Source organism: Delphinus delphis, chromosome 18 (assembly GCF_949987515.2).
Source record: "Delphinus delphis chromosome 18, mDelDel1.2, whole genome shotgun sequence".
NCBI lineage: Eukaryota > Metazoa > Chordata > Mammalia > Artiodactyla > Delphinidae > Delphinus > Delphinus delphis.
Window position 1 is genome coordinate 19,152,346 of NC_082700.1, and position 144,179 is coordinate 19,296,524.

General features: G+C 40.4%; 1 protein-coding gene across 2 annotated transcripts; it reads left to right on the plus strand.

Moving 5' to 3' along the window:
• The first annotated feature begins 15,122 nt into the window (after positions 1-15,122).
• Positions 15,123-63,394, plus strand: SUCLA2 (succinate-CoA ligase ADP-forming subunit beta). 2 transcript variants are annotated; one of them, XM_059996228.1, is made up of 11 exons: positions 15,123-15,285; positions 22,304-22,484; positions 31,829-31,928; positions 32,122-32,284; positions 42,531-42,659; positions 45,561-45,699; positions 52,048-52,209; positions 52,304-52,446; positions 57,155-57,275; positions 58,002-58,090; positions 62,611-63,394. In XM_059996228.1, the coding sequence occupies exons 1-11, from the start codon at positions 15,196-15,198 to the stop codon at positions 62,683-62,685; spliced, it is 1,392 nt and encodes a 463-aa protein (XP_059852211.1). In that variant the 5' UTR covers positions 15,123-15,195; the 3' UTR covers positions 62,686-63,394. The 2 variants fall into 2 exon arrangements, with proteins under 2 accessions (XP_059852211.1, XP_059852210.1); XM_059996227.1 differs by lacking the exon at positions 42,531-42,659 and having other exon boundaries at positions 15,142-15,285.
• Positions 63,395-144,179: the final 80,785 nt, after the last annotated feature.

Here is a 144,179-nt window from a genome sequence, read left to right on the forward strand (position 1 = left end):
GTCCATGATGAAAGCTTCAAACCCTCTCCAGACTCTTTCAGATGTCTGACTTTCTCCTCTTCTGCCTTATTTCCAGTAGACAACTTTGACTCCTCTCCCTCAGAGAAAATCCAAGCTTTTGGACAGGACCTCATTAAATTTTCTGGTACAAAACCTGCCACCCCCCTACTTCTGTATCCACTCTCTCAATGTTCCCTCTTGTGGCTTTAGAAGACGCCAGTCCCTCCCCGAGGGGTGTAAGATCCTCCTTACGCTCTCCAGAAGCGTGCTCTGTTATTTAATCCTTTTCTCTCCTGTATATTATTTAACCTCTTTCACTCACCTGAATTGTTCCCATCCAGTCTAAATATACTCAGATCTATTCCATCTAAAACCAAACAAACAAATACAAACAAAATAAAAGAGATAAATAGTCTAGATCATGGTCATTTTTAAAAAATATTTATTTATTTGTTTTTGGCTGCGTTGGGTCTTCGTTGCCATGTGTGGGCTTTTCTCTAGTTGTGGCGAGCGGTGTCTACTCTTCGTTGCGGTGCGCGGGCTTCTCATTGCGGTGGCTTCTCTTGTTCCAGATCACGGGCTCTAGGCGCGTGGGCTTTAGTAGTTGTGGCTCACGGGCTCTAGAGTGCTGGCTCAGTAGTTGTGACGCATGGGCTTAGTTGCTCGCAGCATGTGGGATCTTCCCGGGCCAGGGCTCAAACCCGTGTCCCCAGCATTGGCGGGCAGATTCTTAACCACTGCGCCACCAGGGAAGTCCCAATCATGGTCCTTTTTAACTGCTCTCATTAAACTGTGCTCTTTATTTCAAAGCACACATTTTAAATTTCTTTATTTTTTATTTTTTGGCTGCGCGGTGCAGCATGCGGGATCTTACTTCCCTGACCAGGGATCAAACCCGTGACCCCTGCACTGGAAGCATGGAGTCTTAACCATTGGACCGCCAGGGAAGTCCTAAAACATACATTTTAGTTTCAGTTATTTATTCGTTACTATGGGTATTTAGCTCATGCCTCCTCCTCCACATGAGAGGTAACGCTGTGCTGATTTTTTGCTTGCCATTGTTTCCCCAGGTGCCCAGATCTACAGCTTCTAGAACAGACATTCAATCAATAGATATTTTGTGTTGAACTCCTTCATCCATTCAACATGTAATTTTTGACCAGCTGCCAGGCACTGAATTAAGCACCAAAGATAAAAGTATAGACCTTGCCTCAGAGACCTCAAGTGCAGTGAGAAAAAAAGATCAAACACTTCAGTGATTTCGATATAATGCTATATGTGCTATGAAAAGACATATACAGTACAGGGGCTTCAGCCTCAGCCTGGGTGGGAGTGGGGAGTGAGAAAGGGCAGGTAGAGGCAGTTGGGAAAGTGTTCCAAGAAGCGTTGCCCATTGTAGAGTCCTAAAAGCCAACTAGGAGGCAGTTGCCCAGTGAGAGATGAGTAAGACAAGGAGCAGCATGTACACCGGCCCAGTGCCACGACCTTTAATTGCAATATACTTTTTTTTTTTTTTTTTGCGATACGTGGGCCTCTCACTGTTGTGGCCTCTCCCGTTGCGGAGCACAGGCTCCGGACACGCAGGCTTAGCGGCCGTGGCTCACGGGCCCAGCCGCTCCGCGGCATGTGGGATCTTCCCGGACCGGGGCACGAACCCGTGTCCCCTGCATCGGCAGGCGGACTCTCAACCACTGCGCCACAAGGGAAGCCCTTTTTTTGTTTATTTTAAATTGATCTTGCCCTTGAAGGGCTTGGTTTTTTGTTGTTATTGTTTTGTGGTTTTGATTTTTGGTTTTTTGGCCACGGGGCTTGATGGATCTTAGTTCCCCGACCAGGGACTGAACCCGCACCCTCGGCAGTGAAAGTGGCGTGGAGTCCTAACCACTGGACCGCCAGGGAATTCCCAAGTCTAGTTGATCTTTAACTGGTAACATTAGAATAGCTTCTCTCCAGGCCACACAGTTAAATCTTCAGCTTGCCATCTTTCAACATTTATTAAAACCTCAAATGAGAGATAAATGATGTTCTAGGTCAAGAGATTAAAAGACCTACATCAGTTCACCTCCTAATCCAGACTCCAAAATACATCCCTGCACTGGCCTGGGTATTTGGATTATCGTTGTATTATTCTCCCCACCTCCCCAACCTCTGTTTATTTTTGTTCTGTTTTTTTATTTTTTGTTTGTTTGTTTTAATATTTATTTATTATTTGGCTGCACTGGATCTTAGTTGCAGCAGGAGGGCTCCTTAGTTGCGGCATGCATGTGGGATCTAGTTCCCTGACCAGGGATCGAACCTGGGCCCCCTGCACTGGGAGTGTGGAGTCCTATCTGCTGTGCCACCAGGGAAGTCCCTACTTTTGTTCTGTTTTGATTTTGTTTTTTAAGTTGAATTGACCTTTGAATTGAGGACTATAAGAAACAGCTCTGGGGCTTCCCTGGTGGCGCAGTGGTTGGGAGTCCGCCTGCCAATGCAGGGGACACGGGTTCGTGCCCCGGTCCGGGAAGATCCCACATGCGGCGGAGTGGCTGGGCCCGTGAGCCATGGCCGCTGGGCCTGTGCGTCCGGAGCCTGTGCAGAGGCCACAGCAGTGAGAGGCCCACGTACCGCAAAAAAAAAAAAAAAAAAAAAGCAATAACCAAAAACCCTCCACCAAATTCATAGAAAAAGAAATCAGATCTGTGATTATCAGAGGTGAGGACTAGGGTGGAATAGGGGTAGGGGGAATTGGAGGAAAGTAGTTGAACAAACTTCCAGTTAAAGATAAATAAATACTAAGGATGTAATATACAATATGATGACTATAGTTAACACTGCTGTATGATGTATAGGAAAGACATTAAGAGAGTAGATCTTAAGAGTTCTCATCACAAGGAGAATTTTTTTTTTATTGTATCTATATGAGATGATGATGTTAGCTAGACCTATTGTGGTATCATTTCACAATATATATAAATCAAACCATCATGCTGTACACTTAAACTTATACAGTTCCTTCTAGGCAGAAGGAACGACAATTGTCAAAAGCTCAAGGCAGAAACATGCCTGATGTATTCCAAGAAGAGCACAGAGGCCAGTGTGCTTGGGGTGGAAAAAACAAGAGAGAGTAACAGGAGATACAGTCTTATTGGTTATCAGGTCTAGACCCATGGCTTTGCAGGACATTTTGAAGAACTTTGGCTTTTACCCTAAGATTCAGAGAAGTGGCACGATCTAACTTATGTTTTAAAGGACCATTTTGGCTGCTGGGAGCAAGGGTGTAGCTGGGATGCCAGTTAGGAAGCTGTTGCAATAATGCAAGTGAGAGTTAATAGTGGCTTGGACAGCAGTGTTATTAATGGAAGGATTGAGAAGTGGTTGGGTTCTAGATATATTTCGAAGGTGGAGGCAACAGAATTTGCTGATGGTTTGGATATGCAAGAAAGTGTGGGATGTGAGCAACTGGAAAAGTATACTTGATATTAAGTTTCAAGAGGAGCAGGCTTGGGAAGGAAACTCAGGAGTTAAGTTTTGGACACGGTAAGTGTGAAATGTCTGTTGTACACAGAAGTGGAGATGCTGAATGGGTGCTGAATAGGTGCTGAATATATGAGTTTAGACTCTGGGGCAAGAAAGAGCTGGCTTGGAGAGGGAGATGTGGGCATCATGATCATATTGATTATATTTAAAACTAAGAGGCTGAATGAGATCACCAAGGGCATGAGTGCATTTGGAAAAAGGGAATGGTACAAAACCTGAGTTTTGGTCAGAGAGATGTGGAGAAACCAACAAAGGAAACTAAGGAGATGCCAGAGAAATGGGAGGGAAACCAGTGGAACGTAGTATTCCAGAGACCTAGGGTACAGAGTGTTTCAAAGAGATTGATCAAATACTGCTGATAACCTGGTAAAGAGTACTGAGAAGTGACCCTTTGATTTAGCGATGTGGAGGTCAGAGGTGATCGTGATAAATGCAGTTTCAATGAAATGTAGAGGTGTGGGGAGGATCACCTTTGTGGGTACTAAAATCATGAAGAATTATCATTGGATGAGAGTGGGGAGGGGAACAGTGAACCAGGAACTAAAATCTTGAAGAAATAAGAGTGCATTAATCAGGGTAAAACACGGCTGTTATAACGGTGAAGGGGCTTAAACAATAAAAAAGTTTGTTTTTCTCATTTAATAGTCCCGATGTGAAACGTCTAGGCTGGTGGGGTACCTCTGATGTCTGGGGGGTCATCTAGGGATACAGATTGCTTACAAGCAGGTGTTCTGTCAGGTTCTAGAGCATCGTCATGGTCAAAGAGAAGAGCATTGAGTGGTCTGCTGAGATGTCTTCTGTTTACCATTTACCATCTTCATGGAGGCAATTTCTGCGATGTATCAATATTTTATTCCCTTTGGAGAAAATCTCCCAAACTTCAAGCCCACTCATGGGCCAGTTTCTGCAGTTCCCGATCCTGTCTCATATATGAAGATTCCTGTTAAATTCAGCACGAGGCGTGGATTGGGGATGTGGATCAACAGAGGACAGGCTACAGACATATTAAGGAGGAAAAAGAGAAGCAGATCTTTGTTCCAGGGTAGAGCAGAGAGGAAATGTGGTATTGTGGGAAAAACTCTGCACTTGGAGTCAGAAAGTCTAGATCTGAATGCTAACTCCATCGCTTACTAGCTAAGATGACAAGTTGTCATTTCTGTTAACTCAAAGGATGCTTCCCTATGTGTGTGAAAAACAATACCAGCTTCACCTAACACCTCAAGAGGGCCTTGTGAAGGTCAAATGAGGTAAGGCATGAGAAATTATGTTGTAAGTTCCTACATAAACACAAATTCTTATTTTGTCATTATCATTTATGGCTTGACTAGTTTATTTCCTTCTGCAGCCGTTAAGTCTAACAGATCCATGAGGCCAAAACTATTTTCATAATAATACAAAGATTTGTTTGGTTTGTTTTTACCTTGTGCTGATATCTGCAGTGTTGATCAAAAGCTATGGTGGTTAAAACTTTTAGAACTTAGTAAGAATCAAGGTTTTGGCACAAAACCATAATGATAGTCATTAGTCTTTTAATTCTTCACCATGACACACATGTTATTATTAAAAAAAGAAAGCACAAGCCTTGAGAACATCCTTGATGAAGCAGTAAAAACTATTAATTTCATTAAAACTCAACCCACGAGTACATGTCTTTTTAATATTCTGTGGGATGAAATGGGATGTGTTCATGAAGTGCTTTTTGCTGCAGCGGGAGAATGATGGTTGTCTTGAGGAAAAGCAATTGTGGGAATGGGGCTGTGAGCTGAACTAGCAGCTTTTTTTTTGTGGCTCATCAGTTTTACTTCAAGGAAGGAGTGTTAGACAAACAGCGATTTTCAGATTTGGGTATTTAGTACATATTGTCTCAAAAATGAATGAAGTGAACCTGTCACTTCAAGGTAAACAACTGATACTCTTTGTTGTTAAAATCCTACAATTCAAGCTTTCAAATTAGAATTTTGGAAAACTTCTTATCTGCCACCCTGAGCTGGACAGCTTCCCAATATTTAAAGGCTTTTCTGATGAAATAAGTGGTGATATGAACAAATGTCATTGTAAAAATATTTCATAATGAATACGTCAATATTTGCAAATGCTACATAGCTCAGTGAACAAATACTTTTTCAAATGATCAATACATACTGGTACAAAGTCATGCATGGGTAAAGATTCTTTCAACATTTACAATAGATCAGTGGATTTCAAAATGACAGGCTGAAAAGTTTGTTGATATAGTTTCAGATTGTACGTTGCAGCACATCTTTAAGAAACTACCACTTGTTGAGTTTCAGTACAGTGTCAAAGACAAGTATCCATAATTATCTGAAAAGGCTAGTAAAATACTCCCCTCTTACCCAACTACATATCTGTACATATTTTCTTCATACACTTCAACCAAAACACATATTGCAGCAGACGGAATGCAGAAACAGATATGAGAATCTTGCTGTTTCATGTCTTCTATTAAGCCAGCCATTAAAGAGATTTGCAAAAAATGTAAATGCCACTCTTCTCACTAATGTTTTCTGTTTTGGAAACAGTTATTTTTCACAAAAAAGTACACTATTTATGTTAACATGCAATAGGTCATTATAGTTATTTTTAAAGTAAATCTAAATTTTCTCAGTTAAATCAAAATTAAGATGGTAAACATTGATAGATATAACCACATCAACAAAGACTCTTTGGGATCCTCACCAACTTTAAGGGTGTAAAAGCATTCTGAGACCAAAAAGTTTGAGAATTGCTGGTTTAGTCTGCTTTGCATAGCTAGCCTAGATTCTTACAATGATTATAAACTTACCTCCTTTGGAAATCTTGATCCTTATCAGGACCGGAGCCAAGGAGTTACGACTCACACCAGCTGGCATTGTTACTATTCATAGAAAATGGAGTAGACATTGGAGGCTTTCCCTTCACTTCTGTATCCTTCACTTAGGGTGCAATGGGCCGAAGAGTACAACAGCCCTTGACCATGGCCAGTAGCCAAAGGGAAGCCATTCTTCATGTTAATGAGATGGATTTCACCTTTTAAAACCAGCTGGAACTGTCTTATGGAGCGATTTTAGATAAGCTTTCCTAAACAAAGAAATTATTTCAAGGCTTATTTAGAATAGGATGTAGGTACAATTTTGATACCCCACACTCCAGTGAGGATTAAGTAAGCCTCTTTTGTCCGTTTTTCAATGGGGTTGTTTGTCTTCTTTTTCCTTTTAGTGCACTAATTATACAAATGTGTTAGAGTGCTACAGGTCAATCTACAATAATTAAAATTAAATTTAAGGTCTGAAGGAATTTATTTTCAAATGCCTGCTCACATCAACTGATGAGTATTATTTCATTTATCAAAGTTAGATACAACCTCAGAAAGGTAACGCAGAAGATGCAACAATTAATTCAGGTATATACTAGCTTCTATAGATTTGATAGAATATCATAGAAATGATACTTCTGTTTCACTTGATGCATAAATTCTATGAACAATTCCTGACCAATAGATAGGATGGCTGCAAACCATTTCTTAACAATTTTTCCCAATGCTTGGATCACACTTTGAAACACTTTGGTTATAATGCACTTACCCAAGGCCTTGCAATGCCATGATGAAATGTTCTACTATTTATCAGAGTAAGCTTTATAAAATTCTTGCTTAGATAATAAAAAGACAAGAAATTAAAATGACAAGTTTCCTTTACCAGTTAATTTCAAGATAAAATTCTTAAACTAAAAATTGATATTTACATTCAAATCAACAATCTGAAAATTATCCATGTGCCTGGCTAACCTGCTGTCTAATTTTAGATTAATTTCATTAATTAGGTCATTGACTTATTCAGTGAACATTTATTGAGTGTCCAAAATATGTAATTGACTCATAAACATCCTATGGTAATGAAAAAGACAAAACCCTCCTGCTTATGTTCTATATTCTAAGCATAATCATGTAATTCCTAAGTGGTTTATTTATTTGGAAACTTAGGACCTACAAATAAGAGTAATGATAACAGGGATTTCCCTGGTGGTCCAGTGGTTAAGACTCCGAGCTCCCACTGCAGGGGGCATGGGTTCGATCCCTGGTGAGGGAATTAAGATCCCGCATACTGCATGGTGTGGCCAAAAATAATAATAATAATAATAATGACAACAATAATAAGTAATATATTTTGAGAGCTATGTGCCAAGCACTGTTGTAAATGCTAAATATTTATGAATTTATTTGGCCCTCATGACAATCCACTGAAGTAGGTACTCAGCAGTCATCCTCAGCTTGTCAATGAAGACACTGAGGCACAGAGAAGTTAATGTCCAGCATCACATGGATTTCTTTTTTAACATCTTAATTGGCATCACATGGATTTTAATGGTAGAGCTGAAATTGTAGCCCAGGTTGTCTGGCTTTGTAGTCCATGCTCTTCACTACGACATTGCTCTGCTTGGATGGGCACTAAATGAATGAATAAATGAATGAATGAGTATCTAGTTTAGCCCTGGTACATAGCCAAGAATTGCATACCTAAACCTGGCCAGCAATCTTGCAAATGCATACCTCAACTAATAAGGGCCTCAGGCCTGTTGTAGCGACTAGCATCATGGCCAGAGGATGGACAGTATGCTCTACTTTCAGTTGGCACTGTCATGTTTGCACAGGAAAGAGAACTCATTTTCTATATTCAATACCTATCTCCACCTAGGTGTGCCGTTCTCCTTGGACAATGTCTCTCAGGAGTGGGGCATTGTTTTCTCTGACAGATTACAGGGCAGGCTGGTCAGGAAAAAGAATGATCATTTGTAACATGTAATACTTTGGTGTAGCTTTTCCGAATTTGTTAAAGAAACAAAGGAGAGCTAGCAGGGGTTTGGAAAGCCTTGGATTTGAGGAAACAACTTTAGTTTGTCCTGTGTTGGTTGTTGGGGGAATAAGGGATAATTTATGATGGTTTACAGAATGGGAGCACTTTAGTACCCAGAAGGGAACCCAGAGGATACCTAGCCCATTCTCTCATGTTACACATAAGAATCTGAAGCATGAGGTGGTTACTTGACTGCCCCAAGTTTACATTGCTAGGTAATGGGAAAAATCTGTTACCATTGCCAGATCCTCCCCTCCCCTGCATCTTAAAAAATTACTTTTTGCTCTTTGGAGTCCTAGGACAACTTAACAGAAGACAAAGATCACTATGGCAGATACTCCCTTGGAAGATTTTATTTTCCTACACTCAAAGAACCACATGAGAAACAGCCATTCTAGTGAGCTAAGCTGGTTTCAAACGTGTACTTTTTTTTTTTTTTTTTTTGCAGTACGCGGGCCTCTCACTGTTGTGGCCTCTCCCGTTGCGGAGCACAGGCTCTGGACGCACAGGCTCAGCGGCCATGGCTCACAGGCCCAGCCGCTCCGTGGCATGTGGGATCTTCCCGGACTGGGGCACGAACCCGCGTCCCCTGCATCGGCAGGTGGACTCTCAACCACTGGGCCACCAGGGAAGCCCTCAAAAGTGTACATTTTTGACAGACATTCAGCTCACAAGGAAATTCTTCTCCCAAAACATCACTGCACACTGTTCTAGTTTCAGCCTCTTCCTATCATCACACCCTCATTGTATCAGGGTGGGGGATGGAGGAAAGACAAATACTGTTCTTGCTGTGACTTCTGCCATTTACCCTGTATGTATATGTGTGTGTGTGTGTGTGTGTGTGTGTGTGTGTGTGTGTGTGTGTGTTGGGCAGGGGCTGGAGAGGAGGGAGACTGGATTCCCTTTTTATCTTCTTGGGCATTTTTTGTATTGTATGCTCTTTCCCACTAACTCACATTTCTGGTTTTACTAGTCATCTTGCTCCTTGGGTTTCTCTATTAGGTGAAACCTCAAGTTAACTTGCCCTTAATACTGCCTAGGGGAAGGGCAAAGAGCACTGAAGACAATGGGAGTAGAGTTATTTATAACAGGCGGCTCTACTTAATAACTAAACACAGAAAAACATAGCATTGTTTAATCTTGTAGTACCCTGGTACCACTCTTCTCCTATTTGGGGGGAGAAAATAAAATATAATCCATTTTTCAATAGAGACCATCCTACCAGAAATAGATCTGGATTCCAGAACTATTAACTTTGTATTTTTTTCATGTTCCTTCACAATTTGGGCTAACATTTGTTGAGCACTTACTCCAGCCACTATTTCAAGTACTTTTACCCAATTTAACTCATTTCATTTACATGATGACTTTAGGGCTGGTATTGATGTACACTTATTTTTTTTCACTATTGTGTGTGTGTGTGTGTGTGTGTGTATTTTTGGCCACAAGGCATGTGGGATCTTAGTTCCCAGACCAGGGATTGAAACTGCGCCCCCTGCATTGGAAATGTGGAGTCTTAACCACTGGACCGCCAGAGTAGTCCCTGTACATCTATTTTAAAGGTAGAGAAACTGAGGCATGAAAAGTTGAAGAAACTTTCCCAAAGTCATAAAGTGGTAAAGCCAGGATTTGTGTCCAGGCAGTCTAGCTCTATATTCCACACTATTATCCACATGCTAGATGCATGCATAATTGTGTCCTTTTCATTGTATCACATGTGTGTGATTAGTGCACTCACAAAAGGTGCATGTTCTGATGACAAATTGAAATTATCATGGAGTAATCACAGTTCAGGTAGACAGAAATAGAGTCGGGCGGCCATTGAGAATCTGGTCTCAGATACATCTCTGCATCACGGAAAACCTGAACTTTCTTTGAACTGTACCAGACCTAAGGACACCACCAGCTGTATTCAGAATAACGCCTGCCAGCTGCAAACTTATGGTCTCGAGGTCTTCCCTTGTAACTATGCCACTATTTTGGACCCCAACCGATTGTTACTTACCAAGCACCCTTACTTCTTGCCATCTCCAATTATAACTGTTGATACACAATTCATGTAACTATCATTTATAGATTAAACTAAGATTTTGAGATGAGGAGATCATTCCGGATTATGGTTGGCCCTAAATGTACATGTATCCTTATAAGAGAAAAGCAGAAGGAGATTTGACACAGATAGAAGAGAAGGAGGCAGAGGTTGAAGTAACGTGGCTACAGGCTAAGAAGTGCCAGTATCCACCAGAAGCTGGAAAAGTCAAGGAACAGATTTTCCCCTAAATCTTCCAGACGGAGCATGTCCCTGCTGACACCTTCAATTTGGCCCAATGATAAGGATTTTGGGCTTCTGGTTTCAGAACTGAGGATTAATGTCTGTTGTTTTAAAGCCACCAAGTTTGTGGCAATGTGTTACAGCAGCTATTGGAAGTGAATACACCCACGTTTACAAATGTAGAACCTGAAACTCAGGGAGAGTAAAAACCTTGTTTAAGACCATACTGCTAGCAGGTGGCCAAACTGGAATTCAAATCCAGGTCTATTGACTTTAAATCCAATGCTCATCCGCGGATGCCTCCTCCCTTACTGAGCTCCTTCCCTCAGTGAGACAGAGAGGATCATAGAAAGAGCAAGACAGAAGTGGTTGTCACCTTTGGGTGCTTATCAGAGACATTAGGGGAACTTTTACAAAATACCACTCTAGGACCCACCCTGGACAACTGAATTAGACTCTTTGGTGGTGGGGCCCAAGTAAAGGTATTTTTAAAAGCTCTCCACGTGATGCTAGGGGCAGCCAAGGTTGAGAACCAGCGGTGCAGTGATTCCAAGTTCATTCCATATATTCATGTTTATGAAAATATTTGTATATTTTTCTACATTTGAATTTGAATTCTATTATTAACTGTTATTGCATCAGTGCCAGAAACTTACCCTTTGTTAAATTAGGATCTCTCTCTCTCCCTCCTCTTTAGATCCAGGAGATACGTGCAGGACAGATCAGCAGGGAACATCTAGTCCTTGGCATATACTTAACTAAGCTGGCATACACTGATACACCCTCTTCTTGTATGCTCTGGGTCATTTCTCCTTACAGGTCTATCCTTTCTTGTTCTGGCCTGCTGGCTCTCCATGCTTGTCAACATAACTCTCAAGGGTTCAGAAAGCCCTTGTAGACTTTCGCAAATCCTGAGAATATTATTCAGCTCCATCTGCAGGGGTGCACCAGCCTGCCAGAGGTTTCCACCCCTGTGCCATCCCTGTACTCAAGGGATTTTGAATCTCCCTCCAGTGCTCCTTGTTTTAGATTCCAGAATCTCTTTGGGGGTGGAATTGCCTTTTGTCCTGGAGACAGTGGCATTGGCAAGTACACAGCAAGGGGACCTTCCTCAAGGAACCACCAGACAGTGTCTTGCTTCCCTTCTACTCTCCTGCCCATTGTCTCGAGGGGCAAGGTAATTCCAATTCTATTTCTGAGGCATAAACCTTCCTTGAGTCCTACTGGACTTTGACTTAAAGTTCAGTCTCTTGCAATTCAAGGCTCTTAAACTTGCAATTCAAAACCTGTCCTCTGCTGGTCTGCACTATCATTTTTTTCTTTAGGTGATGAATACTTTTATCTAAATGGTGTGAAAGGTAAAGGATTAAAGAAGAAGATTTGAATCTCAGTTGTTTGAATTTGAATCTCAAATTCTCATCCTGCCACCCAGAATTGGGTTCAAATATTGTGCTGCAACAGCCAAGTAAAAGCTGTGACACTGGGCAAGTTACTTACTGTTTCTGAGCCTCAGTTTTCCTTTATGTAAAATGCAGGATTTGTTGTGAGGATTAATATGCAAATGTATGTTTCTCTCTCTGTTGCCACTGCCATTCAAGGGTGGGCTAGATGAGGTTTCTCCTTCTACCATTTCTGAGGCTTCAAGAGAACTAAGAGAAATCTTGTGTAAACATCCAGCTGTCCCATGTTGTGTTACTGATCTTCCTTCACCCCCAAACTTTAGTTCAAGGGACTGTATATATCTGGTTAGTTTCTTTCTCTTGCAGAGGTTGGATGTGTAAAATGGAGTAAGATGAAAACCAGAGAATTCTGAAAATGTCTCACGGCAAAATAAAGGATGGGGAAAAAAAGAAAAAAGAAAGAAAATGGATGTAAGAATCTGGCACTAGAAACTAAGTGTTCAGTAGATGGCTGTTATTCATCTTAGCCCTCAGAAGTTTGGGGTAAGCAGATATGTTGCAAGTTGTTTCTACAGCACTTTGTAATTGTATTAATTCTATAGTTAACAATAGGACAGTTTAGCTAAGGCTTTGCTCTGGGCATTGAAATGTAGAGGGTGTAAATCTTTAATGTTTTTAAAAAACTGTGAAAATTTTAATTTAAAAATTAAAATTAAATTTCCCTCAGGAAATTTCTTTTGCCTTTCTTCCTGCATACCATCCTACCATTAATCACCTAGTAAAAGGAAGAGACAGACAAAGTGGGAGACTAAAGGTTAAGGATAGGAATGCCATTGTACCCGAAGAACAATTCTTCCTCTCCCCTCTTCCTCAAGGATTCTCCCTCCTACCTCTCCCAACTTAAAAAAAAAAAGCAAACCAAGACCTCAGCGTCTATTTTCCTTAATCACACTCTGCTATCCTTTACTGCTCATTACTAGTTTCTAAGATCCTTGTAGATAAGGACTGCACAAGTTTTTGCTGTGCAAAAAGTAGTTTCTTGATAAAATGATTTTATTTTTTAAGGCTCGTTGTGTAGTGGTGAAGCACTTAGCAGGTATGACGCCCATCATCATTTTGCCTACCTATCTAGAGGTACAGATCTCTGAGCACAGCCAAGAAATGCTGTGGGACGAGTTTGCTGCCACCTCCTTGCCTACACTTCCAAAGGAGCTGGGGCCCATGGGACCTGCATGTGCTCTCTCTCACTCCTCCTATTCCCTACTTCTGCTGTTGCTGTTCTCGTTTTTGAGCTAGTATTGCAGAGGGCACGGCAGTGGAGATGTTTTCTGTAATGAATCACCTATGACCGACGTGAAGCTTGTGAAGCCAAGTTAACCCAGTCAGGATCCTAGCCGGGCTATAGCATTACATCTTATTTTAGTATGCTGACTTATTCTGGGTTTACCCACGTGCCCTTTAAATAGCTGGCCTTGGACTCAGATGGTTGGTGGTACTTGGTAGCTCAACTACTGTGTCTACTGTCAATTAAAAAGAGCTGGCTTGAAAATAAGTATAAGCTCTATTCGTATCTGATGGGATAGCTGTTCCTAACAGAAACCGGTAGGTCTCAATGCTGGGTTTTGGGACATTATCCAGATTTTATTTGATTGGTTAGATTGGGCAGTAGAAAGGTGGAGCAAGAGACATATGAACTGCTAATGTCTGTTTCCCCTCTTCCTGTTTCAAACTGCACAAAATATCAATTAGCGATGAAAGGAGCCTTGAGATCAGTCCCCGCATGAGTGTCAATGAAACAATAAAGTCTTTGAGAAAGTCCTACCTTTAAGAACCTAAGAGATTTGGGTGGGGGGGGGGGGAAGGGGGGATGCAAAAAGCTCCTTTCCATTCCCTAATTCAATAGGCTGCTTGTTTTAGATTCACTTTTTCTTTGCACAGTGCTGTTCTGTGGATCGGGTCACTGTGCATCAGAGGTAGGTGCCAGAGCCTGGCTAATGTCTGTCAGCAACGCCCACTTACTCTTAGGTTAAGATCTTGCCCACAGAAATCGCTTTGACACATTTTAAAGCTCACTGTTCAGAGCAGAATAGGCACCCAGTCATTTGTCCAGTGGTCAACTCTTTGGTGGGGCACATGTCATCTCAGGGTTTTCCATGCACAATGTGTGCATGTGATTCACCTGCAGAACTCTAAGAAATACAGATGCCCTGACTCCACTCCTTAGATGGGTTCTGGTGAAAGTATTTTTTAAAAAAGCTTCCCAGGTGATTCTGATACATCTTCTGGGTTGGTAATGTGGATAGCGAATGTTGTCCCCCATTCCACTTACTCAAGGATCAAGCCATCATCAGCCACCGGAGCCCCGGACACACACATCTCCTCTCCTGCGTGTGCCCCGAGGGGAATTCAGGATGGAGAAAAACAGGAAGCATTCTGTGCTCTGGATACTGGTCCTAGTTAGTTAAGATGCATTTCTGAGGAATAATTTCAACGAACCCAGATCCTTGCATCTTCCCATACCTAGAAAGGCACTAAAATCATTAACTTGAGATGTCTGCTCTTTGTGATTAGCAGTGATCCTTTTACGTTCGACTACATGTTTTTTTTTTCCCCACCAAAAAACTCCTGTACAACCTGGCTCCTCCCTTACATTTTTGGAGCAGTTCCTCAGAGCTGAGAGGTGTCTCCCGGCAACAGTTTTCAGTAACCAGTGGCTGAGCATCTTCTCTTAGAGGACAGAACCGCTCTGTTTTACTCACTGCTGTATCCCAAAGCTCAACTGCAGTGTTTGGCACAAAACCGACATGCAGTTCTTATTTTCTGAATCTTAAAGGGATGAGGCACCTGAGGCTCAGAGAACTTAAGATCACACAGGTGGTGGCGCTAGTCGTCTCCCTATTACATTTCGCTAGGAAAACTTCAGGTTGCTGAGCGATGGCCGAAGGTCGTTTATTGAGGCTGCGGTGAACAGTTACAAAGGTCGAAGTTTGCTCTACGCCCGCCAAGCCCGGCTTCTCAGGAGCAATTCCTGCTTTGCCTGCCTGGGGCGAGCCGCCGCGGGGGGCGGTCCGCGTGTCGGGAGCCGCTGCGTCGGCAGCCGCCTAGAGCTTCTGCGTCTGCGCGCGGCGCCCAGGAGCCTGGGTCGGACTCAGAAATGGCGGCCTCCATGTTCTACAGCCGGCTCTTGGCTGCCGCCACCCTTAGGAGCCACCGGTCCCGGACGGCGCTGCGGGCCGCTGCCCAGGTATTGCGGCCCAGCCCGCCCTCGCTTTGAGGGTCGGCAGGAGAAAGGGCGAGGTGGGGGACTGGCTCCTGTGGGCGAGGTGTGAGGGGGTCCGGGGCCCGGTTCGGGGTCACTCCGCAGTCGGTGACATTGGGTATCAGGGGGTGCCCCGCCGAGCCGGCGGGCGGCTTGCCCGGGAGTGCTGCCCGCCAGGACTGCGAGCGGGCTCTTGTTTGCGCTTTTCTGTTCCAGGCTTAAGTTTGCGAGGAGCTCCAGCATTCTGGCGAGGGCTGCTCACCCAGTTATTGAGGGGGCGGCGGGGAGCCAGGGTGGGCTCCGTGTGGAGAGGTGGCGGCCGGACGCTTTCTCCTGCTGCTCCGGCGTCCGGCGCGGTGGGCCGAGGTTTCTGCGGCCCCTCTTTGGGGAGGGGGAAAATGCCCTTCAGATGTACTTTTGTGTCTCTTGGAAGCTGTCACACGTAGGAGTGGCTTCACAGAACCAGCCGTGCTTGCTGACTGGCCTTTTCTGGGACGAGGCCGGGAAGTTTCCCATCTCCGCCAAGTAGTGGTGTACTGTTCTGTTTAATAGTGGTAATGACATGATGTTTACCAGCTTACCAACTGGGGAAATAAGATAGTCTTTTGGATCACTTCATTTTTGCATGGAATATAGTATAATAGACGCAGGGTGTGTGCGTGTGTGTGTGTATAATAGACGCAGGATATGTGTGTGTGTGTTTATGATAGACGCAGGGTGTGTGTGTGTGTAAGTGTGTAAGTAACGGAGCAAGGGCTTGTGTGCCCGTGGCACAGAAAGCGAAACTGTCAGGGGTTGTTTGCAGCAAAGTAAGCGTTTATTTGCAGCGCGCCAAGCAAGGGAGTGTGAGACAAGACACAAATCCACTACAACTTGGTCTTTGAGTTAGGAGTTGTTTTTAAAGGGGAAGAACAAAGAAGCTGGGATTAATCATTGGCTTGTGTAACTTCTGTGACATTTCTTAATTCTAGTTTCAGAGGGTCAGGTTGTCTCCTGTTTATGGTTCTCTGGCCAAATGGTCCATGGCTTGGGGGCCTATTAGCTCATCTTGCCCTGGAGAAACAACCTGAGTTTGTACTTTAATGATGGTATCTGCAATAGCAGTTTTAGTGCATTAATGATGTTATCAACACAGCAATTTTAGTCATTTGACTCTGGTTGATCAGTGTTCAGTTAGCACAGGATTGAAGTTGGAGGGGACAAGAAAGGGAATAAGCTTTTGGGTAGAGAGATTAATCATAAGTTCAGTAAGGGAACTTGGTTGTAGGAGGGCTCAGTTGGAGCATTTATTGTAGGCCAGGGACTGTGCCAAGCATTTTACATGTAATCTCTCAGTAGGCTTTTCAGCAACACTGTAAGTCAGTCATTAATTTCCACATCATTGATGGAGAAACCTTGGCTAAGAAAACGAGTAATTTGGTCTAGGTCACCAAGCAGGTGAGGTCATAGCTGAGGCTTAATTCCAGAAGTGTCTGGCTCTAAAACCTGTGTGCTTGAATCTGCTCTACGGTTTTTCCTAGAGCATAAGAATTAATTCTTTCCAACATTGACACTGATAAACTTGTGGAAGGGCATGATTAGCTTCCTAAGTCAATTCCAGAATTTTAGGTTGTGTTCTGAAGTAACCTCAGACATGTTGTAAATGAATTGATTTAGACTTTTTTTTTTCTTTTTAAAGCTATTCATACTTTCAACCTAGTGAATTCTGTGAGTTTGCTTCTTAATAGGAGAAGTGATACTTTTTTGGCCTTGAACTTCCCTCTTATGGGTCTTAAAGGGGGCTGTCTAGTTTTTAGAAAATGAGACTTTGGTGAACAAATATGTTTCCATTCTTAACATTGTTTTTATACTTTTGGAAATTTACCTTTAAAAGTCTTTATCTCTCCATATAGAGATGCCTATTATATTGTCTTAAACACCTTCTCTTCCACCCTCACATTAAGTAATATAGCTTTAGAGTTTGGAATCACCTTAGTCTAACCCCTTGCTTTTTTTTAAATTTAATTTTTGTCTTATATTGGAGTATAGTTAATTTACAGTGTTGTGTTAGATTCAGGTGTACAGCTAAGTGATTCATTTATACATATATCCATTATTTTTCAAACTCTCTTCCCATACAAGTTATTACAGAATATTGAGTAGAGTTCCCTGTGCTATACAGTAGGTCCTTATTGATTATCTATTTTATATATAGTAGTGTGTATATGTCAATCCCTATCTCCTAATTTATCGCTCCACCTCCCCCACCCCCACCCCCAACGTTTCGCCTTTGGTAACCATAAGTTTGTTTTCTGTGTCTGTGAGTCTGTTTCTGTTTTGTAAATAAGTTCATTTGTATCAATTTTTTTGTTTTTTAGATTCCGCATGTAAGTGATATGATATGGTATTTGTCTCTCTCTGTCTGACAGACTTCACTTAGTATGATAATCTTTAGGTCCATCCATGTTGCTGCAAATGGCATTATTTCATTCTTTTTTTATGGCTGAGTAGTATTTCATTGTATATGTGTACCACATCTTCTTTATCCATTCGTCTTTCGATGGACATTTAGGTTGCTTCCACGTCTTGGCTATTGTAAATGGTGCTGCAGTGAAAATTGGGTCTAACCTCTTGCTTTTGTACATGGGGACATAGAGGTGCAGGGCCTAAGGAATCTTGTTCAAGGTCACCCACTGAGTTTAGCAAATTCTCTTAAACATTTTGTTTAGTTCTCTGACCCTTTTCCAGTTTCTCTGTATCTTTTGTCCAGTGTATATTTGGTAAAAATAGTTCAGGTTAAATAATTTAAGGTATCTTCTTGTTTGTTGTGAATCATACTCCCCAGTAACTACATTTTTCCACTTTTGACTAAGTATTATTTAAACTAGGTATGTGATTGGATAGGTGGTGGGGTAGGAATTTGGCCAGGAATTTGTGGCCTTTTGGCAGTAGGAGTCTTCTAAGTGATAATATCAGGAAAGAAAAATACTTAAATGTGGGAATCTTTGTGATTATGCAGTGATTTGTATTACCAACATAATTCACAGCTGATGATATTTCAAGTTACAACTTCTAGTGGTGCAAGGAAAGGATTATCAAAATATTTCAGATATTTAAAAAAAACTTTAAAGTGGTATAAAAAGCTATCAGCAATACCTTATGAGTACTACTAATTCTTTGTAAATAAAGATATTTGAAAATACATATAGATATTTGAAAGAAACCATAAAAATAAACTTAGAGTTTTTTCTTTTCTTTTCTTTTTTTTTTTTTTTTTTGCTGTACGCGGGCCTCTCACTGTCGTGGCCTCTCCCGTTGCGGAGCACAAGCTCCGGACGTGCAGGCTCAGCGGCCATGGCTCACGGGCCCAGCCGCTCTGCGGCATGTGGGATCTTCCCGGACCGGGGCACGAACCCATGTCCCCTGCATCGGCAGGCGGACTCTCAACCACTGTACCACCTGGGAAGCCCTATACTTAGAGTTTTGCATCATGGATTTATCCTCAGCCTTTTTTGGAAAAATTTCAAACTGATAGGTATGTTCCAGCCAGTACATTGAACACCCGTATTGCCTTCACCTACATTTAACTTTATGCCACATTTGCTTTATCTTTAAAAAAATTATATGATATGTATGTATGTGTAAATTATATTCATTTATTTTTGCTGAACCGTTTGAAAGTAAGTTGCAGGTATCATGGCACTTCTTCACCCTTAGATGTTTCAGTGTATGTCTCTTAAGAATAAGGACATTCTCCTAAATAACCACAATATAGTTATCATACTTAGGAAATTTAAAATTGCTGAAATACTTATATCTAGTGTATAAGTCAGATTCACATTTCCCCAGTTGTCCCCAAAGTGTCCTCTATAAATGTTAGATTTTTTTTTTTTTTTAACTAGGATCAGGCCTCTATGGTATTTTTTTCTGGTCTGTCCAGCTAATTAGGTGCCACTTAGTGACTGTGATTGCTCTTATATGTGTTGCAGCTGTTTATTTATACATCTGTGAACTCTGTGGTTGGCCTCATTCTTTATGTGTTCCTGGTAGTGTCTGGTATATAGGCATTCAAAAATGTTTCAGTGTATGACTATTTTCGTCAAGCTTATGCTAGGTACTCCCCCTTTCCCCCTTATTTTTATTATTTTGAGGTATAGTTTATGTACAGCAAAGTGCATAATTTATGTACAACTTCAGTGGATAGCTAGATTAATTTTTACGTAGGTGTCCATGTACATAATGGTGTAGCCACCATTCAGATCAAGATATACATACAGTGTTTTTAGCTCTCAGAAGGCACTCTCTTTACCAATACTCACCAACAGAAGGTAACCACTTATTCTGACTTCCATCACTGTATGTTAATTCTGACTGGGTCCGAACTATATAAAAAGAAATCATATAAGTATGTATTCTTGTGTCTGTCTTCTTTCCCTTAAAATTATATTTGTGAGATTAATCCATTGTTTTGTGAGCAGTAGGTTTTTTCTTTTTTGCTCTGTAGTATTCTATTATATTAATATACTACAATTTACCCATTCTTCTATTGATGGGCAATTGAGTCATTTCCATTTTTTTGTCTATATGAATAAGCCTGCTATGAACATTCTTATATATGCCTTTTGATAGATTAAGCACTCATTTCTGTTGAGTATATACCCAGGAATGAGATTTCACAAGGTAGATGTATACTGAAGTTTGGGAAGTTGTTGGTTTTTAATATTAAAGTGAAACTAAATCAGGGAATTGAGCTACCCAAGAGAAATGTTATCCAGGATTTTAGCTTACCAGATGAATCAGAAATAGCTTGCTATTCTATGTGATTGATTTGTTAGACTAGTGGTTCTCAAACTGTAGCGTGCTTAAGAATCAGCTGAATAACTGTTTACAAGTGCAGATTTCTTGTGGCCCAGTCCAGAGGCTCTGATTTTATAGATGAAAGGGGGACCCTGGAATCTGCATTTTTAGAGGCATTCCCAGGTAATTTTGATGCAGACTTTTCTCTTTAAGAATCAGACTGTTTTGGGCTTCCCTGGTGGCACAGTGGTTGAGAGTCTGCCTGCCAATGCAGGGGATATGGGTTCGTGCCTCGGTCCTGGAAGATCCCACATGCCGTGGAGCGGCTGGGCCTGTGAGCCATGGCCGCTGAGCCTGCACGTCTGGAGCCTGTGCTCCGCAACGGGAGAGGCCACAACAGTGAGAGGCCCGCGTACTGCAAAAAAAAAAAAGAATCAGACTGTTTTGTATAAGATTTCTTTGAATTCAGTTTTTATGATACTGTTTCGTATGTACAACGTTTCAGTATTCTGTATTCTGTGTGGAGATAATGGGAATGTATGGGTGGATAACACTTAAATGTGTGATTCCAGTGCAGTTTTCCAAGGCTTTCATAGCACTTAATTTGTTCTACATATTGCCATATAAAGTTGATAGGATTGAGGAGTTTGAAAAAAGGGAGGGAGGTGTTTCTGTGTGTTGTTAATGATGGGCTAAGACTAGGCTCTGACTTAGTGGAGCTTTGCGACCATAGATGCTAGAGATCTTCCTGATTGCATCCTTCCTTCAATAGTTCTCATTGTTGTGGCCTTGCCACCGGTGGCTGACAGCTCTCATAGTCATTTGTCTTTCATCAGTGACTTATTCAGCTGGTAGAGGGACACCTTATTTGTTTCCTACTTATTTCTTTTTGAAAAAATAATTCTTACTCAGCTCTACTGAGGGATATTTTAGTGGAGAAAACTCCTCCAGCTGTATGAAATAGCACGTCTTATTTTTTTATTTTCTATCTCCTTACTCTTATCTCTACTGTTTGATGTATTTTGTTTATTGTCTCTGCCTCCTCCTCCCCCCGACACACAAATACACACTAGATTGTAAGCTTTAGGTGCAAGGGTTTTGTTGGGTTCACCTCACTATTTCCAGTGTCTAGGTGCTCAGTAAGTTTTTGAATGAATGAATGTTCTACGTAGATTGAAAAAGGGAAGTTTGTAGGGCATTTCTTTCTTGGAAGCTTTCGCAGTCCAGTTGTGAAGGACATACACCTGAACTGGGTTTGTAAAGGAGACACCAGTTAAAGGAATCATTTAGAAGGAATGCATTAAAGATGATGTTGCAGATTGGTTCTCTGAGCTGTAATTTGCAGACTATTAGATGGAGAGTTTCATGGAGGAAGTTTACTAGAAAGTGATCTCTGGATCAACAACTGTGGGAGAGTGAAGGAAGGAGGACTGAATAGAGGGAGTCATAGAACTGTGGTGCAGTGCATTGGGGACCTCTGCTCTTCCTATGGAAGGTCTGCAGCTAGGATGGTCCTGAATTGTCCCAAATTGGGGTGAGGTGCCAGGTCTTTACATCCTTCCCTTAACCCTCATTGGCCAGTCATTGGCTGCAGGTTGACAGTGGGAAAGGAGGTATGACTTAAGGCAGGGAGGCTCCAGTGAGGGGACTCAGCTGAGACCTGTCAGCTGCCAACACTCCCAACAGCTGGGCTATGAATGCTTTGGTCCCAAGGGAGGATCTGGGCAGCACACCACAATGTGCACTACAGATGAAGTAGGGGTTTGAGCTTCGAATGCATGAAAGCTTAATGCTACCAAATCATTCAGTTATCTCTAGTGTCAGGCAATTTGTTAGGTGCCGGAGGAAGGGTGGAGAGAAGAAAGATGGGAAGGATTTTTGATTTGGTGGAAATAGGAGATGGGTTTTAGATCTGCGAAATTTGGCATTGAGGTAGAAATGCTCTGTAGATCATTAGAGATACGGTAGTAAAGCTCAAATAAAAGATAAGGACTAGAGGTGATGAGGAAATAGTTAAAACTACAAGGGTAACATTTGATATTAGCTAGTAGATTAGCTCTTAGTTTTGTGTTGTAATTTACTCTGAATATTATATTTTGATGTCTTAATATAACAATTTTGTTATAGTTTTGAAGAACGGAGTACTCTAAAGTATTTTGAGAAGGTGTTTTTAACGAGAATTACTGCTAAATCACTCTCTGTATAAATATGTCCCCAATTTCTCTAGGTTCTGGGAAGTTCTGGATTATTTAACAACCATGGACTCCAAATACAGCAGCAACAGCAAAGGAATCTCTCACTACATGAATACATGAGTATGGAATTGTTGCAAGAAGCTGGCGTCTCCATTCCCAAAGGACACGTGGCTAAGTCACCAGATGAGGCTTATGCAATTGCCAAAAAATTAGGTACTAAATTAAGAAAAACTTATACTATCTCGACATGGGATCTTTGATAAGATATGAACTTTACTTTTGGTTTAATAACAACTTTTGGCTTTTATTTTATATTTAAAAAATAAGTTTTATTAACATAAAAGAGAAGGTGGAACTTATGATTTTTGGCATCCTAAAATTATTATGAGATTATTCTGAGCCCCGTAGTGCTGATAACTTAAGAATCAAAGCTTCAGGAAGCTGAAGTCCTGTTTTTTTTTTACATCTTTATTGGAGTATAATTGCTTTACAATGGTGTGTTAGTTTCTGCTTTATAACAAAGTGAATCAGTTATATATATACATATGTTCCCATATCTCTTCCCTCTTGTGTCTCCCTCCCTCCCACCCTCCCTATCCCACCCCTCCAGGCAGTCACAAAGCACCGAGCTGATCTCCGCTATGCGGCTGCTTCCCACTAGCTATCTACCTTACGTTTGGTAGTGTATGTATGTCCATGCCTCTCTCTCGCTTTGTCACAGCTTACCCTTCCCCCTCCCCATATCCTCAAGTCCATTCTCTAGTAGGTCTGTGTCTTTATTCCTGTCTTACCCCTAGGTTCTTCATGACATTTTTTTTTTTCTTAAATTCCATATATATGTGTTAGCATACGGTATTTGTCTTTCTCTTTCTGACTTATGAAGTCCTGTTTTTAGTTACAACTATGGGGAAGAAAATTCTGTCTGTGATGATTCTTCAGGGAAATGGTGACAGAAAATCTTACCTGTTTATGCGATTGTAAAGAGAGGTCCAGTATTTCTCCCGTCTTTTTTTTTGGACATGAAAAATAGAGAGCCAGAAGGGCGAAAAAAGAAGTTGAGCATTAGAATGTAAGCTCTATAAGAGCAGGGTTTGTTTGTCTTATTTTGTTCACTGATATATCCCAACCTCTTAGAAGAGGGCCTGACACTTAGGTAATCAATAAATGTTAATATCGTTAAATGAATTAAATAGTTGCCTATGTTTATTAGATTATTTTATTGATAACAGAAACAATAGGTTTTGTTAATTTGAATTTATATTAATCTTTTAATTAAAAAATAAATTTTGAGTTTGGAAAGTATGCTTCACTTTATATTTTTAAGGATTTAATAAGAGAACATGATAATGAGTAATGTAATAGCTATACACTGCATTTTCTTCGTAGTAGTATTTAAAATCCCACCAATTTTATGTAGATTACCAAAATTAATCTCTTTTTTATGTACATTTGATTAATATGGTTTTAAATGTGCTTTGGTGGAGACTTCTATTAGTTTTTCAAGAAAGATGTGGAACATTTTAAACTGTTTAAAATTGTAAAAGTCTTCATCTCTATTTGTACTTATTTGTTTCTAGAATGGGTTTTTCTTTCAAAAGTGAGAGCATGTAGAAGATCAGAAAGTTGTCATATATTATATGATATGTTTTTGAATGAGGTAGCCTTGATTTCCTTGACTTGGAAGCATGATTTTTTTTTTAAACATCTTTATTGGAGTATAATTGCTTTACAATGTTGTGTTAGTTTCTGCTGTATAACAAAGTGAATCAGCTATATGTATACATATATCCCCATATCCCCTCCCTCTTGCGTCTCCCTCCCACCCTCCCTATCCCACCACTCTAAGTGGTCACAAAGCACTGAGCTGTTCTCCCTGTGTGATGCAGCTGCTTCCCACTAGCTATCTGTTTTACATTTGGTAGTGTAAATATGTCAAGGAAGCATGATTTTTAATTTGCAGTTTTGTTTATTGTTAATCAGAGAAACAATTTTTTTTTTTTAAGGACTGATGGTTTTATTTATTTAGTACAGAATCCCAGGAGTGAAACTGCTGGCTTGAAGGGCATATACATACTTACTTACTTTATTTATTTAACATCTTTATTGGAGTATAATTGCTTTACAATGGTATGTTAGTTTCTGCTTTATAACAAAGTGAATCAGCTATACATATACATATATCCCCATATCTCCTCCCTCTTGTGTCTCCCTCCCATTCTCCCTATCCCACCCCTGTAGGTGGTCACAAAGCACCGAGCTGATCCCCCTGTGCTAAATGGCCACTTCCCACTACCTGTCTATTTTACATTTGGTAGTGTATATATGTCCATGCCACTATCTCACTTCGTCCCAGCTTACCCTTCCCCCTCCCTGTGTCCTCAAGTCCATTCTCTATGTCTGTATCTTTATTCCTGTCCTGCCCCTAGGTTCTTCAGAACCATTTTTTTTTTTAAGATTCCATATATATGTGTTAGCATATGGGATTTGTTTTTCTCTTTCTGACGTAATTCACTCGGTATGACAGTCTCTAGGTCTATCCACCTCACTACAAATAACTCAGTTTCGTTTCTTTTTATGGCTGAGTAGTATTCCATTGTATATATGTGCTACATCTTCTTTATCCATTCATCTGTCGATGGACACTTAGGTTGCTTCCATGTCCTGGCTGTTTAAGTAGTACTGCAATGAACATTGTGGTACATGACTCTTTTTGAATTATGGTTTTCTCAGGGTATATGCCCAGTAGTGGGATTGCTGGGTCATATGGTAGTTCTGTTTTTACTTTTCTAAGGAACCTCCATACTGTTCTCCATAGTGGCTGTATCAATTTACATTCCCATCAACAGTGCAAGAGGGTTCCATTTTCTCCACACCCTCGCCAGCATTTATTGTTTGTAGATTTTTTGATGATGACCATTCTGACCGGTGTGAGTCGATACCTCGTTGTAGTTTTGATTTGCATTTCTCTAGTGATTAGTGATGTTGAGCATCCTTTCATATGTTTGTTGGCAATCTGTATATCTTCTTTGGAGAAATGTCTGTTTAGGTCTTCTGCCCATTTTTGGATTGGGTTGTTTGTTTTTTTGATATTGAACTGCATGAGCTTCTTGTAAATTTTGGAGATTAATCCTTTGTCAGTTGATTCATTTGCAAATATTTTCTCCCACTTTGAGGGTTGTCTTTTCATCTTGTTTATGTTTTCCTTTGCTGTGTAAAAGCTTTTAAGTTTCATTAGGTCCCATTTGTTTATTTTTGTTTTTATTTCCATTCCTCTAGGAGGTGGGTCAAAACGATCTTGCTGTGATTTACGTCATAGAGTGTTCTGCCTATGTTTTCCTCAAAGAGTTTTATAGTATCTGGCCTTACATTTAGATCTTTAATCCATTTTGAGTTTATTTTTTTGTATGGTGTTAGGGAGTTCTAATTTCATTCTTTTATTCGTAGCTGTCCAGTTTTCCCAGCACCACTTATTGAAGAGGCTGTCTTTTCTCCATTGTATATTCTTGCCTCCTTTATCAAAGATAAGTTGACCTGTGTGTGTGTGTGTGTGTGTGTGTGTGTGTGTTTATCTCTGGGCTTTCTATCCTATTCCATTGATCTATATTTCTGTTTTTGTGCCAGTACCATACTGTCTTGATTACTGTAGCTTTGTAGTATAGTCTGAAGTTTGGGAGCCTGATTCCTCCAGCTCTGTTTTTCTTTCTCAAGATTGCTTTGGCTATTCGGGGTCTTTTGTGTTTCCATACAAATTGTGAAAATTTTTGTTCTAGTTCTGTGAAAAATGCCATTGGTGGTTTGATAGGGATTGCATTGAATCTGTAGATTGCTTGGGTAGTATAGTCATTTTCACAATGTTGATTCTTCCAGTCCAAGAACATGGTATATCTCTCCATCTATTTGTATCATCTTTAATTTCCTTTATCAGTGTCTTATAGTTCTCTGCATACAGGTCTTTTGTCTCCTTAGGTAGGTTTATTCCTAGGTATTTTATTCTTTTTGTTGCAGTGGTAAATGGGAGTGTTCCTTAATTTCACTTTCACATTATTCATCATTAGTGTATAGGAATGCAAGAGATTTCTGGGCATTAATTTTGTATCCTGCTACTTTACCAAATTCATTGATTAGCTCTAGTAGTTTTCTGGTAGCATCTTTAGGGTTCTCTATGTTTAGTACCATGTCATCTGCACACAGTGACAGCTTTACTTCTCCTTTTCCGATTTGGATTCCTTTTATTTGTTTTTCTTCTCTGACTGCTGTGGAAACTTCCAAAGCTATGTTGAACAATAGTGGTGGGAGTGGACAACCTTGTCTTGTTCCTGATCTTAGAGGAAATGGTTTCCGTTTTTCACCATTGAGAATGATGTTGGCTGTGGGTTTGTCATATATGGCCTTTACTATGTTGAGGTAAGTTCCCTCTATGCCTACTTTCTGGAGGGTTTTTTTCATAAATGGGTGTTGAATTTTGTCGAAAGCTTAGGAAAACAATTCTTTTTATTCAGATTACAAGCAAGCTTCTTTTTATTCAGCAAAAGCCTTATGTAAATTCATAGTACTTTTGCTGAAATTTTTGTTAATTAATGGTGTCTTGTTGTTTGAACTTGTCCATGGTAAAAGATGTACCTCATTTTAACCTTTAAAATTCTATGTATGTTAGAGACTCTTAAGGGTCAAGACTTTAAGAAAACTCATAATTGTATTTCTGTAGTATTTCTTGCAAAGGCACTTTATTAACTACCTTCTTGAGATTCAGTCTTATATATATGACCTAAATGTTAATTTCTAAAGAAGACCCAGCTAAATAAGAAGGAAAATTTGGAAATGTAATTGAGAAAGTATAAGGTTTTCTTATCCTACCCTTCTATCCTTAAGGATGAATTTCAGACCCTTGACTTTGTTCTTTTATTTTGTTAGTTTAATCTCTTGAGTGATGCATATTTTGTTTACCAGTTCTTTCCTTCTTAATAATGCTGAAGGCATAAACTGTTTTTCATACCACTGATTAAAGGGCCTGATTTAATGAAGTCAGTGAAAGCTAGTATTTCTTTTTTTATTTCCAAATTATTATAATTGGTTTTCTTAATTAGTTTTCCATGTTTTCTCATTTAGTCAAATTTCACTGTTTTGTCAGAAAGAAATAATTTGTGTACAAACTTTTTCATAAAATGAGTAGGATTTATTCAGATGCCAGTTTCTTGATTTCTTTACTCATTGTAAAAATCTGTAATGATTTTTAGCTGTAGAAAAGGAATAGTTAATATATATAGGATATACTGTAACTGTGAGTATTTCTGGCAAGTTCTCTGGAACCAGGACTTACAAGTAGTAAGGAGCAGGTAGGCAGCTCTGATTTTCAGCTCCTTGGAACAGAATGTATCTTGTTTATCTAGAAAGTGTGTCTTTGTCAAAGAAGGCTGCAAATGATGATTGTAGTATGGGAGTGGGATTAGTGACTAATAAAGACCTTTAAATCTAGAGGAGCAGAAATACTACTTTTTAAAAGATGTATTTCCTAGCTACTTTGAGGTTGTTGAGACAGTTGTTTTTTTTTTTGTGGTGAGTCATTAATATCAGAAGATATTGATTATGGGATATAATTGCACAGGGTGTGGTATGAGGTGCCCTAGAAATACACCTGGTTTTTTCCATCTAGCTAGCAATTCCCAGTGCTGACTTTGGCTAATTTTTGCTTCTCAGTTACTGCAAAATTCATAAAATGTTAATTCCCATTTATTTAAAAAGTCTTATCTCATCAAGCAATATACTAGGGCATAAATGCATTACAGGTGTGACAAACTTGCTTGTCGTTGTGGGTGGCAAGAGAAGCTGAGTTAACATGGAGACTGGGGCCACTGAGCCCTATAGCTGGTAATTCCTCCCAAAATAGCTCTGACCTCTTTCCCCAGGATTCCCTACAAATTCTGTCATTTTCTGTGTGTGTCATAATGTGACAAAAGTTGGAAAACACTGTCCTGGAGGCAAGTTTTACCTGCTGTGAATAACTGAAGTTAGGGATGGAAGAATGGTTAGAAAGAAATCTAATTCCAGTATTTTAAAAGACTATATGAGTCCACAAATGAAGGTTGATGAGCTGGAAGATCATGGAGAAGTTTCTGGAATGGATTATCAAAGGGTAGGTTGTTAAGCACAGAGAAATGAAGTAGTTATAATTTGGGGTCAGTTCTAAGAGCAGATTCCCACCTCCTTCTTGTAGTTACAAGAAAATATGATGTCAGTAAGGCATTTGGCAGAGTTCTTATGATTTCCCTATTGACTGTGGAAATATAGTTTGGATTCTAGTATAGTTAACATAGAATTTCTCTCTGGGTGAATAAACATGCAGAGGGTGTCAATTAATGAATGTCAGCCCAGAGGGAGATTTCTAATGGCATACAGTAGGACTTTGCCTTCTTTTTCCTTTTTCCAGTGTTTTATTAGATGACTGTAAATGAGGAATACTTACAACATTTGTGAATGACTAAAGCTAGGAGGGATGGGGAATATATTTTAAAGACAATCTTGGGATCCATAAATGATCTTGTCTGGCTAGAGCAAAGGGCGAAATCTAGCAAGACTGATTTGCTCATCGTTGTATCTACAACTCCAGTGCGGTGTCTGGTATGTAGGTGTAACTGTTGACTGAATTAATGGAATTGAATAAAATTTTTGTTTTAGTCAGTTGTCCTCAGATTTATCTTTAATTCTTCTCCCTGTCTTGATAGTTGATGAGATTGTATGTCATTACTTTTTTTTGTTTTTCTTTTGTTGTGAAGGTCTTTTTTATTTTATTTTTAAAAAATTTATTTATTAATTTATTTAGGCTGTGTCAGGTCTTAGTTGAAGCACATGGACTTCTTAGTTATGGCATGTGAACTCTTAGTTGCGGCATGCATGCGGGATCTGGTTCCCTGGCCAGGGTGGACCACCAGGGAGGTCCCCGTGAAGGGCTTTTTTAGAAGGAATTTTTGAAGAATCATCTGTGCCCTTACGGAGTTTATTTTCTTAAAAAAAGAAAATTGACGCTTTAGGGAAGAGCCTTCTTCTTATAAAATGTTTTTGAAAAAATAGAGCTTCATTACTCTTACTTAATAGCTCAGTATGTTAAGTTCCTAGCTTAATTAATAGGAATGTTTGAATTTAGCCCAGCAGAGCACCAGTTTAACTGTTGTCCATTTTTACATTACATTTACACTGTTTGGATTATAGGTATCCTTTTTGGAGATAAATGAATATTGCTGAAGTACTAGAAAACTGACTTGACAGGTAACCAGAAACAGGTAGAATGACTAGTGGCTGCTCCTTTTAGTTCGGGCATGAACTCTCTAATTTGCCATAGTCCCTGAGACTACTTGTTGTCTTCTCAGTAAGAAAATTATTGTTACTTTTAAGGAAATTTCTAAACTTTCTCTAATCTTCATCTAATATTAGTTGTGGCACTTGGGAATGGTGGGGACTATGGCAAATTGAAATGATGTCTTGTGTAAACAAGGCACTTGTGGTCAGTTCCAGTTGCAGGGCCCAGGATTTCCAGTTCTGTGTTTCTCAAGAGCAGTGGAAGATCTAGATTCATAAGAATTCTCTTGATTTCTAAATGTTCTTTTATTTATCATTCAGAAAATATTATGTGCTAGGAACCCTCCCAGGACCTTGCAAACATCAATGAACATAACAAAGATTCTGCCCTCCTGGAGTCTATATTTTAGTGGGGGAGCAAAACAAAAATGATAAACATGGGAAGATTATATGTTATGATTTGAAGGTGATGACTTCTATGGAAAAAAAATGAGCGGGCTAAGGGGGATTGGTCATGGGTGGGCAGTTGGTAGTGTTAAGTAGGGTGATCAGGGTAAGTCTCATGGACAATTTAGACTTAAAGAAAAACTGGAAGGGAATGAGGACCTTTCCCAAACAGATACCTGGATGAAGAGTATTCAGGGAGAGAGGGAGCATCAGTGCCAAGTCCTAAAGGAAGGGAGGGACATGCCCAGGAACAGGAAGATTAGAGTTGCTGGTGTGGGGTGAACAATGAAGAGGTCATGATACAAAGGGCAAGGGTGCTGGGGGATTACACAGGGCCTTGAGGCCATTGTAGGGACTGTGGCTTTAACTCTGAGTGAAGTGGGCATTCAGTGCAAGGTTTTAAGTAGAGGAGTTATATGCGCACTTTGGCTGCTGCTTTGAGAATATTCTTTTGGGGACAAGGGTAATCCAGGTGAGATGTAATGGTGGCTGGGACCAGGGCCTAAAATGGAGGTGATGAAGAGTGGTCAAGATTCTAGATACATTCTGAAGGTGGAACCACTATGATTTCATGACTGAATGGATGTGGAGTATGAGAAAGAGGGTTTTTTTTTAAAAGAAACTGCCTGGACTGATTCATAGGGCTGTCTTCTGACTTAAGTGTACATTTCCAGTGTGGACACATTTATATCATTAATTTTCTAAACGTTTTGTAGTAATTGTTTAAGTGTTAACTTTTGGTCATTTCTTATTTGTTTGATCACAAACTATTTGTTACCTCCTTGATCAGCTCTCGTTCAGCTTGGTATATGTGCATTAGAGAGTGGCCTTTCCCCAGTAGTAGAATTCCCATCTTTAGCCTATTCAGATACACATTTATGGAGTGGTGGTTATATCCCAGGAACTGCTTTGTGCTAGGGATACAACGAATAAGACAATGTCCTCAACCCTGACCTCAAAGGTTAATTGTTTTTCATAATGTAATATTGGTGTTACACTGCTAGTATGGGCAAAATACCATGAGAAGCGACATGAGGAGGCTTTGAAATTCTGCCTGTCTCGGGAGACAGAATGCCCCTCTAAGATGTATTGCTCTGGGTCATGAAGAGTAGTACCTAGGCTTAAACAGCTAGTTTGGTAATTTTCTTCAGCATGTTAGAAAGGGGAAGAAAAGAGAGAGACCAGTTTACCTGTTAAAGAAGAAAAATTCAGAGTATTTCTTAAAAAGTGTTTTAAAGACTTAGAAGTGTAACATTCTAGAATCTTTTGATAAACATACCTTAACTCCTGATAGTCCTCTCACAACAGTACAGCTCACGAATGTATATTAAGAGGACTTTCTGTTAGTGGGACAGTGTGAATTGGTATCAATAGTGGCACTTTCCCTGAAAGTCATGGTACATTTCTACTCAAAGCAGCATTTATAACTCAAATTGTCATAGTGTAGTAAGTTTACATATCAATAGAGGGAAGAAATTGTTAGGAAGACATTTGACCCTCAATTTTGTACTTTTAGTACCTTGCAAAGTACTAGATATTTAAAGTATCAGGGAAAGGTAAAATTATTTTCAGTATGCTTTAAGAAATGGCTTAATATGAGTGGCTCATTTTTTTAAGTTTGTGGGTCTTTAGGTGGTGAATGTTTTAGTGTTCTAATCTAGAAAATATATATACATGGAATGCCTCCTTTTTTGACATTGTGGGTAAATGAGACTTTACTACATTTAATAACACTGCTTAATATGTATTTTTAATAACAAAATATTGTGTGTTGCATGCTGCTCCATGCTTTGTATCTAATAGAAGTGTTTTTCTTCTAGGTTCAAAAGATGTTGTGATAAAGGCACAAGTTTTAGCTGGTGGTAGAGGAAAAGGAACATTTGAAAGTGGCCTCAAAGGGGGAGTGAAGATAGTTTTCTCGTAAGTTATGTTTTACACATACAGACACCATTATTAAAGAAAACAATGTATATTTGTAAAAGATGCCCCTTATTACTGAATTGATAAAAATACTGAGATTTAAATATTAGATGAGGTAAGATTTTGGCTGTCATGTGCTTTTATTTTTCTCAGTTGGAGGAGAAAAGAGTTTGAGTTCTTTTTCTTATTTTAGTCCAGAAGAAGCAAAAGCTGTTTCCTCACAGATGATTGGGAAAAAGTTGTTTACCAAGCAAACAGGAGAAAAGGGCAGAATATGCAATCAAGTATTGGTTTGTGAGCGAAGATATCCCAGGAGAGAATACTACTTTGCTATTACAATGGAAAGGTCATTTCAAGTGAGTAATTGTAGACATGATACATTTAGGATGATCTTATTACATTCAAGTTCAAAAGTTGATTATTATTTCTATTTGTATGGGAAGGGTTAAAAAGGTATGGTCCATAATCTATTTGTATATGTCATGGGAACAATATTTTTATGTCATTTTTAAAAACCAACATGATCAATGCCATCAGACTTAATACTATAATATTGTGGTAATAAAAACTGTAGGCAAAACCATGCTGAAATAAAATCCACAGAATTTCCAAATTGTTAATTTGCTAAGAGCAGCTTAAATCATTTCTGATTCACCTTTAGATTCCATAGACTGAGAAAATAATTTCTAGCACAGTAAGATATTCTAACCAAAGAGAAAGTCTCTGGAACCACTAAGAGAATGTGTATCCCTGGCCTCATCTTTTTCTTTTTCAACCTCTTCGTATTTTTGATAGTTTGCGATTTGTTTCACAAGAGGATTTGATACTTGGTAAGTTCAAGGATGGCATTCAATAGGAAACAGTATGCTTCTAAGGAGCATAACCTTATTCTGCTCTGCTCTCTTTATGGAACTTAGAATGCTAGCAGTGAACTTAAGGCATCACATGAAGAGAAAATTCCTTCATAGACCTAGGGCTTGGAAAGGGCATTGACAGTGATTTTATGGTGTAATTATCTGGCTTTTTGAGTGCATTGGTTAACTTTTATGAGCTGAATCTGTGTAGTAACTAGCTTGTCTTTTGAAGCAGGCTGGGTACATATTTGGTAGCCCTAGTCAGGATTTGATGTAGAACATCACTAATTACGTAATTAGTAATGTAACAAAAATTTTAAGGGGTCATGAAAATGTTTTCTTATATAAAACAGCTTTTTTAAAAATAGCTATTTTCCATATTGTGATTTTTTTTACAGTTCATTAAGTTTTCTTGTAATGTTTGAGTGATATTATAAAATATGTTTTGTAACTTTGAATTTTTATAAGAAAGTATTTTTAAGGTATAACACTAGATGGTAGTAAAAACCCACTCAGAATATAAGATTAAAGAACATTGTTTTGTTTGTAAGTGATGTCTTTACCTCTGTAGGTTTCTTTATGTGATAGAATTTAGTTTTGTAAGTTACTTTAGAAATCCCATGACAATAACCTTATATATTACAAATATTTGCAAAAATTATGTTTTTACAAATTCATTTATTTTCACTACATTTTCTTTTCCTTTTCATTGATGTTATATATCAACATCTATCATTTTGTTAGTTATTAATGTTTTTACTTTCTGTTATAGCCAGGAACAAGGTGTATGTGCCTGGACAGTTTGAGATATGAGTCCTGTAATATTGCACAGAGTAGCTCATCTTGATTAGAATAAATGTAGCAAACTGAATATGTGTTATTAAAGATATGAATGTAACACAGTGAATATATTGTATTAAAGATATGTTAAAGCATTAGGAAAAATGATCATATTTGAATTCATTTTAAGAACTTGAATTTTTGGAGAACTCTGAGTCTTATTAAGGAAAAATGTTTTTATTTCATTTGCACAAGTAATATATAGTTGTAATAATTCATGCTAAAAATTCAGTAGTACTAGTTGAACTATCTGGCCAAAGACATTATAATGTGCTTTGATGCTATCATATTAGGCCAATGTGGAGTTGGTTGGTGTTACTTTTGGGGTAAAAAGAACTATTTTGGGATTCCCTCTGGACAGGTTCCTATTAAACGACAAAAAATAAGTCGGCTATTTAAAAAGAAAAGCCCATTTTGATTGAATTAAAGTCATATGCTTAGGATTTAACTGATCTTTTTTTATTTTAATATGTGGGCTTAAAAAAAAACCTATTTATTTATTTATTTTTGGCTGCGTTGGGTCTTGATTGCTGTGTGCAGGCTTTCTCTAGTTGCAGTGAGCGGGGGCTACTCTTTGTTGCCGTGTGTGGGCTTCTCATTGCGGTGGCTTCTCTTGTTGAAGAGCACGTATGGTACGCGGGCTCAGTAGTTGTGGCGCACGGGCTTAGTTGCTCTGTGGCATGTGGGATCTTCCCGGACCAGGGCTCGAACCCGTGTCCCCTGAATTGGCAGGCAGATTCTTAACAACTGCGCCACCAGGGAAGTCGAGGACTTAACTGATCTTTAAAAATTGCTTTTGTTGCTTATCTGTTTTCAGAAGATGAATCATAAACTCTACTGGTATTCTTTGTATGTATTGCATTAGGAAGCCTGGGCAGATATGTACCATGGGGTTGACATGCCAAAAAAAAAAATCAATTTAAATTCCTATTCTGTGTTTTGGTACTTTTTAAAAATCAGATTTCTTAACATTTTCCCAGTGCCTGTTGGGAACTTCTGGACTGAGACAAATCTGATTTAACAAATCACATTTGCTGCTTTATTTTCCTAGTAAAACATTGCAATCTACTGTAAATGAATGGTACGTTTAACTGTGTCAGTCTTTTACTTTGCTTGGATTAAATATAAAATGTGCCGTGAGAATTCCAAATTTTATTTTCCATACTTTTCTTAAAAAGAGATACTTATTTTAAGTGGCCTCTTTGTCATATGATTTTAAATTCAAATCCATTTTAAGGCAAAACCTTTTGTAAGACCAACAAGAAAAGAGGAATTTAGGTTAAGAAGGTGAAAATAGCATTATTAATTTATTTGAAATTACAGTTCTTTGCTAGAACTTAAATTGTTCTGAAAGCTTATTACTAAGATTTAAAAGTTAAAACCAAATCATTTAAACAGAAGCACCAGTTCATTCAGCAGTCATGATCATATGCAAAACTACAGTCATTGTTTTAACTGATCTCTATTTTATTTACCTATGTAAGCTTTCTTCTGACTAATTGGCTATAAATTTTGGGGTTTCTTTCTAGTTGGTCAGGGAATTAGTACAAAGAGAATTTGTTCACTTTCTTTTATATATTTATTATTTCATATGTATTTTTTTTTAGACTTTTCTCTAACTTATAGCGAACTCTTGGAGATCTAATCATTACTTTAGTGAGAAACGTTTTTCCCCCAGTAGTACTGCCTTTTATGTGGCTCTTCACTTCTCTTATCAGTAGATATGAAAAGAAAAGGACAGTAAAACTAGAATAAAATGTTCAAATACTTTAAAAGTTTGTTGATTCTACCTTTTCAGTTGAATAAAATTGTATTTGGGGGTTATCTGTAGATTCATTTACTTATATTTTACTTCAGTAGCATGACAGTAGATTCATTTATCTATATTTTACTTTAATAGCATGATAGTAGTTGATAGATTCTTCTTAAATCTGAGTTTTTTCCTCTCTCTTTAGATCTCTTTAAAAGCTTATAATTTTGAATTGCCTTTCTAGGGGAAAATGAAGAATACCTTTTCATTTGAAGTTTATAGAGAAAGTAAAAATTAGACTTTAATTTCAAACATTTCCCTTGACTTAAGCTTGCCATTGTTCTCTTCTTTAGTCTCAGAAACGCACAATGAATTCTTCTATTAAATATTTTTTGTGTTTGTTGCCGTGAGCTCTGACACCAAGTAACCAGAATTGAGCCAGACTTCACAGGTTAAGGGCACAGTCCTCCACATGACTGCCCTCACTTCAGACATCAGCCTCAAGTTTGGGGGTCCCCAGGTCACCCTCACTTCTGACGAGCTGGCAACAAGTTTGGGAATTCCTAGTACCCCTCAGGTTTCATAATTTGCTAGAATGACTCACAGAACTTAGGAAAATACTACACTTGTGATTACAGTTTTACTATTGCCAAAGGATACAAATCAGAACCAGCAAAATGGACAGATGATGCATAGGGCAAGGTCTGGGAGAGTCCCAAGCATAAAGTTTCCATTTGCTTCAGGGATGTGTCACCCTCCTGACATATTGATATGTGACAATACACAGAATATTGGCAAACACAAATGCCCACTGAGTTTCTAGTCGAGTTGTTTTTATTTTTTAAATTGTGGTCAAAACATAGAATATGAAATTTACTATCTTTAACAGCTTTTATGTGTACAGTACAATAATGTGAACTTTGTGCATATTGTTGTACAACAGATCAAGGACATTTTCCATCTTGTGAAACTGAAACTCTGTATCCATTGAAAAACACCTTCCCCTTTATCCCTTCCTTCAACTCCTGGCAACCACCATTCTTTCTGTTTGTAAGATTTTGATTATTTTAGATACCTCATATCAGTGGAATCATGCAGTATTTGTCTTTTTGTGATTGGTTTATTTTGCTTATCATAATGTCCTCAAGGTTCATCTATGTTGTAGCATATGTCAAGATTTCTTTACTTTTAAAGGCTGAATAATATTCCACTGTATGTATGTACATTATTTTCTTTATCTTTCATCTGTTGGTGGACATCCAGGTTTCTTCTGCCTCTTGGCTATTATGAATAATGTTGCAGTTAACATGGGCATGGAAGTATCTATTTGAGGTTCTGTTTTCAGTTTTTTTGATATATACCCAGAAGTAGGATTGCTGGATTGTATATTGAAGTTTTTGAGGAACCTCCATACTGTTCTCTACAGTGAGTCCACTATTTTACATTTCTACCAACAGGGTACAAGAGTTCCATTTTCTCCACTTTCTCACAAACACTGTTATTATTATTGACAGAAATTATCCTGATGGGTATGAGGTTATATTGTGATTTTGATATGCATTTCCCCAATGATTAATAATATTGAGTACCCTTTCACATGCTTGTTGGCCATTTGTATGTTGTTATGGATTGAATGTTTATGTCTCCCCCAGAATTCATATATTGAAGCCCTAACTGCCAATGTCATGGAACTGTGTAACCGGAAGAGTTTTAAGGTGCATGCTAGAAAAAGCTGAGATTGCCATGAAAGGACTTTTAAAGTTGATTCTGGTGAGGACTCAGAAAGAAAAAAGTAGAGATACAGAGAAAGCGTCCATCTTCTTAGAGATTATATAAATAATCATGAACAGAATGTTGGTAGAAGTATGGATGGTAGAGACCATTCTGGTGAGGGCTCAGAAATGAAGAACATGTCTTCAGATGATGCAAAAAAGATGATCCTTGTTGTAAAGTGGCAAAGAATTTGACTGAATTGTATTCATGTTCCAGTGTTTTGTGGAAGGTAGAACTTGGGAGTGATGATATTAAATATTTAGCTGAGGAGATTTTTTAACAGATTTATTAATTTTTAAATTTTTGGCTGCTTTCGGTCTTCGTTGCTGTGCATGGGCTTTCTCTAGTTGCGGCGAGTGGGGGCTACTCTTCATTGCGGTGCACAGGCTTCTCATTGCGGTGGCTCCTCTTGTTGCAGAGCACTGGCTCTAGGGGCGCAGGCTTCAGTAGTTCTGGTGTGCAGGCTCAGTAGTTGTGGCTCGCGGGGTCTGGAGTGTGGGCTTAGTTGTGCCGCGGCACGTGGGATCTTCCCGGACCAGGGCTCGAACCCATATCCCCTACATTGGCAGGTGGATTCTTAACCACTGTGCCACAAGGGAAGTCCCAGCTGAGGAGATTTCTAAGCAAAGTATTGAAGGGGTGGCTTCATTTCTCCTTACTGCTTATAGTAAAACTTGAGAAGAGAGAAATGAATTGAAGAAGGAATTATTAAGCAAAAAGGAATCAGAATTTAAACGTTTGGAAAATTCTCACCCTGCCTATATTGCAAAAAACTAGAAAGCTATTTGGAAGATAATTATGAAGGGTGTGGCTGAAGAACCATTTGATAAGGAGATTAGTATGGGTGTGAACCATGAATTGTGAGAAATAAATGTCTGTTGTTTAAGCCACCCAGTCTGGTATTTTGTTATAGCATCCTAAGCTAAGATGTGTATTTCCTTTGGAGAAATGTCTATTCAAGTCTTTTGCCGATTTTTAAATTGGGTTGTTTCATTTTCTGGTTGAGTTGTAGTTCTTTATATATTCTGAATATTAATCTCACACATACAGTTTGCATATATTTTCTCCCACTCTCTAGGTTGCCTTTTTGTTGATTGTTTCTTCTGCTGTGTAGAAGTTTTTAAGTTTGATATAGTCCCATTTGTATAGTTTGCTTTTGTTGCCTGTGATTTTCTCTTATTCAAGAAATTATTGCCAAATCCCATGTCATGAATCTTTTCCTCTGTGTTTTCTAGGAGTTTTACAGTTTTAGGTCTTACATTTAAGTCTTTCATCCATTTTGAGATAATTTTTGTATATGTATAAGGTAAGGGTCTAACTTCATTATTATGCATGTGGTATCTAGTTTCCCTAATACCATTTGTTGAAGAGCCTGTCCTTTCCCCATTGTGTAGCCTTGGTACCTTTGGAAGACCATTTGACCATATATATGAGGATTTATTTCTGGGTTCTCTATTCTATTCCATTGAGGTCTGTCTTTATTGTCAGAACCATACTGTTTTGATTACTATAGCTTTGTAATATGTTTTGAAATCAGGAAGTAAGAGGCCTCCAGCTTTGTTTTTCTTTCTCAAGATATTTTGGTTATTCAGGGTCCTATGAGATTCCATGTGAATTTTAGGATTTTTTCCCCCTATTTTTGCAAAAAAATAGACAGTGGAAAAAAGATTGTATTGGGGAAAAAAATACCATTAGGATTTTAATAGGGATTGCATGGAATCTGTAGATTGCTTTGCGTAGTATTGAACATTCTAATAATATTAAGTCTTCCAATCCATGAACACAGGATGTTTACTTATTTGTGTCTTCTTCAGTTTCATTCAGCGTTGTTTTGTAGTTTTTAGTGTACAAGTCTTTTGTCTCCTTGGTTAAGTTTATTCCTAACTATTTTATTCTTTTTGACTCTATTATATCAATAAATTGGATCATTGTCTTAATTTCCTTTTTAGATTGTTCATTGTCAGTGTATAGGGATGCAAGGCATATTTGTGTGTTGATTTTGTGCTGTAACTTTGCTGAACTCATTTATTCTTAGCCAGTTTTTGGGGGGATTCTTGAGAGTTTTGTATATGCATGATATATCATCTGTGAACAGAGGTAATTTTATTTCTTCCTTTCCTATTTGGGTGCTTTCTGTTTCTTTCTCTTGTCTGGTTGCTCTAGCTAGGACTTCGAATACTATATTGGATAAAATGGTGAGAATGGGCATCCTTGCCTTTTTCCTAATCTTAGAAGGCAAGCTTTTAGTTGTTCACCATTGAATATGATGTTGGTTGTAGGCTTTTCATCTGTGGCCTTTATTATGTTGATGTAGTCCTTCTCTTCCTAGTTTGTTGAGTGTTTTTATGAAAGGGTGTTGAATTTTTTCAAATGCTTTTTCTGCAGCAATTGAGATGGTCATGTGGTTTTTTTGACCTTGATTCTATTAATGTGGTGTGGTACACTGATTGATTTTCCTATGTTGAACCATCCTTGCATTCCAGGAATAAACCCCCTTTGATCATGATATATAATCCTTTTAATGTGTTATTGAATTTGGTAGGCTAGTATTTTGTTAAGAGTTTTTGCATCAATATTCATCAGGGGTATTGGTCAGTAGTTTTCCTGTAGTATCTTTGTCTGATGTTGTAACAGGGTAATGCTAGCCTCATGGAATGAGTTTGGCAGTGTTCCCTCCTCTTCAGTTTTCTTTTTTTTTTGGAATAGTTTGAGAAAGATTGGTGGAATTCTTCAGTGAAGCCATCTCGTCCTGGGCTTTTCTTTGTCGGGAGGTTTTTGATTACTCATTCAATCTCCTTGTTATAGCTCTGTTCAGATTTTTTATTTCTCCATGGCTCAGTCTTGCTAGATTGTATGTTTCTAGGGATTTATTTCTTCTAGGTTACCCAATTTGTTGGTGTTTGATTGTTCATAGTAGTCTCTTATGGTCCTTTTCACTTCTGTGGCATCAGTTGTAATGTCTCCTCTTTCACTACTGATTTTTGTTATTTGAATCTTTTCTATTTTTCTTAGTCTAGCTAATGGTTAGTCAATTTTGTTGATCTTTTTAACAAACCAACTCTTAGTTTTGCTAATTTTTTTCTGTTTTTTAAAAAATTTTCTATTTCATATGTTTCTGCTTTAATCTTTATTATTTCCTTCCTTTTGCTAACATTGGGTTCAGTTTGTTCTTCTTTTTCTACTTCCTTGAGTTGTTAAAAAGAAAGCCATGAGTTGGGTGCTTTCCTCCAACTTTGGTGAGCTGTGTTGGCTTCTGTCTATAGTATTACAAGTTCTCTGGTGCTGTCACAAGCTGCTGAGCTTTATTTTGTTCTCAGTGCCTCTCCCCCCACAAGACATTCAGAGTTTGCAGGTTCCCTGTTAGCCCTCCAAGTCAGGTGAGACAGAAACCAGTTCCTTGGACAGACCCCTGAAAAGCAGAAATGTTAGATGCACATTTCACTCTTCTCTTTCCCTCCCAAGGGGGAAGCCCCACATTGGGCTATTTCTCGGATATTGAGCTGTGTTGGCTTGGGGGAGGGGCTCACTTAGATGAAATAAAATGACTTTTCTTACCCATTTCCTTGCAGTTGAACTTGCTTGGAGTACTGCAACTTCTTAACTGTTTTCTGGTTTTCTCTAATAGGCATTTGGGGTCATATATTGTTGTTGTTAAGTTGGTGTTTCTGTGGGAGAGCAAAATCTGGGGCTTTCTTTTCCACCATCTTGCTGACCCTGATGTCCAGAGTATTTTTGGGTAGTGGCAGTGGGGGTGTGCAGGGGTTATGAAGTAGGAATGATTGACTGAATCATTGCCCACTAAGTTAAACTTAATCTCCAGGCCTCCTTCCCTCTTGGAAGTGTGGGCTGATATCATGTGGCTCAAAGCTCCAACCTTCTAATCACATCATTAGTCTTTCTGACCTGGTCAGTGCCCACCTGAGTCATCTCCTTTGTATTATCTAGGGGTCCATTGTGAGTCACCTCATTAACATAAACTCTCAGATGTAGGGGAGGGTTTAGAAGTTGCCTCCCATGCACTGGGGACAAAGGCCAGCCAAATTCTTTATTACACATGTATATTGAAATCTAGTCAGGCAGTATAAAATTTAAAAGGTACAAAGATGTACAGGGAAATACAAATCTTCCACCCATCCTTGTTCCTCAACCACCCAGTTTTTCTCCTGGAGGGCTGATACTTAAATCTTTTTTTGCCTAAGTAACAGTTAACTCTCTTTAAAAAATAATAAATTCCACCACCACCACCACCACCACCACCACCACCCTGCCTCCCCCACCCTGGTCCCTTTGGCTATTGCCATATTTTGAGGATTTGAAGGACTGTATTGTTCTCCAAACAGTAATGAATATAATATTATTCCTTTACATTATACCTTGAAATGAATTTGTTACTGAAACACTTAGGTACTGGGATAGAAAAGTGAAATTAGTCTTTTGAGGTTTTTTTTTTTCTGGATTAAGAATAATATATTCACTGTAGAAATTTTTTTTAAAATAGTGACACATAAAATAACAAAAGTCTTATGATTTAATGTTTTATTTCTTATCTTTTTTCTGCTTGTGTGAATAGTGGGAGGGTGCATATTTAAGCACACTTTATGTTAAAAAAAACACAGTTGAGAATAGAATCGAAGGTTTTGTATCATTTTTTCCTAGATTACACTGCTGAGATCATTTTCCTTTCCAGATGCATTAAATAATCTTTAGTAGCATGGTTTTACCATTTCCTTGTTTTTGCATGTTAAGATTATTTCTGGTTTTGTGCATAAATTAGCAAATCTATTAGATAATTTTACTTTGTTTTTTCTTGATTGATTTTAGAAGACTTAAAAGTTAACTTAATTGTTTGGTATTTATCATCTTACCTTCTTATATTGCTCATGATAATAGCCAGAGCTATTCTTTCAAGGTAGGTAGCTTTCTTTTTTACTGACTTCTAGTAGGGCTAGCGCTTATAAAATCAGGACCTTTTGTTCGTTAGGCTTTCCCTATTAAATATCAGTAAACTGTTATATGATTTTTTTAATGTTCTTTAAACAATACTTTAATGTCCCTTCAGTTCTTGTGAAAAATGTATAGGTTATATTTCACATATGTATATGATTATATTAAGTTGTTTGGTATACATTTGTATCTGTTTTTAATCTTTTTCCCTCACAGGTGAGCCATTGTCTTCCTCTTCCTTTTCACTTCTTTTCCATTATTTCAATTGAAAACTTAGGGGGGGCATTGTGCAGGTGATGCAAGGATAAATTCTCAAGGGAATTTAAAAATAGTGGGGAGTGATAGATGTATAAGTCTATAGTGTACACAAATAGATTTTAAGATTTTATTGACGGTTCCAAAATAAAATCTAGATATTTTGGCTGTTTCCCCTCCTGCTAGGGTCCTGTATTGATAGGAAGTTCTCAAGGTGGTGTCAACATTGAAGATGTTGCTGCTGAGACTCCTGAGGCCATAGTTAAAGAACCTATTGATATTGTAGAAGGCATCAAAAAGGAACAAGCTGTTCGGGTATGTTGTACTCCGAAACATTTCTAGCTTTTGATTGGATAATTACAACCCTTAAAGAGAATTAACTGTGTAAGTGAAGTGATTGACAAAACTTCTTAAAAAATTTTTTTGAGTGTCAAGGCATGTTAACATGTAGTTTGAAATTGCAACTTTTTAGAAGTATCTAAAGCGTTTTTCTTCATATCCTTCATAAATACTTTACTATGTATCTTTAAAAGATAAGGATTCTTTTAAAATAGCCACTATACCATTCCATCCCTAGTAAAACTAACAATAACTTCTTAATGTCATCACTTACCCAGTCATTCAAATTCCCTAATTGTCTCAATTTTTTTTTTTCTTTTACAGTTTGAGTTGGGATCCACATAAGTTCTTTCATTGTGGTTGGTTAATAGGTCTCATAGGTCTTCTTCTAGTTTATAGGTTTCCTTTCCCTCACTTTCTTCATCCATTTTCTTTCATTTTGTTGAAGAACCTGGGTTAATTATACTTTATTGTTTTTCACAGTCTGTATTTCACATCCCCATGGTGGCATTTAACATGTCCTATCCCCCCTTTATTTCCTGTAAGTTGTATGGAATGGTAGGGACACTGTCTCATATATCCCTACGATAGATAAGTGATTTTATTTTTGGGGGGTTTTATGGACGCTTTTAAGAATCTGTTTAAAGCTGTGGACTTTCTCTCAGTGTATGTACACACTCGGTAAATTTTGCCTACAGTTTCACTAGTTTTCTGTACCATCCTTCTTGTGTGCCTCTTCCTCTCATTCGATTCCCACCCCACCCAAAAAAAGCCCCCCAAAAGAAAAACTTAACCATGAAGTTTAGTATTATGGCCTGTGAGAGTTGCTTGTTAATGTTTGTAATACTGCTAATTAAATTGTTTAGCTTATATATAAAAAATGAGTGACCCATCTTAAAAAGAAGTTTGAATATTAAAGTTTGAATGAAATTAACATCTCTTAATAGGAAACTGTCAAAAGAAGCTTATGGTATCGAAGTACAGTAGAGCAGGAACTTTGACTGATACAAAGATTTCCCTGCTAAAGCATGAAGAAAGTCATTTAGGCAAGTGAATGGTATAAATGTTTAAAGGGGACAGAGATTTGATTCATTAGGTAGTTATGTGAGAGTGATGACTAGAGACTTAAATTTAAATGAGAAAGAAAACACTTGGTTTACAAGAATACTTGAAGGAATAATCTACTAAGATTGTACCGTTTTGAGTGATGGGTGAACAGAAATAGTTCCCAGCACAGTGCTAGACAAACTAATTTCATACTGGGCTGATCAGAATTCTTTTGTAATTCTCAGGTGTTTACATTTAAAACAGTAGATTGTAACCTAGTGAAAATCTTTCTAAATGAAATGGTACTTTATTTCTCATCATTCTTTTTTTTCAAATGTTTTAACCCAAAATTACATTTCTTAGTTTGATCATCCACTTTATTTTCATTTGATTATTTGCATTTGTCTTCTTGCAAGAATCACATTCACTTTCAAAGAATTTAATATTTTCTGTTATTGAAAGTCAGATATATTGTAGCCTTAGATAGCAATTGGAAGAGAGGAAAAAACTACTCCATAGGTTTCCTGATCAGCTGCAACAGTTAGGATAAAAAAAGAGACATGTGGCTTCTATACCAGTGGTTCAGAATTGCTTATACAACTTTAAAATATTATGGAGTTTTGGTCCACTATAGAACTTGTGAACCACAACTTCTGGGTTGAGACCTTGGTGTATGCATTTTTAAAAAAGCTCTTCAGGGCTTCCCTGAAGAGCACAGTGGATAAGAATCTGCCTGCCAATGCAGGGGATACAGTTTCGATCCCTGGCCCGGGAAGATCCCACATGCCGCAGAAAAACTAAGCCCACGCGCCTAGAGCCCGTGCTCCGCAACAAGAGAAGCCACCGCAATGAGAAGCCCGTGCACTGCAACGAAGAGTAGCCCCTGCTCGCCACAACTAGAGAAAGCCCATGTGCAGCAACGGAGACCCAACACAGCCAAAAATAAATAAATAAATAAATAAAAATTGAAAGGAAAAAAAAAGCTCTTCAGGTATATTTAGGGAGGAATCTCTGCTCAAGACTGTAAACTTTTCTACTAGATTAGAAGCTTAAGTACCTGTATATCTTTTGAATCTAGCATATATTAGGTGTTCAGTAGATTTTTGAATGAATGGGATAACACTTGTTTGACTGGATGTGTCTTCATTGCTTGGTAGACACTCTTCATAAATTACCTAAAAGGTAAAATAGGGTGAGTTAATATTTTGGCCATTGGACCATTTGGATTATCAGTCTGCCTTTTATATGTAGTTTTAATAAAATATAAGTCTCTATTTTCAGTTTAGGTTGGCCATAAGGCTTAGTGGTAGTATGGAGGCTATGGAATAACACAGGAACAGGAATTGAGGCGAATGACAAGTTATTTGACCTCTCTGAATCTCTTTCTTTTTTTTTTTTTTTTTTTGCGGTACGCGGGCCTCTCACTGTTGTGGTCCCTCCCATTGTGGAGCAAAGGCTCCGGACGCGCAGGCTCAGCGACCATGGCTCACGGGCCCAGGCGCTCTGCTGCATGTGGGATCTTCCCGGACCGGGGCACGAACCCGTGTCCCCTGCATCGGCAGGCAGACTCTCAGCCACTGCGCCACCAGGGAAGCCCTGAATCTCTTTCTTTGTAAAATGGGCATACTACCTGCTTTGTGAGGATTTTGAATAAAAACTTTTGTTTAACCATTTAGTGATAGTAGATGCTATTTTAGTGATTAATGTTTGACCGTAAATGAGTCATGTTTATTATTTAAATGATAAACTACAAGGTTTTTTATTTGTAATAATTTAATGTTGATTGGATGTATACAGCATTCCTATAATAAAGAGACAAATTAATTTCAGCTTGCACAGAAGATGGGATTTCCAGCCAATATTGTGGATTCTGCAGCAGAAAACATGATCAAGCTTTACAACCTTTTTCTGAAATATGATGCAACCATGGTAGAAATAAATCCAATGGTAGAGGATTCAGACGGAGCTGGTAAAGTATCTTTTATCAAACATTGATTGTCTGTTTATCCACTTATCATATTCTTCACCAAGGAAGTTGAACTCATAAGGAAGTGAACTCATTTCTATGTAGAAGCTTATTTTATAATGAAAAGAGTGAATGTGAACAAATATTAAAGAGACCCTTTAAAACAAACACCTTAAATATATATTTATGTACACACAGAGGGGTTAAAGCTGCACTGTATGGCAGCTACCAGTCACATGTGGCAGTTAAAATTAATTGAAATAATATAAGATTAAAATATTTCTCAGTTGCACTAGTTACATTTCAAGTGCTCTGTAGCCCCATGTATTGGACAGCTCTGTATTGGACAGCACACATAAAGAACAATTTCATCATTGCAGAAATTTCTGTTGGGCAGTGATGGATTAGAGTATCCACTACAGTAGTGAATAAATAGTTGTAGTTTTGGGGAATTAGCCATTTTAGTCTCCCCAGGTTTCAAACTTTAGAGACACCATGATTGTTATTGTACAAAGTGTGTATTCTGATGCTAGAGTCATTTAATATTAGGGAAGTAAGATTAGCTTGTCACTTTGACAGCTTTTCTTTTACGTATGTTTAAAAGGTAAATCAGGTTTTGAATTATCATGCCTTCCATGTATAGTTTTTCTAAAAATATAAGTTGCTTTATTGTAGCCTAAATTTTTCTTGATATTTTACATTAATTGCTTCTGTTGCTGTAATTTGTTTGATTTTGTTTCAAGTCTCTTTGGACATTTCTAATCTTCTTAAGCATTTGTAGATCTCTTTCACTTTTATACTTCTAATTAGTTATATTCATTATTATAGAAGTCAATTTTTAGCTGGTCATTTATATGGTTGTATAAAGAAAAATGAGTAAATTTTCTTGTGATTGTAGAGGTAGTTTATAAAACTAAAAATAATTACATTTTTTTAAAGAGTGAGGGCTGATGCACATTTTAAAAATGAAATGTCCAGTGAAGGAGAATTATCTGTATGAAACCGATATTTTTTTTTAAGGGAGGCAGTTCTTACCTATTTATTCTTTTAGATTGGCATTACTTAATCCTTTGTGGGTCAAGGACAAATTTTAAGAAATGCAGTGAAAATTGCATGAAAGCGAGTAACCCTCACCAAGGAGTCTGCACCAGTGTTCCCATGTGTGCATGTGCATATGCCCTGTTTTTCATGCAGTTTAGGGGTTCTCAAACTCCTTGAAGCCTTTGGTCCTGCATTTGGTACTTGGATGTCAAAATTACTAACTCCTATTGCTAGGCAACCTTTAGAATCCTTTTGTCAGGTTTCAAAACCGATCATTCTGGAATTTTTTTTTTTTTTTTTTTGCTGTACGTGGGCCTCTCACTGTTGTGGCCTCTCCCGTTACGGAGCACAGGCTCCGGACGCACAGTGGCTCAGTGGCCATGGCTCACGGGCCCAGCCGCTCCGCAGCATGTGGGATCTTCCCGGACCGGGGCATGAACCCGTGTCCCCTGCATCAGCAGGTGGACTCTCAACCACTGCGCCACCAGGGAAGCCCCATACTGGAATTTTATTGGAATTGTATTCATCCTATAAATTGTTGGGGAAAAATTAACATCTTCCTAGTAATCAGTTTTTCCAACTAGAAATACCTATTTTTCCATTTATGTAAGTCTTGATTTATACTTTTTTAAGTAAGACTTATTTTCTTTGGGTAGTATTATATTTCTTTTTAGATTTATTTGTAGAAGTATATTTTTGTTGCTATTTTGATTGGGATCTTTTCTGCCATTGTATTTTCTTACTGTTTATTGCGGTATACAGAGACTGTTGATTTTGTTCTTCATTTGAAGATTTTAATTCTATTGTTGTATTTGTTTTCTAAGTATTCTAAGTATACTTTGGTTTCCTATAGTAAAGTTTATTTAAAAAAATATGTTCCCTCTATTTAACGAAAACATAGCAAATACTATATGCTAGGCACTATTGTAAGAACTTTTCAGATATGGACCCCTATAGCTCATTAAATGTTTATAGCAGTTCTGTGAGGTAGATACTATTACTATCCTTATTTTATAGGTTAGGAAACTGAGTTACCAAGAGGTTAAGTGACTTGCCCAGGGACACATGGCTAGTGGTAGAACTGGGCGGTGAATCTAAACAGTCAACTGCAGAATTTGTGCTCTTACATATGACACAGTTGTATGACAGGGATATTTTGGGTAGAGAGTAGTATATCAGCATTATTGGAGTAGGAAGAGATTAGCAATAAGGTATATCTTTTAGGTTAGGAAGCTGTAGCAGTAGTCCAAGCAGGAGGTAACAAAGGCAGTGGGAATGGAAAGGAGAAGGCTTTATTTTACAGATGAGTTCAAGCTCAGGCTCTGTTAGCAGATCTACATTTCTCACAGTACTTCCTTTATATATTTTGAATGGAGGCTTTAGACCAATGCAGACTATGTAGTTATAAACGTATGCAGATTGATATGTTTTATTTATAAGGTTCATATTGAGTTTCAAAAGTAATATTTTTAAAAATAGAAAATATAGATATTTGTCTCCTTTTGGTACCAAGTTACCATATGACAAGATAGAATATACATTTGGGAAAATTATCATAGTATTCCTTAAAATAGTAGTTTAAGGATATTTTGAATGACTAAATTTGGAGTTATTTCCTTTGTGCACAGTTTTTTTGGAACATATATGCTGCATAGAATGAAGTATACCTCTTAATTTGTACCGGTTTACTTGTTTGAATAATTGTAAGAAGAAAGCTTATAGACTCTAGACTTATTTTCCTAGTAATGCTCTGAAAACATAGGGTAATATAATATACATATATATATATATATTTGAATACAATTGCTTAAATAGCTTATCATACCATTGCCATCATTGGGGTTTCTGAGAGAGCTTCCAGTGATTACTGATCTTCCCTGACAGAGTTCTAACTAAAATGGATCCGACAACTAAATTACACCATTAGACAGACTTAATAAATCTATTCAAATATGAGGCTTTAACAGGGCAGGCCTTTCACGGATAGACTATGCCTTGGGAATAGCAGTTGGAAATGGTTGCTCGCTGTGGGAAGCTTACTCCCAAGAGGAAGAAGGATTGAGCAGAATTATGCATGCCTAGTTTTATAATATCTAGATTAACTAGACAGATAATTTGTGTCCTTTCCTCTGGGAAGAATTAAGTAGAGACAGTGAGAGACATATCTTATACTAAGCGAATGTGAAAGGAAGCATCAGGAGTGGGGAAGATTTGATCCCGCCGCCTCCCCCCCAAACATTCCTTAGTATTTTCTTTACCCACTGAGCTCAACCATCAAGCCTGTGATCTATCAGGGTGGATGTGGAGCTCTTGAGGGAGGAGAGGTTAGCCGTCTGTTTGGGTAATCTTGTTCTGACTTTGAGGCTGCCTTTCCAATCCCAGCCATTGTTCCTTTGGCTATTATATGGGAGCATCTATAGGTAGTTTGGATTTTTACCCCCAGAAATTTCTAAAATGGGTCAAAATAGTACACCAGTATCAGCTTTAAGAAAGTGTTATGCTCAATTCTGAAAATTTATTCTTTTCTGTTTCTGACACCACATTATGTTCAGTCAGGTTGTCTATCGGAATTTCAAAAGTTCATCAGTGAGATTAGATTATGGCATTAAAATACTCTGAAATACTCTAATAGTAGATTACATAAAGACACAGCTGGATTTAAAGTCCAAATGTGATAAAAGTCCAGAGGACCTAGAGAACTGAAGTCCCAAGTCACATTCTCTTATCTGAGTTAGAAGTTCAAAGAAATTAATGTTCTTTCTAATTTTGTAAATATTTTGATTGAATGAGAGGGTATGAATTCTAGATAGTTTTAAAATTCTTTTAGCCATGGCAGTTTGGACTGTCTGTCACAGGAATGGGTAGAGTTTCTTTGTGATCTCAGAAGTTATATTATTTGAATTTCAGATCTCTTATGTGCCTGAATTCTAAAAGTGTACAAAAGGTTAATAATACATATAAGTTTATCACAGCTTTGACCCTCAATTACCAAATTTGGAGAAACCCCTCCCCCCAAACCCATTCCCACTGCCAGGGACAGTGATCTCAGGCATAGTAATATTCTCAGAACCATGTACTTCGTTTTATCAAGGGTCATGGCAGAAACTCAGTGAAAGCTGAATGAAAGAGAATGGACTGATATTAGTCTCCCCAGGATGCCAGTTGTCTTGATTATCTTACCTATGGACCTGAAATCAGTTGAGAGAAATCTCCAAGTAAGGAATTAATTTTAGCCTGGTGCATTTGTGACTTCTAGGGGGGAAGAAACCCAAAATGTACATTTCTTAAAAGTTTTTCCTCTTTTGAACACTATGAATTGAGTATGGGCTCTGTTTACTGATATTACACATACCCTTGCTGTTAGCAGAATTGTCAGTGGCTGGTTCTACTGACTGTTGCAGAGCTCAGGTCTAGGAAATATGCTTCCTAGGTATTTCACCCCAAGTATGTTTTTATTGGAGAATCACCATCACCTGAGTGAACCTGTCTTTATCTTCTTGAGTCTATATACTTTAGAGGCCTACTAAGGATTAATGCCTTTACTATGTGTTCCTCATTGTTTTTTGAATGGCATGTTAATTTTATTAATTTAATAGATATACGGTTGACTCTTGAACAACACTAATTTGAACCATGAGGGTCCACTTATAAGCAGATTTTTTTTTCAATAAGTATGTACTACAGTAGTACTACATAATCTGTGGTTGGTTGAATCTTTGGATGCAAAACTGCAGGTATGAAGGGCCAACTGTAAAGTTATATGCAGATTTTTTTGCTAACATATCTTGAGCACTTTTTGCATTTACTAAAGCATTCTTCTAAAACACTTATTTTAACATTTGTAAAATTTGTCATATATAGATATGCCACAATTTATAACTATAAATTTATAAATGATTATCAAAATACAAGGGATCTGAAGGATCACAATCCCAGAAACATACATATTGTCATTCACCAGTGATTTCAGATATTGTACTTTTTAGTTCCAAATTTTCAATATGGTTCCTTTCATAGTTTTATTTTCTGCTGAGATTACTTATGTGGTGCTTTATTATGACCATATTTTCCCTTAAATCATTAAACATGTTTAAAATAGCTATTTCACAGTCCTCTGATACTTTAAAATTTGAGTCATCTTGAGCTTGGTTTCTTTTGACTGCTTTGTCTCTTTATTTTTGGTTACATTTTCCTGTTTCTTCACAGATCTAGTAATTTCTAGTTGTATACTAGACATTTTGGGAGACTGAATTCTGTCAGCTTCCTCTGAAAGAATGTTGGTTTTTGTTGTTAATAGTTAATTTGGCTGACTCTAAACTTTGTCTCTTGTTTTGTGCAACAGCTGAAACTGCTCAGTTCTTTTAGCCTCTATCTGTTCAGGAATAAGGAGAAAGTTGTAGTTACATTGGAGCAAGGAAGGGATAGAATACATATTGAAAGCTAAAGTCAGAGAATTAACCTTCATAAGGGCCATTTTGGTAGACTGCTGGAGGTAAAAGCCTGATTAGAGTGGATTTAAGAGAGAATGGCAGGAGAAAAACTTGTACTGGTATAGGGCGTTTTTTAAGCAGGGCTTGGCAGATGTAGTCTCAGTTACTGCTACTTCTCTACTTGTTCTTCTCCTTCTTCCTTTACCCTTTCTTTCTTCTTTCTTCTTCATAACATGTTAAAAATATAAAACCCTTTGTAGGCTCACAGGCCATAAAAAAACCAGCACAGGCTGAATCTGGCCCATAGGCCATAGTTTGCTGACCCCAGGTTTAAAGAGACAACTCTTTCCGTGAGTTATGTTGTATAGAAAGAGGAGAGTAAGGGGGTGGGGGGAGGTAGGGAGTAAAGAGTTTTTTCTTTCTTTTTATTGAGGTGGGGGAAGGAACAGCATTTTTACAAGTTAGTTTGATTTAGCCAATAGAAAAGTGGGATGGGGTGGAATTTACAGTACAAGAAAGACAGAATTAGTGGAACAATCCCTTTGAGTTGAGACCCTGGGCCCAAGCAAAGGAGTTAGCTAGGAGCATGGACAGTTAATTCTTGGTAATTAAAAAGAAAATTAAATGGTTTTGAGGGGTTTTTTTCCCCTTCTTTATCTGTTGCTTAGGATAGGTGTAGAACCAGTAACTTTGATGGGGCAGTTTTAATTTTCACATATTCTTTTTCAAGAAACAGTTTGAATTAATTGTGAAGATAAATTGAAATACTTTCAGTAAGTAACAAAATGTGTTTTTCTTCTGAGGTCAAAAATATTTGATTACTGTATAGTTTATTGTGTCTATCTTGAAATTAACATCACTTTATTTTTTTCCTTCAAAGTGCTATGTATGGATGCAAAGATCAATTTTGATTCTAATTCAGCTTATCGCCAGAAGAAAATCTTTGACCTACAGGACTGGACCCAGGAAGATGAAAGGGACAAAGATGCAGCTAAGGCAGATCTCAACTACATTGGCCTAGATGGAAATATAGGCTGTCTAGGTACCACCTGTTTTTATGTTAAGAGTTGGATTGGCTAAGCTTAATTTATTTTCTTTGTTTGTTGCTTATACAAATCATTTTCCCTTCTTGATAGTAAATGGTGCTGGTTTGGCAATGGCCACGATGGATATAATAAAGCTTCATGGAGGGACTCCAGCCAACTTTCTTGATGTTGGTGGTGGTGCCACAGTCCATCAAGTAACAGAAGCATTTAAACTTATCACTTCAGATAAAAAGGTAGGGGCAGAACTTATGTTTTAGAATTTGAATGGAGAGAAGTAACTTGATTAATTAGTAAATGTGGTCGTTATAGTAGTTGAGCGTTAAAGTTCAAAAGTCCTCAATAGTTTGGAAAAGTTTGCTGAAATCAATAAAATAAAAGTTAGCAAGAAAGAAAGATAAACTTTCTCATTGTGATTTAGAAAACAAGGTGAAGAAATACTGGATGGTATTAGATAATACTATAAACGGTAGTGATTTGGCATGAGAACCCATTACTATAGAAAAAATTTTGGAGCTGTTAGTTAATAAAAAAGCCAGAAATCTGGAAAGTCTGTAAAGCTAAAAAGAAAATAAAAATCATCTTTAATTCTATCCAGACATAGCTTTTGTTACTATTGATTTGATTTATTTTCTTTAAGACTTGTTAATGCTTATATATTTCACACATACACTCATACACATTGCATATGTATCATTCTAGAAACAGCTTTATTAAGATATAATTCATGGGGCTTCCCTGGTGGCGCAGTGGTTAAGAATCTGCCTGCCAATGCAGGGGACACGGGTTCAAGCCCTTATCCGGGAAGATCCCACATGCTGCGGAGCAACCAAGCCCGTGTGCCACAACTACTGAGCCTGCACTCTAGAGCCCGCACGCCACAACTACTGAGCCCGTGTGCCACAACTACTGAAGCCTGTGCACCTAGAGCCCATGCTCTGCAACAAGAGAAGCCACCGCAAGGAGAAGGCTGTGCACCACAAGGAAGAGTAGCCCCCGCTCACCGCAACTAGAGAAAGCCCACACGCAGCAACGAAGACCCAGTGCAGCCAAAAATAAATGAATAAAATAAATAAAAATAAACCAAAAAAACCCCAAAAAACCTGGCTTCCAAAAAAAAAAAGATATAATTCACATGCCATATATTTCACCCATTCATATATATATCTTTCAATACACACATTTTGAGTCTTTTTTTGCTAACATCTCTTGAGCACTTTTTGTGTAAAGTATTATTCTAAAACACTCATTGTAATGTTTGCATAATCTGTCATATATAGATATGCCATAATTTATAGTTACGAATTTATAAATGATTATCAGAATACAAGAGATGTGAAGCATTGTGATCCAAGAAACAGACATATTATCATTCATCAAGTATTTTTTTAAGGAATATATCTACTGTGTGACCAATGTGGGTTTTTGTTTGTTTTTTTTTTTTTGCGGTACGCGGGCCTCTCACCGCTGTGGCCCCTCCCGCCGCGGAGCACAGGCTCCAGACGCGCAGGCCCAGCGGCCACGGCCCACGGGCCCAGCCACTCCACGGCATGTGGGATCCTCCCGGACCGGGACACGAACCTGTGTCCCCTGCATCGGCAGGCGGACTCCCAACCACTGCGCCTCCAGGGAAGCCCCAATGTGGGTTTTTTTAAGGCTTATGGAAATAAGATAATGGCCTTCATGTAACTAGTCTTACTGAATTTAGACTGAGAATTTGTCATTGGTAGGGATCAAGATACCTTGAACTGTGTTGAGAATTGAATGAGTTGGGCAAGGGGAAGGAAATGTGCAGAGGCATGGGGTCCAGAGAGGGCCACTGTGTTCATGGATTGGTAAGATGCTTATGCATAAAGATATAGCATTATTGGGATGAATGATAAGGAGCAATGTTGGCAAATTGAGACCCATGTTGTGAAGATCCCTGTATCTATAGCTAAGGAGTCTTGAATTTAATACTTCTACCCCAGCACATTTACAAATACATATATCAACTCCTTACCTTTTTGTTTTTTTATTTTTAAAAAAGAAGTTAATTCTGCTAGTAAAGGGTGAAATGGGGAATAGGGAGACACTGGCAGGAGATATCAATTTGGTTATTATACCTGCTTGTTGGGAAGGATGAAGAGGTCCATAACAAAGGCAGTGTCAGTAAGAATAAAGCAATGAAACCTACACTGCTGAGATAGAATCCTTAAGTTCATTTTTTTCCTTTTTGGGCGTGGCATGGGGAGGGATTGGTTAGGAGTTCTGGCTGCAGAGAATCATTGGTTGGTGATATCTTTTGTGCTGTCAGAAGCAAAGTAAAGAAATTTGGTATTTTTGAATGAATGTGTTAAGTTTGCCCTGTGGTGATTATACCTGGTAGATAGTTGTAAAGATATTCTTCCTATAATGGTCAGATGTGTATTTGAGAGTCCTCAGTATATTGAGAAAAGCTGAAGTGTTAGGCATTGGTGATATGACTCATGCAAGTGATTTGAGGAAACCAAGAATGGAACCTGGCTCCTCCCACCCAGTGCTGAAGGATTGAATAAGGAAGGAAGACCCTATAAAAGAGAGAGAGAACAAACTGACAGTGATGGTTGCAGATCAGGAGAGAGTGGTGACATCGAAGGCCAGGGTGAAGAGTTCTGGGAAGTAAGGGAATGGGCAGTAGTGTTAGATGCTGAAAGAGAGGAGAGGGGGACAGAGGCCAGGCTGCAGTGGGCTGAGTTGTGATTGGGAATTGAGGGTGTGGAGCCATACAGGAGAGTTACTCTTTCGGTGGTGGGGTCTGAGGAGGCACAGAAGGACGTAGTGCTCGCAGTTGAGTGGAGGTCGGCTTGAGAAGAGCTGTGCAGTGTATGCGTGTTTGTGTAGAAGACCAAGAAGATGGGTTGTTTCCAGCTGGAGAAGAGATTTGAAGATAAAGAAGAGAGTGAATATAGCTAAAGGAGTGGAGACCTGGAGGAGACACAGTACAGTAATTAGTGATGAGGTTAGTTTTGGAGAGGAGGTTACTCCTTAAGGTATTACTGGAAAAGGAAGATCATATGCTAGAAGTTAGAGAGTTTGAAGTGGGATAGGAGGCTCATGAAGAAGGTTGAAAGGTATGAGTCAAACTATTGCTGATGAATCATTATTATACTGCTCTTCAGGTTATGCTCGTGTTTCACAGGTTTGGTGTTTGGTTTTGTTTTTTCCCACTCTTTTACTTTTCTTGAAGTTGGAATGGATAAACTAATAGGCTGGAAGCATGCATTATTTGAATGGGGACACAGGTAGACTGGGTATGAGAGAGGAGTGGCTATGAGGAAGCTGAGTGTGCCCACGACAGTGTCATTGGTTTGCTCAGCTGTGGCTTCTAGGCTCTATAGTGAAGCATGCCAGATTGGAGGAGAGCTGATAGACTGGTTGATTAGGAAGGGGTTGAGGGACTAGAGACTTTAAAAGATTGGATTTGATAGAGTTAGAGATGAAAGGCGTTAAGTGAAAGGAGAGGAGGTTGAGCAAGAGTGGGATTTAGACATTTGATATTGTAGAGACATTCATTCTGTTCAGGTCAAGGATTTGTCCTTGGTAGTAATCAGTTGATATGGACTGGAGGTAAAAGTGACATGGTAGAGCTCCAGTCACTTTGAGGCTCAAGTGCTAGATGATGCCTGTGGTGCGTACTGTAGCTATCCCACATGCGGCGGGAGGGGGTGAGATGGGACGGTGCCAGAGTCCACTGTGAATTCTGTTCCATTATGAATTCTAGACCTTTATTTCTTTAAGTATAGAAATAATAGTGGTAAAGATAAGGAATGCTTAGTATAACTCAGTGTGTCTCAACTTTTTTCCTGTCATGGCATTCACAGAAAGTAACATTTCAGTGGGGCATGGGAGGTACATGGAGAAGGTTGCTTGTTGTCAGAGGCCACTGGCTCAAGGTGCCAGCCGTCCCAGAACCTTCCTAATTGCTCTAAGGCAGCGGTCCCCAATCTTTTTGGCACCAGGGACCGGTTTCGTGGAAGACAGTTCTTCCACGGACGGGGTGGGGGTGGGGGATGGTTCAGGCGGTAACGCGAGCGATGGGGAGCAGTGGGAAGCGATGGGGAGCGGTGGGGAGCGATGGGGAGCGGTGGGGAGCGGTGGGGAGCAATGGGGAGCAATGGGGAGCGGCAGATGAAGCTTCGCTCCCTCACCTGCCGCTCACCTCTTGCTGTGCGGCCCAGTTCCTAAGAGGCCATGGACCGCTACCGGTCTGTGGCCCAGGGCTTGGGGACCCCTGCTCTAAGGGGTGAGGGGAACAATATCTTGGTGTGTCTATAACCCATTTCTATCTCACTGGTTGCGAAGTTCTAGTGTAGCTGAATAAACTAAGCCTCTTTTTAAAAAACAAATAAGGTTTTTTTCTAAAGGATAGAAGAACAGCGATTCAGACTATCGGTGTGATGATGAAAGAATGCCAACCCAAATAGGCCCTGGGGTTTGGATGTGATGTGTAGCCAGGAGTGTCCATCCATACAGATGTTGAGTAATTTTGAGGGCCTGGTTTGTGTGAAGAGTTGGTAGAGTTGATGGGGAAAAATGAAGAGATGATAGTTAATGAGGACTAAATTGGAGATCTTACATATGATGTTGTCTTACAACATGGTCTGGGTTAGTAATGTTGGTAATGACTATGCTTAATAGGAAACAAGAAAATGGAATCAGGAGGTCTTGTTAATATGTGACAGGAGAGAAGAGACTGTGAGCCAGGTGTTGAAATTACCCAAGGAGGGGAAATAAGTTTTGCTAGGTGGTGGACTGCACACACTTCAGTGATGAGAGCTGCATGCAGAGAGTATGGCTGTTTGGTCTGAAAATGTTTCCATGAAGTTAACTTTTATCATAAGGCACAGATACTAGTGTTTTCTTGGGAAGGAAGGAAAAACAGTCATTCCTTTAAAATTTTAATCTAAAACATTTTATTGGCAGGTACTGTCTATTCTGGTCAACATCTTCGGAGGAATCATGCGGTGTGATGTTATTGCACAGGGTATAGTCATGGCAGTAAAGGATTTGGAAATTAAAATACCTATTGTGGTACGGTTACAAGGTAAGTGTAAAAGGATCTTGCAGTTGTTCTGTGAACTCTAATTGCTTAAAAGTTCATAATTCCAAGGGGTTTGGTTCATTTAGTTTTAAATTTAGTTTTAAATAGCTGTATATTTTTTAACATCTTTATTGGAGTATAACTGCTTTACGATGGCGTGTTAGTTTCTGCTCTATCACGAAGTGAATCATCTATACGAATACATATATCCCCATATCCCCTCCTTCTTGCATCTCCCTCCCACCCTCCCTATCCCACCTCTCTAGGTGGTCACAAAGCACCGAGCTGATCTCCCTGTGCTATGTGGCTGCTTCCCACTAGCTATCTTTTATACATTTGGTAATGTATATATGTCCATGCCACCCTCTCACTTTGTCCCAATAGCTGTATTTTTAAAATGAGAGTATAGTAGGGAATTTTTAAAACGTGGGTTAAAAAATTCTAACATTGGAGCAAAATTGTTCATAGTTTTGCTTGCTATAAGTTGATACATTATTTATTTGTTGTACGTATCTTGAATTTTGACTTGTCTGAATTACCATTAATGTGGTACGGCAAAGTATTTCACAAGGTAACTCCAGGTTTTTATAGTATTTGGTTTAGAAGCATTTGTATTAAATGACCAAAGTTAGTTGAAATTTCATATTTGTAAATGTATATTGTGACAAACATTTTAAATGATTTTGTGTAGGTATTTAAAATGTCTATATTTGCATAAATCATTTCCAGGTACACGAGTTGATGATGCTAAGGCACTGATAGCGGACAGTGGACTTAAAATTCTTGCTTGTGATGACTTGGATGAAGCTGCTAAAATGGTAAACAGGTTATGTTGATCTGAGGATAAATTTGCAGTGTATGAAAGATTTATAAACATTTAGATTCTAAAATGAACCAGCTAATATTGCTAATAATGAGTGTTTCAGCTAAACACTGGGAGTATTGAACCCCATATACCTATCACCCATCTTAAACAATTACCAGTTCATGCTCAGTCATGTCTCATCTTATTCTTACCTACTTCCTTCCTTGCCCATGATTATTTTGAAGCAAATCCCAGATATTATATTATTTCATGCTTATCATCATGTATCTGTAAAAGATAAAGGTATTGATGATATAAAGGGATTATTATTACTTGTTTCAGATGGGATAGTGGTATTATGTTTATGTTTTATAAAAAAAGAATTGAGTCAGTGTTGAAATTTCCCTGATTCTCTTAAATATTTTTTGCCTAGGTTCTTTGTTAGAATTAGGATCAAAAGTCTATGCTTGCAGTTGGTTAATATATCACTAAATTTCTTTTTATAGATTCTCCCTTGCCTCTTTTTTTATTCTTAACTTTATTTGTTGAAAAAACCAGGCTGATGGTCTTGTAGTGTTTCCTGTAGTCTGGATTTTAATTATTGTATTCATGGGGTGTCATTTAACATGTTCCTCTGCTCCTGTATTTCCTGTAAACTGGTAGTTCAATCAATAGGTTTGATCATATATGTATTTGATTTTGAGGAGTGGGGAGCAAGAATATTTTATGGTTAATTTTGTGTAATTCCATAAGGAGGTATATAAATGTCAGATAACTTCTCTTTTTGTAATACTAGCAGTCATTGACATTCATAACTTAGATCCAATATTTTATTTATGCAAAGTGGTGATTTTCTAACTCTGTGATTATTTATTATATGGCATACTTATAAAAAGCAAAACTTTCTTGTATCAACTATTTGTTGGCATGAAGTACATTTTTCATAGAAAAAGCAGGGTACTTACTTAATTCTTTGGTTTTATTGATCAGTTTTCAAAATAATGGGTTTGTTCCATTATGGCCTACTAAAGTGACCCAGGCTTTTTTGTTTCTTAGTTTTTGTTTTTAGGTGTGTGTGTTGCATGCACGCATGTATGCACATGCTATTTTGAACTCATGGATTTAAATATATTTGATGTGGTTCAGTCCATTTTAGTTATTTTTATTGATGCGTAGATTATCTCATCTTTGGTCAGTGGGAACCTCTTCAGGTTGACTCCTGAGTCCTTCCTACATGCCCTGTGATATGCTTTCTGATATGATGAGATTTTTCAGGCTCATCTTTACATTTCTTGCTGCAGACCTGGAATCAGCCAGATGGTGTTTAGACAGCACAATTTAAGCTTTAAGGGTGCTTACAACTATTGGGTTGTTCATTGTTTCTAGATATTTTTAAGTGGCAAATCTAGGAAAATATGTATTTTTTAAAGAGATAAATACATGAGTACATAACTTCCAATATTTCCAATGCAAATCCAAGGTACAGTTTTTTTTCTTATCTGATATCTGTTTCTCTTTTTTCCCATTCTGTAGTAACATAAATATTCCTTTGCTTTGTCCCTCAATACAGACATGACAGTTTTAGAATAATAATACCAACAATATGACTGCTGAAAGTAGTTCAAGACTTGTATGTGCAGTTCTTTTTGTCCTTTGAAGTATTTCCCATAATTTGCTGGATTTTAAAATTCATATGAAACGGTTCTCTGTTTTATCCCACCTTTGATGCACGGTTAGCTTCATTGATTTATTTTAAAGGAATTGCTTAAAATTTTTTTGTTATAATATTTCCAAAGTCAAACTGTAAAACAAGGTATACTTAGAGAATCTAGCCTTTATACCTACTCTTGTTTGTTCCTTCCCCATAGGTAACCAGTTTTTTGGTTTTCTTAGGATTTTTTTGTTCGTCTTTTCACTTTTTAAAAAACAAGCAAATAATGTATGTGTGTATATATAGATGTATGTATACATATATCTCTCCGCTTTCCCACATTATATGATGGTAACATGTATTTTACCTCATTTCTTTTACTTAACACTATATCTTGGTGCACACTCTCTAGTAGATACAGAGATGTTTTTAAATGAGAACTTCTGATTCTTTCCCACCTATGTGTATAGACATTTCACAGAATACTCTTTGGGGCTATATGGTTTAATCAGTAACTAGGCTTTTGAGATTTGCTTTGTTAATGTGATATCTTTTCATAAGAATAATAAAGGTCTTATTTCCTTCTTTAGGACATAATTTGGGAAAAAACTTAGCTAGTAAATAAAATTCAACTGCAGTTTAGAGACAGAGGAATTTACACTCAGTCTTGAGTTTAAATTAAGATTTTGAGCAAGGGAATGAGAAAGTGTTTCAGAAAGCCTGTTTTGACTTTGAGATGTGGAGTCAATTGTTGAAGGGAAGAGTGAAGGACAGTAGGAGTCTGGCTAGTGTAATAAATAGATGTGAGGTGAAGGTAATGGATAGGTTAGAACTTTTCTCTGAAAATATGCTTGTTTGCAATGAGAGCCTGAATTAAGAAAAGCTTTGTGGACATGGAGAGAAAGGAGAAGAATCAATAGGAGCTTGATCAATTAGACCATGAAAAATAAAGTGAACAGTTGATTTTCGTTGTGTCTGTAGTCCTTCTCTACTGAGTAGGAGGTTATGGAAGTCATGACAATATTAATAATATGAATATTAGCAACTGCTACCATTTATAATTTATTGTGCATGCAATGCTAAGCCTTTTTTTTTCTTCACGTATTATCTTATTTAATACAAGTTTGGTGAAATCTCCATTTTTATAGATGAGGAAACAGAGGCTAGATAAATTAACTTACTCAGGATCATGTATCGTAAGCATCAGAGTGGGATCTGAACTCAAGGTGTCTAACTTTAAAACCTTCTCTTAACTACCCTGCTGGGGAGGAGAGAAGCTAAATCTGTTGTTTGGTTTTAGATATGTTTAATTTGTATATGTTGTATGGTACCAGCTGGATATTCCCAGACAGATTATAGAGAGAGCATTGGAATTCAGCTTGATAATTGTTAACTTACTGACAGAAAGTAAAATACTAACTCCTAAACCCAAGCTCCTATCCCAACATTGTAAGTTAAGATTATTTACATTTCTTAAAAGATTTATTTATTTATTTATGGCCGCACTGCGAGGCTTGCGGGATTTTAGCTCCCCGACTAGAGATTAAACGGGGGCCCGGCAGTGAAAGCGCCGAGTCCTAACCACTGGACCACTAGGGAATCGCTTTTATTTAGATGTGCTTTACGTTCTGTAGTATCCAGCTAAGACAGTCACTGTTTCTATCTTTAAAGATAAAGGCAGAAGATCTAAATAGACATTTCTCCAAAGAAGACATACAGATGGCCAACAGGCACATGAAAAAATGCTCAACATCACTAATTATTAGAGAAATGCAAATAGAAACTACAGTGAGTTATCACCTCACACTGGACAGAATGGCCAGTCTGTATTTTAGTCCACAAATAACAAATGCTGGAGAGGGTGTGGAGAGAAGGGAACCCTCCTACACTGTTGGTGGGAATGTAAATTGGTGCAGCCACTATGGAGAACAGTATGGAGGTTCCTCAAAAAACTAAAAACAGAACTACCATATGATCCAGCAATCCCACTCCTGGGCACATATCCGGAGAAAACCATAATTGGAAAAGATACATGCACTCCTATGGTCATAGCAGCGTTATTTACAATAGCCAAGACATGGAAGCAGCCTAAATGTCCATCAACAGATGAGTGGATAAAGAAGATGTAGTATATATATGCAATTGAATACTACTCAGCCATAAAAATGAATGAAATAATGCCATTTGCAACAACATGGATGGACCTAGAGATCATCATTCTAAGTGAAGTAAGTCAGAAAGAGAAAGACAAATACCATATGATATCACTTATATGTGGAATCTAAAATATGACACAAATGAACTTATTTACAAAACAGAAACAGACTCACAGACATAGAAAACAAACTTAGGGTTACCAAAGGGGAAAGGGAGTTGGGGAGGGATAAATTAGGAGTTGGGGATTAACAGATACAAACTACTATATATAAAAAAATAACCAACAAGGACCTACTGTATAGCACAGGGAACTCTATTCAATATCTATAAGGGATACAGAATCACTTTGCTGTACACCTGAAACTAACACAACTTGTAAATCAACTATAATTTTAAAAAAAGGAAAAAAATATAGATAAAATTTAGGCAATGATGAAGAGATATATACATATATCAGATATGTATCTATTTAATACCTTCTGATATTATGTATATGAATTAAATCCAGTGTGGGTTATGGTGTGGGTTGTGAACAGTGTTAGATTTGACTATCCTTCAAGAGTGGCAAATGCTTATAAGACTGTGAAGTGATTTATAACAATGTCAGAATAGCCCAGATATTTTAAATGAAAAAGACTGAACATGCAATTAATTTTACATTGACCAATCATTCTGATTCTGTGTTTTTATGAAAATAGAGACAAAGCTTGTTTTTTTCCTTTCAGGTTGTAAAGCTCTCTGAGATAGTGACCTTAGCCAAGCAAGCCCAGGTGGATGTGAAATTTCAGTTGCCAATCTGATTTGAGAACCCAGTGGTTGGCTGAAGATGTTAAATGTGTTATAATTGTTAAAAATACTGAGTTCTGTATTATTATTGTTCCTTTTCTCTTTAGTGTGTGAAGATTGTAATTACCGTCTAGGCACAAAAACTTTTAAAAGCATTTGGTCTGCATTTAATTCTGTACAGAATGGGCTGTTTGTGTAAAGAATGTGTAATGCAGTTATCTAGTTTGTTTTGTTGCAGCTTTCTTTCTCAGTTTTGCAGAATGTCACTTGCAATATGCCAGTTTATTGTTGGGTACAGCATTCTTCATTGATAAGTCTTATGAATGAAATGAATATGAAGACAAAGCTTTATTCTTTAGTGTCAGAAATGTATTATATCTAATAACTTGTTTCATTAGTAGAGCAGTGTATTAAAACAATGTTTATATAAGAAGTGTCTATCTTCAACACCAAATACCTAACTAAATATATCAGTCACTATTTATAAACAGACCTTTCAAACACTCCCCAGAATATTCTTTTAAGTATTTCAGGAAAGTAACTTGTGAATTATTTGAGCATTGTTTTAATCATTACAGAACATTGATATCTGCAAGTCCTCATGATCTTGTGGTATTGAGAAGAACCTGTAGGTTTGTATCATGTAAGGATATATTTACTAAGGACCTTGGCAGACAAAATTAACAATGTCAATTTAAATTAATAAAAAATCTCCCAATGTGATTTGCATTAATGTTTTTTTTTTCTTTCTTAAGTAAACACAGTGAAGGTGATGTGTTTATCATTGCACTAAACACCTCTCAGGAACTGATTTGTAGATCATGTACTGGGGCATGATATTACATATTATAAAGCGATCTACAGATATTTCAGTTGAATTCTACTGTTTATGTGTGTGCCATCTGGTACCTTCTCGAAAAAGTCCACATTGTCTTTTGTGTCCCAATTTGTGTATGTATATGTGTGTGTGTGTGTATGTATATATGTACATGTCCATCTTTTCTTCATTGCATAGAACAGTTGATATTTAACTATTAACAATGTTCAGACCATGTGATAATAACAGTGTAAGTACCATGGAAGGAAATACCAGCCAAGCAGTAGACTATGTATGTAAACATACTGGTGAATTTGAGAACTTACACCTATTTCTTAAAACGTGATCTCTCTCTCTCTCCCTCTCTCTCTCTCTCTCTCTCTCTCTCTCTCTCTCTCTCACACACACACACACACACACACACACCACACACACACACACACACACACACACACAATGAGAGGCCGCATAGCATAATTGATTATGAGCGCAGAATTTGAAAGTGAATCTGGTTTGAATCTTGGCTCCACTACTTACTAGCTATATAAGTTGGGCAAGTTTCTAAATTTCACTGTACCTCAGTTTCCTCAAGCTCCTTTCTCATCTTCACTAGAATTATTTAGAGGGGAGAGGGAGACAGAGGCAAAGAGAGAGAGGGAGGGAAATTATATAGAGAACACATGAAATATATATATATTGAAACCAACTATATGTATATCATATGATTATATATTGGTCTGTCTTCCCTGCCTATACATTAAAAGACTAAGAGCCATTAAACCATTTAAAATTGTGATAAAGTTATAATTAAAAGTCCAAGTCTTTACCTTTTAATTAAAAAAAAATCGTTCTAAAGAATGCCAGCCAGTGATTAGCTCAGAAGATATTGGCATTTGTATTGGCTGGGTCTAGTCAGGAATTAAAGAAAATGCTTGGTATTTCAGAGAGGATGTAATGCCAGTGTTCTAGTTATCTATTCTTGCATAATACATTATCCCCAAATTTAGTGATTTTCAAACAACAAAATTTTAATCTTATCATTTCTATGTGTCAGAAAAATGGAAGCAGTTCAGCTGGGTGGTAGTTCTGGTGATGCAGTTATTTACAAGTTTGAGTACTACTCCCAAGATGGCCCCCACACATGGCTGTTAACCTCAGTTGCTCCCTGTGCCCGCCTATCCTCGGGGCTGATTGAGTGTCCTTGTGATAGGGCAGTTGGCTCCTTCCAGAGCAAGTGATCCAAGGGAACAAGAAGGAATCTACAATTCCTTCTGTGTTCTAATCTCAGATACTTGTGTTCTCCTCTCGTTCTCATTTCTGCCAGACTCTATTAGAAATGAATCACTAAGTCCAGGCCCCAAGAAGAGGGGAATTCAGCTCCATTCTTTTTTTTTTTAATATCGTTATTGGAATATAATTGCTTTACAATGGTGTGTTAGTTTCTGCTTTATAACAGGGTGAATCAGCTATAGATATACATATATCCCCATATGTCTTCCCTCATGGGTCTCCCTCCCGTCCACCCTCCCTATCCCACCCCTCTAGGTGGTCACAAAGCACCAAGCTGATCTCCCTGTGCTATGCGGATGCTTCCCGCTAGCTATCGCTTTTACATTTGGTAGTGTATATATGTCCATGCCACTCTCTCACTTTGTCCCAGCTTACCCGTCCCCCTCCCCGTGTCCTCAAGTCCATTCTCTAGTAGATCTGTGTCTTTTTTCCCATCCTGTCTCTAGGTTCTTCATGACCATTTTTCATTTTTTTTTTAGATTCCATATATATGTGTTAGCATACGGTATTTGTTTTTCTCTTTCTGACTTACTTCACTCTGTATGACAGACTCTAGGTCCATCCACCTCACTACAAATAACTCAATTACGTTTCATTTTATGGCTGTGTAATATTCCATTGTATATACGGGCCACATCTTCTTTATCCAGTCATCTGTCGATGGACACTTAGGTTGCTTCCATGTCCTAGCTATTGTAGATAGAGCTGCAGTGAACATTGCGGTACATGACTCTTTCAGAATTATGGTTTTCTCAGGGTATATGCCCAGTATATATTTTTAAGCAACCTCCATACTGTTCTCCATAGTGGCTGTATCAATTTACATTCCCAGCAACAGTGCAAGAGGGTTCCCTTTTCTTTACACCCTCTCCAGCATTTATTATTTGTAGATTTTTTGATGATGGCCATTCTGAATAGTGTGAGGTGATACTGTAGATTTGATTTGCATTTCTCTAATGATAGTGATGTTGAGCATCCTTTCATGTGTGTGTTGGCAATCTATATCTTCTTTGGAGAAATGTCTGTTTAGGTCTTCTGCCCATTTTTGGATTGGGTTGTTTGTTTTTTTTGATATTGAGCTGCATGAGCTGCTTGTAAATTTTGGAGATTAATCCTTTGTCAGTTGCTTCATTTGCAAACATTTTCTCCCATTCTGAGGGTTGTCTTTTGGTCTTGTTTATGGTTTCCTTTGCTGTGCAAAAGCTTTTAAGTTTCATCAGGTCCCATTTGTTTATTTTTGTTTTTATTTCCATTGCTGTAGGAAGTGGGTCAAAAAGGATCTTGCTGTGATTTATGTCGTGGACTGTTCTGCCTATGTTTTCCTCTAAGCGTTTTATAGTGTCTGGCCTTACATTTAGATCTTTAATCCATTTTGAGTTTATTTCTGTGTATGTTATTAGGGAGAGTTCTAATTTCATTCTTTTAAATGTAGCTGTCCAGTTTTCCCAGCAACATTTATTAAAGAGGCTGTCTTTTCTCCATTGTATATTCTTGCCTCCTTTATCAGAGATAAGGTGACCATATATGCATGGGTTTATCTCTGAGCTTTCTATCCTGTTCCATTGATCAATATTTCTTTTTCTGTGCCAGTACCATACTGTCTTGATTACTGTAGCTTTGTAGTATAGGCTGAAGTCAGGGAGCCTGATTCCTCCAGCTCCGCTTTTCTTTCTCAAGATTGCTTTGGCTATTCGGGGTCTTCTGTGTTTCCATACAAATTGTAAAATTTTTTGTTTTAGTTCTGTGAAAAATGCCATTGGTAATTTGATAGAGATTGCATTGAATCTGTAGATTGCTTGGGTAGTATAGTCATTTTCACAATGTTGATTCTTCTAATCCAAGAACATAGTGTATCTCTCCATCTATTTGTATCACCTTTAATTTCTTTCATCAGTGTCTTATAGTTCTCTGCATACAGGTCTTTTGTCTCCTTAGGTAGGTTTATTCCTAATTATTTTATTCTTTTTCTTGCAGTGGTAAATGGAAGGGTTTCCTTAATTTCTCTTTCACATTATTCATCATTAGTGTATAGGAATGCAAGAGATTTTCTGTGCATTAATGTTGTATTCTGCTACTTTACCAAATTCATTGTTTAGCTCTAGTAGTTTTCTGGTAGCATCTTTAGGATTCTCTATGTATAGTATCATGTCATCTGCAAACAGTGACAGCTTTACTTCTTCTTTTCCGATTTGGATTCCTTTTATTTCTTTTTCTTCTCTGACTGCTGTGGCTAAAACTTCCAAAACAGTGTTTAATAATAGTGGTGAGAGTGGGCAACCTTGTCTTGTTCCTGATCTTAGAGGAAATGTTTTCAGGTTTTCACCATTGAGAATGATGTTGGCTGTGGGTTTGTCATATATGGCCTTTATTATGTTGAGATAAGTTCCCTCTATGCCTACTTTCTGGAGGGTTTTTATCATAAATGGGTGTTGAATTTTGTTGAAAGCTTTTTCTGCATCTATTGAGATCATATGGTTTTTATTCTTCAGTTTGTTAGTATGGTGTATCACATTGATTGATTTGCGTATATTGAAGAATCCTTGCATTTCTGGGATAAACCCCACTTGATCATGGTGTATGATCCTTTTAATGTGCTGTTGGATTCTGTTTGCTAGTATTTTGTTGAGGATTTTTGCATCTATGTTCATCAGTGATATTGGCCTGTCGTTTTCTTTCTTTGTGACATCTTAGTCTGGTTTTGGCATCAGGGTGACGGTGGCCTCGTAGAATGAGTTTGGGAGTGTTCTTCCCTCTGCTATATTTTGGAAGAGTTTGAGAAGGATAGGTGTTAGCTCTTCTCTAAACGTTTGATAGAATTCACCTGTGAATCCATCTGGTCCTGGGCTTTTGTTTGTTGGAAGTTTTTAAATCACAGTTTCAATTTCAATGCTTGTGATTGGTCTGTTTATATTTTGTTTCTTCCTGGTTCAGTTTTGGAAGGTTGTACTTTTCTAACAATGTGTCCATTTCTTCCAGGTTGTCCATTTTATTGGCATAGAGTTGCTTGTAGTAATCTCTCATGATCCTTTGTATTCCTGCAGTGTCAGTTGTTACTTCTCCTTTTTCATTTCTAGTTCTATTGATTTGAGTCTTCTCCCTTTTTTTCTTGATGAGTCTGGCTAATGGTTTATCAATTTAGTTTATCTTCTCAACGAACCAGCTTTTAGTTTTATTGATCTTTGCAATTGTTTCCTTCATTTCTTTTTCATTTATTTCTGATCTGATCTTTATGATTTCTTTCCTTCTGCTAACTTTGGGGTTTTTTTGTTCTTCTTTCTCTAATTGCTTTAGGTGTAAGGTTAGATTTCTAGTTTATTTGAGATGTTTCTTGTTTCTTAAGGTAGGATTGTATTTCTATAAACTTCCCTCTTAGAACTGCTCTTGCTGCATCCCATAGGTTTTTGGTCATTGTGTTTTCATTGTTATTTGTTTCTAGGTATTTTTTGATTTCCTCTTTGATTTCTTCAGTGATCTCTTGGTTATTAAGTAGTGTATTGTTTAGCTTCCATGTGTTTGTAGTTTTTACAGATGTTTTCCTGTAATTGAAGTCTAGTCTCATAGCGCTGTGGTTGGAAAAGATACTTGATACGATTTCAGTTTTCTAAAATGTATCAAGGCTTGATTTGTGACCCAAGATATGATCTATCCTGGAGAATGTTCCATGAGCACTTGAGAAGAAAGTGTATTCTGCTGGTTTTGGATGGAATGTCCTATAAATATCAATTAAGTCAATCTTGTTTAATGTATCATTTAAAGCTTGTGTTTCCTTATTTATTTTCATTTTGCATGATCTGTCCATTGGTGAAAGTGGGGTGTTAAAGTCCCCTACTATGATTGTGTTACTGTCGATTTCCCCTTTTATGGCTGTTAGCATTTGCCTTATGTATTGAGGTGCTCTTACGTTGGGTGCATAAATATTTACAATTGTTATATCTTCCTCTTAGATTGATCCCTTGATCATTATGTAGTGTCCTTCTTTGTCTCTTGTAATAGTCTTTTTTGTTTTAAAGTCTGTTTTGTCTGATATGAGAATTGCTACTCCAGCTTTCTTTTGATTTCCATTTGCATGGAATATCTTCTTCTATCTCCTCACTTTCAGTCTGTATGTGTCCCTATGTCTCAAGTGGGTCTCTTGTAGACAGCATATGTACGGGTCATTTTTTTGTATCCATTCAGCCAGTCTGTGTCTTTTGGTTGGAGTATTTAATACATTTATATTTAAGGTAATTATCGATATGGATGTTCCTGTTACCATTTTCTTAATTGTTTTGGGTTTGTTATTGTAGGTGTTTCCCTTCTCTTGTGTTTCCTGCTAGAGGAGTTCCTTTAGCATTTGTTGTGAAGTTGGTTTGGTGGTGCTGAATTCTCTTAGCTTTTGCTTGTCTGTAAAGTTTTTAATTTCTCCATTGAATCTGAATGAGATCATTGCTGGGTAATCTTTTTTTTTTTTTTTTTTTTTGCGGTACGCGGGCCTCTCACTGTTGTGGTCTTTCCCGTTGCGGAGCACAGGCTCCAGACACGCAGGCTCAGCGGCCATGTCTCACGGGCCCAGCCGCTCCGTGACATGTGGGATCTTCCCGGACCGGGGCACGAACCCGTGTCCCCTGCATTGGCAGGCGGACTCTCAACCACTGCGCCACCAGGGAAGCCCAGGTAGAGTAATCTTGGTTGTAGGTTTTTCCGTTTCATCACTTTAAATATGTCCTGCCACTCACTTCTGGCTTGCAGAGTTTCTGCTGAAAAATCAGCTGTTTACCTTATGGGGATTCCCTTGTATGTTATTTGTTGTTTTTTTCCTTGATGCTTGTAATATTTTTTCTCTGTATTTAATTTTTGATAGTTTGATTAATATGTGTCTTGGTGTGTTTCTCCTTGGATTTATCCCATATGGGACTCGACGCTTCCTGGAGGTGATTGACTATTTCCTTTCCCATATTAGGGAAGTTTTCAACTATAATCTCTTCAAGTATTTTCTCAGTCCGTCTTTGCCTCTTCTTCATCTAGGACTCCTATAATTCAAATGTTGGTGCGTTTAATGTTGTCCCAGTGGTCTCTGAGACTGTCAAGTCTTTTCATTGTTGTTTCTTTATTCTGCTCTGTGGTAGATATTTCCACTACTTTAACTTCCAGGTCACTTCTCCATTCCTCTGCCTCAGTTATTCTGCTATTGATTTCTCCTAGAGAATTTTTCATTTCATTTATTGTGTTGTTTATCATTGTTTTTTCTTTAGTTCTTCTAAGTCCTTGTTAAACATTTCTTGTATTTTCTCTGTTCTATTTCCGAGATTTTTGATCATCTTTACTATCATTATTCTGAATTCTTTTTCAGGTAGACTGCCTATTTCCTCTTCGTATATTTGATCTTGTGGGTGTTTACCTTGCTCCTTCATCTGTTGTGTGTTTCTCTGTCTTCTCATTTTGCTTAACTTACTGTGTTTGGGGTCTGCTTTGCGCAGGCTGCAGGTTCGTAGTTCCTGTTGTTTTTGGTGTCTTCCCCCAGTGGCTAAGATTGGTTCAGTGGGTTGTGTAGGCTTCCTGGTGGAGGGGACTAGTGCCTTTGTTCTGGCGGATGAAGCTGGATCTTGTCTTTCTGGTGGGCAGGACCGCGTCTGGTGGTGTGTTTTGGGGTGTCTATGACCTTACTATGATTTTAGGCAGCCTCTCTGCCAGTGGGTGGGGTTGTGTTCCTGTCTTGCTAGTTGTTTGGCCTAGGGCATCCAGCACTGTAGCTTGGTGCTTGTTGAGTGGAGCTGGGTCTTGGCGTTGAGATGGAGATCTCTGGGAGAGTTTCGCTGTTTGATATTACGTGGAGCTGCGAGCTCTCTGGTGGACCAATGTCCTGAACTCAGCTCTCCCACCTCAGAGGCACAGGCCTGATGCCTGGCCGGAGCACCAAGACCTTGTCATCCACACGACTCAGAATAAAAGGGAGAAAAAATAAAATAAAATAATAATTATTATTAAGAATAAAAAATTTTTTTAAGTAATAAAAAAAAGAAGAGAGCAACCACACCTAAAAACAAATCCACCAATGATAACAAGCACTAAAAAGTATACTAAAAGAAAAAAAATAGAACCCTAGGAAAATGGTAAAAGCAAAGCTATACAGACAGATCACACACAGAAGCATACACATACACGCAAAAAGAGAAAAAGGAAAAAATATATATATATCGTTGCTCCTAAAGTCCACCTCCTCAATTTGGGATGACTCATTGTCTATTCATGTATTCCACAAATGCAGGGTACATCCAGTTGATTGTGGAGCTTTAATCCGCTGCTTCTGAGGCTGCTGGGAGGGATTTCCCTTTCTCTGTTCGCACAGCTCCTGGGGTTCAGCTTTGGATTTGGCCCCGCCTCTGCGTGTAGGTCGCCGGAGTGCGTCTGTTCTTCGCTCAGACAGGACGGGGTTAAAGGAGCAGCTGATTCGGGGGCTCTGGCTCACTTAGGCCTGGGGGGAGGGAGGGGTACGGATGCGGGGCGAGCCTGAGGCGGCAGAGGCGGCGTGACGTTGCACCAGCCTGGGGCGCGCTGTGTGTTCTCCCGGGGAAGTTGTCCCTGGATCACGGGATCCTGTCAGTGGCGGGTGCACAGGCTCCCGGGAGGGGAGGTGTGGACAGTGACCTGTGCTTGCACACAGGCTTCTTGGTGGTTGCAGCAGCAGCCTTAGCATCCCATGCCCATCTCTGGGGTCCGCGCTGATAGCCGCGGCTCGCGCCCGTCTCTGGAGCTCCTTTAAGCGGCGCTCTTAATCCCCTCTCCTCACGCACCAGGAAACAAAGAGGGAAGAAAAAGTGTCTTGCCTCTTCGGCAGCTCGACCTTTTCCCGGACTCCCTCCCGGCTAGCCGTGGCGCACTAGCCCCCTTCAGGCTGTGTTCACGTCGCCAACCCCAGTCCTCTCGCCGCTCTCCGACCGAAGCCCGAGCCTCAGCTCCTAGCCCCGCCCGCCCCGGCAGGTGAGCAGACAAGCCTCTCGGGCTGGTGAGTGCTGGTCGGCACCGATCCTCTGTGCGGGAATCTCGCCGCTTTGCCCTCCGCACCCCTGTTGCTACGCTCTCCTCCGCGGCTCCGAAGCTTCCCCCTCCGCCACCCGCAGTCTCCGCCCGCGAAGGGGCTTCCTAGTGTGTGGGAACCTTTCCTCCTTCACAGCTCCCTCCCACTGGTGCAGGTCCCGTCCCTATTCTTTCGTCTCTATTTATTCTTTTTTCTTTTGCCCTACCCAGGTATGTGGGGAGTTTCTTGCCTTTTGGGAGGTCTGAGGTCTTCTGCCAGCGTTCAGTAGGTGTTCTGTAGGGGTTGTTCCACATGTAGATGTATTTCTGATCTATTTATGGGGAGGAAGGTGATCTCCACGTCTTATTCTTCTGCCATCTTGAAGCTCCTCCCAGCTCCATTCTTGAAGGGGGAAGTATCAGGGCATTTATTGACATATTTTAGAACCACCACAACTCCTGCTGGCTGCTGAAAGCAAACAGTGCATGATGAGTTCACTCAGAGATTAGTAGCTGCTAGGACTGAGGTAGTAATGAGAATCTAGGAGCTTGGAAGAGTTCTGATGCTCAGACCACTGAGAGGGAGAGGGCCGTGGCTGCTGATGTTCAAACCCTGCTTTAACTGGTGGACCCGGAGCGATTGATAGTATCAGTTACTGCTGAGAAGTCAGGTAACGGGACAAAAACTGTCTAGTGGAATTGAAACAGGCTACAACTAATCTTGGTAAGAATGATTATAATGTAATGGTGGGGAAGGAAGTCTGTTCTGTGGAGAAGGGAGAGTTGAAACAACTGGCTGGTGGCTACTTATACACCCTTCTACCTCATCCCCCCAAGCACGCATAGAGACACACCTCAGCCATATCGTGGGTTTGGTTCTAGAAGACTGCAATAAAGCAAATATCCAATAAAGGGAGTCACAAACGTTTTGGTTTCCCAGTGCGTATAGAAGTTATGCTCATCCTATACTGTCGTCTATTAAGTGTGCAATGGCATTGTATCTAAAAAAACAGCATACATACCTTCGTTAACATGTCTTTATTGCTAAAAAATGCAAACCATCTTCTGAGCCTTCAGTGAGTCATATTAGTGACATCAGAGATCACTGATCACAACAGATCACCATAACAAATGAAATAAAAATGAAGAAGTTTGAAATATTGCAAGAATTCCAAAATGTGACACAGAGACACTAAGTAAGCAAATGCTGTTGGAAAAATGGCACCGGTAGGCAAGGATGCCACAAACTTTCAACTTGTAAAAAACAGCATCTGTGAAGCACAATAAAGTCAAGTGTAGTAAAACGCAGTGTGCCTGTATACCCATGAATATTCTTTATGCCGTCTTGATGCTTCCTTCCCTACAGCTCTACCTGCTTCATGGGGAGAAACCTACTTCAACACCTAAATTCTCTAAGTTACAATTGAGTAGATCCATATAAACGTCTCCAGTTTCTACATAGAATATAACCAACTTTGACTATTACATCAACTTTATAGCTACAGAACCTAGGACAGTAAGCCCAATAGATACTGGTGCTTTGTAGCAGATGGGATTAAAAAACCGACACATGTTAACGGAGAAAACAAGCAAAAACCAAAAAAGAGAAACGACACTCACAACCCCAGCAGGACATTGAAGCTATTTACATTTTAGTGAGTTGTTTCTGCCTGGCAAAGAATTCTCTTTAGAGAAGTTAAAAGATCACGGGTGTAAATGTTAGCAGGCTGTGGGTCAGGTGTGCAGGGCTGTAATTAGAATCATGCTCTTTGGTCATGTTGAAATGTAAAGGGTGAGAAAAACCTGTGGAAAAATCAATTTTCAGATTTATGTAATTTATCGTGTGGTGATAACCTGAAATGAGATTTAGAGGTTTGCAATCTAAAATGAAAGATAAGAGGTTGGTAAATCAATTTTTGTTTAAAGTTTGATTTAAAATGAAGCGGTGAAGGGATAAAATAATAATGATGTGAAAGTTGGTGTCTAAGCGACAGCCTGGTGAGGAGAAAACTGAGCAATGAAGGCCTGTCTGTGATGATGCAGAAGAGACTGGAGATAGAGCTGACTGTCCTTGAGCGCCAGGATTTGACCTACTGTCTGAATGTTCTCGGATCGAGGCTTTGGCAGTCTTTGTTCTTTTCAAAAAGCCGGCTTTGTCAGCATCTTTTTCTGCTCTGAAGAAATTGAAGGGCTTTGTTATTCATAACTTTGCCTCATAAGGAGGTAAGATCGTGGACAACGTTTTGTTTCTTCACACATAACCAGCTTCTTTCCATTTCTCGTTTCTTTCAATTGTGTGTGTACTTTGCTGTTTTCCTGTGTATTGCCTCCCCTTCAGCTTTAGTCAGGGGGAGCCAGCGCCACTTGTCTTCCTTCCCTTGACAATCCCACTGATGGTGCAGTCAGCAGCGAACTCTACTCAGTAAGCAGCCATCCTGGAAAAATGAGACTGGAAGGGCCTACCTTGCCAGGGTCAGGTCGGTCAGCTTCCTGTGGGAGTTGGATGTGTCCTCCACGGTCACTTCCACTGTTTGTCATTCCATCATTACTGTTCATTCCTTTCATTTAGCCTTTAGGTTCCCCACCGGAAGAACAAGTATGTGAGGACTCCTGGACTTCACCTTGCCCTGTCTGTGGTTGGCAGAATAACGCCCCCTTCACAGATGTCCACACCCTGTGGTTCCTATCCCTGCACCCTGTGCCTGTGTTACATTACGTGGCAAAGGACTTTGTAGGTGTGATTAAGGCTGTGGCCCTTAAAATAGGAAGGTTATCCTGGATTATCCCTGTAGGCCAATTTTTAGTCTGTTTGGGCTTCTATAACAAAATACCATAGACCGGGTGGTTTATAAACAACAGAAATGTGTCTCTCACAGCTCTGGAGGCTGGGAAGTCTAAGATCAAGATATTGGTAGATTCATTGTCTGGCGAGAGCCCGCTTCCTGGTTCATAGATGACGCCTTCTCACTGTGTCCTCACGTGGTAGAAAGGGTGAGGGAGCTCTCTGGGGTCCCTTTTATAAGAGCACTAATTCCGTTCATGGGGGCTCCCCACTCATAATCTGAGCACCTCCCAAAGGCCCCACTTCCTAATACTATCACACTGGGCGTTAAGTTTCAACATGAATTTTGGGGGACACAGATAGTCTGTAGCAAGGCCCAGTCTAAATCACACGAGCCCTTACAAGCAGAATACAGTCGCCAGCTGGAAGCAAGAGCGATGCGGCTGAAGGGGAAGTTGAGAGATTCCAAGCATGAGAATTCAGTGCATCATTGCTGCTTCTGACAAGCAGGATCCACGTGCAAGGACCAGAGAGAGGCCTTTAGCTGAAGATGGCCCTCAGCTGACAGCCAGCAAGGGAAGGGCGACCTCAGTCCCACAGCTGAAAGGAATTGGATTTTGCTAACAGTTGGAATACATTCAGTAGTGGATTCTTCCCAGAGCCTCCTGATGAAAGTGTAGCTGGCTGACACCTTGATTTTGGTTTTGTGAGACTGAGCAGAGAAACCAGACAAGCCCACCAGGACTTCTGACCCACAGAAGCGGGAGATAATAAATTTGTGTTGTTTTAAGATGCTAAAATTGGTGGTAACTTGTTACGACAGCAATGGGAAACTTAATATGCTCACATCTCCATACTGCTGGAAATTAGTTTCACCCCTGAAACTGAGGTGAAGGGGCTTTCTTTAAAAGTTAGCAATTTAAACATTTCTCATCTGTCATGGACTGATTCTTTTATAACACACAATAAAAACTACTCCTAAAGAAATAAAAATTTAAAAAGCATACAAATGATAAACCCAGATTCTTTTATTTAGTTTGGATTCAACAGCATAAAATTGCTCTTTCAAATTGCTATGAGAGTTTCTAATTACTCTTAACTATCTTCTTATGTCTTCGAGATTTGCGAACTGTCCGTGGATCAGCATCAGTTCACACATATCACATTTGGAGTAGGACCAAGGAAGACTCTGTCACACCGATCTGTGAGGATGTAAACACACGAATTGGAAGTAGGATGTAAACGAACATCTAGGGTTGAGAGGCTCACCGTTGAATAGTCTCTAGTGAACATTATGGTACTTGCAGCTTTGTAAATCTCTGAAGCAATTACCATTCATCAAAAAAGCCACGTGACTTCTGTGTGCTCTAGAGTCTACTTGACTCTGATATAGAAATCGATCAGTTGAGTGAATTAGAGGGAGATGCAGTGAAAGCCAGGGGTGGCCTGAGTTTCATGTCTGGTTTGTATTATGCTAACTGAATACTAACATTATCAATGTCTTTGGTAGGAGTTATCTGACCACCAGTTGAGATCTTGCATGTTCAGGCAACATGTTCCAGGGTAATGGGATGGACATTTCATAAGAAGGAAACTAGAGACAAACCTTGAATAGTGCGTGATTATTCCTCTGATGAGTTCCAAATACAGAAAGCATATTTTTATTCTGGTTTTGATATATGTGTTTGATGAAACTAGCATCGTCTTACAAAAAGAGACCTTTGTTTTAGTGAGAATGATATACACTCATTGTAAAAACAAAACCCCCCAACAATACAGAAAGTGCAAGACAAGTAAAAATCAACTGCAATGCCAGATCCCAGAGATAACTTGTTAACAGTTTGGTAAACATACTTCTGGTCTTCTCTACATATGAACATATGTGCACAGACATACGAATATACTTTTACACAAATGGGATCAAATTATATATAATGTTTTACAATTTGCTTTTCTTCAGTAAACACTTAGGTAACTTTCCATGGTGTCCGATATAGGTCTGCATCTTTTTCAATGGCCACACACACACAAGAGAATGCATGTACTATCATCTTACACAACCCAGTCTTGCATTATTGACATTTAGTTTCTACATTTTTAGCATTATAAATAACAGAGGTGAATGCCCTGGTGCCTATGTTTATCACGTGGTTAATTTCTCCTTCAGATAAAAACCTGTAGGTGGAATAGCTGTGTCGAATCATAACTGTATGTAATATTTTCATGGCAGTTGCTGAGCTGCTTTGCAGAAAATCTGTACTGGTTACTCTCCCATTTGCAGTGCATAATGGTTTTTCCAAACCTTTGGCAACAGCGCGTCACTAATTCCAAATGGGCAAAAACCATGTTCTTCCTGTTGAATGTTGACTAGGCTTTCGTCTGTTTACTCGTCCTTTGTGGAGGAGTGTATGTGTATGACTTCCATTCCATGCTCTTTGACTATTTCCCCAATGACTGTTTATTCTTTGATATTTAAGAACTTTTTGCGTATTTGAGATTAACCATTTGTTATACTACATATGTTTTATCATTTGTAGTTTTTTATCATGCTGAGAGCACTTAACGGGAAATCTACCCTCTCAACCAATTTTTAAGTGCACCTTATTGTTAGCTGTAGGCACAGTGCTGTTCAGCAGATCTCTAGAACTTGTGCATCTTGTATAACTGAAGCTTTATACCCATTGAATAGCAGCTCCTCATTTCCCCCTTCCCCGGCCCCTGGAAAACCACCATTCTACTCTGTTTCTGTGAGTTTGACTATTTTAGATACCTCATATAAGTGGAATCATATAGTATTTTTCTCATATGTAATTTTTTAATATAATCAAAGGTACAGTCTTTGTGGTTTCTGGTTTCTGGTGACATATTTTGAAAGGCTTAATTTATTTTGGCATACGGTCTGAACTTGAGTTATGAATGCATATATTTATTCCCCCTAAATGGCTGGCCAACTTCACAAACACAATTTGTTTACTCTTTCATCCATTTCCCACCAATTTTAGAATACCATCTTTATTATATACCAACTTCCTGTGTGTTCTTGGGTGTACATGAAACTAGCATTTACAGACACCCTCTTTATTTAACTTTTACTTGCGGTTGGAGAATGTTGAAACCATGGCACAAGTTATCACAGGTGAAGGAGTTTCCCCTTCAGTCATTTAGCTATCAAAGTCATCACTGTTTATTTGTGAAAAATTTAACTTTCCTCTTTCTGATGATTCAGATTCTACTAGAGGAAAAATAAGCTGTAATATTTGACACCAGATGTATAAGCCTGTACGGGCAGATAAGGAAGAAATGGAAATACTGGTTTGAGTGATGATTTACTTTGTGTCTCGTGCACCAAGACTCTTGTGAAGGGGGAAGGCACAGATCTGAATCTTTCTATCTAATCCTTTTCTTGCTGTTGGAGGTCCTCCAGAGGACCAGGTAAGGAACCGTATCTGACACCTTAGGCAAACCCAGCATTCCTGACATTTGGTGTCCGGTATGATTCCTTTCTGTGGTGCTTCCGCCTGTGGTTTAGATTCTGCCCTTTGATACCTGTTCTGTACTTGACTGTGGACTGAGACCAGCTGCTTAGCTGAGCATTAATGCCACAACAGGCAAAGGTTACTTTTTGCGATAAAGCACTTGGCCTAGTGCCCATCTTACAGAGGTATCATTGTTGATAAGACCGTGTAGTGAGTGGGATTATAAAAATCGACATCCCGGTTTACCTTGTCACTGCAATGCCAAATAACTTCTAGTAGTGCACTCAGCTTGCTTACTTGAGCAGGGCTTGGCAAGACAGTTATTTAGGGGACTTGTGAGTAAAATGCTATTTGAAATAAGTCCATCGTTTTGAAATTTCCTCAGTGAGAAAAAGGCCAGTTGAATTTCAGACTGGTTCTAAGGTGAGGAAGTTTCATTAAAAAAAAAAAAAATCAGGGACTTCCCTGGTGGTCCAGTGGGTAAGACTCCAAGCTCCCAATGCAGGGGGACTGGGTTCGATCCCTGGTCGGGGAACTAGGTCCTGCCTGCCGCAACTAAGACCTGGCACAGCCAAAGTAAATAAATAAGTATATAAAAAAAATCAAAACCAAAGAAACCATTGTTTCTCACTTCAGTGTAATCAAATATCCAGTATCTTACTGAGAAATGGGCTATCCAGTGCCAAGAATCCTTTGAGGTTAATGGCAGTTAAACATGGGCCAGGAAATCATCATACATTTGGTTTGTTTAAACAATAAATGGTAGACAGACTGTAGGGCAAGGCCTCTTTATAGATTAAGCAGTATTTGCATCAGTTGATCAGCTACACTGTACTCACATAGTTTCTGAAATACGTGTGGCAGGGACACAAACTTCTTTGATGCCCACTTTTGGCTTTTATTTTTGTTTCCTTTGCAGCTGTAAAACTGTGTAATAAGATCTCTTCTGCAGTCTCGGCTGACCTAGTCCAGTGGTTCTCGATTTTAGTGTACATAAAAAAATCTTTCAGATGCCTCTTAAGCATGCAGCTTCCTAGTTCCCATGCCTAGAGATTCTAATTCAGTTGACCCGGCAACGTGTATGTTTATTAAACCCCTTAGGTAATTCTAATGTAGGTGGTCCTTTGCAAAACACTGGATTGGGGCAGAGGGTAGGAGAAAATGAGTTGATACTGATTTACGCCCCTACTAAGTACCAGACTCGGTCATGCCAGGATACCCCATTTCAGTGGTTCCCTCCCAAACCTCAAGTACTGTGTCTACCTTCTAGAAATGATTTTTTTTTTTGTGTTAGAACCCCTACCTAGGGAATTGTTTCTTTGGTTTTAAGCTTCTTATTGTCCTTTAGCCCCAGGAGGAGATGCCATTTTATGCCTTAGCACAATGCCATTCTCTGAAGCTATTTATTACTGATTTGCAACCAGGCAAGGATCTTCTGCCAAGATGTACATCAGTTACATCGCTAAGCACACTATTTAGTTCAGCTGATATGTATTTTTGTCTTGGTAGTAAGATTTTTCCAATGAAGGAAGCTTCAGTGCTTTCATTTATGTTCTGACGTAAGTTCTTACCTTGTTGCATAGACTGGTAACAGATTCAGGGACCAGCTTACAGACATTCAAGCTTTCTGAGGGCAAAAATAGAACAGCTTTGAGTGGAGGGATGGAGAAGAGTCTGAGTGGGAGAGTTCCAGAGAGACAGCACTAGAGCCAGGCTCAGGAGTGCTGGCTTTTATTATAGTTGCCAAACTCATGCCCATAATTTTTTTTTTTTTTTCGGTATGCGGGCCTCTCACTGTTGTGGCCTCTCTCGTTGGGGAGCACAGGCTCCGGACGCACAGGCTCAGCGGCCATGGCTCACGGGCCCAGCCGCTCCGCGGCATGTGGGATCTTCCCGGACCGGGGCACGAACCCGTGTCCCCTGCATCGGCAGGTGGACTCTCAACCACCGCGCCACCAGGGAAGCCCATGCCCATAATTTGACTTGATTTATTTTCTCTGCCCAGCCTGTCCTCCAGCAGAAGTGGCAATGAGAAGAGAAACCCAATTAATTTCCTGGAGAAGAGGACTAATTTAGTTCATCTGTAGCCCCCGGATTGACTGTGAAATCGGCTTGCAGATGGAAGTTGTAGACTAGTAAAACATTTCCCTCAAAGAACTTGAAACAGTCTTGGTTGGGACTCTTATGAGAACTTCTGAACATCAATTAAGAAGAAATATCCTTGATAGTACTATTGCATCTTTGCATGGTCAGGTCACTGTGACCTGAACCTGGCCTTTTGACTTAAATGTCATGTTTTTTCAAACGATATTTCCACACACTTCCTCTATACCTTGTTGGTTTTCAAGTGAAAGTGATGTTAGAATATTCTGTCATTTGATGGTAGAATATTCTGTCATTTATATTCTGACAGTAGTTGCTGGAAGATCTCAATTCAGCAAGATTCCCTTTCTGAATAGGAGGAGAACTCACACAGGGGCTGTTCCTGCTGGGGCTCCCCTATTCCTCACGAGCTTCGTGCTGTTTCAGTTCTTCCTCTTCCCCTCTTCCCTTTTGGTTGCCCACCTGTCCTCTCTATTCTTTAGTTTTCTTTTTGCTCTTTCCTTCTGCTAATGCACAGGCTTTCATCTCCCAGGCTGGAAAGGTTGACGACCTCAGAGCTAGAGCATTTTCTGTCATCGGCAGGAGTAGGGGTCAGACTCAACCCTGAATCTGCAATCTCTGGGGTGCAAAGATAAATATACTCCTAAAGTCACCAAATCAAAATGTATTTGGAGTAGATTTTATGCCCTAAGTTAGGAGACAGTGAGAAAAGCTCGCCCAAAGGAAAATAAGCTGCTTGGCAAACTATAGCAAAGCTGGAGTGAGCATTAGTTAAGAACACAGATAGCAAATGTATAAGGGGGCGGTGCTTTTATAATCACATTCCAAAAAAGCTGTTAACGCTGCGCAGGGGTAGGAAGAACACCAGACCTTGTGTGAAGAAACGAGACATGAACTCCTCAGATGTGGCAAAATCAAATGAACATCTCCCTCCTGAATTTGTAAGGATAAGACATCTCTTCTTGTGTCTGGCTAAAAGTAACTCAAGTAGCTCACTGCTGCTGTGTCTTTAATCAGCAAAGAACACAAGTTTGGGCAGTAAATAACTTACGGGGAATATGATTTGTGCTTAAAATTGACTTTAATGTTCCTACAAGCTGTCACCTTAGGTCAACACAGCTCAGTATATTACTTTTACCATTTCTAGACAAGACAGTGCTATAATTAAGCACCCAATAATTAGCTGCTTTTTCTCACATGAAAATCTCAGTCACCCTGAGAGATGGCACTAGAGGTTGATTTTCCACGAGTCAAACCAGCCAGTTCATTATCAGATAAAATCCCTTCCTTATTTTCTACTGTGACACCTACGATTCACCAAAGGAAATTTCTGAGAAGGAGTGTTCCTTTTCCTGAGAGGCAGAGCTACTTCCTTCCACCCACCAAATTTCATATTTCCTATTTATTTATACTCTTCTTTCCGCAAAAACTCTTCGGTGGCTTACAACAAAAGACATGGAATTCAGCTGAGTTGAACGAACATTTGTCAATTGCTAGACTCTTTAGTAAGTACTGGGGATACAAATGTGACTAACGTCTCTGTCATTTTAGGGGCTTTAAGGGGAAAATTTACTACATTTGCTAGAATGTAGTTTCCACTGTGATAAGGGTGTGCTCAGGGCGATGAAGGGGAAGAGATGGTGCAGAGAGAGAGGGGGCAGTACTTCACCACCCTGGGGAGATCAGGGAAGGTTTGGGCAGCCAGGTCTTCAAGGAGGAGTGGGAAGGGGACAGGTAGGGCAAGGGCATTCCTGGTGAAGGAGCGGCCTGAGCACCTGCGCAGAGGTGAGGCAGGCAGCTCTAGTGCCGGCACCACACGCACGGTGACATTAGTTAGCTTGGGAATAGAAAATCACAGTCCAGGCAAGGAGGTGCAGCACCTATGTGAAGCATGAAGGTAACTGTGTTTCTCAACTGGTCTCTGAGCTTCCTGGCAGCCTGCAAGGCCCAGGGTTCAAAGGACCTTATTAATGGCTTTTTTTTTTTTTTTTTTTTTTTGCGGTACGTGGGCCTCTCACTGTTGTGGCCTCTCCCATTGCAGAGCACATGCTCCGGACGCGCAGGCTCAGCGGCCATGGCTCATGGGCCCAGCCGCTCCGTGGCATGTGGGATCTTCCCGGACCGGGGCACGAACCCGTGTCCCCTGCGTTGGAAGGCGGACTCTCAACCACTGTGCCACCAGGGAAGCCCCTCTTTTTTTTTTTTTAATTGAGTATAGTTGATTTAAAATATTATATTAGTTTCAGGTGTACAGCATAGTGATTCAATATTTTTATAGATTTTACTCCACTTAAAGTTACTACAAAATAATGGCTATATTCCCTGTGTTGTACAATATATCCTTGTTACTTATCTATTTTATACACAGTAGTTTGTTCCTCTAATTACTCTACCCCTGTCTTGCCCCTCCTCCCTTCCTTCTCCCCACTGGTAACCACTAGGACTCACAGATATAGAAAACAAACTAGTGCATATGAATGGTTCTTTTCTTGTTTTAAATTAATTAATTAATTTATTTTTGGCTGCGTTGGGTCTTTGTTGCTGTGCGCGGGCTTTCTCTAGTTGCGGCAAGCGGGGGCTACTCTTCATTGCGGTGCACGGGCTTCTCATTGCGGTGGCTTCTCTTGTTGTGGAGCATGGGCTCTAGGCGTGCAGGCTTCAGAAGGTGGAGCACGTGGGCTCAGTAGTTGTGGCTCGCAGGCTCAGTAGTTGTGGCTCGCAGGCTCAGTAGTTGTGGCGCATGGGCTTCGTTGCTTCGCGGCATGTGGGATCTTCCCGGACCAGGGCTCGAAGCTGTGTCCCCTGCATTGGCAGGTGGACATGAAGTCCCATGAATGGTTCCTGAATGCCAGCACAACTGAAAGTCCCTTCTACTTCACACTTATGAAGGCTAATTTAAATTTGTTTTGTAGCCACTTGATGTGGGATCTGGGATCATTCTCATTGCCCTTGAGTCTCACCTCACCTTTTAAATGTGCTTCAGATTTACTTGGTCTCATGTGGCATAGATGTATAGTGACCTATGAAAAGCACTAGAGGCCCAACAAACTGTTCAAGCTGACAATAGAAAGGAATCATGTCACGGACGGAAGCTGTTTTTGAATCTGAATCAATATTCGAATGTCCTTCCTTCCACAATGAGAATCATGTATTTCAACAATATCAATATATTCACTCTTTTTCTTAGTCTACTACTGCATCCAAGGTAGTTTCAGAATTGTTTTGCCCATTCCACGGCCATAAGCCAAGCTACTAAAAAGAGTTTGGCTTTGTTTGCACTCCTTTCCCTTACTCCCTATCCTACCTGTCCCAGGTGGGGGGAATATAGTCAAACACTTTGCTGTACTGTGTTCATAAGTTACCCGGATTGGTTCTTTTCATTTTTTACTTTCATTGTGATTAAACTATTCATCCATACGATTAGGTTCATTTGTTTCAGTTTGCTTTCAATTTTGGGGTTTTTTCCTTCCCATTCTTACTGATTCCACTTTATCTTTTGGGACAAGTAAGAGATCAGTTGACGCTTTCAAAAGTGAAAGCTACACAAAAAGACAAATACAGAAGCACCATTATTTCCCATTGCTCTCCCCTCCCCTCTGTAGGTAACCAGTTTCATTGTTTACTGGTTTATTAGTTCTTGGGGTTTTTTTGAATAATAATAAGAAAATCTGTGCATTTCTTTTCTTATTTAAAAAAATTTACACAAATCGTGGCATGCTATATATGCTCTTTTTGCAACTTGCTTAAAATTTTCTTTTTAACTTAATACCTCCTGGAAACTGCTTTACTTCAGTTCATAGGCATCTTCCTCTTCCTTCTTTATGTGGTACTCACTTGGATGTACATACCATAATGTATGCAACCAATTCCCTTGGTCTGGACATTTAGGAAGTTTCCAGTATTTTGCAGGTACAAGTAATGCTGTAATGAATAACCGTGTGCATGTATATGTTGGTGTTATTGGACGTGTATCTTTAGGATACATTCCCACAAATGGGATTACTGGTTTGATGTAGTTTTAAAATTTTTATTTATATTTATTTTTTTTTAAAGATTTTTTTTTCATGTGGGCCATTTTTAAAGTCTTTATCAAATTTGTTGCAATATTGCTTCTGTTTTATGTTTTTTGGTTTTTTGGCCACGAGGCATATGGGATCTTAGCTCCCCAACCAGAGGTTGAACCCACACCCCCTGCATTGGAAGGTGAAGTCTTAACCACTGGACTGCCAGGGAAGTCCCAATGTAGTTTTTTAGATATTGCCAAATTCCCCTCCATGGGTACTATTCCACTTTTCTTTCCCCTCAACAATGTATGGAAGTGCCTGTTTTCCCCACAATCTTGTCCAGAGAGGGCATTGCAACTTCTTGATTTTTTTTTTTTTTTTGCCAATCTTATAAGTGATAAATGCTATCTCAGTAAAGTTTTAAAGTTTTGCATTTCACTTATTATGAGTGAAGTTAAACATCTTTTCATTTATTGAAAGTCCATTTTAAAATCCTTTTATGAATTGTCTGTTCATGTCTTTTGCCCATTTTACTTATAATTTTCCCTCAATTTAAAAAGTTAAAAAAATAGATTGGGGATATTAGCTTTGGTATATGTCGCAGGTATTTACTACCAGTCTGTCCTTTGTCTTTTGACTTTGCTTAAAGTATTTTTTTTTAACATCTTTATTGGAGTATAATTGCTTTACAATGGTGTGTTAGTTTCTGCTGTATAACAAAGTGAATCAGCTACACATATACATATATCCCTATATCCCCTCCCTCTTGCATCTCCCTCCCACGCTCCCTATCCCACTCCTCTAGGTGGACACAAAGCACCGAGCTGATCTTCCTGTGCTATGCAGCTGCTTCCCACTAGCTATTTTACATTTGGTAGTGTATATATGTCCATGCCACTCTCTCACTTTGTCGCACCCTACCCTTCCCCCTCCCCGTGTCCTCAAGTCCATTCTCTACGTCTGTATCTTTATTCCTGTCCTGCCCCTAGCTTCTTCAGAACCATTTTTTTTTTTTTTAGATTCCATATATGTGTGTTAGCATATGGTTTTCTCTTTCTGACTTACTTCACTCTGTATGACAGTCTCTAGGTACATCCACCTCACTACAAATAACTCAATTCCATTTCTTTTTACAGTTGAGTTATATTCCATTGTATATATGTGCCACATTTTCTTTATCCATTCATCTGTCAATGGACACTTAGGTTGCTTCCATGTCCTGGCTATCGTAAATAGTTCTGCAATGAATATTGTGGTACATGACTCTTTGAATTATGGTTTTCTCAGGGTATATGCCCAGTAGTGGGATTGCTGGGTCGTATGGTAGTTCTATTTTTAGTTTTCTAAGGAACCTCCATACTGTTCTCCATAGTGTATCAATTTACATTCCCACCAACAGTGCAAGAGGTTTCCCTTTTCTCCACACCCTCTCCAGCATTTATTGTTTGTAGGTTTTTGATGATGGCCATTCTGACTGGTGTGAGGTGATACCTCATTGTAGTTCTTTTTTTTTTTTTTTTTTTTTTGCAGTATGCAGGCCTCTCACTGTTGGGGCCTCTCCCGTTGTGGAGCACAGGCTCCGGACGCGCAGGCTCAGTGGTCATGGCTCACGGGCCCAGCCACTCTGTGGCATGTGGGATCTTCCCGGACAGGGGCACGAACCCATGTCCCCTGCATCGGCAGGCGGACTCTCAACCACTGTGCCACCAGGGAAGCCCCATTGTAGTTTTTTTTTTTTTTTTTTAAATGGGGAGTTATTGTTTAATGAGTACAGAGTTTCAGGTTTTTGTTTTTTTTTTTTTGCGGTACGTGGGCCTCTCACTGTTGTGGCCTCTCCCGTTGCGGAGCACAGGCTCCGGATGCGCAGGCTCAGCGGCCACGGCCCACAGACCCAGCCGCTCCGCGGCATGTGGGATCTTCCTGGACTGGGGCACGAACCTGTGTTCCCCGCATTGGCAGGCGGACTCTCAACCACTGCGCCACCAGGGAAGCCCCCCATTGTAGTTTTGATTTGCATTTCTCTAATGTTTAGTGATGTTGAGCATCCTTTCATGTGTTTGTTGGCAGTCTGTATATCTTCTTTGTAGAATTGTCTATTTAGGTCTTCTGCGCATTTATGGATTGGGTTTTTTTTTTTTTTTGATATTGAGCTGCATGAGCTGCTTGTATATTTTGGAGATTAATCCTTTGTCAGTTGCTTCATTTGCAAATGTTTTCTCCCATTCTGAGGGCTGTCTTTTCATCTTGTTTATGGTTTCCTTTGCTGTGCAAAAGCTTTTAAGTTTCATTAGGTCCCATTTGTTTATTTTTGGTTTTATTTCCATTTCTCTAGGAGGTGGGCCTTACCTTTAGGTCTTTAATCCATTTTGAGTTTATTTTTGTGTATGGTGTTAGGAAGTGTTCTAATTTCATTCTTTTACATGTAGCTGTCCAGTTTTCCCAGCACCACTTATTGAAGAGGCTGTCTTTTCTCCACTGTATATTCCTGCCTCCATTATCAAAGATAAGGTGACCATATGTGCATGGGTTTATCTCTGGGCTTTCTATCCTGTTCCATTGATCTATATTTCTGTTTTTGTGCCAGTACCATACTGTCTTGATTACTGTAGCTTTGTAGTATAGTTTGCTTACAGTATTTTTGACCATGTGAAAGTTTTTATTTTTTTCTTTATGTAGTCAAATTTATCAATCTTTTCTTTTATTGCCTCTGAATTTTAAGCCATAATTAGAAAACCTTTCTCTACTCCAACGTTAAACAGGATTCACTCATGTTTTCTTCTCATATTTGTACAGTTTTACTTTTTGCATTTAGATCTCTGATCCATTTGAAGTTTATTCTTTTCTCTTGTATGAGGAGTGGATCTAATTTTTATTTTTTCAAAAGGCTATCCAGTTGTCCCAACACCATTTATTACAAGTGACTATCTTTGCTTTAGTGATTTAAGATACTACCTTTATCATATACTTGATTTTTATATGTAGTTGAATCTGTTTGCGGGCTTTTCATTCCATTTCTTTCATTTGTTTTCTGTTCATGTACCAGTACTACACTGATTTAATTATAGAAGCTTTGTAGTATGTTTTAATACCTGTTTGGGCTAGTCTTCCCCAGAACTCTTCCTTGTCAGTGTTTTCTTAACCTTTATTTTCCCATGTGAATTTTAGTGTCATCTTTTATGACTTTTATTTCTTGATTCTGTTTATTCCTGAAGGTGTTCTGCGACTCTTTGTTGGAAGCTGTCTATCTCTAGGAATCTCCCTCCCTCTGCCCTATGAAAGTAACTGTAGTCATGAGAACCTGTTACTGATGGCATACATCACAGCTTGCAGGTATGTCAAAGTATTAGAACAATAATTCTTAACCTTGGCTACACATTGAAATCACCTGAAAATCTTTTAAGAATTACTGATGTCAGGGCCTTCCATTAAATTAGAATCTCTGAGGTTGAAGCCTTGGCATTTGCATTTCAAAAAAAGCTTCCCAAGTGATTCTAAGCCTTGAAATCCATGGCTTCAGAGATGTAACTGGGAATATCGTTGTTTAACCCTTAAGGTCCACAAGGGAACAGAAATAGTATGTACTAGGCTATGATACAGGCATACAGCCACAATATTAGTCCCATAGCAGAGTGGAGGTGACTCTGAGCTAGTGGAAAGTGATATAATAGTGATATCTGTGAGGGAAAATTATGGGAAAGAGAAGATGGTGACTGCCTAGGTGGCCCAAGAACTCTCAGAGTGGATATAGAACAAAAACTTCATGCTTAATATCTACATCATGTGGTGTGCTTTATAATTACACTTATTGAAATCAGTCAGGTACAAATGTTTTTCTTAAACTTCACATATTCCCAGGAATGCTAAAAAGTGGTTTGGATTTGTGTGGGGAGAGGGCAAAGGTATTTACCCAAATAATAGCTAGAGGGAATTCACACAAAGTTATACTAACCAGAAGTGACTCGCATGATACAAGAACCTTACCTTTATTTCTGAAGGGTATGGTACATGCCTCATGGTTCTCTTCTGGAACATTTCCAAAGCATACTAGGTTATCATATGTCTTAGCTCAGGCTGCTATAACAAAAATACCATAGACTGGGTGGCTTAAACAACAAACATTTATTTCTCACTGTTCTGGAGGCTGGGAAGCCCAAGATCAAGATGCTGGAAGATTCACTGGCTGGTGAGGGCCCGCTTACTGGTTCTTGGTTTTTTCTGTGGGCCCTCCCATGGCAGAAGGAACAAACTCTCTGGGGTCTCTTTTATAAGATCACAAGTCCCATGCATGTGAGCTCTACCCTCATGACCTCATCACCTCCCAAAGGCCTCACCTCCAAATACCATCACGTTGGGGGTTAGGATTTCAACATATGAATTTTGAGAGGATTTAAACATTGAAATCACAACATCATCGTCATAAAGACATAATTTCTGACCCTTGCATAAGAATAATCATTCTAATGTTCATGCCACATGCTCCTGTTTTGTCAGTTATCCCTCTTTAAAGAGTAATCCTTGTCCTTCTACTTACAGTTTTAACAACTGCAGTTGAGATATATTCAAAGAGAGATAGAAAAGAAGAATGAGACTGTTTTGAATGAAAAAAAAATTGGACACTGCTTCCCAGGAACATGCTTCTCACTATAAATCTTTTGCAGGATTATGTCAGCCACATTGTCCACAAGTTGATTTAAAAAACCAATCTCTCTAACTGTATTTTTCCCTGAAGCAAATCCTCTGGGGGAGCTGATGATTGAGCTGTTCTTCTCTTTTAAATCAGAGGGTTAGCATCAGAAATGGTATGTTGCTTTTCCTTCCCTTTTATTTTATCCAGTCTTTGGCACAGTATGTCAATTAAAACAAGTATAATTTTATATGACTTTCCCTCTTTTCATGGCTTATTATTTTTCCTCCAGTCTAGGAAATTGCTGTACACATCATTTCTTATTCTTCCTCTTTCTCATAGAAAATGACCAATTTGAAAGACATTTTTAGTTTACTTCTATAAAAGTCATCTAGTGATCTTCCTGCTTGCCAACAAAAGAACCGTCTCCTGTCCAGCATCATCAATCAACTCTTTTACAGTTGATTCCGTTGGAGGTCCTTGCTGGCCTATAATATAACACTTCAATAAATATAGCTTTAAAGAAAATGGAGATAATGTGTGAGAATGCAAGTGAAATCTCACATCACAGAGTAAAGCAGTTCATTTTCTGATGTTTTTAAAGCAGTAGCCAACTGTGTGGTGTGGTCTTTTTAAAGAAAGCTCGCACTACCTTGGAAGCCACTGGCCACGTCCTATGACCAGAAAGCTCCTCTGTATCTTGTGCTGGGTTATTCAGTTCAGTTCCTCCCAATGTGAAGTTTCAAGAGAGATGCTGAATGTTAAGGGAGCCAGAAAAAAAATATCTTGTTGAGAATATTGCAAAAGTTTAGCTGGGTATAGAAAAGATAGGGCGGACATGATGACCCCTGTCATATCTTTGAAAGGGTAGTTTGTTATGAGAGGTAGTCTTTTTTAAAAAATTGGAGACCAGTTCTCAGGAATATGCTTTTCACTATAAATCTTTTGCAGGATTATGTCATCCACATTGTCCATAAGTTGATTACAAAAACCAGTCTCTCTCACTGAGTCTTTCCTTGGAGCCAGTCATCTGGGTGAGCCAGTGATTGAGCTGTCTCTCTCTATTTTAAATCAGAAGGTTAGCATCAGAAATGGTTCTTTTTGCTTTGGAAGCATAATAAGTACCAAAGGATATAAGTATAAATATGGCAAACAGTAGTAAGGATACCTGTAAATTAGTGAGTAGGTCCCCATCACTTCAACGTATTAAGTGAGAAGCTAGATGGTCATTTGCAGGACTGTTGTAAAGGGGTTTCCTGTGCTGGGTGGGTTTCTATGATTCTCATGTGAACACACTGTGTTTTTCATGATGCTAAAGAGGAAATCCCCACTTTTTCAGTTTGAAATGGTTTAACTTAAAGAAAACTTGAGTCCTTTCCCAACATAAAATGTGGGCTAGAATTTTAGGTTGCAGATACATTCTTCATTTACCTAAGGAAAAATTATTCAGTATAAAATGCTAATTATATGTGGGCAGTTTATAAGTTTTTATAAACAAAATGCTACTCTAAATTTGAATATGATAGACATACATGTACCAGTTTCTGGCAGACTCTGTAGATGGAGCAATTTCTCTGGCCTTCATTCAGCCTCAGAGAATGGGAATTATTACAGATCCTAATGTGAGCAAGAAGTTGGTTGTTGGCTGTGCTGGGAATTCTAAGCCACAATACGTCAAATATGTTAAACTTTAAGAGACTGGCCTTTTCTTTTAACAAGACACATTCTCAAGGCCCTGACATGCTGTGTTCAAAGTCAATATCTGTTGTCTTTGTTTTCTGAAAATACCATCTTGATATTAATAACATGAAGCCAATGCATTCAAGGTGTTAAATCAGGATGTATGTTTGAGATACTCCAGGATTTCCTAAAGTAAGAAATGGTCTCTTCGTTCTATGAAAATCGAGAAAAAGAAAGAAGTACTTCCCACCTGCCTCTCCTGCCAACCATAGTCTGATAAGCTTTTCGGTCTCTTCAGATCTTTCTTATTTATAGCTTATCACTGACAACTTACTGCTTATCATTCAACAAATCCAAACAGCCTAAGGATGAAATTTACTGCTATCTGCATTGTAGGGAGGGGTTAGCTTGGGTACCTGAAGCACGTTACACTCTCAGCCTCTCACTTTTTTTGCAGCAAGAACTAAGGTAACTCACATGCATCAATATTTTTTAATGTGTTTTTAAAATATAAATTTATTTTATTTATTTTTGGCTGCATTGGGTCTTTGTTGCTGCGTGCAGGCTTTCTCTATTTGCGGTGAGCGGGGTCTTCTCTTGTTGGGGAGCATGGGCTCTAGGTGCGCGGGCTTCAATAGTGTGGCACATGGGCTCTGTAGCTGTGACTCGCGGACTCTAGAGTGCAGGCTCAGCAGTTGTGGCACACGGGCTTAGTTCCTCCGCGGCATGTGGGATCTTCCCGGAGCAGGGCTCGAACCTGTGTCCCCTGTGTTGGCAGGCGGATTCTTAACCAGTGCACCACCAGGGAAGCCCAATATCTTTTTGAAAACAAATTTTTAAGAGCATGAGATGCCCCAGTGAAATGCCATAAATTAGCAGGCTGCGTAGCTAATGATTTCCCATGATCAAAGGATTGGTTAAGTTCGGCCACGTGGTAGATGCCCATCAGATTGTTGTCCACCATCTCTTTTCTACTGGTTTCTTCTTCCCCCATCCATTCACCTGATTGTGGTAGGAGATGCCCTGATTAAATGTGATCCTGACCCCTGCCACATTTTTTGGGTCTAGGGGCATTTGATCCAAGCTGGCCAATCAATCCTTTCCTGGAGATTTTGGCCTTGGGAATAAGAGCTAGAGATGGGCTTCTTATTGGGCATATGAATTTGAAACGTATAACCGCTGGGAGCAGTATGGCTGCGTCCCACCAAGTGTATGAAAGAGCCGAGGAGGCTGGTCTGTCGTAACAGGGAGAAGTAGGGCAGATGTGTAGGGAAAATAGAGGAAGCGATGCAGAGAGAGGCCCCCAGGCTCCCTACAGGGCTCTAGGCCATGATTCCATCCTGGGGCTGTGTCTCTAACAAATTGGGTTCTTTTTACTGTAGCCAAGAGCTCTAACTGTTAACAACACAGGTTTGATTGAAAAGATCCTGGGGCAGTTCACAAAAGGGGAAGAAAAGTGGTGCAAGCAGTGTGGGAAAGGCAGGGAGCCGGCAGCCCTGTGGCCTTGGCCACAGGAGTTCTGGTCCTTGAATGACAGTGTGGCTCTAGTCCCTCTTGCATCCTTGTGTCAGCACTAGTGCTTCATGTGCCCAAGGAAGAGACTCTGACGGGCCCTGCTGGGTCACTGTGAAGCCTGTTCCAGAAGAAAGGAAGGAAAAGTGCTGGCTGACAAAAGCAGAAGCCAATCATATCTGGACCTGATTTGTCCCCTTAGAACATTCTTCATTTTCATGTATTGATTGCTTGGTTGCCTAGGGCAGGAGTGGAGTTTCTGTTTCTGAAGTTTTGCTTAATCTCTTACCAAGAAATGTAAAGACCCAGAGCAGGACTTCCCTGGTGGTGCAGTGGTTAAGAACCCGCCTGCCAGTGCAGGAAACACAGGTTCGAGTCCTGGTTTGGGAAGATCCCATATGCCTCGGAGAAACTAAGCCCGTGCGCCACCACTACTGAGCCTGCACTCTAGAGCCCGCGTGCCACGACTACTGAGCCCATGTGCCACAACTACTGAAGCCCACGCGCCTAGAGCCTGTGCTCCACAACAAGAGAAGCCCACGCACCGCAACAAAGAGTAGCCCCCACTCGCCGCAACTAGAGAAAGCCCGCGCACAGCAACAAAGACCCAACACAGCTAAAAAAAAAAAAAAAGACCCAGAGCAGAGGAACCTGGAAAACCCATTTTTCCCCCTCTTGGTTAGTGTCCTGGCTTTGCCATGCACTGCAGCACGACCTTGAGCGAGACATGTCATTATTCTATAAAATGGAGATAATACCAGCACCTACCTTATAAAGTTGTTGTAAGTATTAAATGAGGTGTTTGTAAAATGCTTTGTCTAGAGCCTGGTGCCTGGAACGGGCTTCACACGGTTACGATTATTCGCCTGCAGATATTTCCTTCAGTTACAGCCTCTGAATCCAGAGCCTGTATCCAGATGCGGGGCCTGAGGGCGCCAACCTGAGCACCTCTACTGGAAATCTCCCCTTATTCCTCATCATTTTAAGACTGAAGTCCTGGGTCTCAAAAGCCTCTGCCTTATTTTTTAAAATAATATAATATTCATACAGAAATATACAAATTATTTGAATTTTCACCTACATATATACCTATGTAATCACTATTAGGACAAATATCCAGGACATTTACAGCATCCTGGAAGGTTCCTTTATGTTCCCTCCCAGTCGATACCCACCCTCTGTCCCTCAGACTTGACCCATGTTCTGACCTCTTTCACTACAGATGTGTGTTTCCCCTTCTTGAACTTCCTATAAATGCAGTCGTACAGTAGGCACTCTTGGTGTCTAGCCTCTTTTCACTCCATGTTATATCCATCCATACTGTTGAAGATAAAAGTGGTTTACTCTTTCTTATTGCTGTGTAATAATGTATGAATATGCCGTAGTTTGTTCATTGTATTGGTGGACTAAGTCCGGTTTTTGCCCATTATGAGCACATGTCTTCTGGATGAGACATGCACACATTTTGGTTGGGTGGATACTTAGCAGTAGAATCACTGGGTTATTGTATGTTTTGCCTTAATAAGTTCAAACAGTTTCCCTGAGGCTCTTTTGAACCTTGGACTCTGAGCCTTTGCCTCGTGTCTCAGAACTCTCAACTTCCTCACGATATGTACGAGCCCAGAGGTTGGAGAGAGACTAGGAAGTAACTAGGAGTTAAATGGTGGCTTAACCGGCAGGTCTGTGGGAACTTGCAGGGGTGTCAGGAGCAATCCCAGCCTCAAAGGTCAGGCAGGGTAAAGCAGGTGACCTCACACTCTGTGAGAAAACCAAGGCCTGGAGAAGGGATGTATCCCATCCAACCCAGGCAGGGAAAGAGCTCAGATGGACTTAATTCCATTCTTAGTGTGGGAGGGGATGACGGAGCTTAATATGATTCTGGGTGAACATACAGGGAAGTACCTAGTTTCAGCACTAAATCCTGCAAGAGAGGATTCCTACCTGAGATTGGGAGGGCAGGGTCCAGCTGACACAGCTGATCCCCACTTTAGAAGCTCCAACAGACAATTTTTTACTGTCTCCTACTCTGTGGGCTTCTTCTCAATATTTTTTCAAAAATGATGCTATGATTCTGATGGTGACATGCTGCCAAGCTTGAGAACGGACATTTGTTCGGATACTTTGGTTTTCACAGTTACCAGAATTTCTTGCTGAACAAGATATTTTATCTCTTTTCACTGTACATATTTGTTTTTCCAACTGTTCTCATTTGCCAAACAGGAGCTTTACAAAGTGTCTCAGAATTTGTAATGGCTAACACTTTTAAAAAGGAATTTGGTTTTATAAGTCAAGCTGACACAACACAATTTCTCAGATAAATTAATTCCCCAGCTTTACTGCCTGAATAATTTGTGGCCTAAATTATTTAGCTATTTACATCAATTTCCTTTGGACCATTCCCAGAAAAGTAGGGAGTTCCTAGTTCATTTCTCTTCCTTCAGGGAAAAGCACATGTAACTTTTTCCAGACAAATAGACATCAAGGCAAACTTAACATATTGTTCTGTAACTAGTTCAGAATCAGAACCTTTGAATTTTTTCTTAATACTGTCATTTAAAAATTTCATTTTCAAAAAGGTAAATACCTGAAAGTTTAAAAAACTTTATTATCAGTATTGCTCCAGAGAGCTCCAGTACATATATTATAGTCAGAACGCCTGGGTTCAAATCCCGTATTTGCCCTCTGCTAGCTCCATCTCTTGGCAAGTCTCCAAACATGAGTTTCCTCATCTATGAAAGTCAGAAAGCCTAGAGGTGCTGCCGTGTTCAGGTAACAAACAGGGAGCTTGGTAAGGGCCCGCTACATGGGCTGTGTTCATTAAATGCCTAATTGTTATTTTGATATTCACAAAATATATGTAGTATATTAAATTGAATTGTTTTAGAAAGTTGTGTGATTTATATTATACCACTCAGTTCAGGGTTTATTCAACACTGACAAATACTAGAGACCTACTTACTGCGTGTCAGGAAGTGTTTTAGGCTGGCAGCAGAAACCTACTCTGGTTAATGGAAGTAGAAGGGAAATTTATGAGAATGCATTGGGTCACTTAGGAATCTTCAGAAGGGCCAGACTCAGAGTTCTCCCTGGTGTCAGGATGCAGAGTTCGTCCTGCAGAGACACCGCTGCCCTTGCTGTCTGACCCAGCCCTCGCCGTTGGCACTGCAGTTTCCAGCGGGATGCGCTGTTGCAGCTTCTGCTGTAACTGCCTCTGGGACCTGTGTGTAGTGGCTGCCACTGCCACCACATGTCATCTGATGGGATTTATACGGTCTCTGCTTCTCTGCATCGCTAGCTGTGCAGGTGTTTCTGATCAACAGAGCCCAACCACAGACAATGCTGGGAAGATGGGGAGCTGGCATCTTCAGCTTTACAGCAGGAAATGGGTTTTACCTCCTCTATTAGTTTGCTAGGGCTGCCATAACAAAGTATCACAAACTGGGGGGCTTAAACAACGAAAATTTATTGCCTCACAGTTCTAGAGGCCAGAAGTCCGAGATCAAGGTGTCAGCAGGGCCGTGCTCCCTCTGAAGGTGCTATAGGGGAAGGGTGTGTTCCAGGCCCCTCTCCCAGCTTCTGGTACTTCCATGGTTTATGGCAGTGTAACTCCCATCCTCATGTGGTGTCTCCCTATGTGTGTCTGTCCCTTTTTATAAGGACACCGATTACATTGGATCAGGGCCTGATTACTCCAGGATGACCTTATCTTAACTGATTACATCTGCAACGAACTTATTTCCCAATAAGGTCACATACCAAGGCACTAGGGATTAGGACTTCAACATAGGAGTTTTCGAGGGACACAATTCGACCCATAACACCCCGTAAGGTGGGAGATTGCTCCAATACAGGAAGGGCAGCCCCAAAAGAATGAGAAATACCAAGTGTAAATTAGGAAGATAGTATTGCCAATCCATGACAGTTTAATAACTTATTGTTGATGAGAGTCATAATCTTATGTGGGCTAAATATTGTTTTCTATGATTATCAACCAGAGCAAATTGAAGAAACTGAAGCCCTAACACATTCAGAGCTGGAAAGAGCCTTAGGGATTGATCTGACACTTGCTTTCTTCCAGTAAAAAACACAGACGTCCAGACAAGTTAGGTGACTTGTTCGAGGTCACACAGCAAAATGGAGCTAGACCCTAGAGACTCCCTGTCCAGTACTCTTCCCTCTAGAACACACAGTCTCTGTTATATGTTCGCTAGCAATTGGGTTTCTTTCAGACCAAACCACCAGCTTTGCATGTACACAAATTCCAGACTCTGATTCTCTAAGAGGATTGTCCACAGGGCCTCCCCGTACCCCCATGCTGCTGCCCAGGTTCAGGCAGATGAAGCTTTCCTGCCCAGGGCTGCAGGCCTGTGGTGGTCGGCAGCCTCGGTTTGGCCTGGGGTTGCTGAGTTCCCTGAGGATTTGGCCGAAGGTCCTGGCGTGGGCTGTGGAGTGAGGGTGGATTCTGGGAAGTACAGACCAGGTACTGGAAATGACTGCCAGCTTCTCTTGAGAAAGGAGAGAGGACCCCAGAAGGACAGCAGCTGCCTTTCTCTGCTGGAGAAGGATATAAGGACAGAGAATTTCAAAAGGAACTTTAAGAAAAAAAATCTTTATGCTGTGCTCTCCTGCTAGGAGCAGGCTCCTAGAATTGAGCTTAGATCTTTGTCACTTGAAAAGCAAGAGGTGAGAGGTCACCTTCCTGAGATCTTGGTGGAGCCTAGGTTCCCAGTGGGTATTCCAGAAGCCTTTCAGGGGTATGTGTGGGACTTTGATGTTTAAGATAGAATAGTTAGCCTCTGTGTTTTCATTTTAATGTTGTTGAGGGCTGAAAGATTTGTGATAATAGAGTGGCTTCTAAGGATGTTCATCTCTGACAGGACATTAATTATAAGAATAAAGCAAGACCCAGATCTTTCTTTCCTCCTTGCCATTTTCCAGTCCTCTTTGTCTCCGTTTCATCATATTTTTATCCAAAGAAAGAGCTCCGATGTGAAATTTCCTTCTTCTCCACACTTTTCTGGGCATATCTGAGAAAATGACCTAAGGGCTTTCTAAACAATTCTTTCCTATTCAGTGGATTTCCACCTTAGTGAAAGAAGCTGCTCTGATGATAAACGCTGGGAAGTTTTCATAGGTCCTTACCCTTCCTGAATTTTCTTTTCCCTTTGAGATGGGGACTCCCTCACAGGGAGCAGCCGCAGCTTCTCCTTTGTTGGGACAGCCATTCTGAGTCTGTGCATGTCTATACTTTCTTCCTTCTCATACTTATCAGCACCTCTGGGAGAGACTGGGCTAGTTCTGAGGGCCGGGAATCCATCAGTCGTTTCAGCTCAGGCTACATATGAAGGAGGGAGGGGTTTGGGTTTTTTGGCTAGTGTTAGATTTTTTTTTAATTATTATTTTTAAAAATTTTTATTGAAAATTATGGTTGATTTACAATGTTGTGTTGTTTCCAGGTGTACAACAAAGTGATTCAGTTGTACATATATATATATATGTATCTCTTCTTTTTTTTAGATTCTCTTCCATTATAGGCTATTACAGGATACTGAGTATAGTTCCTTGTGCTATACAATAGGTCCTTGTTGGTTATTTATTTATATATAATTGTGTGCTTATTTTAATCCCAAACTGCTAATTACTCCCTCCCCTCCCATTTCCCCTTTGGTAAGCATCAGTTTGTTTTCTGTGTCTGCGATCTATTTCTGTTTTGTAAATAAGTTCATTCACATCATTTTTTTTTAGATTCCACATATAAGTGGTATCATGATATTGTCTTTGTCTGACTTATTTCACTTAGAATGATAATCTCTAGGTCCATCTATGTTGCTGCGTACTGTTAGATTTTTGATTGACCTGTCCTTTCTTCCTCCCCGCTTAATCCCCATAACTTTGCAGGATTAGATGTGTACCGCAGTGCCTCTCATTGTGACTGTCGCTTAGTCAATGTTTGTTGTATTGAGCTGCGTCTTATTAGTCATGGCACAGAGCCCCAGGTGAACTGGCTAAATGTCAGAAGAACCAGAAGCTGTTTTGCTTGAGGAAGTTCTCTCCCTGGACAATTTAAGTTTTTAACAATTGTTCTGTTACCGTATGTATTCGCTTGCTAGGGCTTCCACAGCAAAATACACGGACTGGTGGCTTACAAAAGAGGAATTTACTGACTCACAGTTCTGGAGGCTGGAAGTCCAAGATCAAGGTGTTGGCAGGTTTGATTTCTCCCAAGGCCTCTCCCTGGCTTGCAGATGGCCGCCTTCTTGCTGTGTCCTCATGTGGCCTTTTCTCTGTGCATCCCTGGTGTCTCTTTGTGTGTCCCAATTTCCTTTTGTAAGAACATCTGTCAGACTGGATTAGGGCCCACCAATATGACTCATTTAACCTTTTTTTTTTGGACTCATTTAACCTTAATTACCTCTTTAAAGCTCAATCTCCCAATACAGTCACAATCTGAGGTACTAGGACTTATGAGTTTAACATGTGTTTGGAGGGGATACAAGTCAGCCCATAGCACCGTATATCTCTATACATGTAATGGATCCTAGATCAGAGAGTCAGAGACTAGTAGGATTGGAATGGACTTCAAACACCTGGTCCTTCCACCCCCTTTACAGATGAGGATCCTGAATTCAAAAAGGGGAACTGGAAACATCTGGATTAAAAAAATCGGGTATCCCAACCTCCTTCCTCCACAACCCCAAACCTCGTTTGGCTCCAGTCTGGGCCGGAGTTACAGGCCCTACCTGCCTCCCTGGGGACGAATGACAATCAGGCAGAAACCTCCTCAGAGTGATACCACGTCCCAAGGACAGGAGGGCAGCGGCGTCCAGCTCCTTTCATCATACGCGGGGCTCCTCTCGGCTCCAGGCGAAGCCTCCCAGCTCTCAGCCATTGCTCACTCCCGATGTGTTCCCCCCAACACCAAGCCACCAGCCCAGCCTCCTTTTAGGGTTCTCCCAGGGGGACATGCAGAGGGCAAGTTAAATTTGTCTTTAGCTACGCAGCCCCAGCCTTGACATTTATGTTCTTCCTTCCTCAGCACCTGTAGCTCTCATGCTGGCACCCTCCTGTCCAGCTCCTCTTTCCCGGGACGCCGCTTCCTGACCCGCTCGATGGCCCTTTCCTGAGAGTCTCTCCGCCTGCTATTCCTTACCCCACCGCAGGTTGGCTGTCCCTGTCTGAAATACCAGAATCTTCTGTGGTGCCCATATCCGTTGCTCCCAGAGCCCTCAGCTCACACCTGCTCTGTGGCTCTTCCCATCCTGCAGTGTAATTGTAGGCCCACACGCCGGTCTCCCCTCCTAGACTGTCAGCATCCAAAGCACGGGGCATTCCATTTCCTTTGTACCCTTAGGGTTTAGTACAGTGCCTGGAACAGACTAGGCATTCAATAGGTGCTTCTGGGATGAGTCAAATCCTTAGTTCCCCGGCCACCACTCAGCAAGGTCACAGCTTGACTTGACCTAATGATCCGCTTGCCGTGGGTCTGAATGTTGAAGGCGAGGCCCCCAGTGATTGGCACGCAGACCTATGAGGCAGGTGCTCTGGGCCTTCATTTCTTCAGTCATTCATCACTTCGAACATCTTTTTTTTTTTTTTTTTTTTTGCGGTACATGGGCCTCTCACTGTTGTGGCCTTTCCTGTTGGGGAGCACAGTCTCCGGACGCGCAGGCTCAGCGGTCGTGGCTCACGGGCCCAGCTGCTCCGCGGCATGTGGGATCTTCCCGGACTGGGGCACGAACCCGTGTCCCCTGCATCGGCAGGTGGACCCTCAACCACTGCGCCAGCAGGGAAGCCCCACTTCAAACATCTTTTAAGCACCACCTGTTGTCAGGGATTGGACAGTGAACAAAACATATTCTGTTCTCAGTAAGTTCAACACAGGGCATGGCAGAGCTGGAAAATTTCCCTTTTCCACTTGACACCACATGTGCGGTAGGATAAAGACTTGAAGTTACATTTCTGGGTGAGTACCAGGCTCTTAAAGGTTTGTTGATAACTTATTTTGGTGTGTGTATGTCCAATATCTTGGATGAACACTCTGGTATCATGGTGCAAAGTGTCAGCCAAGGGATAGAGGCTGACTAACCTGTTCCTTTGTGGTTCATTTGATGCTATTGGAAACCCATTTTGGTTGTCTGCACTCTCCTGGCCAGTCACAGCTTCAACATCCTCCATTGTTCTCTACCTTAGAAAAAAAAAGACTGAAAATCTTTTTGTGACAGTCCTGCCACTTTTGCTTGCCTCCTCTAAGTAATATTTAGGCATTAAAAATGTAATTTGCATTGTGATTTGGGGGAGTGATAAATCTTGTGCCAAGGACCATTTTTGGATAAGAGATCACTAGAATTATGAAATTCTCAAGGTGTGTGACAGGAAACGGGCTGGGCTGTGAGGAGAGGAAAGAGGGCAGTGAGTCTGTACTTTGCTCTGGTGGGAACAGCAGCAATGGATGAATTTATTTACATTGATGAATATATTTACACACAGATGTAGTTTTGGGCTTTTGTGTTTTTTTTCTCAATAATTTGCCATTTCTAAGATACAGTAGAATCACTTTTCCAGAGTTTAAAGCACATCCTGTAAATGCATAAAAGTTAATCCCTTGATTTAAAAAAAAATCTACTTTAAATAGGTAATGCATGCCTATGATATGAATGTACAGAAGAATATACAGTGAAAAGTGTGTTGTGGGTATTTGCAATTCTTTCTTATTATTCTGGTAAAAATACATATTTATCATTTTAACCATTCGTAAGTGTACAATTCAATGACATTAAGTACATTTGTAAGGTTGTATAATCATCACCAGTATCAATATTCACAACTTCTCCATCATCCCCCAAACAAACACTCTGTACCCATTAAACAATAATTTCTCCTTCCTCCCTCCAGTCTTTGGTAACTACTATTCTACCTTCTGTCTCCAGGAATTTGACAACTCATAAAAGTGGAATCATATACTATTTGTCTTTTTGTGAGTGGCTTGTTTCACTTCGCCTGCCTTAGCGGTTCACCCACATTCTAACATGTATCAGAATTTCATTTCTTTTTAAGGCTAAGCAATATTCCATGGTACGTATGTACCACATTTTGTTTACCCATTTTTTCATTGATGGATATTTGGGTTGTTTCCACCTTTTGGCTAGTGTGGGTAATGCTGCTATGGACATTGGTATAAATGTCTGTTTGAGTTCCTGCTTTCAATTCTTTTGGCTATATACCTATAAGTGTAATTGCTGGGTTGTGATTCTTTTTGGTTACTTAGATTCTAAGCCACTGTGCTGTGTTGGAGGATTCTTCCATCCTTTTGAGGCAAAGCCTGCTTCTCACGGCAGAAGGTAGAATTGATTAGGGGAATTGTTTCTGACATTTTAGTCCCCTAATTCGGAACTATCTAAGCCTTACAATATCCTTCTAACAAACTCCCTTCCTACTTAAATCAGCCAGGGTTGTTTTTGTTGCTTGCAATGCAAATGCTGACTGACACAGGTTCGCTCAAATTCCCAGCACAGCAGTTCCACTCCTTCAGGCAGCTGTTGTCATCAGTTTCCTGTGCCTCCCTCCAGATTATCCTTTAGTATTTGTAAATGTAAAAGAGAGTATATTATTGCCTTGTTCACGAGCCCACACCTAAGACTGAGGCCTTGAGGATGTAAACTATGGGCTGTTAAGTGTTAACTCAATAATTTCCCATTATCTATGCTTGGGGGCGGGCAGATGCTTTGTCAGCTCTCTGATGAATTAACATGCATGGCAAGGCTGTCCTCAAAGAGCTCAGCAGGAAGGGCAAGAAGGGAAAAACAAGATGGGGAGCTATGAATGACATCAGAGCCTACAGAGAGAGGCAGAGAAGACGGATGTCAAAGAGACTTTGCTTTGTTGCCGGGTTCTGTGGCTCATCTCTCACTAGAGCTTTGTCAGCAGGTTCCATAACTATGGAAATTCTTGATTTTTAATCCCCAGTCCCAGTGGGATAGAGAGCTGAATGGAGCTGGTTTGGGTCCTAGGTACCTATGTTACCTTGGGTTGTATCCTGTGAGTCTCTTTTCAGGCAACTTCTTAGATCTCAAGCTGGGACGCCTACCTTGATGTGTCCCACCTAGTGGCTTTGCACCTGAACTGTTCAGGAAGGAAAGGGAAGGAAAAAGGAAGAGAAAAAGAATGAAGGGATTTGTCTTTTGCAAAGGGCACTCTTGCCATAATGTGGAAGGCAGATTGAAGGGAGCCCAGAGTCCATGGGGAGATCCCGTTAGGCGGCGGCTGCAGTCATCAGGTGAGAGATGGTGGCAGTTTGGACAAGGGTCGAGATGGTGGAGGTAAAGAGCTGTGGGTGGATTCAGAATTCTAGGAGGGGAAGCTATTAGGATTTGGTGATGGATTCTCAGGTGTGTGTCAGAGGAGGCTGTGGTTAAGGAGATGCCTAAGTTTCTTGCTTGTGCCAGTGTTGCTTGGTAGGCCATTCATAGAGACAGGGAACCCAGAAGAAGATCAGGCTCGGTGGGGGAGTGATGACCTGTCCAGGGAGCTCCTGGAGGTAGAATATGACAACGACATAACAACAGAGTAAATGCATTAGAATTCTTCATTCATTCATTCATCCATTCATCAGTTAGTTATTGACAACCTAGTGACTGAACCTTTCTGAAAATGGGCCTAAGTACAGTCTACTCCACGTGACTGTGGTGAGGGGTTATGAACTATTTGGGGGTAGTTTTCGTTTCCTCATCTGTGAAAATGAGGCCATCCAAGTAGATACTCTTAAATGTGCCTTCTAATTATTGCACTATGAGAAATGAAAACCATTTCTTCTCTCTGCCTCTGTCCTAACAGCCCATGGACTATAAGCTGGAGGAGGTCAGGGCACGGTCTGTTTTTGTTCACCAGAGTCTTCTATATGTTAACTTCTCCTGGAGCGGGGACTGGAGTGTTTACCTGTCTCCTTAACCCACCAGCCTCCATGGGGAATGGACATTATTCAGCTGAACATTCATTACAAAAAACCCAACATCTTTCTTGTTTTGCTTTCTGACATTAAATAGGAGACCCTTTTCTGTGGGCTATTCCAAGTCCCAGTCTCTTGAATATATTTTTATCTGCAGTCATTTCTGGCAGTAAACTTGTTTCAGATTCAAGAGAGCAAAAAATAAACAGCAAGTTTATATTATCCTATCTCTGTCTCTGAATAATCAGGAGAACTAGATCCAATTTAACTATTCTGAGCTCCTTACCAAAATATCCCCTGGGGAAAGCATCTTGGGATACAGTCAAAACAACTCAGGGTAAAACAAAAGACATTCAGGTGCAGAACCCACTGCATGGAACAAAACCCAAACCCCCAAATCTGCCCCAAACCACAACCTCCAAACAAACAAAACCAGGTCCCCACCACCTCCAACACACACACACACACACACACACACACACACACACACACACACACACAGCGTGCTTCCCTCAGTTGTGCTGTGTTTGGGGGACTCTGATGCAGCCCAGTCCCAGCGAGGGGCTGGAACACTTTCCAGGTCGGGTTCTCTTCTGTTTGTCAGAATCTTCTCCCCTCTGCTCTGCTGTCAGTGACTTCTGAGGACTTTCTAGTGGTGGACATAATCGTAAGCAGTTCAGATGCTTTTGTTGGCCCCTCCAATCTTCTACAGTCATCTCTTGCCATCCTTGGCCCTGAGTCACCACAGTTGTCACCTTGGTGACATGAATATCTAGGTCCTTGTTTAACAGTCTCTGGAGGCAAGACTTTCTTCTTTAAGACAATTGGACTTTTCTTCCATGTTTCTGAGCTGGCGTATGGAGAAGAGAGAAGAGGAACTAAGGGGTCTTGCTATAGGTGGAGCCTCGAGGGAACTGGTCGTCTTTTCAGGGGCCCCTCAGCAGTGAAGCAAAGTCTTGGCCAGCTCTCTGTTTGAGGTTCCTAGGGCATCTTTAAAAGTGAAAACAAGCCCAACTTGTATTAGAATTCACATGTTTACATTTAATAAGAAAATACTTTAGCACATGTAAGTAGAGTTGTTTTAGTCGTAAGATAATATTTATTATAAAATTAATAAAACATTAATTAGTAGTTTTTATAATATGGTTCTAATCAGTGGAGAAAAGATGGATGATACAATGAATAGTTGAGATACACTGTTACACCAAAAATAGTTTCACAATGGAGCAAATATTTAAACTTGACCCACTTGGAAAAACTATGGAAGAGTTAAAATGATTATCCTAGTGGGAAAGGCTTCAAAATGTGACACAAAACGCAGAAGCAGAAAAGATATTGTTGATATTTTTAAATATATGAAAGCATAAAATTTCTACGAGGCAAAATCCTGTATAATCAAAATCTAAAGACAAACAAATGAGAAAAGCCGTTTGTAACTCATATCATAGATTAAGCACTGATGTCCCTAATATATTAAGGGCCCCTATGATTTAATCAAAGAGCAACAAGCCCATAGAAAAGTGGCCAAAGGATATAAACTGAGGTAAGGAAATGGAAATGGCTCAAATATATAAATAAATGCCCAACTTTACTCCTAATAAGAAAATGTAACCTGAATTCTAGGACATCATTTTTCACCTATTAAACTAGAAAATATAAAACTGTTTGATAACATACTCTGTTAGAGAAGCTGTGGGAAATACACTCTCTTACAGATGGACGGTGGGAGTACAAACTCCTTGGAGACCAATTTGCTACCATGGATACATATTACAAATGCATGTGCCTTCTGGCCTGCATATGCCACTCCTAGAACTTTATCCTGCAGTTACACTCATGCAAGTATAAAATGACAGATGTAGGCCATCCTTCATTGGCGCACGGTATAGAATATTTAAACCATTTAAATGTCTACCAAGAGGGGATGGATTAAAATAAATATTATAAACGTGTACGATGGTACATTATACAGTCATTAAAAAGTGAAGTATATCTTTATATACTGATACGGAATTAGCTCCAAAACATATTGTTAAGGAACAATAAAAAAAATCATTTCATGATATATGTAAATCAAATCATGATGCTGCACACCTTAAACTTATACAGTGCTGTATGTCAGTTATGGCTCAATAAAACTGGAAGAAAAAATCAAACAACGTGCAGAACAATTTGTATAGTATGTTTCCACTTTAAGAATATATATTATGCATATAATACCACCTCCCACCCCGAACACACATGTTTGCCTGCAGATGTATAGAATATCCCGTTTACAAACAAACTCTCTTGGGAAAGCAATAGGATTACTGGGAGACAGAGATGGGAAGGAGATCTGTTTTTTACTGCTGCACTAGAACTTTCTAAATTTTTATATCATGAGCATGAATTACACATTTAATAAATAAGTTAAAATTAAAAAATTGTTCACTCCTAGAAGTACAGTTCTATAATGGGACACAGCTTAGACTTTATTTATTTATTTATTTGAGAGTCTCCAGCTGCTTTATTTTATTTTATTTTTTTTTTAACATCTTTATTGGAGTATAATTGCTTTACAACGGTGTGTTAGTTTCTGCTGTATAACAAAGTGAATCAGCTATACATATACATATATCCCCATATCTCCTCCCTCTAGCGATAGGGAGGGTGGGAGGGAGATGCAAGAGGTTAGACTTTTAAATTGACACCTCCCCCTTCCCCGCCACACACACACATGCACACACACACATACACACACACACACACACATACACACACACGTAGCTAGACCCTGGGACAGGTCCTGGAAGTCTTCACAGCCCTTTCTCCTTATTCTGCTGCTCGCTCCTGGGTGATACCTGAGGGTCACTTTATTATTACATTCCATGGTACCATTACATTTAGTAGCTTCCAAGAAGATGCTGCCTTTTTTGACCGAGAGGTACCAGGACCCAGAGAGAGTTTTTCTGGCTTAAAGGGAAGCTTTTCTTTTTCTTAAGAACCTCCTTGTGCAGGTAGATGAAATTGCTTTAGTGGTGGCACGAATAAAAAGAGCTGCACCTTGTGACTCTTTCTTTCTGATATATTTTTTGGAAAAAGGCTGCTGTTACTCATGCATTACAAATGACTTCTTTGACTTTCATCCTCCCTCTCTTCCTCCCTTCCTCTTTCCCTTCCTCCCTTTCTTTCCTACTTTCCTTCCTTTCCTTATTCATTCTCTCTTTGTTCCTTCCTGTGTAAATCCATCTTAGAAGTAGGAAGTGTTGGAAGTTCTATTTGCCTGTGGTTGCAAAATCACAGCCCTCATTTGGTAACACAGGGATTCCCTAAAAAAACATTCTGCAGGTTCAAACTTTAACTGTGCTTTTGTTTGCTCATTCCTTTTTTAAATAATAAAGTTGTGTACATGATCACAAGAAAATCATCACATCAACTGAGAGAACAACTGGATGTCAATAAAATCTAGACTTACGAAGTTCAAATATCGAAGGCTTTCAATATTATATGTGTCCATTGGTTCTGGAGCTTCATCATGACCCGGAAGGCTAAACATAGCCCCATCAGAGTTGGGGCACCACCAACCTAAGGGATGTATGGAAAGAAAGAATGAAGCAATTAAGCAGTATAGTTCCACTCAGGTTTCAACCAGCCAGAACTACCTCAGGGTACCCTTGGCTCTATCACATTTGACCATCCCTGAGCCCTTAAGATTGGAGGTCTCAGGTGGGAACATCTGATTGGCTGAGCCCTTGGGGCCAGTTTCTGAAAGAGCGAACATCCCCGCATCTTTGACTTCCGTAGAGGAAGGTGCAGATCTGTCTGCCTTTGTGTGTTGTCTCCCACCCCAACATTAGAAAGGGTTTTGAGAAGCCCAGAATGACAAACGTCCTACCAGTAGTTTGGATTTTGTGGCTTCTGCCGTTGTGGAGCACAGGCTCCAGACGCGCAGGCTCAGCAGCCATGGCTCACGGGCCCAGCCGCTCCGCGGCATGTGGGATCTTCCCGGACAGGGGCACGAACCCGTGTCCCTTGCATCGGCAGGCGGTCTCTCAACCACTGCGCCACCAGGGAAGCCCTGGATTTTCTCCTTCAAATATCATATCTTGTACGCTAAGCTGGTGAGTTAAAAAAAACTGTAATGAAGGGTTTTGAACAACTGGAGGACTGGAGTCACTAAAGATTATTCATAGATAACATAAGATAGATCTCCATTTAGGAGGATTATTCTCACCAAGATTTAAAAGCTTAAAACTTAATCACTCATATTCGAGTTTAATTTTTCTAGCTTCAGACTGCTTGGCTGCTTAAGTAGTGCTTTGAGGGGGCCACACTTCATTAGGCCTTTTGGGTGATGTTATTTCTTCATGCCTGTCGGAAATTTCACACTCTGCTTCGAGATGAAAAGAACCAATTGCAAGGGCTCTTGACCAAAAGCAACATAATTTCAAGTTGTAAAAATCACTTGATCCCTTCACTCTTCATCACTTTGCACCAAATGACAAGGACCTATCAATATTCATTTAGTTCCTTGCTTGTTTAATGCCCATGTTTGTGGAGAAAGTTGGTTAAAATATAATAACCTGTGGCCACTTTGCTTGAGAGGGGTTTTTCAATAACCTTCTGAATAATTCTTCTTTCATGTGACTTCAATGAAGAGATATCTGTAGACTGGTCAATTAAAATACAATGAACATTAGTCAAATTAGTGTGGTCCAAGAATGACAGTAGGTCATGTGTAGAGCAATTTCCTACCAGGAGAAGCTTACCTTAGGTCCCAAATGTTGAGCATGGGCCCATTTTTGTTGTTATTGTTGTTGATCTACAGTGGTTCTCAATCTTGTCTTCAAATCACCTGGAGAGCTTTAAAAATCCCCAATGCCCAGGCTACACCTCAGACTGCTTAAAACAGAATCTTTGGGGGCAAGACCCAAGAGTCAATATTTTTCAAAGCTTTCTAGATGGTCCTAATGTACAGGTGAAATTGAGAACCACTGGTTCATCAAATTGACTGGTAGATGATTGAAGAGCAGACCACAAACTCGTACCCTGTTTCATTCTAGAAACGTTAGCTCCCAAACCTACAGCTTCAACTCTGGGATCCCTCCTGAGTTAGGACTCCATATTTGTTCACAACAAAGGTCGTGATCTAGCGTTCACCTGCAAATCGTCTCTCCCTCCTTTGTTTCTATGTTGGTCAATGGTGTGTACGTCCCAGTGCTGGTCAAGGGAGGTCTGTAGTAGCTTTTTGTTGAAATGTAAATTCTGATTCAACAGGTCTGGGGTGGTTCTACCTTCCAGGAACCACACCTGATTAGAAGGGATTGAATGTCACACCTGTCCCAGTTATTTTTATTTTCTATCATAACCTATCATAATATCTTGTTTATTTTCTTCACATACCAGAGTTATTTTGCTTCTTTATTTGTTTATTGTCAGTCCTCCCACTCCACGAAAGCAATCTTATTTCTCTTGTATCTACTGCATGCCTATTATACTGCCTGGCATTTAATCATTTCTACTTAAATATTGAATGAATACGTGAATGAGTGAACATGCTGAAGAGACTGTCATGGGAGCTGGGTCAAGCTGGAAGAGCTCATTTCTAGTCGATTCTTGATGGAGATGCTGAGTTTTTAAGGGCAGCTGAGGTGAAAGGTGAAGAGAAATTAAGGGCATGAATGGATAGGCAACAATTGGATAACTGAGCCTATAGAGAGGAAGAAGTAAGGGTTTAAGTGAAGAGTGGGTAATATCAGGATCTGGGTGGCCCAGTTCTGTGTCTCCCCAAAGGATGGACCCCCATTGCTTTTACTCACTTTCTTTCTTTTGGACTCATGTTGTCATAAGGCCTTGCTTGAAGATTTGGGAAAGGTTGCCCATCAGTCTAAGTTCCATCCAAACATCCCTTGTGATGCCTTGTGGGGCTGAGAGTACAGGGCCCATAGTTCTTTTGTGCTGGGATGTGGGGCAACAGTGACTATCACAGGTCCTGGCACATAGTAGGTGTCAAAGATGAACCCCAATCTCACAGAGGATGGCAAGGAGCAAACCTACTGCCATTCTCTGGGTGCCAAAAGTAGACAACAAGACTTAAGGGATTGGGTATTCCCTGGTGGCACAGTGGTTGGGAGTCCGCCTGCCGATGCAGGGGACACAGGTTTGTGCCCCAATCCGGGAAAATCCCAGGTGCCGCGGAGCGGCTGGGCCCATGAGCCAAGGCCGCTGAGCCTGCACGTCTGGAGCCTGTGCTCCGCAACAGGAGGGGCCGCAACAGTGAGAGGCCCGCGTACCGCAAAAAAAAAAAAAAAAAGACTTAAGGGATCAGTGCAATATGGTGATTACTCATAGTGGGGAAACAGCAGGAGCATTGCCAGATGGGACCAGTTCCCCGGGGTTCCTTGTGCAAAGTGATGAGGCTGAAGGGTGCTACACACAATCTATACTGCATCTGAGGAGCCTGGGGTCAAAGGCACAGCACTTTTTGAGCAAGCGGTAAACACTGAAGCAAGAAACAAGCTAATTCCCCTCCCTGGGGGAACAAGTAGTTACATGGCAGTCACTCTCGGCTACCCCTCCATCACCTTCAGTGTCAGGAGATAGAGGAGGCTTGAGGTCTGGCACAGTCTGCAAGAACACACAGGATGCTCAGGACCAGGGGTGGGAAGCGTCTCCCAGCAGGAGGTGTTCATAAGTGTTTATTGAATGAATAAATAAGCATAATTATAGTGTGCTCTGCTTAAAGTGAGAAGTCTTTGTCCCATTTCACTGGGTGGCTTAGAATGGAGAACTTGTTTCTGTTATAGTGTATAAGTTTAACTATGAAGTTTTAACTATAACTTGTTCTCACTCTTTTTTTTATTAAAGTATCTTTTTTTAAAAAAATTTATTTTTATTTTTGGCTGTGTTGGGTCTCCGTTTCTGTGCGAGGGCTTTCTCTAGTTGCGGCAAGCGGGGGCCACTCTTCATCGCGGTGCGCGGGCCTCTCACTATCGCGGCCTCTCTTGTTGCGGAGCACAGGCTCTAGACACGCAGGCTCAGTAGTTGTGGCTCATGGGCTCTAGAGTGCAGGCTCAGTATTTGTGGCTCACGGGCCTTGTTGCTCCGCGGCATGTGGGATCCTCCCGGACCAGGGCTCGAACCCGTGTCCCCTGCATTGGCAGGCAGATTCTCAACCACTGCGCCACCAGGGAAACCCTGTTCTCACTCTTACTTGGGACCTTGAGGAGTGCTAGAAAGAAATATGGGGTGTGTAGGAGGGTAGGACACTGGCAGATGAAATGCAAATTTTGCTGGGAAAAGAGAGGCGTTTTTGGGGAGCAGGTTGATGAGCCTTAGAACTATCTGCATAACTGCTAGAAATTCCCACACACTGCCATGCTGTGATTGGTTACTTAGCTGCAGCTGCAACTGTAGGACACGCTTCTATCCAAGTTTTAAATAATCATCTGAAGTGTGCAATTCTCCCCGGGATGGTAGATTGAAATTCATGCTGTGTTCTATACTTCAGGATATTTTCCTTTAAAAAAAATCACTTCTCTTTGTACTGGGGAGAGTAAAATAGACTGAAGAGAGTTTGGAAGATAACCAAGATAGTAACAGCCTGAAAGGGGCCGGCTGGGGAGAGCATTTCATCTGCAGGGTTAGGAATTAATAATACCATCTTGTTAAGATGCTAAGCACTGCTCGAACTACTTTCACTGAGAGGTTAAATTGTACATTCTGACTCCACCCTACTTTGGGGTTCCTCTCTCTTATCCATTTCCCAAGTCTAACTTAGATCCTAAGACGCCGTCTCTAACCACTTCCACACTCACCTTCTTGGAGGCTCAGAGCCCTTGTTATTTTTATCAGCGTTTTGCAAACTTCAGTGCGAATCAGAATTACCCAGAGAGTTTGCAAAAACACAGGCTTCTGGGCCCTAACCTCAAGCATTCAGGAGATCTGGGGTGGTGCTGGCGATTTTGCATCCTAAGTTCCCAGGCGATGTTACTACTACTGTGCCCAGGACCACAATCTGAGAAACTTTCAATCGAAGTACCTTGTGTTTTGCACTTGCTGGTAAATGTCTCAGGACTGGAGACCTCTTTTCCTGTACTGCTCTTGAAATCTTCATATGTATATGTCTTGTCTGGCGCCTGTATCTTATCTACATGATAAAAGTTAGCTCCAGTCACAATTCCCCACATACTTATTCATCCTCATTTGAGTTATAAATTCTTTGAAAAAAGGAGTCTTTGATCTATGCAAAGACTATGTACTTAGGAAGTACTCAGTAAATATTTGCTACATAAATGGATGGATAGAAGTTTCTTGATTTCAATCAAGATTTTCTCCTACGTCTTCTAGATTCTTATTTTGTTCTGTTATGAATACCTTCAGTTTTCCTCAAATAAGTCCCCAGTAGGATAAAAATATCTTCTATTGGTTGAGTGGTATGGAAAGGACTGAAAAATTAAAATGTCTCACTTCAGGAACTTCCCTGGAGGTCCAGTGGTTAAGAATCCACCTTCCAATGCAGGGGACTTGGGTTTGATCCCTGGTCGGGGAACTAAGATCCCACATGCCGTGGGGCAACTAAGCCTGCGCTGCAACTAGAGAGAAGCCTGCACACCGTATGCCACAACTAAGACCCAATGCAGCCAGAAATAAATAAGTAAATAAATAAATATATTTTAAAAAAAGTCTCACTTCAGTGTAGTTCCAGTTGACTAATAAAAGATACTTTTCCCATCCTAGGTTCTTTAACACTGGTGAGTTAAGTGACAAGGTCATGAGCTTTTCCTTTTTTAAAAAATTTATTTATTTTATTTTTGGCTGCGTTGGGTCTTCATTGATGCGCACAGGCTTTCCATATTTGCGGTGAGCATGGGCTACTCTTCGTTGCGGTGTGCGGGCTTCTCATTGCGGTGGCTTCTCTTGTTGTGGAGCATGGGCTCTAGGTGCATGGGCTTCAGTAGTTGTGGCACATGGGCTCAGTAGTTGCAGCACACGGGCTCTAGAGCACAGGCTCAGTAGTTGTGGCGCACGGGCTTAGTTGCTCCGCGGCATGTGGGATCTTCCCGGACCAGGGCTCGAACCCGTGTCCCCCACATTGGCAGGCGGACTCTCAACCACCGCACCACCAGGGAAGCCCCATGAGCTTTTCTGGCTGGTGTCTCTGAAGTCTCTTGGGGCCCAGTTCTCACTGGGGTTCCGTTGACCTTTTGGAAATACAATACAGTGGTCTTCTTTGTATAAAAGACACTTTTCCACCTCTGCATTGGCAGTGGCAGCAGGGCTGAGCCTGCATGATACCGGCCATTTTTTTTTTTTTTTGTCCTCAGTGGGACTTGATTCTTGCAGCAGTTTCCAGTTTGGGAGGAGAGCTTTGGAGGGAGATTATCAGAATTCTTTTTTTCCTCCTGCTGTTACCAAGTATAGGAGTAGAGTTTTGACTGGGCAGGAAGCCAGGAGAGTAGTAGTAAGTCACTGTGTATTTTAAACATACCAGCAGAACTCAAGGCTTTAAAACAATATCCCAAAGAGTCAAAGCTTTGAGAAATAGAAAAATTACCTCTTCATCCATCCATTTAAAAAACGAATTTCATATCTAGCTTTCTTATTGTTATAGATAAGTTTGTCCTCTATCTTAACACCTAAGAGAGCGTGGGTTCTCATAATCTGTAATTATTAGGGTAATCACTTTTTTCTGCCTACAACAGCTCCTGTGAGAGTGCTAAAAACGCATAGATTTGAGACCACATAGACTAGAGTTCAACTTTTAGCTTTCCCCCTACTTCAGTTCTGCTCTGTTGAGAAGCAGATGCCGGGACAGGATTAGTTGTACAGAGATTTAATGGTGGAGGGAGCGGGGGCGACTGGAGCAGAGCAGAACTTCAGGTCACTTGCATGTCGGACACATGAGAAAGAGGATGGGAAGGAGGGTTGTGTGGGAAGTTTTGAACTGCAGTGTTAAAGTGGGGAATCTCGAGCCACAGGTGTCTGTTGGAGGAGGCCTGTGTCTCGCAGGAATGAGTCCTCACCTAGTAGCCCCACTGTGTTCAGTTGTTGGCTGGGAGAAGTGGTGAGATGTATGGTCTTGGAGGGAAAGTGGTGGTGGGTCTAGAGGGCAGCAGCTGGGCTGCCCGATGTCCTTGCAGCGGGGGATCTGAGAGGCCCGTTTCCATGGCCACCACAGACTCTAAAAACATATTCTGTTTTTGAAACTGAGTCCCCCTGAAACTGAATTCCTCTCCTGAGTTTATGATTAACCTCTCTATCAAAATGTTCTTCCCTTTTTTGTTCAACATCTGTTCCCCTCAAGATGGAGGAGTATCAAAGAAAAGGGGGGACGATAACCAAGTAGGACCCTATGGGACCTTCCTGGGACAGACCTCCCAATGTCCTGCGCCTGCCTATTGTTTGTAGAAGAGCTTTAGTTTCCCAGGCTTCCTCTGAGTCTCAAAAGGCTGTCTCAAGATTTAAGGATTAGGAAATGTGAAGATGTAGAAAGAAAGAACACTTGTTGGGCTGGGAAACTGGTAACAATTTAGACTATAAACCAGCCATGTAGCAGAGTCACCAAACCGTCAGTTCCCTGAAAGATGTACATAAAGGTCTGACACACATTCTTAAGTCGTTTTTTGTGGGAAGTGGGCACTCACCAGATGAGAACTGCTGACCTCAAGCATGTAGACCCCAGACTGGTTGAAACCAGAAGATTGGTGATGCTTAAATCTTCACCTTGTTGCCAACCAATCCGATAATTGTGCACAAGCTGCTCTCACGCCCTGCAGCCTCCTCCCTCACGCCGCCTTTAAAACCTTTGTCTCCTAACTAGCAACTTGGAGATGGTCTTAGGACATTAGTCCATCATCTTCCCAGGTTGCTGGCCTCCTGAATAAAGCAAGACTTCCTTTTCCACCAACGCTTGTCTCTCCAGTATTGGCCTTTTGAGCGGCGAACTGCCGAACTTGGGTTCAGTACCAGCCTCGTCCAGTTACATTTTACTGCCTCATGGGTACAGAATGCTGGGAATACAGTTGGGTGTCCTACCTTCCCCTAACTAAGGATGGCTGTGAATGAGACCTGCCTAGAATTTGGATCTTGGGTAGAATGACCAAGAGGTTAAAAACCACAGAGGTGAATTCATGTCAGCAGCTACCACCTTTGTTCTTTTTCTCCCCCCACCCCCACCTTGGTTCTTGATTGTAATTTCTAAATCTGGTTTCCAAACTTTCCCTTCAATTCTTAAATTACTCCCCATTTTCTGCTTGAGTTAAATATGTCACTTTTATTGCTTGAAACCAAAGTACACTAACTTGTCCATTAACTGTGATTTTGGGCGTTTAATCTTTTTGCTCTACTTTTTAAATGTGGGAGTTGGGGAAGTTGAATACGAGAATATGTGAAACATTTGGTATATGGGAGGCACCCAACAATTTTTCCCCCTTCAAAATTTATTCAACATTTTAACAATCTATCTCTGAGATTTGAGTTTGAATAAAATTGCATTAGGTTGTCAGTGTTTATTTTTACAAACATCACACCACTGCTATTTATTGAATGTCAACTATGTGTGAACTAAAATTCTACAAAGGATACTTCAGGAGATGGTCCCCAGTCTCAGAAGGAAACAACCACTTTCTCAAAAATCTTAATACCCTATTGTCTAAAATAAAATTCAAAATACTTACTTTTTGTCATTTAAGGCCACTCAGCATCTCACCCTGTCTTTTCTTTCCAGCCTTATTTCAAACCCCTTCCCATTGCATTCCCAAACTTACCCACCCAGATTGAACCCAGACCAGGACTTCATACCCAGCACAGTATCTGGCACATGGATGGTGCCCAAGGAATGAATGAACCTCTGACATGATCTCACACTGACCTTTTAGGAATCCCTGAATACTCATCACTTAATTTTGGAAGCTGCTTGTTCTAGTTCTCTGTGCTTTCCTTCTCTCTGATACCCTCTGTACTTTTCTTTTCACTTGGGTGAAATGGATCCTGCAGCTTTATTGCAGTTGAGAAGGCATTCAGGTTACAAAGCCAGTGTGGTGGTTTGGGGGATAATTCCGTTTGAAGCCTATTGGAAAGCCGACACCTGGAGGCGTCTGAAAATTCGTCTTGTCACTTCTAATTCTTTTTGACCGATGGGTATTTTTATCATTCTCAAAGACCTTTGGGACAGCCATTTTGTATGGCCCTGGATAGAAACCAGTGCAAATTTATCTGGTCTCACAGATAAGCTCCCTGGTCCCACTGTCCTTTTCTTCCACCTCATCAATTCAGTGGGTCTGGCCTCATCCAGGCCATTGGGCCTCCTTGTACTTGGCAACTTTTACTCTTAAGTCAGCGTCTCATCCTGTACCACCTCCTGCTCTGCTTTTGCTGTATCTCCTAGGCCTTGGAATTCTATCTGTACCTAATGTCAGTCTCCAGTCCGAGCACCCATATATGCTATTAATGCCGTAATGGCTAGCATGTAAGGCATGGCTCAGAAGAGTCACGGTTACCCATCTGCCTTTAGAGCAAAGTCTTGGCACCTTATATAATGATGTGTCCTATATTCTAGCAAGAAAATTCAGTCATCTGTCACCTACCCATTTTAAATGCTGATAAAAGAAATGAGCGTGTATCTCCTATCACAGGTGTGGGAGTTGTAAGTGAAAAAAGCCAGATGCGTCTGGCTTTGCTTCTTAGGAACCACTAACATCTTCACTCTATATTTGTGTCTCGGTGATGCTCTCTTTTGCTACTAGGCCAAGTCTATTGTTAACACAGCACATGTGGGCCACACCTGGTCATTTGTGTCCTAGGAGGTTTCAGTTTCCAAAAATAGGCAAAACTTGACTTTTCACAGCCACTGTCCCTGTAATTAAAATGGCATATTTCTTAAGTTAGAAAGGGATGAGTTTATGGTAAGGAGAATAAGAGTTTCTTCAAAAGGGCCGAACTTACATTCTTGAATCATTGCCATAAATAATAAGAAGCTTACTATTGCTTGACAAGCAGTTTGAACATTGGATATAACTAGATAGTGAAAATGGGATAAATTACGCTTCAGATTCTTCTCTTTTGGAGATCATGTTGACTTTTATTTTTTTTTTTTGGTTGATCTTGGGGAAGTGGAGTAAATGGAAGCATTTTGGCAAAAGTTTCTTTTTTAGAGAAAGTGTAGTTGGGAATAGGTGAGGAGAATCTCTTTTCGTTTTCAACTCTGTTTTCAATCTCAGCTACTATAGTTTTAAACATATACATTTGGCTTCTTGGGCTTGATGCTTGCTTTGTTGTAGATTCTAAGTGGGTTCCTGATTTTGTTGTTGAGACAGTGTGTTTCTCGTCCCTTGGAAACCACAGAGATTGCTGTCGGTATGAAGGTAATGAAGGTAATGAAGGTGTTAGTTCTTGTTAACTTACAGCTCATCTGGGACTAGTTTCGACTGGAGCAGTGCCTTACACCTTCGACAGAAGGAGCAGTGACACATCGCTTCTATGGCTTGCTCAAAGTCATCTGGGAGAAATTTGACATTGATGGAGAGAGGAAGACTCTTTAGGAGAAAGTCTGCTGCCTCTAGTGGGGAAAGAAAAGAATCTCACGATAGGCAAAAATTCCTGCATCATCTTTTTTTTTTTCTAACATCTTTACTGGAGTATAATTGCTTTACAGTGGTGTGTTAGTTTCTGCTTTATAACAAAGTGAATCAGTTATACATATACATATGTTCCCATATCTCTTCCCCCTTTCGTCTCCCTCCCTCCCACACTCCCTATCCCACACCTCTAGGTGGTCACAAAGCACCGAGCTGATCTCCCTGTGCTATGCGGCTGCTTCCCACTAGCTATCTATTTTACATTTGGTAGTGTATATATGTCCATGCCACTCTCTCACTTTGTCACAGCTTACCCTTCTTCCTCCCCATATCCTCAAGTCCATGCTCTAGTAGGTCTGTGTCTTTATTCCCGTCTTACCCCTAGGTTCTTCATGACCTTTATTTTTTTCTTAGATTCCATATATATGTGTTAGCATACGGTATTTGTTTTTCTCTTTCTGACTTACTTCACTCTGTATGACAGACTCTAGGTCCATCCACCTCACTACAAGTAACTCAATTTCGTTTCTTTTTATGGCTGAGTAATATTCCATTGTATATATGTGCCACATCTTCTTTATCCATTCATCTGTTGATGGACACTTAGATTGCTTCCATGTCCTGGCTATTTTAAATAGAGCTGCAATGAACATTTTGGTACACCATACACAAAAATAAGCTCAAAATGGATTAAAGACCTAAATGTAAGGCCAGACACCATCAAGCTCTTAGAGGAAAACATAGGCAGAACACTCTATGACATAAATCACGGCAAGATCCTTTTTAACCCACCTCCTAGAGAAATGGAAATAAAAACAAAAATAAACAAATGGGACCTAATGAAACTTAAAAGCTTTTGCACAGCAAAGGAAACCATAAACAAGACCAAAAGACAACCCTCAGAATGGGAGAAAATGTTTGCAAATGAATCAACTGACAAAGGATTAATCTCCAAAATTTACAAGCAGCTCATGCAGCTCAATAACAAAAAACCAAACAATCCAATCCAAAAATGGGCAGAAGACCTAAATAGACATTTCTCCAAAGAAGATATACAGACTGCCAACAAACACATGAAAGAATGCTCAACACCATTAATCATTAGAGAAATGCAAATCAAAACTACAATGAGATATCATCTCACACCAGTCAGAATGGCCATCATCAAAAAATCTAGAAACAATAAATGCTGGAGAGGGTGTGGAGAAAATGGAACCCTCCTGCACTGTTGGTGGGAATGTAAATTGATACAGCCACTATGGAGAACAGTATGGAGGTTCCTTAAAAAACTACAAATAGAACTACCATACGACCCAGCAATCCCACTACTGGGCATATACCCTGAGAAAACCATAATTCAAAAAGTGTCATGTACCAAAATGTTCATTCCTGCATCATCTTTTGAAGCCATTGAAGTGAAAGGTCTTTTTGCTTGAGTTATTCAGCTAACTGCCTCAATTTTCCACCTGATCTTTCATGTGAGTAAATACCTGGTTTTAATGATTGAAGTAACTAAAGTGCAGGGAACCGTGAAGATAAGGTCCTTTTCTTTTGAGTTTATTTACTTAGCAAACATTTGTGGTCTTCTGTGCTTACAGCTTTGCACTAGGAAGTGGTCACAATTCTGTCCTCAAGAAGGAGCAGTTAGGGATTCTGGTATGCGAATATGCCTGTAAGCCTTTCCAGGGCAAAACCAGGTGGTGGTTTTCTTTACATCTGTAGATTCTCTGATATACTTCCATGCACAAGCTGAAGTCTCATCTCCCCCCACGTGAATGTGAATGAGGGCTGTACTGGAGACTTACGTCTCATTAGTAGAATGTGGTGGATGTGATGGCCTAGGATAGGTCATAAAAAGGGTACAGCTGAGAAATGGATTTCAGCTTTGTTGGGATAAAGTTCTGAATCTCTAACCCAAGTTCATTCTCCCTGAAGAGATAAATTTTTTAATCTAATTGAATTTTGTGTGACCCAGTTGAGTCATGCTAGACTATAAAAACTGGTCAGTCCAGATTTTGGAATTGGTGAGAATGACAGTTTAGATGAGGCTTGGCTAAGCTTCTTTAGCTGGCAAGTAATGCAAAGGATACACACGAGACCAAGGTTACACGCTGGTGTAAGTGGGTGTGGCTTCTCAGGACCTCCTTTGTCCCTCATAGACATATTCTGCCCAAGGTCACAGGCCTCGGCAATCTTCAGTGAGGGAGGAATGTGTCAGGTCAGAGGAGCTCACAGATTCATAATTCTTTACTGCACTACAATGGAATAACTTAGTTCTATAATGTATCTTAGCCTGGGTTCTCCAGAAAACAGACCCAGAACCAAAGGCTTATGTGCTCTTATGTTATCAAGGAGTATATTTTATACCACAGAGTGCAGGTGAGGGACCAGGGGAGAAGGCAGGAACAAGAGAGAGCTGTTTGAGGTATTGAGTGTGATAATTGTTTGATCTCAGTGGAACCGTCTTCCAGGAGGTCATATAAATGACTGCCTCTTGGGACTGTCCACTGGGGGAGCATGGTGAAGAATTTATCCGCTGTCTCCATTTTTTCTGGATCAAATTTTGCTTTATGGGACATTAATTCCCTATGAGTTACATTTATGTGGGTGCCAGTGGGTCCCACAATGTCTCATGTCTCTGAGCCAACCTTGAAGCCCTGGGGGAGGGGAGAATGGGAGACACAGGAGTGAGATAAAGTTCTGATGGATGGTAACTCCATGAAGTTGGCCAGAGTCCATGCAGAGCGGGCCACTGATTGCTAGGTTAAGGGTATTGGTGACAGGTGAGGCCTGAGAGGATCTGAAGGGTTGTAAGAGGTGTTGGAAGACGTGTCAGATACCAATGCTTACAACTTACCAAATTCCCCATTGTGTTCCTTGCTGAGCCATCAGGTCCACTGAGGTTTCAGAGTAGGGGTCAAGCCATAGACTCCCACACTGGTTATTTTAAAAGAGCATTTTGTGAATGACCTGTGTCAGAATCACATGAAGGAAGAGGACACTTGTTAAAAATATAGATTTCTAGATCCCACTCAGATCTACTGATTCAAAAGCTCTGAGGGTGGCAACCAAAATGGGCATATTGAACAAGTAACTCAAGCAATTCTGAAACATTCTAAACCTGTAGAACCACTAAGAAAACATAGGATATCAGATCCTATTAGAGTTAACTTTACTGAATCTTGCTCTATATGTTCAAAAACAGTATGTATCAGAGTAGACTTTGGAGTAATTTCCATATAAAGTAATTTATCTACCAGGCCCCATTTATGTCAGGAATCTGGACAGGCTATTACCGTTTCAATCCATTGACTATATTTTGTTTAAAAGGCCAAGTACTGAAGCTACTTTAGGTCCTTGAGTACATTTAACAACGTCTACAACCATAGCTCTTATAAAAACACACTTTTTGGGACTTCCCTAGTGGCGCAGTGGTTAAGAATCCATGGGCCAATGCAGGGGACACAGGTTTGAGCCCTGGTCTGGGAAGATCCCACATGCTGCAGAGCAACTAAGCCCATGTGCCACAACTACTGAGCCTGTGCTCTAGAGCCCGCGAGCCACAACTATTGAGCCCATGTGCCACAACTACTGAAGCCCATGCACCACAACGAAGAGTAGCCCCCTCTCGCTGCAACTAGAGAAAGCTCGCGTGCAGCAACAAAGACCCAACGCAGCCAAAAATAAGTAAATAAATAAAATTTATTTAAAAACAACAAAAAAACACACTTTTGTTGTCATTCATTATTTTTATGAATTTTCCTGGAGCCAGGAAGGTGACATCACAGGGCCCGCTCTCTGTGGCCTTTGACCTCTGTTACCTGGTCATTGCCCACAGAGTGGAGGAGAAGCTGTTCATGGAGAAAACGGCTGATGTGAGCTTTTTAGGTTGACACTTAGAGCCCAAAGAGGCCTTAAGTCCCCAGAGTCCTAAATTCATAAGGACATATGGTCAGCTAATCCTTTTTTTTTAAATTTGGAGACTTGTAGTGACTCTCACACTGAACTCCATAGGAAGCAGTGTATTCCTTTAAGCGTTTTGGATATTTACAGGAAAGGTCACCCAGAACTTTCCTCAGTAGCCATACCAGTGTCTGTAAGCTTCAGAATCAGTCATTTAAATGATTCCTTTGATCTACCCTAGATTTCTTTTTCTGGAATTCAAACCCATTGAGAACAAATCCTAGGATGGACTTAATCATAACTAAAATTTTGATTTTAATAGCCATAAATACTAGGTTAATTGTAATAACAACTATAACTGTGATACAAAAATAGTTTAGAGTTAAAAAGCCAATAAAGAAGGGAATGTGTGGGTAAGAAAGCATGTAGGTAGAAATCATGGAAGAAGAATAGCAACACACATGTTTGCTGAAGAACATTGTTCCATGGAGGGAGTTACCCCAGAGCTGGACCTAAGATGGCGGCACCATGGATGCTAAGACATCCTGGAATCAAAGAGTACCAATGGATAGATGGTCCAGACCTTCCAGTAAGACTTGGGTGAGAGAATCTGGTCTTGTCCAACATCAGGATTGCCCAACAAAAGAAATGCTAATCTAGCACAGACTCTCTACTCTTGCTTTTAGTAACAAGAATGCAGAAAACTGGAACGTGTCCAAGGCAGTCCAAAAAAATTCACTGGGTACAGCTAATCAAGCCTAAAGTTTGTTTGGCAACATATAGTAATTATGAATTAGCTGACTTATGTGTGTGTGTACTGATGAAATTTTTGGAAAACTTTTAAAAATAGGAATTTTGCCTCTGTTGTCTATTTGTGTTGGGTTTCCAATTTTTGAGGTCTCACACTATGAGAATTTATAAGTTGTTATATCAGACTTAGTTTATGTGCCTCCTTAGATTCAAGTTGCTTCTCTGTACCCCAGTCCTTAGCTGCCTGCTCAATGGAAAGCCCTTGTCTCCTTCCACCCCTCCTTATGTTCATGCCAGTAACCAGATTCAGGTCTCTGCTCAGCCTGAATAGGGAAGTATGAGTCCTGCTTCAGGAAAACATAGTCCTCACAAAGGAATTGCAGAAGTACCTGGAGGAACTGTGGGAACACGTGTAGGGGGCAGATCTTGAGAATGTTAGTTCTGGGAAGGGAGAATTATAAAATAGGGAGAATTCATTGACAGAGGGGCACCCATAACTCAGGACTCAGTGTTCCAGTCAGACCCCTGGTACTTGTCTTAATAGCTTGCTGGGAGGGCTTCTTGAGGCCTGAATTAGGCACTGGCTTCCAGTAAATGATGTGGAGATGCCATAATTTCCTTGACCTAGAAGGTGGTCTCGCTGAGGTTTTGAGAATGAATGGACTAGTATGACTTGAGAAGCCACCACGTGACTATGTCCCTCATCAAATTTTACATCTCTGCTTATTTAAGTTTAAAGTTGTTTCTGGATTAGTGAATTTGAGACATGGGGCAAAGCAGAGCTTCCCTCAATGGCTGACTCATTTAGTCAACAAATATTCACTGAAAACCTATTATTTGTCCATCAATATGCAAAGATGCATATAACACAAGGATGCTCCCTTGCCTCAAGGAATAACTAATCTAGTATGGAAGATGTATACCTGGAGGGAGAAATCATTTTCTATTCTCAAGGTCACACCACTGTAAATCCTTTGGACATATGTGTTGTGGCATACGAATTTCAGTGTAGTGCTTCTATAATTGCTGTTTTTCTGACATGACAAAATAATATGATCTTATGCTAGGTACAGAAAGAAGTGCATACATTTGAATAGGCTTATAAAACATTTCATCTGAAGCCTTCAACTTAAAAAAAAGGATGCAAGAGGGAGAAAACATAGATTCGGATACTTGTTTCTTAAATATATTTGTATAATTTCTTTATCATTTGAGACTGTTATTTGGAGGCTATTGAATTGTTTTTCAAGAATCACTGAAAAAGCACACACCATTTCTGTGATTTTCTAATTTAAATAGATATGGGCTTAGAAGGATATACTTCAGGCAAAAATCTCATTAATTCTTCATACTTTGCATTTTGAAATTAAAAAGGTATATGAACAAGGGGCAGAGGAAGAAAGATAAATTTCTGTCTTATTTCATCTGCCACTCAGACATTATAATTTTCTAAGCAAGGAGAACCACTTAGTTTTTGATAATTTAAGTTCCTCACATAATTAATAGATAGTTTTGCTGGTCCATCAACTTCATCATTTTTTTCCCATTCTTTTGTGACTTGCAGTTCTAAGTAAGCACCACAGTAATAGCTGAATAAGATGATTAATCTGTAAAACATGCACTCATTTATATGACTTTTATTCCAATTAAAATTTTGGAATATTATTAAAAAGATGAATGTCACCAAAACTGTTCTGGAGCAATTCATGAAGACTATTATGGTAGATAGAGGATGATCAGTAAATATTTGAGTGACAATTGCAGAAGAAGCAAATTTATAATGTGAAAAGCAGCCATTTCCTTTACTAAAGAATTCATTCCTTTAAAGTTAAAGGAATATTCTATTACTTTGCTTGAGAGGAATGCTTGCTGATTGATTATACATAATTAGAGAATGCTACATTTGGAGTGCTCATTGCTGGCAATCTGTTTTTTGATGTGCTTTGCTTTTGTTTGGCAAATAGTATTAAGAACATATCACGGGCTTCCCTGGTGGCGCAGTGGTTGAGAGTCCGCCTGACGATGCAGGGGACACAGGTTCGTGCCCTGGTCCGGGAAGATCCCACATGCCGCGGAGCGGCTGGACCCATGAGCCATGGCCGCTGAGCCTGCGCGTCCGGAGCCTGTGCTCCACAACGGGAGAGGCCACAGCAGTGAGAGGCCCGCATACCACACACACACACAAAAGAACATATCACTTTTTCCTATTATAAAAATAATATGTTATACATTCATACAAATGTATATTTTAAAAAAAAGACGTTTATTCATAATTCTACCACCAAAAAAATCACAACTGTTAATGTCTTGGTGTCTATTATTCCAGTCTTTATACATGTAACCATTTTATCAAGTGGACTTACCTCAGTAGGGTGCAATCAGGGAAAGGCATTATTTCCACCGCCTCCCCTGCCCCGCCCCCGGCCCCAATGCCTTCAAATGTTTTCTTCAATTTATTTCTTCCTTCTTTACCTTTGACAATGTCTCTGGCATTCTTCATAGTTTTTCCATTCTCTTTGTTTCACCTTATTGGCTATGGTAGAAGTATTATATGTACAACCGTGGGAATTGGCTACAGATCCAGGTCTTGCTCTGTTTCCTCTGTCTGCACAATTATTGCTTCAGATAATCCAGTTCTATGCCATTCAGTGCATGACATTCCCTTAGTTCCAGGGATTGGTTCAGAGGTTGCATAATCAATACAATACTTAGAAAATTTAGAAAATTTACTGAGAATTCTGGGACACCGGAAATCTCTCTCTCTCTCTCTCTCTCTCTCTCTGGGATAATGGAGATTATGGATACATAATGCTACCATGACTGTATCGTATTGGGAAGCCGTTCTGTGAAGGAGCTCACGCAGACATAATGATAACGTGGAGAAAAATGTAGAGATATTGAGCTGGAGTCCTAAAGAAATCATGCCTAAGATATGTGCTAACTTTGAAATTTAAGTTATGTGAGCAAGTAAATCTCATTCAATGTTTGAGCCACTCTGAGTTGAGTTTTCTCTTCTTAGCTACTGAAAACATCCTAAATGACTCACTTGCGATTTAAACAGATGGTTATTGGAGATTATGCTCATTTCCTCTTGCTGAACTGTCCTGAGCTCAGTAGAATCATATTCTTTGTGGAATTCCGGAGCTATTTAATGGAAATGAAGACACAGTTTCAGAAGATGCTCACAGATATCTGAGGAGTATGAATTATACATTATGTTTCTGCAACAGTCTTTCAAGTGCAAGCCTCAGAGGATATGATGAATTCTCAAGAATATGTCCTATTAGTTTGGCTTAGTTTTGAGGGGCCTCAACTGAGCTGAGGGATAATTAAGCCTTTCAAGGTGATATAGAATCTCTGTAATGTGAAAAGTAAGTAATTAATTCCAGAACTGTTATGAAATTTATATGGCTAAAGTTTGGGCAATATTTGTTTTCACCTATCTTTACGAAAGTATTTTCTTTTCCATGAAGGTGTTCAAATACAAGTTAAATACAAGTTGAGATACAAATTAAGAGCTACTGTCTATGAGATAAATCTGGGGTCAAAATTTAGACATACATATGCTTGTTGGATAGATCTTGGTGTTTTGGAGACCACTTTATTCCTATAAGTGCCCCTAGTTTCATTGACTTGATCGATATTATGATGCACTTTGAATGAATACAGGTGGTAAAACTTTTTGTGTGCGTTGCTCTTGTATTCATGGTTTAATCCTTCCATCACCACTGTGTTTGTTAAAGAATTCATGGAGCTGCAGATTTTTCATTTTCTCATTAGGTGACCCATTGTTAAAAATTCTTTAATGTTCCTATTTAAAAATATTTGTGTGTGTGTATGTAAACAAATAAGTTTCCCTTTTACTTGTATTCATTAGTCCCAGTTACTTTCTTTCTGAATATGTCTAATCCAGGAAATATTATAGATAGCTATCATGTCATCATCCCCTCCCTAAGTGTGGCAATGCCGAGAGGTGTGTCAAGACAGTAAAGTTCACAGCTGTTGGGCTTAACTCTTAGTCTAGGGCTAGTTTCACCTCTCTTTTTATCAGCCAGTGTCTTGTGTTGCCATATATGTGATCTAACAAGGGCCCTAAAGATTCGCTTGGATAGAATATCTGTAACTGTGTTTGTCCCAGCAAATCTGGGGTATGTATCTGCCTCGGACATGTTACCTCCATCGCACAGTTAAATGACCCTCTCTATGCTGCCTGGGTAAAGAGAAGTTCTGAGTCTTCAGAGAAAACCCGCCATGTTCCAGGATATCTCCTTGGGTTGGGTATAGTGTTTTCAGAAATTCAGTTCTTGTTAGAATCGGTGCTTATCCAAAACAATCTGCCATGTCCATGGTACCAGTTTCCAGATTTACAGTTCATTTATTTCCTCTAGGATTCTGCCTTTGTATCACGACAACTATTTCTGTTTCCTGCAGACATCTCGGGCAAGGAAATAAAATTCTATGAATCCAAGTACTTCCTAACCTTCACGAGATATAAATGCCTATATACAAAGAGCTAAACTCTGGGTTCAATCCCTCTCACATTTCCTTATCTGTGATTCCTTAGGCAAAAAGGTAGATCAGGAAAAAAACCCTGGTGCAGGAAGATCCCACGTGCCACGGAGCAACTAAGCCCGTGCGCCACAGCTACTGAGCCTGTGCTCTGGAGCCCGCGGGCCACAACTACTGAGCCCGCATGCCACAACTACTGAAGCCCGCGAGCCTAGAGCCCGTGCTCCACAACAAGAGAAGTCACCACGATGAGAAGCCTGCACACCGCAACGGAGAGCAGCCCCAGCTCAACACAACTAGAGAAAGCCCGCGCGCAGCAACGAAGACCCAACACAGCCAAAAATAAAAATAAATAGATAAATAAATTACTAAACAAAGTTAAAAAAAAAAACCCAAAGCTTCATGAAAAATCCCTGATATAGAGAGAATGGATGATTTTACAATGTATTTCTTTTGAGGAAGAGTAAGAACTAGAAGCCCCTGGAGGTGAATATCAGAAAAATCAGTAATGGTTGTAAGTGGTTGACTTTGGGGAGGGATGAGTATGAAATTGCTGCTTTTTACTCTGTACTCTTCTCTAGTCGATTTTAAAAAAAATCACGTGCACACTCTACTTGGAGCAGTTCCTGACATGTCCCAGGTAGGGTTTTGCGTCCCACCCCCTCTGCCCACTCCTGAGTTTGGCTGCAGTGCGGCAGGCTCTTCTCTGCAAGTTCTTACCTTGCTTCTACTGACAGTGTCTGGCTCCCACCATTGCTTTTTTTTTTTTCTTTTGCTTGTTTTTTTTCTTTTTTCCTTTCTTTTTTTTTTTTTCAAATTTGCTTTATGCCTCAAAAGACTTTTTCAGAATCATGGGAGCCCGCCTGGTTCATGAATAGGAGCAACTAGGAAGTGGAGATGCATACAGACCCCTGGGGATAAGCTTTAACAAGAGGGGAAGAGAATCTGTGGATCCAATTTTGATCTCCTCCTCTTTCGGCTGGTAATTCTGGGAGGAATCCGAACGTTTGCTGCACTTGACAGAGGTCCCCAGCGGCATGCATCTCCAGTGACCTGCTGAGACCATCTTGATAACATACCCTTTAATTGAATTTTCCCTCGTTCTCGCTCCTTCTGCTACCGCCGCCTCCCTCCCCCCACCCATTCCTGCTTCCTGGGATCGCCTCTCAAATAAACTCTCCACACCAGGTTCTCGTCTCAGGCTCTGCTCTCAGTGGAGACCACAATAAGACAGCTCGTGATCTGAAAACTGGTCATCCTCAGCACTCTAAAGTTTCTGGACCCTGCTCTCTGCAGCACAGTTAGACCGCCCATGGGTCAGGGCGCTGCTGTTGTGTGCAGTTAAGCCTGAATGCACACAGCAGAATAGTTCCATTCAGAGCAATCAATAAACTATTACAGAAATGTACCACAGGGAAGACTCATGGCCAGGGGAGGGGACAAGAGAAGCCATGAGGGAGTCTGTAAATGACTTTCTGGCCAGCCAAAGAAAAGTCATAGAAGAAGAAAGAAAGAAGATAAAATGAGAGGAGAAAAGTAGCTGGCATCGCAGAGAGAAACGGAAATGCTATCTCTCCCTTTCCTCCTGTCGAGGAGGCTAAGAGGTGTGAGCGGCAGATTGCAAAATCATCCAGGGAGCCAAGGACACCACCAACTTGCTATAGATGCTGGAACTGTCTCTGGATTTTTGGAAGCCAATGACGAAAGCCTGGAAAGGTGACAGAGACAGTGCTTTCTTCTGCTGTGGACGTGGGATGAAGGCTATTAACGGACTGGAACTTTGGCAGGTCTGAGAATTCTGCAACCCGGGAGCCTGCTGGATTTCCAGTTTCGAGTTCGGCTCTTTCTGGGCTGTGAACGGCCGCTGGCTTCCCTCTGTGCTTGTCATACCTCACCCGCTCCCTCTTCTGTTAGCTACCGTGGGCTGGTTCTTACTATTTGCATCCAAGTTCCAGGCTGTTCCGAAGCCCTTCTCACCAGCCCTGCGTGTAGTCACGATGCCCTGCCCCACCCATGCCCTCTCGCTTGGTCCCATACACGTGGCTTGGAGTTATTTCCTTCCGCAGATCCCGAGGGCCCCTCTGGACTGAGGGTCCCTCTCCTTTTTGTTTTCCAGCTGATTCCATTTTCGTTTTTCATCCACAGCCTCTTTACGCACCTCTCAGTACCTCTAACAAAACTTCACGTGTGATGTCATCAGTTAAATGGAGCAGCAATGATAATCCCCCAGCTGGTTGATGCCAAAACCACTAAGAGGAGGGAAGCTGTGAGTCACTTCCAGTAATTTCAGTGTCCACCTTAAAGGGGAGGGGAATTGCTATGATATCCCTGAGATCTGCTTGACCCTCAGGTATCCACAGCCAATACGGTTCTCATTCTCCTCCCCATCTGCTTCCTGGCCACGTTGCAGGAGCGAGGTCTTACTGGAAAGCTCCTTTGCTGGGACATGCTACTCCTGGCTCCTCTCTGAGGATCTCATGGACGCGTCTCTAAAAGCAGGATCTCTCAGATCAACTTGCTCTCTTGAGCTAGGTTTCAGTAAGCATCAAAATTTTAAATTCTGCTTTTCCTATTACTGCAAAGGCAAAAACCCTGCTCATATTTCTGAATTGTGTTCTCAAAAACCTAAACCCTGAGACAGCAATGTGTGTTTATGCCTAAAAACAACCACTGATAGGCCCCAAATGGGTTTAGGCCTTTTTTCTATCAATTCTTACATTTTAAAATAAAAGCAATAACTGCTTATTTTTAAAAAATATTAAAGCAGTGCTGGAAAGAAGGAGCATGTTGCAATGGCTAAAGAGTTGCTGGGCCAAACTGCCTGGGTGGAATCTTGGCTCTGACCTTGGGCTGTCTGACTCTCTTGTTTCTTACCTGAAATGGAAATAGTAATAGTACCTACCTCAGAGGTTGTCCTAAGGATTAAACAAGTTAATATTTACAAAGAGCTTAACATAGTGCCTGGTACATTGTAAGGCTCATATAAAAATTTACTAGATGAAATAAAATAGTTTCAAATATTTTTTACATTTTCTATGTTTATATGAGCATATAAACAAGTTATTTTTCTGTTTATATAAGTGGGCTTATAATATATATAACAGACCTGGTTTTTTTTTCCCCTTGATGATGTGTCTTGGCCATCTTCATTGTCACTATTTAGAGATATATACTTCATTCTTTTTAATGACTGCATATATTCCATTGTATGGATGTACAGTGATTTATTTAACCAGTCCTCTGAATGGATTTGTGTTGTTTCTGATGTTCCTGTTACAAACAATGCTGTGACACATAGGTGGAGGCCTGTATTTCTGCACACTACAGCAAGTGAATTTGTAGACCTAAAATAAAATTTACTAGGTATGTATTGCCAACTTGTCCTCCAGAAAGGTTTACCAATTTATGCTTGGTCTGGACTCTTTTTGATTAAAATATGATGACTAAACACTGATTCTTGGCGGATGGGAATAGATTTGGATTGCAGAGAAATGCGTCTGTGGTGATATTGGGCAGAACGTATGGCAATACGTGGATTGAAATAAATTTAGGTCTTAACTTTTTTGAATAGGAGCTACTTTAGGTCTGAACCCAGATTTAAAAGTATACAGAATACTACTAGCAGCTATGGCCCTTGCCCCTTAGCTCAGGAAATCTCCCCCAATTCATCAGCGTGCTCATAGCAATGGGCTTGGAAAACACTGCTTTGGTCTGCTGGTGTGTTTCTAGCACCCAGCATAATTAGATACATAGTAGCCCATGTATCAAATATGGAGAGAATAAATCTCTTTCTAACTGTACCCCCAGCTACAAAAGAAGATTGTAAAATGTGCTGAGAGCAAATGGATGCAGGAAGTATTCTATTGAATAGAATACAGGGTGTTGGAGAAGAAAGGCAAGGGGGCTGCAGGCCAAAGAGCTGACCGGCCTCTGACCTCTGGCCCCGGCTGGACACTCACTCCTTTTCATCTAAGGGTCATATCTTCCTCTCCTTTCAAACTTCCTCTGTGCTTTCCTCAGAATTCCAGCCAATTTCCTCTACCATCTTGCAAAGATTAAAGACAGAGCTTGGGATATTCATTACACAGAACCCAAATGATGCAAGCTTCACTGTTGGGCAATTCCTGAATCAGGGAAAAGTTTATTTAATTGGAACGATCAATCATTATTACTCATTTATTTAAGTGCTTTTTTATTTTATTTATTTGTTTTATTTTATTTATTTGGGTGTGTTGGGTCTTTGTTGCTGCACACGGGCTTTCTCTCGTTGTGGCGAGCAGGGGCTACTCCTCGTTGCGGTGCGCGGGCTTCTCATTGCGGTGGCTTCTCCTGTTGCGGAGCATGGGCTCTAGGCACGCAGGCTTCAGTAGTTGTGGCACGTTGGGCTCAGTAGTTGTGGCTCACGGGCTCTAGAGCGCAGGCTCGGTAGTTGTGGCGCACGGGCTTTGTTGCTCCGCGGCATGTGGGATCTTCCTGGACCAGGGCTTGAACCCATGCCCCGTGTATTGGCAGGCGTATTCTTAACCACTGTGCCACCAGGGAAGTCCCTATTACTCATTTATTTAATCTCTAAAATAGAGTAGATTAAAAATATTGAATGCTGAAAATATACAAAAAAGAAGGCGAATATTGCCATAATCCCTACACTTACACATTATTTACAATTAGAAGTGAAGACCCACGCTGACCACCTTTTTCTCCCTCCCTTCCACGCCAACTGCTATTAATAAGTTTCAGGTGAATCTTGGAATTTTTAATATTTACAATAGAGCATGTTAAAGAGGGAAAAATGTAAGCTCTGTGTGCTTCTCTGCTGAGCAGCTAGAAAGCTCACTGAATGTTTTATCACCTTCAGGAGATAAAGGAGAGAAAGAGGAGGAAGGGAGAGGGAAGTGGGACGTAGCAGGACAGGGTCAGAAATGTCTGGGGGCTGCGCTGCTTCCTCCTCATGCTGACTGATCAGAGTCAGAGAACTTCTTGCTCATCTAGTCCCTCCTCCCTGTTTACAGAGGTGTTTTTCAGCCCTTAGCTCTTGATGTATCACTAATAAAGATAATGAAGATGATACTATTAACTACAGCCATAATTACTTGGCCATTTATTCCATGCCATGTATCTTTTTTTTTTTTTTTTTTGCGGTACGCGGGCCTCTCACCGTTGCGGCCTCTCCCGTTGCAGAGCACAGGCTCCGGACGCGCAGGCTCAGTGGCCATGGCTCACGGGCCCAGCCGCTCCGCGGCATGTGGGATCTCCCCGGACCGGGGCACGAACCCGTGTCCCCTGCATCGGCAGGCGGACTCTCAACCACGGCGCCACCAGGGAAGACCCCATGCCAAGTATTTAAAATGCATCTCCTTCTTTAATCCTCACAAGAATCCTATTGTTATTCCCATTTCACAGATGAGGAAACTGAGGTCAGGAAAAGTTACACAGCTAATGCAAGTTCAGAATTCCAGCTCACACAGTTGGACTCTAGAGCACAGATCCCTCCTGCTGTGAAATAATCCTGCAGACACACTCATGTTATATTTGATTATTCTGTATAAAAGGATTTCCTAAAGCTATCCTCGGGGAAACAGCATTCCACAACATCTTTAGAAACCCACCCAGACTAAGTCAGGAAAGTTTCCTACATGTGCTTTTCTCCTGACTGTAATTTCTAGAAGATGGGAAGAGTTCTTACCCATATTTAGACTGATCAGCTTTGTAGATTCTGTTGTTTAAAAAGAATGGGCCAGGAAAACTTCCAAAATAGTGCTGAGGAAGAAAGAAGTACCAGACAAAAAGCAGAGCTGTGACTAAGGGAAATTAATAGGTAATTCAGAATCGGCAATATTACTTACCAGTGCCTTAAACATTGGCATCTAGGAAGCTAAATAAAAGGTTTATGCAACCAGGAAGTAATAAAATACAAGCATTGCTGGTAATTCTTGGCATTGATGGACATCAAAGCAGGGGCCGCTTGGGAAAAATACTTAAATTGAACCAACAGATCTAATGGCAGGTCAGGGAGGTGGGGAGGAAGGGTTTGAAATATGAGGCTTGTTGGGCAAACTCAGGGGAAGCAGAGCTCTCTACAGACTGATTGTGGGATAAACGGAGGAAGGAAATGAGCTTGCACGTGGGGCCAGTGGGCTGAGAGGGTGGAAGGAATGATGTTCAGATGGCAGCCTGTCGAGGCAGTAACTCTCTCTAGGGGGTTATGTTCCCTTCCCAGGTGCAGCCTCATTCCCTCTGACACTTGCTGCCTCCTCCCAGCAGTGGATCTGTGGTCCTATTCATGGAGCCACAATGAAAGGCACAGCTGTTCATTGGGCTCATGGCCTTGCAGGCACGTGGCTCAGGAGGAAATAATGCCCAAGAGACTTGGGAAGTCAAACTGATTGAGGGGAACAGGAAATACTATTGGCTGAAAGTGCTGTATCCCAGGCACTGTGCCTGGACCTTCACAGGAGTTACTCTCAACCAACAGAAGATGGGGGTAAAATTGCTTGAGCAGATGTTAAACCTGCCAAGAGGTTGCGAGTCAGATGGACAAAGAGAAGGAAGCACTGAGCTCTCTCTGTCCACTGGGAGAGGGGCCTGGTAGATGGACCTTGGGATGTCTGATGACCTCATTAGTCTCCGTCAAATCCCGGAAGCTCCCTCAGAATCCAGGCTTATAGGAAAGAGTTTAAAAATGTGAGCAGGTAGAGGGAGCATGAGAGGTAAGCTAGCTGTTAGGTATTGATGAAATCGTTTGAGAGTCAGTCCTGCAAGTGGTTAGAACATGGGCTCTGGAGCCCCATGGGGCTCTACTGCTCACCCGTTGTGGGACTTTTGGCAAGTTACTTAACCCCTCTGTGTCTCAACTTGCTCATCTGTAAAATGGGGATCAAAATTGAATTCCTTTATAAGGTCATTGTGAGAATTAAATGAATTAATGTATGTTAGGCATTTGAACAGTGCCTGGAACATAATAAGCCTATGTGTGTTAATTATCATTAGTGATTATTACCAAATGAGACTAAAAAGCCCACCAGTCATTAAAATAGCAAACATTTATTGAGCACTTACTCTGTGTTGAGCCCTTTGCTGATAACTTCACTTGCGTTGTCACCTTTCATCTCTTTACCACCACTCAGTAGGTGTCAGCACACCCATTTTACAGAGAAAGAAACTGAGACTGAAGGAGTAACTGCATTGCCTGAGGCCACATAGCTTGCAAGGGGCAGAGCCAAGTTGCTGCTTTTAAGAGCTAAGCAGGAAGCCTTGGAGGGAACATAAAGAAGGCAGCCTACGGATGTATGAGGAGCAACATTTAACTTCGTTCATATTTTATTTAGAAGGGGACCAGGCATAAGTGTTGGGTTCCAGTTCTGGGGAGATTTTCAAATCCTGATTCCCAGACGAATTATGTGGAAATCTCTGAAGGTGGTACCCAGGCACCCATACTTTGTAAATCTCCCTAGGTGATGCCAGCCCACCTCACTGCCCCAAAGCTTCTCAACCTAAGAAGCCCTTTTGAATCATCTAGAATTTTTTGAGCAATGCCCAAGGCCCTTTCCTCATACCAGACTGAGTCACTTGGTCTGGGTTGTGGTTCAGGCACCATACTGTGTACAAAATCCCCAGGTGATTTGAATGTGTCAACAGAATGACACTTTAGGCAGCAACCCAGGAGAAAATACGTAGGTTATTTTTATGTTTTTTAAGTGACAATTTTTTTTAACATCTTTATTGGAGTATAATTGCTTTACATTATTGCATTAGTTGCTGCTGTATAACAAAGTGAATCAGCTATACATATACATATATCCCCGTATCCCCACCCTCTTGCGTCTCCCTCCCACCCTCCCTATCCCACCCCTCTAGGTGGTCACAAAGCATCCAGCTGATCTCCCCGTGTGATGCAGCTGTTTCCTACTAGCTATCTGTTTTCCATTTGGTAGTGTATATATGTCAGTGCCACTCCCTCACTTCGTCTCAGCTTACCCTTCCTCCTCCCCATGTCCTTAAGTGAATTCTCTATGTCTGCGTCTTTATTCCTGTTCTGCCCCTAAGTACATCAGAGCCATTTTAAAAAAATTTTTAGATTCCATATATATGTGTTAGCATATGGTATTTGTTTTTCTCTTTCTGACTTACTTCACTCCATATGACAGACTCTAGGTCCGTCCACCTCACGACAAATAACTCAATTTCGTTTCTTTTTATGGCTGAGTAATATTCCACTGTATATATGTGCCACATCTTTTTATCCATTCATCTGTTGATGGACACTTAAGGTTGCTTCCATGTCCTGCTATTGTAAATAGTGCTGTAATGAACATTGTGGTACATGACTCTTTTTGAATTATGGTTTTCTCAGGGTATATGCCCAGTAGTGGGATTGCTGGGTCGTATGGTAGTTCTATTTTTAGTTCTTTAAGGAACCTCCATACTGTTCTCCATAGTGGCTGTATCAATTTACATTCCTACGAACAGTGCAAGAGGGTTCCCTTTTCTCCACACCCTCTCAGCATTTATTGTTTGCAGATTTTTTGATGATGGCCATTCTGACCGGTGTGAGGTGATACCTCATTGTAGTTTTGATTTGCATTTCTCTAATGATTAGTGATGTTGAGCATCCTTTCATGTGTTTGTTGGCAATCTGTATATCTTCTTTGAAGAATTGTCTGTTTAGGTCGTCTGCCCATTTTTGGATTGGGTTGTTTGTTTTTTTAATATTGAGCTGCATGAGCTGCTTGTAAATTTTGGAGATTAATCCTTTGTGAGTTGCTTCATTTGCAAATATTTTCTCCCATTCTGAGGGTTGTCTTTTCAACTTGCTTGTAGTTTCCTTTGCTGTGCAAAAGATTTGAAGTTTCATTAAGTCCCATTTGTTTATTTTTGTTTTTATTTCCATTCCTTTAGGAGGTGGGTCAAAACGATCTTGCTGTGATTTATGTCATAGAGTGTTCTGCCTATGTTTTCCTCTAAGAGTTTTGTAGTGTCTGGCCTTACATTTAGGTCTTTAAACCATTTTGAGTTTATTTTTGTATATGGTGTTAGGAAGTGTTCTAATTTCATTCTTTTACATGTAGCTGTCCAGTTGTCCAAGCACTGCTTATTGAACAGGCTGTCTTTTCTCCATTGTATATTCTTGCCTCCTTTATCAAAGATAAGATGACCACATACTCATGGGTTTATCTCTGGGCTTTCTATCCTGTTCCATTGATCTATATTTCTGTTTTTGTGCCAGTGCCATACTGTCTTGATTACTGTAGCTTTGTAGTATAGTCTGAAGTCCAGGAGCCTGATTCCTCCAGCTCCAGTTTTCTTTCTCAAGATTGGTTTGGCTATTCGGGGTCTTTTCTGTTTCCATACCAACTGTGAAATTTTTTGTTCTAGTTCAGTGAAAAATGCCATTGGTAGTTTGATAGGGATTACACTGAATCTGTAGATTGCTTTGGGTAATTTAATCATTTTCACAATGTTGATTCTTCCAATCCAAGAACATGGTATATCTCTCCATCTGTTGGTATCATCTTTAATTTCTTTCATCAGTGTCTTATAGTTTTCTGCATACAGGTCTTTTGTCTCCTTAGGTCGGTTTATTCCTAGGTATTTTATTCTTTTTGTTGCAATGGTAAATGGGAGTGCTTCCTTAATTTCTCTTTCAGATTTTTCTTATTTAGTGTATAGGAATGCAAGAGATTTATGTGCATTAATTTTGTATCCTGCTACTTTACCAAATTCATTGATTAGTTGTAGTAGTTTTCTGTTAGCATCTTTAGGATTCTCTATGTATAGTATCATGTCATCTGCACACAGTGACAGTTTTACTTCTTCTTTAATGAATTGGATTCCTTTTATTTCTTTTTCGTCTCATTGCTGTGGCTAAAACTTCCAAAACTATGTTGAATAATAGTGGTGGGGGTGGGCACCCTTGTCTTGTTCCTGATCTTAGAGGAAATGGTTTCAGTTTTTCACCATTGAGAACAATGTTGGCTGTGGGTTTGTCATATATGGACTTTATTATGTTGAGATGTGTTCCCTCTATGCCTTCTTTCTGGAGAGTTTTTATCATAAATGGGTGTTGAATTTTGTCAAAAGCTTTTTCTGCATCTATTGAGATGATCATATGGCTTTATCCTTCAGTTTGATAATATGGTGTATCACATTGATTGATTTGCATATATTGAAGAATCCTTGCATCCCTGAGATAAACCCCACTTGATCATGGTGTATGATCCTTTTAATGTGCTGTTGGATTCTGTTTGCTAGTATTTTGTTGAGGATTTTTGCATCTATGTTCATCAGTGATCTTGGCCTGTAGTTTTCTTTTTTTGTGACATCTTTGTCTGGTTTTGGTATCAGGGTGATGGTGGCCTCGTAGAATGAGTTTGTGAGTGTTCCTCCCTCTGCTATATTTTGGAAGAGTTTGAGAAGGGTAGGTGTTAGCTCTTCTCTAAACGTTTGATAGAATTTGCCTGTGAATCCATCTGGTCCTCGGCTTTTGTTTGTTGGAAGATTTTAAATCACAGTTTCAGTTTCAGGGCTTGTGATTGGTCTGTTTATATTTTCTATTTCTTCCTGGTTTAGTCTCAGAAGCTTGTGCTTTGCTAAGAAATTGTCCATTTCTTCCAGGTTGTCCATTTTATTGGCATAGAGTTGCTTGTAGTAATCTCTCATGATCCATTGTATTTCTGCAGTGTCAGTTGTTACCTCTCCTTTTTCATTTCAAATTCTGTTGATTTGAGTCTTCTCCCGTTTTTTCCTGATGAGTCTGGCTAATGGTTTATCAATTTTGTTTATCTTCTCAAAGAACCAGCTTTTAGTTTTATTGATGTTTGCTATTGTTTCTTTCATTTCTTTTTCGTTTATTTCTGATCTGATCTTTATGATATCTTTCCTTCTGCTAACTTTGGGGTTTTTTTGTTCTTCTTTCTCTAATTGCTTTAGGTTGTTTATTTGAGTGTTTTCTTATTTCTTGAGTTAGGCTTGTATTGCTATAAACTTCCCTCTTAGAACTGCTTTTGCTGCATCCCGTGGGTTTGGTTCATCGTGTTTTAATTGTCATTTGTTTCTAGGTATTTTTTGATTTCCTCTTTGATTTCTTCAGTGATCTCTTGGTTATTTAGTAGCATATTGTTTAGCCTCCATGTATTTGTATTTTTTACAGTTTTTTTCTTGTAATTCATATCTAGTCTCTTAGTATTGTGGTTGGAAAAGGTACTTGATATGATTTCAATTTTCTTACATTTTTCAAGGCTTGATTTGTGACCCAAGATATAATCTATCCTGGAGAATATTCCATGAACACTTGAGAAGAAAGTGTATTCTGTTGTTTTTGGATGGAATGTCCTATAAATATCAATTAAGTCCATCTTTTTTAGTGTATCATTTAAAGCTTGTGTTTCCTTATTTATTTTCATTTTGGATGATCTGTCCATTGGTGAAAGTGGGCTGTTAAAATCCCCTACTATGATTGTGTTACTGTCGATTTCCCCTTTTATGGCTGTTAGCATTTGCCTTACGTATTGAGGAGCTCCTATGTTGGGCGCATAAATATTTACAATTGTTATATCTTCTTGGATTGATCCCTTGATCATTATGTAGTGTCCTTTTTTTTTTGTCTCTTGTAATAGTCTTTATTTTAAAGACTATTTTGTCTGATATGAGAATTTCTACTCCAGCTTTCTTTTGATTTCCATTTGCATGGAATATCTTTTTCCATCCCCTCACTTTAAGTCTGTATGTGTCCCTAGGTCTGAAGTGGGTCTCTTGTAGACAGCATATATACATGTCTTGTGTTTGTATCCATTCAGCCAGTCTAGGTCTTTTGGTTGGAGCATTTAATCAATTAACATTTAAGGTAATTATTGATATGTATGTTCCTATTACCATTTTCTTAATTGTTTTGGGTTTGTTATTGTAAGTCTTTTCCTTCCCTTGTGTTTCCTGCCTAGAGAAGTTCCTTTAGCATTTGTTGTAAAGCTGGTTTGGTGTTGCTGAATTCTCTCAGCTTTTGCTTGTCTGTAAAGGTTTTAATTTCTCCGTTGAATCTGAATGAGATTCTTGCTGGGTAGAGTAATCTTGGTGGTAGTTTTTTCCCTTTCATCACTTTAAATATGTCCTGCCACTCACTTCTGGCTTGCAGAGTTTCTGCTGAAAGATCAGCTGTTAACCTTATGGGGATTCCCTTGTGTGTTATTTGTTGCTTTTCCCTTGCTGCTTTTAATAGTTTTTCTATGTATTTAATTTTTGATAGTTTGGTTAGTATGTGTCTTGGCATGTTTCTCCTTGGATTTATCCTGTATGGGACTCTCTGTGCTTCCTGGACTTGATTGACTATTTCCTTTCCCATATTAGGGAAGTTTTCAACTATAATCTCTTCAAATATTTTCTCAGTCCTTTTCTTTTTCTCTTCTTCTTCTGAGACCCCTATAATTCGAATGTTGGTGCATTTAGTGTTGTCCCCGAGGTCTCTGAGACCATCCTCAATTCTTTTTATTCTTTTTTCTTTATTCTGCTCTGTGGTAGTTATTTCCACTATTTTATCTTCCAGGTCACTTATCCGTTCTTCTGCCTCAGTTATTCTGCTATTGATTCCTTCCAGAGAATTTTAATTTCATTTTTTGTATTGTTCATCATTGTTTGTTTGCTCTTTAGTTCTTCTAGGTCCTTGTTAAACGTTTCTTGTATTTTCTCCATTCTATTTCCAATATTTTGTATCATCTTTACTATCATTACTCTGAATTCTTTTTCAGGTAGACTGCCTATTTCCTCTTCATTTGTTTGGTCTGGTGAGTTTTTACCTTGCTCCTTCATCTGCTGCGTATTTCTCTGTCTTCTCATTTTGCTTAACTTACTGTGTTTGGAGTCTCCTTTTTGCAGGCTCCCGTTTGTTTTGGTGTCTGTCCCCAGTGGGTAAGGTTGGTTTAGTGGCTTATGTAGGCTTCCCGGTGGAGGGGACTGGTGCCTGTGTTCTGGTGGATGAAGCTGGATCTTGTATTTCTGGTGGGCAGGACCTTGTCCAGTGGTGTGTTTTGGGGTGTCTGTGAACTTATTATGATTTTAGGCAGCCTCTCTGCTAATGGGTGGGGTTGTGTTCCTGTCTTGCTAGTTATTTGGCATGGGGTGTCTGGCACTGGAGCTTGCTGGTCATTGAGTGGAGCTGGGTCTTATCATTGAGACGGCGATCTCTGGGAGAGCTCTTGCTGATTGATATTACCTAGGGCCGGGAGGTCTCTGATGGTCCAATGTCCTGAACTCAGCTCTCCCACCTCACAGGCTCAGGCCTGACACCCGGCTGGAGCACCAAGACCCTCCCTGTTAGCCATATGGCTGGAGTGCCTTCAGAGTCGGAGAAGCTTGCCTGCAATGGCTGTCCTTCTGCGCTGCCAGTTAGAATCACCTGGTTCTTCCTTGTTTTGCCCCAAGGGCAGTGTTCCACAGAGAAAAACAGTAGCCTTGAAAAGAGTCACAGCTCTGAGATGGCTTTTTTTTTCCTTTGTGGTTAGCCGGGTTTCAGTTGCTCACAGCGGGCTACGTGCAGAGGCCTTGCACAGGCTCTTCCAACCAGAGTTCCTAGTGCGGAATGGCTGCCGTCAGCACCTCAGCTCAGGCAGGCATGTTCAGAAGTCTGTGGGTTATTTTTAAGAAAAAAAAAAAAAAGAGGTAAAATTCAGGACACATCTATATCATCCATTTACATGTTTCGGGCTTCGATCTTGAGCTCACGTTCTACATCATTCTTATGACACCTCAGTCAATGACAAATACCACACTTTGAGATTTGATAGAAAGAAAAGGTCATAAAATAATTCATATTGACGTATTTGTTAGACATGATCCAGGGGAACTTTTGGGGGCATTGTAAGAGCTACAGGGGCACTTGCAAAATGATAAAGAAACAAGAGAGTACTGAAGAAACAGGATCCCACTCTGGTTCTCTTTGCTTAGGGTCACACACCAAGTAACTTTCACGACACTAAGAACAGCTGTTGTTCCTGTCATGTCATCTTAAATCCAGCCCCTTAAAATCTATCGAACTTATGAAAAGTCTCTGTGGTGAAGGTACAGTCACAGATTCCAGGTGGGTAGTGAGGGTGGGTCAGAGCCCACACTGTAAGGGAGATGAGCAGGCTGGGGACTGGTGGAGGTGATCTTCATCAGTGACTGTGAACCTCATTCTGTCCTCCCATGGCTGGTACAGTTGCCGAAACTCAGCCTCTGTTCACTGGTGCTGAATAGAAATCTGGAGACAGGGTTTTGGGTGAAGTAGAAAAGAGTAGCTTTTATTGTCATGCCAGGCAAAGGGGGCCACAGCGGGCTAATGCCCTCAAGACTGTGCAACCCACCCTGGAGCGGGTAGTGAGGAGTTTTCGAGGAGCAGGTTGTAATCAGTTTGTGGACAATTCTTGGATTGGTTGGTATCAAGGTGAAGTTTCAAGCATCATCAACCTTCTGGTTTCAACCAGTCTAGGGTCTATGTGCTTGTGGTCAGCAGTTTTCATCTGGTGAGGGTCTGCTTCCTGTACAAACAACTTAGGAATGTGTGTCAGGCCTTTATCCATATCTTTCAGGGAGCTGGGAGTTCAGTGATTCTGCGATGTGGCAGAATTATAGTCTAAATTGTTACCAGTTCCCCAGCCTAACGGCTATTCTTTGTTTCTACACCTTCACATTTCCCCTGTCATTAACTCTTGAGTCAGCATTTTACTTCAAGAGACAAGGACACAGGGGCTTGTACACCATTTCAGTACCTGGCCTGGCTGTGAGGTAAAACTATAAAGTGGGCAGGGAGTGTTCAATATTCATTCTCCCAGCCCCCTTCACCCGCCCAGAGCTGTGCTGTTCTTCTGAGCCTGCCCTGGAAGGGAGGTGGCAAAGTCCATGGAGGGCAGGTGGTCCTAAGCCCAGCATGATGTGACTTGTGTAAACCCCTTACTTTGCGTAAGGGGTTTGCCATGTGACTTTGCGTAAACCCCTTACTTTGCTGAGCCTCAGTCTCCCCATCTGTAAAGTGGGCCAATAGCATCTATTTCAAAGATTGTCATTAGGATTAGAGGAAAGGCATTTAAAGTCTCCATAGTAGATGCTTTGTAAGTGTTACCCACTGCAGGCTGGTGTTCAGGGAGAGAGGCTTTTTGGGCCACACAGGTCTACGTGCTAGTGATTGCTGAAACCTGGGCCATCGGAGAGAGAAATGTGTTAGTCTGGGACCTGTGTCCCACCACTGACTTGTGTGACCCTCTGTCAAATGGGCGGATCATTCCTGCTGGTTCTTATGGAAATACAGAAATTCATAAGTATTTCATTTCACATAAGAATGACTTAGGAGCTTAGAGTTTCTGGAATAACGGGAGACAGGCTGGGACCTGAAACCTGGGACCTGGGACCCTTTGCTGCAGTGCTTGAACCTGGACAAACATCTCCTCAAGCAACAAAATACAAAGAAACTATAACTAAAAATAACTGCGTGCATATGTGCATGCACAGTTGGGGCAAATTATGAACAAGATACAAAAAGACCAAAAATCCAACTGCTACTTCTGAGGAGCAGGGAGCAAAAGCAGGGTATGGTGCATGCCCCCTGCACACAGCACCACAAAGCGGATGGGCAGACCACCTAAACCTCTCCTTGACCTGACCCCTGGAGCAACCCCTACTTTCACTCCACATAAGGAACCAACGCCCCCCCACCCTGCCCCAGGGAGGGGGCAAGGGCAATTTTACTTGTTTTCACTCCTTCCTGCTGTATTATGAGTCCCAATAAAGCCTTGCCTGAATTTCTCTAACCCTGGTCTATAACAACAGTGCCTATTACATTTTAAGTTAAAACATCTAATCATTCAACTTCAGGCACCAGTATTCTTGGCAAATAATGCTGAAATTGGTTTTTTCATTTATTTTACTAATTGAGTGTATTGGGGAAAGAACCAATGCACATTTTAAAAACCTCAAACTTCCCAAAGGGTTTCAGCAAAACATTTTAAAAGGCAAGTTGAGGGAGGGGCGTCCCAGGGTCTGTGATCCGCTTGTGCATAATTCTCTGATTGGTTGATGGTGAGGTAACAGGGAGGTTAACATTATCAATCCTTAGGCGCCAGAAGGTCGGGGGCTACGTGCTCATGATCATCAAGTAGTTAATTTCTTCCATTTGGTGGTGGTTTTTAGCATCTGAAAAACTCAGGAAATATGCATATCTGGGTACTTCAGAGAGGAGTTACAGCAGAGGACATGGGGCAGGGGTCTGTCCTGGGAAGGCCCAGGGTCCTGCTCAGTTATAGACTGCAGTCTGTACTACTCCCTTTCTGCAGTTGAGCAGTGGTTTTTGCAGGACTGGACACGGGTGCACTTCAGATATGTTTCATTCGCTTTGTTGTCTGCAATCATCACAATCCCTTGATGGGTCCTTTGGACAGGAAGGTCAAATGAGCTCCAAGTAACTGCCTGATCTATCTCCCTGCTGCCATGGCAGCCAGATATGAAGAGAGGGGATCTCTATTAAAGGTGAGAGGTAAGCGCTTCCCTTGATGGTGTTTTGATATGTGTATATACAGGCATCCTTCAAAAATATCCAGAGTAAGAGGATTCACAGAGGAAAACGTGCAAACGTTGTAAGACAAGGTGTCTTACTTCTACTTCTGTAGATCATTAGCTATCCTTCAACTTTATGTGTGATTCTGAAGAGTCTTCTAGCTTGTTAATAGTTGTTATTTTCTGACTCCATGAAGAAAGGGACCAGGCCCTTCCTTCCAGGGTATATACGCTCTTGGTCCTCTTGGAGGCATCTGTTCACAGGGGATAAGTATATAATAGCGTCTGTAATATGCTTTCTCAATTGTATTTCCCAGGGAGACTTGCTTTGCCTTGGAATTCAATTTCTTTCTTTTTTTCTAGGGAAGACACTGTGTTCTTTACAAAAATTAAGAGAAATGACTACTTAAGTATAATTTTGGGGAGATTATACAGTTCTGAGATCAAAATAAAGCATATCGTAGAGCCTATATACTTAAAAATTTTGACTCATGTGGGTTTTTTAAATCAATAGTGTGAGATTTAAATTATGGGATGGCATATTCATTGGTACAATTGTGACTCTGATGGTGATGAGTGGCCTGAGATGCCACTCAGCTTGTATGAAACCAACTGAGAAAACTGTGCACCGTTTCAGGACCAGTCCTCCCTCATCAGTACTTGGGGAAGTACTTGTGTGTGGGAGGTTTTGCATCCTGAGCAAAAGAAAAGTGAATTATAAATTATGACCTCTGGAAGGTGACAGTTCAACCCAGGAATCCTAAGGAATAAATCTCAAAGGTGACGCACTGGCTATTAGGGCACCAGTCATACTACAAATCTCAATCAGCTCTGTGCCTTTAAGATTTCAGAACGTGAGTCCTGGGAGGGGTGGGGTGAGGGGTTAGGTGGTTCTTGCTAAGGTTCTTCCCACCCCCAACCTCGACCACACGCCATGGTGATATCTATCAATAGAATCAGTACCCAGCTCTGCCTCTTAGAGGAGCCTTGTAGCTCATCCGTGTTTCATTTCACTTATAACATAGGCCTATCTTCATTTTTCTAGCCTTTTCTCTACTTGGATTAATTAGGATGATTATGGCACATCTAGCAGAAGTCAATCCAGGTCAGGCAACATTCAGTAAAGGGGCTGCTTGTCTGCTGTCTGCTCTGGACAGAAAAATTGTGAATGGATTTTTCATGAGAGACCCTCCGATTCAGAAAGTCTTTGTTGATTTGTTCCTGAAGTAGTTCTGTAACTCGGCTCTTCAAAAACAAAGTATTTGAGCTCACACCCTGGAAAGAGAACTGTGCACGTGACAGTGTACAGCTAACATGTGGAAAGATATATATGCAGCATACTCTTTTATCAGAGATTAAGACAAGTGATTTGGTTCCCCCAGCAGGGAAGTATCAGGAACCAACTCAGCACCTTGGAGAATGAGACATTGTGAGGTCTGGGGGACAGAAAGTGCTCACCTCCCCAGCAGAGGGGCTTGCTCATCCCTTTATTTTCAAGGGCTGCAGGACCCTGTGTGGATGGAGGAACAGGAGACCCCCAAGCTGCCTGCTTGCCGGTGTCTTGACTGATTCTCCTTTTCATAAGCAACTGGGTCTGGGGCTGGGAGGGGACTGCTGTAACTCGCATCTTCCCTCCCAGATCTGGAGCAGTGGAAGGAACCAAGGACCCAGCCACACAGCTCGGATCTGGGAGGCATGTGCCCCGGACTAGGGTTTGTGAAGGCTCAGCCAGGTAGATGCCCCTTGGAAGAGGCCGTTCCCGTGTTTAGATGCTCTTATGCCTCTGGTTAAGGGAGCTGGGGCTTGGGGCTTGGGTTTTCTTTTCTGGAAATGGACCTGAGCTCAGTGGGTTGAGGAGGGAAAGGACAAGAGTGGCTAGGAGAGAGTGGATCCTGATATAAATGCCCTGTCTCTCCCCTCCTAAGCAGCTGCAGAGAGCCTTCTCCAGGATTACGGGCAGGGAATTGTTTCTCTTCTGGGCTGGATTCTTCCTGAGATGTCTGAGGTCCCTAGATTCTCCTTTGCATGCTGCACACTTGCTTCTTCTCCCACACCATC

Bases quoted from the DNA above. Each gene is read 5' to 3' on its own strand.
- SUCLA2 (XM_059996228.1), top strand. From the start codon at position 15,196: ATGGCGGCCTCCATGTTCTACAGCCGGCTCTTGGCTGCCGCCACCCTT. The intron at 45,700-52,047 runs GTAAAGTATCTT...TTTCCTTCAAAG, and splicing joins AGAGGATTCAGACGGAGCTG to TGCTATGTATGGATGCAAAG. The intron at 52,447-57,154 runs GTAGGGGCAGAA...TTTTATTGGCAG, and splicing joins TTATCACTTCAGATAAAAAG to GTACTGTCTATTCTGGTCAA.